At 41.2% G+C, this 143582-nt stretch overlaps 5 protein-coding genes and 2 non-coding genes across 8 annotated transcripts in view; 3 read left to right on the top strand and 4 right to left on the bottom strand.

The window, feature by feature from the left end:
• The first annotated feature begins 17129 nt into the window (after nucleotides 1–17129).
• On the top strand, nucleotides 17130–95150 carry GTF2F2 (general transcription factor IIF subunit 2). Its single transcript, XM_058045806.1, has 9 exons — nucleotides 17130–17261; nucleotides 23704–23777; nucleotides 24289–24307; nucleotides 25080–25224; nucleotides 31796–31834; nucleotides 52752–52833; nucleotides 84735–84834; nucleotides 89614–89757; nucleotides 94306–95150. Exons 1-9 carry the CDS (start codon nucleotides 17196–17198, stop codon nucleotides 94423–94425), a joined length of 789 nt encoding a protein of 262 aa, XP_057901789.1. The 5' UTR covers nucleotides 17130–17195; the 3' UTR covers nucleotides 94426–95150.
• Nucleotides 42635–44040, bottom strand: KCTD4 (potassium channel tetramerization domain containing 4). Its single transcript, XM_058045807.1, has one exon. It carries the CDS (start codon nucleotides 43863–43865, stop codon nucleotides 43092–43094), a length of 774 nt encoding a protein of 257 aa, XP_057901790.1. The 5' UTR covers nucleotides 43866–44040; the 3' UTR covers nucleotides 42635–43091.
• A 7117-nt stretch (nucleotides 95151–102267) lies between the features above and the next one.
• Nucleotides 102268–102403, bottom strand: LOC131080768 (small nucleolar RNA SNORA31). Its single transcript, XR_009114201.1, has one exon. It is a non-coding gene; the product is annotated as a small nucleolar RNA SNORA31 (small nucleolar RNA).
• Nucleotides 102404–103066: 663 nt separating this feature from the next.
• On the bottom strand, nucleotides 103067–108221 carry TPT1 (tumor protein, translationally-controlled 1). The gene is made up of 6 exons (XM_058018678.1): nucleotides 108114–108221; nucleotides 107793–107866; nucleotides 106955–107145; nucleotides 106118–106223; nucleotides 104690–104806; nucleotides 103067–103292 (listed from the first exon to the last, which is right to left on the bottom strand). The coding sequence occupies exons 1-6, from the start codon at nucleotides 108139–108141 to the stop codon at nucleotides 103290–103292; spliced, it is 519 nt and encodes a 172-aa protein (XP_057874661.1). The 5' UTR covers nucleotides 108142–108221; the 3' UTR covers nucleotides 103067–103289.
• Nucleotides 103359–103488, bottom strand: LOC131080767 (small nucleolar RNA SNORA31). The gene has a single exon (XR_009114200.1). It is a non-coding gene; the product is annotated as a small nucleolar RNA SNORA31 (small nucleolar RNA).
• A 291-nt stretch (nucleotides 108222–108512) lies between the features above and the next one.
• Nucleotides 108513–141491, top strand: SLC25A30 (solute carrier family 25 member 30). Of its 2 annotated transcripts, XM_058045673.1 has the most exons (11): nucleotides 129674–129740; nucleotides 130348–130437; nucleotides 132338–132416; nucleotides 133981–134128; nucleotides 134761–134855; nucleotides 135118–135203; nucleotides 136407–136506; nucleotides 137401–137521; nucleotides 138033–138171; nucleotides 138999–139079; nucleotides 139875–141491. In XM_058045673.1, the coding sequence occupies exons 2-11, from the start codon at nucleotides 130417–130419 to the stop codon at nucleotides 139914–139916; spliced, it is 912 nt and encodes a 303-aa protein (XP_057901656.1). In that variant the 5' UTR covers nucleotides 129674–129740; nucleotides 130348–130416; the 3' UTR covers nucleotides 139917–141491. The 2 variants fall into 2 exon arrangements, with proteins under 2 accessions (XP_057901657.1, XP_057901656.1); XM_058045674.1 differs by lacking the exons at nucleotides 129674–129740; nucleotides 130348–130437 and adding an exon at nucleotides 108513–108617.
• A 2072-nt stretch (nucleotides 141492–143563) lies between these two features.
• COG3 (component of oligomeric golgi complex 3) overlaps nucleotides 143564–143582 on the top strand; it is a 28716-nt gene continuing 28697 nt past the window's right edge. Inside the window, exon 1 of the mRNA XM_058018495.1 lies at nucleotides 143564–143582. This exon is cut by the window's right edge and continues 149 nt beyond it. Coding sequence (XP_057874478.1) covers nucleotides 143564–143582 — 19 coding nt within the window.

A 143582-nucleotide genomic window follows, 5' to 3' on the forward strand; every position in this document is an offset into this window, starting at 1 on the left:
CTGGACTCAATGATTTGGAAGTATTTTCCAACCTAAATGATTCTGTGATTCTGTTTTAATTAAATTTAAAATTTAAAAAAATATCTGTGTTAATTAAATTTAAAATTAGACCTGTGCTTTTACCCTTTGTCTCAAATGTTTAGGATCCTTCCTAAGAAGTTACTGGAAGTACCTATACATGAAAACAATTTTTTATATGAGATGCTGGTAATTTGTTTGAAGGTATAAATACTGTGGAGTTTGCTGTAATTTGTAAAAAATTCCTGTAGTTTGGAAAAAGGCTACCCTAAGAGACGGTGTCTGTGTTACTTCATGTTTAATCGAGTCGTGACTTAACAAGCTCCAGAAATGAATGGTTAAAAACTTGGTCTTATGTTATTGCATTTGTGTGTGAGCTGGAAACACAGGCTTCATGCGCTGAGAAGTCTTAGAGAGTTTCTGATGTTGCAAATGACTGCTTATGTGGAATGCATTTAATGTCCATTTTCTAATGGACAATTTATTTTGCCAGCTGAAAAACCTGCTACCTTCAGGAGAAAGATTGATTTTGTATGTTGTTTGCTTTTTATCAGTTTTCAGTTTCTGAGCCTTCTGTTTTGAGCTGAGAGGAGGGTTTAAATAAGGTGTATTTATTTTTTCTTCCCCTAATACAGACTTCTCTTGCCTCATGCTTTTTTAACTCAGCAAGCAAGGCCTCATTAAGATTCTACTTTCTGAGCAAATGTAGATTTCTTTATAGGAAAAGCAGTATTAGAAATGTCTGGGACTTTTTTAGGCAACTAAAGCAATGACAGGGTGAGGATGGTATGACTAGCTAAATCTTCACAGCTGAGAAAAAATTACTTGATGAGCACATCTTGCAGTCCTTGCTCATTCAAAGTCTGCAGCAAGGATGAGGGCTCCTTGTATAAAAATTTTGTTGTTGTTTTTCTGTGCTCTGTTTTGATTTTTGTTCTTTGGCCCCTCCTCCAAACTGAGGACTGGTCATCAGATGTCAGAGATGGCCAGATCCAGTTGGCTCCCTGTTGTTTGCTCTCTGCCCTGCCTGGCCCCATCATGGTCTCCTGCCCTGTCCAAGGCCATGTTTGAGAGGAGGCTCTGCAGTATTGCTCTAGAGGAAAGCTCTCATAACTAGAGTGCAGCAGCCCCTTTGCCATGGTGCACTACTCTTCCATCTGTGGGATGCATGGTTCTAATTAATGAAGCCCTGGTGTCAGCTGGGGACTTGTTTTTGACTCTTCTTTTTTTTCCTCCCACTCTGTGGCAGCTTCTTAAAGACTCGATGATATCAGTGTTATGAACTTGTGGTGGGGGAAAGTGGAGTTGTTGAGAGTTCAAGTTAAGCTTTTCATTACTTTGTGTAAATTGCATGAACCTTTGAACTGAATTCATACACAAACTCATCTCTTACTCACACCAAGCCATCCCCTCAAGTAGTCATTAGAACATGCAGTAACTCAGTAAATTACAAGCTCTGTAAGCTTTCATGGGAAAAGATGAGACATCATCTATAATTTGGACAACTTGTAAAGCTTTTATACTGCAAGGTTAGGGGGTGTTTTTTTCAGAATCTCATTTGAAAAACCAGAATCTATTTCACAGCGAATCTTCACTATAATTACTATGCAGTGTTTCTGGTAACCAACTCCCAACACAGATTTAATGTATGCTGTTGCTATTCTGCAGTGCCAGCCCATGTCACACCATACTGACTCTAGGCATATCAGGAAATCCTGTTTAGTAAAAAAATGTCAGAGAGGTTTTCCTGAATGTGAAAAGTCTACCAGCCTAGATTTTAGTGTGCTTGCCTTTGCTTTGGGCTGGCATAGGCCTCCTTTATTTATACTGATGTTGAACATTCCTGCTCAAGAGTGAGGTTCCTCTTCTGCAATGTTAAATAGGTGTGTAATTCATAGTATAGTCAGTAAAAAGAAGGCTTTTGTGGTAGGCGTATGATAAGTTGGGTGTTTAAAAGGAATTTTAAGGAACATTATATGTTAATAACAAAAAAGAAAGGGAAAAGAAGCAAAAAAAATCACTGAGTTTGCTGTTACCAAGGAACAATTAAAAGCAATAAAGACATTTCTGGAAAATTTACTGATTGCTTTGTATGTGTCTTCAGGACAAATATATTGAGCTACCATGCTGTCTGAGATGGGAAATTTTGTTAGATTATGATACAGTAATACCTGGGTAAAATCTCTGTCTATGCGCTTCCAATGCAAACACCTTTTTGCTTCTGCTGTTGCAGAATGGATATTGGTGGATGCCCTGTGCATGCTGGCTTTCCTGGGATAAAATGCATTTCCCAAATAACCAATGGCAATCAAAATGTGTTTTATTTAGGGCTTTGATGGCATCATATTGATAGCACCAAAATGGCATTGTAGAAATATCTTTCTTTTAGAAAGAAACATTGAGATGAAACGTTGATATATTTCTGTCCAGTAGGAAAGGGGGTTTTATACATAAAAGAAGATTCAAAATGCTCCAGAAACTTCCAAGAGTCCAGGGCTAATTGAGCTTGGGGACTTGTTTTGTTTCTGAAATGTAAATTTGTTCTGATTTCTGTCCAGCCAATTACAAACCACATGTTGATTTAAGAGTCATATAGCATTAAAAATCAGCATCTGAAAACTTTCTGTGCATGCATCCTCAACTCCCGCCACCCACCTTGAGTACAGTGCATATAGTTTCTAATTGTATAATTACCTAATTCCCAAATAAAACACATGCATGTGTTTTCCTTAGGAGTTGCATGCAGTGGTTTATATGCTGGGGGAAAAAACCCAACAAGTTCTGCAATGTCTTTCAGACAACCTCTTCAAATTTTTCTCACGTGCTCACAAAGATGGTTGAGGAGCATAATTGCGGCTCCCTGTTGTTGTGCACCTCTGAAATGCATCTTTCTGATGCTTCCAGCTCTGGCAGATGTACGGGAAGTGATGACCCACAACAGGATCTCACACAAATATGGCATTTCTGTTCTTTCCAAACATGGCATGAAGGCTGAGGCATTACCTGTGCAGAGCTGATTTTTTCATAGCAGCTGCTTGTGGGTCCTCCCAAAATGGCTGTCACTGCAACAGCCACTGGTTCAGTTCATCCATTTTCTTACATTGGTCCTTAAACCAGTAATAAGTCCCATTGCTCTTTGAAATTACACCAATTTCAAATGAGCATGGAAATCAAGCCTTAGTTTTAAAAAAACAGTCTTCCTTTCAGAGTGGGAATTTAAGATGTCTAGGAGGCAGCAGCACAAACTATCAGTTCAGCGGGAGCAGATGCAGCTATGACTTCTTCCAAATAATTATTCCAAACATAAATATTCAAAAACAATTCTCATAAACAGATTTAGAGGAAGGGGGAGAAAAAATGGCAGGCCTAGGCTCTCAGCTGCTTAACATTGCAACCACTTGCTTTGCTTCACAGGGCTGTAGCCACTTGTCCTTGCACATGTGACACCTGTCCAGGAGTTTGACAACTTGGGGCAAATGACATCTTCTCTGTGTCCTTGCCTGTCTGTCTCAGAGGGCCTTGCTGGTACCTGGACATGCAAGCACCCAGCTCACAGCCCTGCTGCAGCTGTACCACCCAGCCCTCCTCTGCTGCTCACCAACCAGACCAGCATCACGTTGGCTGTGCTTACACACACCCACTCAGACCAGAAAGAACACTCTGGTTTAAACCAGATAAAAATAGGTTCTAATGAGAATATACAGAACAGATTGGAGTGATCAAGTGCAGGCAGGGCTCAGGCAAGCACACTGACCTGCCCTTTTTATACTCTTTTTCCCTACACTTGCTCCTTTCCAATCTACCTAAATTCCTTCCTTTCCCCACTTTTAATCCATCTTCAACATCCTGAACTAAGTCTTGTATGTTCCCATGGCCCTTGGAAAACATCCCAAAACAAATTGTAGACAATCCCAAAAGTGTTTTTTCCCACCACATCCCTCAATGAGCCCTATACCCATCATCTTATTGTAAATACCTCTAGGTGTTTCTCCATGACCCACAGAGGGTCGTGTGCCTGCTCTGCAGGGCCTCACACGCCATTGGCACTGAGGCCATAGAAGCCTAATGATCCTTTCCTGCTTGGAGTCCCCTTTTTTTCTGGTCAGCTGTTTTGTACTTCTCCTGTCAGGGCAATGAAGGGTTGGCCTGACCTAGAGGGACATCTGAGCTGTGAAAGCAAGCAAGCCAAACTCCTACTGTTGCTTCCCAGTGCAGCACCACTCCCCATCTGATGCCCCACAGCAGCAGGAGATGGTAAATCAAAGTGATGAGTTCCCATCGAGGGAGAAAAGGCAAAATGGAAAAACAGCAACTTCAGGAAAAGGAGACCAGCTGGCTGCTGGTGTGTACAAAGCCTGCAGCCAGGGGGAAGCTGTCTAGGAGCAATGAAGGTGTTCCTGTTGTTTCCAAGGTAACTTCCATCTTCTGCTGCCCAGGTGAGGCTCAGCCTTTATCATCATGTGAGCAGAATACAAATAATGGGCCTGATGTGGAAAACAAAGCTCACACAAAATGCCATGTGTTACTCCAGCTGCTCTGCTAGTCATTTCTCACCTTCCACCCTTCCACATCAGCCTACTGAGGCAAAGTGACAGGAACAAGGAATTCATCCACAGCAGCTGAACCTTCCTGACTCGCTGCCAGATGGAAGTCAGCTAATTCAAAATTACCATAGTGGCTTTCCAACTGGAGTTACAACTCAGGAGCCCAGGAACCTCATCGATGCACAGCTCTTTGGTGCCCACATCACATGGCTCTGACCTTCCCATGCTCATCTGAGAGGATCCATGAGTTCTCCAGCTCTCATGGGCACCAGCTAGGCTTGGCTGTCACCTCAAAGCCATCCTGGGATTTTCTAGGGAAATAAAGGAGTGAAGAGTTTTCAGACTCTGTCTCTGTGGCAACCAAGAGAGCTGGGCTGCTGCCACTGAACCAAGCGGCACTTCTTGTATGGAGTCACATGGGTCAGGTGCTATTGACCTCTGCATCACCTGTGACAAAAGTCACTGGCTTTTAATTGCCTCTTGAAACCAGCACCAGAGAGGAAAGGAGGAGTGAGAGGATGTGCCCACAGTCGTGTACTGAGTGCAATACCTTAATCCTTTGATGTACACATTATTGTCCACACAGGGAGTTTCCAGGAGCAGAGAAACTTAAGGCCATCACTGAACTCTGTGTAGTTCTTCCTGTCATTATCATGCTGCGCACTGGCAGGGAGCCCACACCAAAAATGTCAGCCTTCCACAGAGCCCTCCCAGGACACACACTCCCAGGTTGTGGCCCTGCTGCTGCCCCTGGTCTAATATCTTCTCTCCAATACTTTTTCAGCACAGAGACCTTGATGGGGAGAAGGACACAAGCACCAGGCTGAGCTGGTTGGGCAGAATTTAGCACAAGATCAGCACCACAGTGCTGAGGGCTATGGGGGGATAGTCTTGAGGAGGTTTCTGGTCAGTATTGATACTCTAGCAGAACAAGTACATGGCCAGGAACCAGTAGGGGATCTGCAATGATACTAAATGCAAATATTATATGGCAGCAGGAGGCCCTCCTTTCCAGGTATTTCCAGCTTTCCTGGAAGCTGGCATTATCTAGTCCAGGTGTCAGCTCTGATTCACCCACAAGACCCTGTGTCACAAAACATAACATCAATATGACTTTTTTAGAGTTTCAAAGCACAAACCCCAGCACTGCCAATATTGAAGAGTTCCCAGCACTGTGTGCTAAAAAGCTCTGGTTTGGAATATTGACCAAAATTTGGGACTCTTGCTAGCATAAGGAGTATTTTTTTCCCAGATATACCCCCACCTACAAGCCTTCAACCCTCTCAGGTCACAAATGCTGAGAAGAAATGTGTTGGTGTCTATGAAGCAGCTCCCCAGGACCTGCTCTGGCAATGCTGTACTCCAGGTAAGGAGGCTGCCTGAGGTCTGCTTCTGCATGCAGGGGCTGCAGCAATGCCAGGATGAGTGGATCTGTGAACAGGGAACCTGTCCACCCCAGAGGATCAGACTTCTCCATCTGTGTGGCTGAGCTGACAGTAGGAGTCTTGTGGCCTGCTCTCTTGAAGAATGTGGAGAGATCCAGTTTGCCTTGTCAGCTTCTGGGGTGAAATGATGTATCACAACCATCAGCTGAGGCAAACAGTAAAATTTCTGTTCCATACCTATTTGTCAAATGCTGCTCATCAGGGTCCTGGAAAATGGAGTGTGGAAGGAGCTGCCTGGTCACCCACCAGTTGGTGGTGATTTTCTCTGGCCCTCAGAGATGGGCATTGCCCAACAAACTGATACCCCCTGGAACATGGACAAGTGAACTTGTAACCTCTCATCTGGGTTTAAGCACACAGAAAAAACAGAAATCTCTACCAACATCCAAATAGCAGCTGCAAGTGAGATGATACAGGCAGCTGAAGCATCATCCTATTTTGACTGCTGAACCCCCTCAATTAGCAACTGAGTAGTCTTGGTTACAGAGTCATATTAAAAACTCTTCACCAGGAGGAATTCTTGGTTTAGCGGCTAATATGAGAGAGTGAAGATCTGCCAAATGCTTGGGAATTTGAAATGCACTAGGCACAACTTTGCAAAGGCAAAAGAAAGCTTCTTTCTCAGCCTGTCAAAAGATACAGCCTTCAACTCTTCAAAAGAGTCAGCTGGGATGAAGTGCTTCCAACAGGCAACATTCCTTATAGTGTAGTTGTTCCATTTCTGATCTTCCAGCCCTGATTCTCAAAGAAAATCCTACAATAGCTTTGTGAGGTAAATCTGGGAACTGTATCTCATTACTTTCCTGAATACTAATGTTTTAGAGCACATTACCATCCTCCTCTCTGCACCTTTCCCAATTATCAATCTCCCAGTGCTCTACATCACGCTACTATTATTCTACAAATTACCTGCATCTCTTTTCCCCCTAGGATATAACTACCAATATAGTCTTTATATTCCATGCTGTCAGATGTCTAGCTCAGACACAGGTTTAATTAAACCCAGAGCAACTGTTCCCAAGATGCAGTTAAGTTTGAAATTCACTTCATCTTTTCTGAGGACTATACATGCACCAAAACTCATCTGCTTTCTTCAGATATACTGGGTGGCTTCAGAAAACCTATTACACCTACATAAAAATCTTTATCTTGAAACCTTTGCTCTTACAATTACTGGCATGCCAAAAGCCTTCATAGACTGTGAATAGGAGGGGCAGCAGGGGAGTGACTGGATCTGGTTTCTAAAAAATAGAGGTGGGACACTATGACACGCTTCACAGAAGATCTTAAATTCTGTTTCACCAGACAGAGTGGGGGTTGAGCACTAATTTAAAATAGATGCTCACTTTTGAGTAGCAACAATGACCCATAGCTACAAATTCCTGCAAACTCAGACTCCCCTTCACTCCTTCAGCCCCTGCCTGGAAGAAACACCTTCAGGAGGCTCTTCTCCATAAGGGAAGCAGCATCTGAGCTGCCCTTTCACTGAGCCTCAGTTTCCCACCTGTAAAACAAGGAAGGAGGACAGGCTTAGGCTTGGGCACTCCAGGCTGCCATCTCCCCCACTGCTTATCCATCACTGCTTGTGTTTGCTCCTGGCCATGGCCAGTCTCTCTCCAGACAGCACCTGCACTGCTCTCCCCCAGGGTTTTGTACATTCACTGTCAACTTACTGCATGAGAGGGACAGTGTGTCCTCCCAACAGCTCCCAGGGCAGCTGTGTAATAACTTTATTGTACATTTCCACAGTGGGAGAACATTTGAATCTCTTCTCCTTGAAGCCAGGCATCCTGACTGAGACCTTCAGAGATGGCTTGGGGAAGGAGCACTCCTCGTGGAAGGCGGCAAGCAGGGCAGAGGATGAGGGAATCCCCACAGTGCGGGCCAAGCCAGTGCTGCAGCAATGCCCCCATGGGAAGTGCTGACAGTGTGGGACTGAGCTGGGCAGAGGAGTGAGTAACCCTGGGACCAGCAGCAACCCAGCCTGCAGGGTGACCTTTGGAAGGAGAATCAACACAAGATGTATTTACCCCATTTAGAGAACATAGGATGTAAACTTTTACTGTGACCAAGGCTTTAATAAAACATGAGACCAGCTGAGGCCTTTCTCATACCTGTAGTATTTTAAGCATTCTTGTCCCTCAGGTTGCTCTGCTAGCTCTTAAGGGCTGGGTTTACACTGCTCTTGTTCTCTCTCACTGCATCTCTAGCAGCATCTCTTTCCTCAACTGGACCTCTAATTTCCACAGATTTGTGTCAGTACAGTACCTTTAGGCTTTGGTTGAAACTGATGGATGGTTTCAAAAGTTAGGGACAGAGCCACTGTCAAGCAGACACCTACAGAGATAATGTGATCCCAAGGGCTTCCTTCCCATAGCAAAACAAGCTAAATGCTATGTAGTCAAGACCTTCAAGGCTCTAGTATAATGCAGAAACATAGCAATACAAAAATAATGGGGTGTGAGCAGCCTAAACTTTGGCCTTCTTTAAGATTTGGCTACTTGGCTTTGCAATTTTAATGACTCTTTCAAGGAATCATTTTTATATTCAATGCAGTACTTTGTGCAATGGCTTAACTTTGATGAACTCTGTTTAAGATGGAGAACATTCCTTGTAATTTTCTGCTGATTGTCACCTTTTTTTGCATTTTTCCCTCACACGCTCTTGCCCATTGAGAGTAGACTCACAAACCTTGTGCACAAATATGCAGAGGATCAGCAATGCAAAAGCCATCCACATCCTTGTCCCCATGCCATGGATGTTGGGAGGCTGATGACTCTGATCCTCGAGCCTTGCACAGACAGGCTTATTGAACTCGACAGCACCACATGTGTGCAGGGAGATGACTCATCCGAGCAGAGGCTGTGGGATCTGCCCCTACTTGTAGAGCCACTTTCTTCATAGCAAATCCTGGCTGCTCAAACAACACTCACGTTTCTATTTTGGGTCACTGTTTACAAGCACAGACTAACAACAGTGGGAGAATGGAAATCTGCTACCAGCCAGCACTCTCTGACCCTCTCAAAAGCAGCTTTCAGAAACTACATTATTGGAGAGGATCAGAATGGACAATTGCTCTAAATACCTTAAAAATATATTATTATCTGCCAGAGACTTCACATTTCCTAAGAGGAAGGTGAATATCTGGCACTTTATGTGGTTAGAGGAGTAATTACTAGTGCGGAGACATTGACTCTTATCTTTGATAAGTTGTCAAGGATTTCTGAGACTAGTGAAGTATCACAATGTTTTCAAAATATCAGCAGATTTTCTAGTGAAGAGCTGTACAGTTATGGGTGCTTGACTGAAGCATCTCTTAATGGCTGCCAGAAGTAATTTGCACTGTTGCTCAGCAGAGGCAACGGATGGTTTAATATCCAGGCCTTTTGCTCTGCACAGGCATGTCAGCTAAGTACATATTGTACCCAAAGGAAATTGCTACCCATTCTTTGTACATTTGCTTCTCTTTGTGTGAAATCCCCTGCTACTCCAACAGCCCAGTTCAAAGTCCCTCATCAAAACCATAATTGTGGTTCAATCAACAGTGTTTTACAAGAGGGAAAATGACTTCACCACAAGCGCTCAAAACAGACATCATGCCAACCTTACAACTTATCGAGATGTGCGGACATTTAGCACGACCTGCCTTGATTTTCAAAAGCTGAGTTTTATTGAGCAGTCATCTCAATGATTTTGTGCTGTTCTCTTTTCTAATATAGCAGTGGGCTCCTTTCTGCAAAGGATTCTGTATGCCTTGAATGCCCACGATGAGCTGGCAGGCACAAGTGACTTCTGATGTCTGGGTTTTCTTCAGCAGAAGCATGGTTGATATGTCACTGAAATCAGAACAAAAGGTCAAGGAAAGCAAAACAAAGAAATCTAATCTTGAGTCTGCTACTCATCTCTCCATATGGTGAGAAAATCCTTATGTATTTCCCTTTATCAGTTTCAGCTCTCTACATGCTGAAAAATATTATACATCTGTTAATATAGGCTTAATACCTAAGACTAATAATGAGGGAAAAGTCTATCTCAGCCAAAACAAGGACTCAAAGTCAGACAAATGAGATTCCAGTGGAAGAGAAATAAGACTTCTGTATTCCTAGCATTGTTAGAAAGATACCTTCTCTTTCACCCCAGAAATTCTCCATGTGAACAAAGAAAGTTCCAGTAATTTAACGAAGGGGTTAGCATTCAGCTTTGTTAGAAAAAGCTTCAGTGAGTCATCCTCAAGAGTATATGAAATGAAGAGCTGACCTGATCGTGTGGGGACTCCAGAAATGACAAGTGTGTGTGAATGTGAAACAGGGGGTGAGCTTCAGGAGGGAGGAGGAAATATCCCACAAGCTGCAAGTGATGATTTGAGGACTGCTGCTGCCAAATGCTCAGTCTCTGGAAGAAAGTGTTCTCAGAGGTAAGTCTGCACTTTTCAACAAGAATCAGGCTATCAAGAAATGGCCTCTGATAATAAACAATCCTAGAATTATTGTATTTCTTACCCCCAGCCCCATGTGTCATCTGCCAGAAGATAAAATGAAACAACATGAGGCCATCATGAGGACTATCTGTGGTCTCTGCCCCCTCATGAACATTTGGCCCCTGTGTTCTCATTGGATTTTCTTAATCTCACTGATTTTATTTTCTGTTTTCCTTGGTTCCTTTTCTGTTTATTTTCCTCCCACTGACTGAAATGTCATTTCTGTTCCTTTTATTTTTCATGTTTAAACCATAACAATTAACTAGAAGACAAAATTTCAGACCTTATTTAACCTCATCCCTCAATGGAAATCCAGTAAAATATGATCCAATCGAAGGTCTGTAACACTTTCTACTCATTCCAGTTTATTTATTTCAATTTGGTGGGAAAGCTGTTCTTTGTGGCAAAGAAAATGTATTTTGCTCTGGTCTGTAATAGCATTGTTAGCTTATACTGAAAGGAGACAAACCACTCTTGCATAATCATATTTATTAGATCATTAGTGCTGTTTTAGAGAAGTGCCAGCGAGCAGCACATAGGAAAAAAAGTGAGTTATCAGCAAGGCCATTAGGTGGAAAAACTTTGGAGGGAACCCACAGGCAGCACACAGCAGTAATGAAGCAGACACCTCTGATGTCTCCACTTAATTATCTCAGTGAGAATTTGTTGTGAGGTGCTGCTGTGGCTGAGCTGCAACTAGGTGCAAGGGTGGGACACGAGGTTAGGTGCACATGCATGTGATTCATTTCCTTTAATCACACCACTGACACATGAGGCATTGAAGAGTCCTAGAGTGATCACTTCTGAAGCAGTGAACACCCACAAACTGGATGCCTTTGTTGCATTTAGATGTACACACAATCTCAAAATTGTATACACCTGTCTATGCTTTCAGGCTGGCAAGCTTTCCAACAGAAGTGCCCTGTTTTTCTTTAGGAGCATTGTAGATTTGTTCTTCTGGTCAATAATGTTGTTTTTGCTCAGTTTAGTCACACAGCCTTCTCCCAGTCTCATTGGGAAGCTCCCTCTGCAAAACAGTAGTTCATTAGGAGATAATTTATGCATCAATAACATATCTTGGAGACTGTGCATTGCCTATACCTACAAAATAAAGGGAATATCAGTAGCATAGAATCAAGTTTGTTAAATTACAACACAAGGGAAATAAATCCATTGAAAACATTTTTTTTGGTAGCTGAAGAGAAAATGCCTTGCTCTTCACCAACTCATTAGTGGAAAGTCCAGGAGATGAGTGACTGTAGATGCTGCTGACCTTTTGTGCTGAGGTAGTGCATTGCCAGGGAAGAAGATCAGAAAAAAATATAAAGGAGTGCAGGAGAACAGGTTAAACTCAGTTCTATGTAACATTTTCTATACACCTACAATGAAAAGGCACTTTAGAAAGCAACAAGTTGAAGAAACTTCACATTACCTTTGTACTATTACTAAGTTGAAAATGTTGTATGCTTAAAGCTTCTTTTTGAGAGCCACCGGTGAAAAAGGCTAGATAATACTTTTTTTATGCCTGCGAGGCACAAAAAGTACTTTGAGTTAAAGAGATAATGCCAAGTTTATGGTCATTAAAAAAATTATTTAAAATTAGGTTTAAACCTAATACCTGAAATTTTATGACAAGTGTTTCCTTCCTTTGAAAAAAAATAATTTGCAGTTGCATCTTTCTATTTTCACTCTTCCCCCACTCCCACTCCTTCCTTGATATGGTGAAAATCCTAACAAGCAAGATACAAGCTGCCTGCAGTCAAATTTACTGCACACTGTCAATATGATGGAAGACATAGTATGGGTTGGAACTGCAGGCAGATGTGCAGTGCTATTAGTGCAAAAACTAAGTGTTCTCCAATACATAGCATAGATAAAAATTGTGGCTGTAAATACATAGAAAAAATTAAAAATTGTAAATAAATGAATGAAGACTGCTCTCTGTTCAGAACTGCCTTTTTTGTGTCGTGTTTTGCAGCAGAAGTGCCATGTTGAAGATTTCATACTGCCTAGGATTGTAATGAAATAGGAGCTCAGCCCTGTGCTTGATGTTTTCCAACTCTCTGCCACAGAACAGCTTGGAGTAAACAAGTCTGTTATTAACATGTTGCTCAAAAGCAGTTTGAAAACACAAAAGCTCCAACATATATTTTTGTCTTAAAAAGACACACTGAGAATTCTTTACTGCCTCAGGAAATAGATATGCAGCTTGATGGGTCATGCCCTGTTTTAGAGTAAGTTACACAGAATTTCTTTTCTCTTATTCAAAAATAAACAATCATGATCTGCCCAGATGTTCTTTTCATCTTTGCAGATTATTTATTTTTTCCAGATGGATGGAAAAATTTCCAGATTTCTTTTTTCCAGCTTACACAGACCAACTGTGCCACAAACAAGAGAATGATGCATTACAGTTGAAGATGGCAAAAGTTTGCCTTCCTCTTACTCAAGCAGTTCAAGCAATAGTGGTAGTTTTGAGATATAAGTTTGAGTATTTCTTGCACCCTCATAAGTCCATGAGGTCTTTGCTGACTGAAAATCCAGGTATTTGGAATACAGGAGAGATCCTTGCTGGCGGGCAGATGCTGTGTTGTACTTGTTACAGAGTAGGACAAGCAATGTTGTAACAATCTCCCTCCAGTAGCTTTCCTCTTCCAGCATGAGTTCCCTGCTCACCTTTATTTGTTGATGAGGAGATTAGCAGGCAGGAATGAGTGAAGTTAGAGCATCAGCTATTGGTGGAATAGTTTCCTGGCTCAATACTCCCAAACTAAAATCAGCTTCTGCAGGAGATTCCCTCTGTGCCTCGCAGCAGGTCTCAGCTCTGGCTCCAGACCCAAATATTTTGACCCCATGGAGGCCCAGCACAGCGCTGGTGTACAGTGCTGAACTCTGGGAGCATCCAGATGTAGGCAGCACACAGCTCCTCCAGCATGTGGAAACCTCTCTGATGGTGTCCATCACTGATGTCTTGTGGCACCACCAGCTCCCAGGAGCACATCTTCCCTAGTTCTTGCTGGGTTTTGAGGAAAGCACATGGGTTCCTAAATGGAAAACTCCCATCAGCTTCAACAGGGCAGCATCAGGCCCTTTGCATCTTCTGCTGTGCTGGTTTTCACCGAGCACCACCAGGCTGCATCAATTAGCCTGTTCCTAAAACAGATGAAGAGAAATTCTGTGTGGCTGCTGATGACACTGCCAACTCTTCATCTCACTTAACTGGACAAGGGGAAAATAAAGAATGAAAGGCTGTGCAAGTCTGAATTTGGAGATCCCTCTTCTCAGACACATCTGTTTCCATGCAAGCAAGAAGAAAATGGGTGACTAACACACAGCTCTGCAGCTCAACAGCTGGCCCCTGGGTCCTCCTCCATGGCACTAAATGTGTCCCTGGCAAACACAAGGTTGAGATTTTAAATGAGGAATTAATGAAAATGCACTCTTTTTCCTGCTTGTTGTCCCTTTAAATTCAGTTTCCATGGAAACAGCTATGGAAAGGCTGCCTGGAGGAAGCCAGGAGAGATCTCTGCCTGGCCGCCTTCCCCTCTGGGCTGCCAGCTGAGCCACCCCAATTGTCAGGCTTTTAGCCATCCCAATTGTCAGAGGTTTTTGCTATTGTCATTTACACTTGGAATATGAGTGATGACTCCTCATGGATTCCCTCTCTAAGGAGTCCTAAGGTGGTCAGCCCTGCTCCTGTCACCTGCTACTGGGCTCTTTGCAAGTGGAGCTTCTTTCCATCCATCTGGTGGAGCACAGGCCCATCTGAACCCCCTCGACAATGCTTTGCTGCAAATGTCACCCCTGTTAGAGACATCCATTGCACTCCTTTTTTCTTTTGAAACGTGGCGGTGCATGTGATTTGAGTGCACAGACTGAGCTGGGAGCAGTGGTGGAGGGACAACTTTGTTGTTAATTCAGTGTTTATCCGGGGGAAACATTTGAGATCCCTCCTGGAGTACTGCATCCAGCCCTGGGGTTCCCAGCACATGGCAGGCACCAACCCATCAGATAAGGTCCAGAGAAAAGAAACTAAAATGGTCAGAGGGCTGGAGCACCTCTCCTATGAAGACAAGCTGAGAGATTTGGGTGTGTTCAGCCTGGAGAAACAGAAGCCCCAGGGAGATATTTCTGTGGTCTTTCAGTACATTAAAGGGGTTCACAAGAATGAAAGAGAGACACTTTTAATTCAGGGCCTGTAGTGAAAGGACAAGGTGCAATGGTTTTAAAGAGGGTAGGTTTAGATTGGACATCAGAAAGAAATGTTTCCAAATGAGGATAGTGAAACATTGGAATAAATCATCCAGAGAAATTGTGGATGCCTTATGCCTAGAAGTGTTCAAGGCCAGGTTGGATGGAATCCTGAGCAAGTTAGTCTAGTGGAAAGTGTCCCTGCCCAGAGCAGGGTTTGGAACTAGATGGTTTTTAAGGTTCCTTTCAACCCAAACTGTTCTATGATCTTATGAGCAGGATCCAAAGCAGACTGTAAAGCAATGGTGTTTGTCTGTGTAGATCCATGCTTTTTCCAGGTGAACAAAACCAAAAGGTCTTAGACCTACAATATTTGGGGTGACACAGTCCCAGAAAATGTGGCTGGTCTTACTACTGGTGAGATGCACCCACTTCCATTTTTATTAGCATTTGAGGAGCCTCTAGTAGGTCTATGTAAGGTTGTCTTAAAGAAAACTGAATTTTCAGTGGAAGTTGACTAACAATATAAGATCTATGACCTGTCCACCCTCCCAGCTGAGTTCTGCAGACAAACACAGTTCCAATGTAAAAACAAAAGCAATTTTAAAATGTGATTAATTTTAAATGTAACTAACCCTAGTCAACATAATAGTTCAGTGTTAGCCATTATTGCTTCAGATACATATAAAAATGTTGTCCTCCTTGGTTACCTAGATGATTGTCTATAATTAGAAAGGCAGACTCTCATATCTGAGATATAATACTGAGATCATTTTTTTGTGAGCTAGATGAGCAATTTCTCCCATATTGTACCAGAAAAACCCTCTGCTTGCTGCTGGTACAGACTCAGATGGAGTATAACCTTCAATGTTGAACAACCAAGCTTCAAAGAGGATGTAAATTTCTCCTGGGGGGAATTCAGAGAGCAATGAACATAAGCCAGAGGTCTAGAAAATAGACCTATGAGACAGAATTGAACAAACTGAAGTTATTTAGTATGAGAGGAGGCAAATCAAAGGGCTATATCTCAGTAAAAGGATGAAGTAAAGAAGAGAGGAAGATAATAAAATGCATTCCATGCCATAGAATCATAGAGTGGTTTGGATTGGAAAGGACCTTGGAGATCATCTAGCTCAAACCCCCTGTAGTGGAGAGTGATACCTGCCATTAGATCAGGTTGCTCAGGGCCCTGGCAAACCTGGCCTTGAACACTGCCAGGGATGGGGCATCCACAGCTTCTCTGGGCAACCTGTGCCCGTGTCTCCAGTGTGCCCAAGTCTTTTTGTGCCCAGAGTGGATAGAAGGTAGATAACAAGGTTAAACTGCAAATGGGGAAAACTTCCCCAGGGATAGAGACAGCTGTAAAATAAGGACTTAGGTCTTTCTAAGCCAAATCCCACATCTCAAAGTAGGATGGGCAGGTGCTTTCTCTCTCCTGACATAGGACATTTTCAGTGTCTGAGATGCACTCCTATCTTCAGACAGCCTGTTCCAACTCTTCTTCGTGAGTTCCCTTTCTGGGAAGCTAAGCTTAAATCTTTACTTTTTATTCCCAGGAACTCATTCACCAGCTGTGTTTTCCTCACTTTTGTGGCCTTTGGGCACACCATGATGCTCTGATCCCTTTCACAGGAGCTGCTCCTCTAGCCACCATTTCCCTCCCAAACAGAAGGGCACTGTCATGGTAGTGCCTCCTCTGTCCAGGCTTCTCCTCCAGTTCCCCTAATCATTTATGCTGGGATAACTCTTTTGGTACCAGGAAGGAATAACTTCCTGCTTGGCTCTGCGCTATGCTGCCTCACCTTGAATCCTGCGCGCAGTTCTGGGTGCTGCAGTGTAAGAAAGACATTGAGCTGTTGGAGAGCGGCCCAAGGAGGCAATGATGGTGAAGGGTCTTGCAGGGAAGCTGTATGAGGAGCGGCTGAGCTTCCTTGGTCTGTTTAGCTCGGAGGAGACCGAGGGGAGCTCTCATCGCAGTTACAGCTTCCTCATGAGGGAAAAAGGAGGGGCAGACACTGATCTCTTTTCTCTCATGACCATTCTGGAGGAACAGCCTGAAATTTCTCAAGGGAGGTTTGGGCTGGATATCAGGAATAGGTAATTCACCCAGAGGGTGATTGAGCACTGGAACAGCTCCCCAGGGGAGGGGCACAGCAGAGCCTGACAGAGCTCAAGAAGCATTTGGACAATGCTCTCAGGCACGTGGTGTGACACTTGAGCACGTCCTGTACAGGACCGGGAGCTTGATGCGATGATCCTTAAGGGGTGCCTTCGAACCCAGGGTATCCTGTGACACTCGGACTTCCTACGGCCACCACGGATTCCCCGCCGCTTCCCACGGTCCCGCCAGGGCGGGGACTCGAACCCGCGGCCCTGCCTCAGCGAGGGCCCGCCCCGCCGTGCAGTGCGAGCGGAGGAGGTTTGTCCCTCGCGGGCCGCCGTGTGCCGGTGCGCTCCGCTGCCGCGCTCGCCGCCTCTCGTCTCGTCCGCCGCCCGGGCCGGCCCGGCCGCTGCCCCGCCATGAGCGACAAGGGCGAGCTGGACCTCACCGGCGCCAAGCAGAACACGGGCATGTGGCTGGTGAAGGTGAGGAGCCGCCGCCGCGGCCCCGGGCCCGGCCCAGCGCGGCCTGTGGCAGCCGGGTGCCTCCGTGCGTCCCCGCCCCGCCGTGCCCACGGTGGGCGCCGTGAGACCGGGGTTGCCCGCGTCGGGCTCGCCCTGTGGCCCGGGACAGCAGCTGTGCCTGTTCCCCTCCTCGGGGACTGCGCGGGGCCGGGCCCGGATGCCCGCTGAGTAAAGGAGACACCGCAGGGAAAGTTGGGCTGCTGGGGAGCTACACAGAATCAGAATGTCGAGGGCTTGGAATGAACCTTAAGGATCATTCAGTCCCAGCTCCCCCTGCGGTGGGCAGGGACATCTCCCACTGGACCGGGTTGCTCAAGGGCTTTTCCAGCCTGGCTTTGAACATTTCCAGGGATGGGGCACCCACAGCTTCTCTGGGCAACTTGTGCCGGTGTCTCACCACTCTGGCATCTCTTCCTTGTCCTTGCTAGTGGTTTGTGATGAGCAACAAACATGGCCGTGTAGCTTTTATTTCCTGAAAACTTTGAGCGCTGGAAAAAGTTTTGAGTGTGCCCAGATTCACGTCCTGATAAAAAGCTGTCCACATCCAACAAGGAAAGTAAACACCAGTGTCTTGTCATTACAGCTCTCTTTAGTGCTGGTGAAATACAGCTCTGGTGGAGGGGCTGTGAAAAGGTACTGAGGGTGTCAAATCAGACCTGTTTGGTGCAGGACCACGCTCCAGTCTGGTGCCACCACTAACAGGCTGGCCCTGCGCTGTTCCCTGTCTTTGGTGTCAAGACATTTTGCTGCCAATACCAGGGATTGTTTCAGAAAGAGGAACTTGAAGCTGATGGGGGAGCGTGTGCCCTGCCTACTTTGAGTCCCGTCTGGGCATCCTCCTCTTTTTCTGGACCTATGTTTATTCTCTTTTGGGAGAAGCAGTTCCTTCCTCCCATTCCTCCTTTAGGGATAGGTTCAGACATCAACTTCAAAGACCCTGTGGAGACAGGGTGGTACCCAGATACTTGTCCTGGGCGGTGAGGTGGGTGTAACACTATGATACTTCAGCTACCAAAACTTCTTGCTGTGGCCCTTAAAAATGGCTGGGGATTTCAGACTTGCTTTGCTGTGCAGAATTTTTGGTGGGCAGGTTGCTGCATCTGGTTCCTCCTCTGTACTGACACCTGAGTGTGTGGTGTCACAAAGCCACAACAAGCACTGTGCAAGTGCTCTAATTGTGGTTGCTTTTCCTGGGCCCTGTCAGTGACTGCTGGCAGCAGAAAGCTGCAGAACTAGACCATGACATGCTGAGTGACGGGATGACAAAATGGCAGATGAAATTAAGGGTTGAAAGATCTAATCTGGTGTGCACACAGAAAAACAATCCTAATTATAGATATGCAGCAGTTGGGTTTCTGCTGGTTGTTGTCATTCAGGAGGAGTGGTTTTCTTTTTTCTGTACAATGAGATAACTCTATAAGAACATGTCAAATGAGCAGAGTCAACATTGGACATGATTACAAAAGACACAGAAAACAAAGGAGAAAATATTATTATACCATGATGTTGCCTCTGTCTGGAATGCTCTGTGTAGCCATGGTGTCATCCCCCCTGCTATGGAAAGTGTACAGTGCACCTGGGAACAGAACAGAGGAGAGCACCAGGTCTGCTCCTGGCAACAAGGAATGATGGCTGTGGAGGGAACTCCTAAATGCTTTGTTACCTTTTAGGCTGGCAAGAGGATTGATTTGGAAGTCTTGTAGAGCTCTGAAGCAATGAGTAATGTTACGGGTGGATAAGGAAGAAGTGAATAGGTAAAGATGAACAAGAAAGAATCAGTTCAAACACTAGAATTAGAGGTGTGTCAGATTAATTCATTGGTGGGGCTCAGCATGAGCCAAGGAGGTACTGTTTTGCACAATGTGTAGTTAAACTTTGGAACTTCTTGCAGTTAGAAATTCTGAATTTCAAAACTTTGCAGAAGTTCAGACACAGTTAGTCAAACTCAGGCAAGAAAATTGAATTGAGAGATTAAAAAGTAATATGCTGCCAAACCTCATGTCTGCTAAAATACCCTAGAAATTAGAAGAGCATGCTGGGGAAATAAATTTTTTTCGTATGTTCCTCCTGAAGGAGCTGCTCTTGGCTGCATTTGGAGACAGGACACTGAACTTGCTTGTCCTTTAGTCTGATACAGTTTGGTGTTTCCTGAAGCAAGGAATTTTCAGGCACATTTGTGCTTACAGTTGGTGCCACTCTGTTTAATGAGAAAACAGGACTGAAAGGAAAGCTGGAGTATTACTCTTCCAAGTAAATGTTGATGTAGTCCTTCATGCATGTGTTCCGAACTTATGTCTGTCTGCTTGTATTGTAATGAGAGTAAAGAATATTGAAAAGATGCTAACAGTGATAGACCATAACATGGGGTAGGCAGGATTTTATACTTTGATTTCCTTTGGACTTGAGCTTGGAAACAACCACATCTGTTAATAGGACTTCCAACTCAGTGGCAAGACAGTGCATGGTACCTGTACTTTTTTTCTTCACTAGCTAGGACAACGAGGATGAATTTATCCTTCCTTTGGGGGAGAGAGCATTCAGCTCTGATGGAATAAAACACCTGGCTTATTTGATTTCCTTTTAGCATCCATTGTGCTAGCACAGGAAGTATTCCAGAGAGACTACTTAACAGGCAATAAAAAAATGTAGTGGTGAGTATTTTAGAAGCATAAGCAGTAAAAGGAGGTACCATAAAGAGAGTGAATTACTTTAGTACAAATCCAGAAAAGCACTAGGTTTTTATTTCTGTGTTTTCAGTGAAAGCTAAGGTAGAGAAATAGTAAGACCATTTGGTTATGTACTTGTGGTGAAGCTCATTTAGTGTTAGCAATTAGAATGTTAATTTTCTTGTTCCCTGAGTATGTTGGTCAGATTTTAAAATTTAATCTGCTGCATTGTTCTATAGCTAGAAAGAGGATATCTTTATTTAATTCTTCTTTGTATTTTCAAAGAAAAATTTAAACATAGACTCTGACATCAGCCTTGGTTTCTGTTGTATGCACTGTGTATGTATTGCTATATAGAGAAAGAGCTAATTTAGTTTTTTGCAGAAAAGTGGAAGTAATTTGTTACAGAGAGGGGCTGCTTGAGTTTTCCCTTCTGAAGGGGGGTAGGAAGCTGTGCCCAGGCTGAAGAGATGAGTGGAGCAGGGGCCCTCGTGTCCCACACTGCCTGTAGAGTGCCTTGTGTGTGCTGCAGCCTGGGCAGTGCTGTGATGTGAGTAGCAAGAGGAGAGCAGCAGTGGGGAGAGGGCTTGGAGTGATGCTCCTTTGTATGTCACATTTGTTCTAGTGATCAAACTGTCATTTTTTTCTTTTTTGGAGAGAAGAGTGTTCTTACCTACAAACCCCAAATAAAGACTACTTGTCCTGAAAGGCTGCGTTCAGTTGCCTTTCATTGGGCAGGCACTCTGTCCACAGGTCACTCTTTCTGTGCATATGCAGTTCTCAAACTCCTCCTGTGGGATCTGTGAAAATTCTGCCTTGTAAAAACAGGTTGCTCTTGATTTCTGTGTATTCTTTCAAGGATTGTTAAGATTTTGAAACCTGACTCTTTACCATAATTATTGTGTTAAAGTTAAAAGAAAGGTGCAAAATAAGATGTCTGTGGCATTTAAGGCTTTAGTCTTTCTTGATTGTTTACGTCATTAGCATGTGGGTGTGTGAGTAGCACCTGGTTTTAGCTGAAGTACCTATGGATAGCTGGAAGTAATCCTTTGATCACAGCCCTGCATAACCCTTTGTCTTTCTCTGCGAGGCCTTTGACTGCAGGTAGGCCAGCAGAAAGATGATTAAATGCACTCTTTGAGACTTTCCTATGCAGTATGATTGATCTGCAACCTCTTAATCTGACTTAATTCCCAGTCTGAATGTATTATATAGCAAGTCAATGATTTTAACACCGTAAGAGCCCTTCACTCCTTGTCCACTCATACTGAATGTGCATCTACCTAATTATCTGGCAGTATAAATAGAGATTAGGTGCAAGCATGTAATAATACTTCTGTTGAGTAGCTGAAGCATGTCACAGCATTTATCTTGAGTTTAGAAAGAAAACAGTATCTGATCTGGCATGGAATCTGTTGTAGAAAGTTACCACCTTGAAAACTGGAAATATATATATCAATAGATTGTGCCAATTCATGGCTTTCTGTTGTGCTTTTGTGGTGTTTTTGACCAAAGTTGACTGAACTTCATGGGAACCTGGACTACCATTTAGTTTGTCTGACCAGTTGGAGGCATCTGGATTTTGTACTTTTTCTACAGGTACTTCATGGGGTGCTGTGAGTCTAAAGCTAAAAGTACTAAGCACCAGTTCCAAGAGGTGGAGTTCTTGAAGAACTGATAAGTGCAAAGGTAGTGTTTACTTAATTTGAGCTTCAGGAAGTTAGGAGGTTGTTCTTTGTCAGTAAGTTATTGGAACAGGCTCTTTTTCTCCTCAGCTTTGTTTAGTTTTACTCCGTGCAAGACAAAAATTAGGCTTCCAAGTGCTTCTTTGCTGCTTGAAACAGAAAATGCCGCAGGCATATCTTAGTGTATTTCTCTTCACTGCTGGCTGTGCCTCACGCTGTTTTTCCACATGGGCACAGATGTTTCCAGTAGCTGTGGACTGTGTGAGCCAGGACAAACTTTGCTGTGCCAGTAAAGAACATGGCTCTAAAGTTTTGAGGAGTGTGCTGCCTGAGGCCTTTAGTGTACATTTTGAGCCCAGGTCACTTGATGCTGCAGATACCACAGCCTTTGCAGCTGAAGGAATTGGTGTATAAGTGAGGTAACAGCACTGCAGCAGCTTTTAATTCTCCATTTATGCAGGTCTTATTTCTGTCCCTGGACTAATCATGACTTTGTGCAGCTGTTCTGGAAAATGGCTTGGGGTGCTGCTCTGGTTGTTCCACCTGCTAAACACAAAATCATCCCAACTAAAACACAGAAGTCACCCACTCCTCCTAGCTAGATCAGTCTGCTCTTTCCACATACTGGCCAGCTGCACAGAGACTTTGCCCAGTGCAGTGAAGAGCTGGGAATGAGTGATGGGAGGCAGATTTGCCTAGTGTGGTGCTGCTGTTGGAGGAGTGGCAGTAGGCTGTGGTCTTGAGGTTTGAGGTTCCCTGACTCTAAGCCTTCCCTTCACTCCAGAAATTGCCTAACTTCTCATCACTGTGATTGGTTGGTTGATTTTTTTTTTCCCAGAGAGATGATCATTTCTAATGAATATTTAAAAGTACAATTTTATCTGATAAAATATTGACACTCCTTAGTTTAAGAATTTGATGCTGATCTTTTTCTGCCTTTTATGATTGGATAGTAGCATTTGAGATTGAAGTTACTAAGATTTTTCTCTCATTTGAGACTCTACATTCGTGGTTTTTTTTGTGCTACATTATTCTCTTTTCTCTCTCTAACTACATATATACACATATGTGTATTTATGTATATGTGTACATGTATATCTGTATAACAGCTCACGAAGTGGGGTTGCATGAGCTTCATAAAGTTCAACAAGGCCAAGCACAAGGTCCTGCACTTGAGTTGGGGTAACCCCCAGTATCAGTGGATAGTATCAGAGGAAAGACTGAGAGCAGCTCTGAGGACAAGGACTTGGGGGTGCTGGTAGGTGGGAGGCTGGATGTGACCTGGCAATGTGCACTTGCAGCCCAGAAAGGCAGTTCTGTCCAGGGCTGCAGCAAAAGCAGTTTGGGCAGAATGTCAAGGGAGGGCATTCTGTCCTTCTGCTCTGCTTTGCTCTGCTCTGTTGAGATCCCCCTGGATTGCTGTGTCCTGCTCTGGGGCCCCCAGCATAAGAAGGATGTGGACATGCTGTAGCAGGTGTGAAGGAGACCACAAAGATGATCAGAGAGCTGGAGCACCTCTTCTGTGAAGACAGATGGAGAGAGCTGGGTCTGCTCAGCCTGGAGAGGAAAAGGCTCCAGGGACACCTTACAGGTGCCTTCCAGTGCCTCAAGGGGGCTGGTGAGAAAGATGGGAACAGACATTTTAGTAGGGCCTGTAGCAGTTGGACAAGGAGGAATGGTTTTAAGTGAAAGGAAATTTAGACTAGATGTAAGGAAGGAATGTTTTATAATGAAAGTGGTGAGGCACTGGCACAGGTTGCCCAGACAAGTTGTGGATGTGGCATCCCTGGAAGCATTCAAGGTCAGGTTGGATAGAATTCTGAGCAAACGGATCTAATTGCAGATGTCCTTGCTCATTGCAGGGGGTTTGGACTAGATGTCTGTTAAGGCCCCTGCCAATCAAAACCCTCTATGGCTCTCTCTTGTCTACTATATTCATCTCATACTTTATTCTGAAGTGGTCAAGGTAAAAGCATTTAAAGTATTTACCCATACACAGTTTATATGGTATTTTAAAATCTGCTCTTCTTGAATTCTGTTGTCTTCTCTTAGGTCCCCAAATACTTGTCTCAACAGTGGAGTAAAGCCTCAGGAAGAGGTGAAGTGGGAAAACTAAGGATTGTCAAGTAAGCCTTTACATTTACTGGTTGCATTTCTTAGAAGTTACCTATGTAAAATAAGAATATGTTGCACCTGTTCTAAGACATAATCCTCTTTCTTGCCAACAGTGTGCATATTTCTCTGATACAGGATCAGTGTTTGCTTGTGTAGTGATTAGGAATATAAATTGTACAAAATTATACTGGGGAGTCACTCTGTCGCGTTACAGGAGGTTTGATTTCCTAGGTTTAAGGAAACCTAATTGCAGAATTTGGTTTTATTTACATGCGTTATTTTGCTGCTTCTGTTTTCACATGCTGACTTTTCCCACTTATTCTTGGGCATCAGCCTAACAAAAAATTGAATAGCCCTGAAGATAAATAAAAAAACTAGAATTTGAATTAGCTATATTTTATCAGGAAAGCTAAACTTGAGGAATTAGGCTATGGAAGCAGTAAATATTTTTAATATTTATAGAATTAGTTATTATAACAAATATTTATGTATTTATTAAATATTAAATATTTTCTTTTTCAGAAATCAAGGAAGAACGGAAGTAAGTAATTGCTAAAGTTTATGTTTTGAATTCTAAAAAGTGTTTAAAATGTGCTGGTTTCTAATGTCACATATTTTTTGTTATACCTCTAGCGAGGCATTGTACCACAGAATCAGGAGGAGAGAATTCTGTTAGTAGCTCTGCCCATAGATGCCTGTGGGACTTGCATCAGGTCTCTCTGTTCCCTCACTTTGTTTACCTTCTCTTCAGACACTTTGAGATGTGTTAGTACAAAAGGCTGAGGAGGATGCACAGGAAAAGCATGTGGTGCTGGTGTGAAGCATCTCTCTTCAAGCTTCCTTAGCTTCTCTATTGAGTGTACAATGTGAACATGGCAAAGGAGCTGTGTTTAAACCTCTTCTGGACTGTATACAATTCAGGAGTCCCAGGCTAGTAACACTTGCTGTGGTACTTCAGCACTTTTTCTGGAACTCAGCTGGCTGTGCAAAACATTTTTCAGCACTCATACTGAGCAATGGCTGAAAACCTGTTATGCCATATATTTTAACAAGTAAAATCAAGCTGTTCTCTGACTTCAGGAGGAGGTAATTTACAACTTTTTGAAAGCTAAGTAAATTTCGTTTAGAACATGAAAGCTTTGAATTCTGTATTTTGACAAGAGATCAGTGTGGAAGGACTCTTATCTTACTCTTTATTTTTGAAATAGGAATATGCTATACTACTTGTGTTTTCTCTCTTTTTGTTTCCCCATAACTTGGGAAACAGTGTAATTGAGTCTGTTTGGTAACACTGTGGCAATTGTGACTGTTAGGTGTCATTTACTTTGAATGAAGAGCTTGCAAGCATCAGTGATATTGGAGGAAAGCCTGCTTCAGTCAGTGCACCAAGGGAACATCCATTTCTTCTGCAAAGTGTGGGAGGACAGACCTTAACAGTGTTCACAGAAACTTCAGTAGGTAAGTTAGAATTAAAGTTGTTATGACTTTTCCAGTATGTCTGCTTTCAATAATTCAGTGCTGTAAAAGATAGAAGACTTGTAAGTCAGATTTTGGTGTTTTCTGCGTAGATAACGCTGTTGTAATTTTTTTGTGTCTGTCTGTTTACTTGTGTGATTGAGCAGCTGATTTAAGTTCCCTGGGGTTATCATGTACATTTCATCTCTGAGTCTGCTGGAGAGAGCAGGGGGAATGTGGAATGCACTGCAGAGTGCAGTACATTGTGTACATTCTCCTTTAGGGTTTTGACTGAAAAAGCATGGTTTTGTGTTCCCACGTATTTTTTGTATGAACTAGTATTTGGGTTTTTTCTCCTTAAATTGGCCTCTGCTGTGAGTACAATTCTGCAAGAATGCTGATTTTTCCTCTGTTCATTTTTAAAAATTTAATCAGTTAAATATTGTGCATTTCCCAGCAACTAGAAAGGGTTATTTGAGGACTGTGGATTTACTGAGTAGAAGTTATTATTTTAACTGGGAGCAAAGGGTGGTTAGTTACATGAGAAATGATTGGGATGAAGCACTGACTAAGCATAGACCCTGTCAAAATTGTTTTTGTTTGAGATTAGCAAGCATAACATACAGTCAATGAGTTTTCCTGAAACTAATTTAAATGCAAAATGGCTAAAATATTTTGCTGTTCTGTTTAAGTTGGTACAGTGACAGTACAGTCAAAAATATACTTTACTGTGCTTTTCTTGCTTGAATTTCTTTGCTTTGAAAAATGAACATGACACAAATATTCCAAATTCCAGTCAGATTCCTTACAGGCATCAGATTTCTGAGGTTACACTCATGTGCTTAAATGTGTAGGCATGTTTTGAGCTCCATGTCCATTTTCAACAAATTTCAAAGTGAACTGTGGCTGGTGGGAAAACAGGTGACTGAAGGGTGGACTGTACAGATGTCCCAACTGAAGGAAAGGCTGCTGCTGTATTGGATGCCAGAAAATCCCCATGGAAAAACCCACTATACTGACCATGAAAACACAGTCAGTAAGAATTTACATATCTTTGCACATCAGTCAATCCAGAGTAAGGCAATAATAACAAATTGAAATTCATTCATTCCTAGGTTCACAGATCAGTATGAGTCTTCATATTATAATTAGCATATTTTTTTCTGAAAAGCATGTTGTCCTTTTTCTTTTTTTAATCTGCACCATGTAACACAAGCGATATATCAGTTTCAGCCATGGGCCAAAGATTAAGCTGGTATGGAACTGCAGATGTCATCTAGAAGGGTGCAATTGAAGAATTAGGCAAATGAAATATGGATAAAAAGTGCTTCATGCACTACTGCTCTCAGTCAATACCCTTATTGAGGACTGACTCAAATCAACCAGTGCAAATGGCGTAAAGCAGTTGGGTTTGTTTTGGACAGGGTGGGGTTTTTGTTTGATTATGGGTTTGTGATTTCTTTCCCCCCCTCCAACATTTTTTTAAACACATTGAATATCCTAAGATCTATTTTCTATGTAGTCCTGTAACACTGAGATCCTTATGTTGGAGTGACTGTCTTTTTGATGGCTTTTCTGAAATATGCTGTGATCTTGGAAGATGCTGTAGGCAGTTTATATATTCTGGATAATTCAGCACTTCACATTGACTCATCAGGTCATTTAGAGCAAGCAAAAAAGGTCAAATTCGACAAGTAATTTAATATTTTCTGCATGATGTAATTTCTAGTCTTCTGAATGGATTTTCTGTAGGTTTTATTTTGCTTTGTCTTAACTGAACTATGCTTCTCCTACTTGTAGTGTTGGGAGAAATCCTTTAGTTCTTTCATTGTAAATGTCTGAATCTCTTGTGGTCCCGTATTTCTTAATGGGCAGTAGACTCATCTAAGGTGCAATTTATTGTGTCCAAAATGTGGATCTGAGCTAAAAGGAAGCTTGATAAAGTGCCTTCCATCCCAGATACTGTTAAAAATCTGGCCTGTGCTGGCTTTCACATGTGCTACGTCTTCTGCTTGGATTAGCTCTGGGATTTCTCCCATTTATTTTCTTTTCCTTTTTCTGTGATTTGAAATAGCCCTGGTGAATAATACTGAGTACTCTGATGGTGGTAGTTGCAAAGTCCCTTTGCAAGGCTGTTGCACATGTGAGCATTGCATTGTCTCCTTGCTGGGCAGATCACTGAGGCCTGTGGTGGCGTTCCTGAGCATGAGTGTAGCAGAGCTGGTGGGAAGCATGGCTTCTGTCATATCTGCAGAGGGATCCAAAGCACACTTGTCTCTTGCTGTCTAGGTCTTGCTGTCTAGGCTGGTTTTGGTGTTATTTCTGCATTAAATATGAACTACATTCTGTTCCATAAACATCACCATATGTACATCAACTGTTGCTATGCTACAATGCTATTTGTGCTTCCAGTCGTTTTATCTCATCTTTGTCATCAGCTGTCATAGCTGTGGTTTTTTGGTGGGTGAGAAGCAGAAGATTTTGCATATATTTTAATGTGTCTTATTGAACAAAATGAATTCTTCATATGTGCATATGGCTAGAAACTATCTAGGGGCAATTCATGGCTCTGATACATAAGGTATATTTGGTTAAAATTGTTTTCTGAGCTTCCTGCTGGCAGACATCCTAACATAAGATAATACTGTAATTTAACAGTTTCTTTCCTCATTGAAGGAATGGGAAGACACTTTTGTTAAACATTTAACTGCAGACTTTTCTGATTATGATTATACATTGCTTTCCTTACTACTTTATTGCCCATTGCTTAATTTTTTTCTGCCCACACGTAGTTTAGGTTTGCTGGATCTTCATGGAAATAAAATTGCAGCTTTGCTAGAGATAATGATAAAAGTTTCTTATTGAACTGGTTTTTGGAAAAATGTGCTACTAATATGAGTTGTGAAAACACAGACCTTGGCAGGCAATTGCATCCCAGACTGTAAAGGACTGATGGGTGGAGGAGAAGATTTTACACTGTAGACACAGATAAAGTGTAAGATATTTCTGTAAAGTTGGATAAGGTGATTCATTTTATTTAAATTTTGAATATATCTTCACAACTCCCCCTCCATAAGTGAATAGCCGTAATGTCTATTTTTGCATCTTTAAATTCTTTCATGCTCTTTCCATCTTACTGAAAGTAAAAAGTGTTCAGAGAATTCCATTGACAGAACACATATCAGAGCTTTGCTTCTGAGCAGCATTCATGCATGGATTGTCTCACTGCTTCATGCTTCACAGAACATTGCTGGCTTTTAATCCTTTGTTTTTCTTCAGTTTCCTGGGCCTTCTCTCCTTCAGAAATTCAATTAGTGACACTCAATTATTTTTTGTGTTCTTGTTCAATAATTCATGTAACGCTGCCTATGTACCCAAGAACAGCTCCTTTATTCCCTCATTCCTTGAAAATTCTCCCATTGTTTTGAATTGTTGGGGTTTTCTCCTTTACAGAGCTTCTCATATATGAAAGGACCTTTTCTGAGTTCGTACATGAATCACACCTACCATATAACATACAATGTGCAATTGTGTTCCAGCAAAAATGAATATTCAGAGGTTTTTATTCTGTATTTTGTATATATATATTTTTAAATATCAGCTATGCTCAGCCATTAAAGAAATGTGAAGGGAACAAACCCTAATAAAAACCTTTCATTAAAGCAGTTTCTTCTTTAATTGCACTTAATTATTCTCAGTAAAATACAGTGTGCTCAGAATCTTGATGCCTTGTAATACTGTTTCCAGTTCTGTTAGGTAAGTGTCTGAATTCTGAAATTCCTCATCAGACTGCTATTTAGGAAATAAACACCCTCACTGTTCTGCCATCTTAGTGCAGCCTGATGAGTTTTGACATTCACCTGTCTACATTATCAGTACTTTCCAATTATTTCTGTTCAGGCTGTCACTTCACCACATAGTCCAGTCTCCAGAAGATTTTGGGATCTAACTTAATGCTTCTTTGTTCTGTTTTGTACTTCAGTCTTTTCTGAGTAATAGAAGCAATAGCAGCCTTTCAAAACTATGGCATTTTGCACATTTCCAAATATTTTTGAGAACCATAAAGATGAAAACCTTGATCAGAAAAGGAGAATTTGAGGCTCAAGCTAGTTTAATTACAGATATCACTTTGATGGCTCAAAATTTTGTGTGTAATATTGAGATATACAGTCCATTTAGAAAACAATTGCAGTTGCTTGCATCATACCCATTTCTCCATCTCAAAAAAATGGAAATTATATTTATTTAATTACTTATGCTTGTTTGAGGGTTAAAAAAGTACTGTAAAGCAGGTTCAGCTGGCTGGCAGGGATAAGCTAATTTTATTTTCATTTCTGTTATTAAAACTATAGACTGTTAATTCCTGTACAAATTTAAACAATTGAGGATATAACACACAAAATACAAGGTCTGTTAGAATGGGCTCCGTGTGATGGGAAGAGTCTTTTTGCAAACTTCATTGATTTAAAATACCTTTTGTTTCCAGTCTCACTGATGTATATGTAAAAATCCGACACCCTACCACCACCCACTGCCACAATGACAGCAAAAAGCCCACTAACAACAAAAAGCCCCAACTAACCAGCCCAAATCTGTTGATGTTGATCAACTCCTGCATGTTGTAGAGGAGGCTGAGCAGCTGTGGTCTGCATTAATTAAGTATATTCAGTAGATGTAGTACAACTGCCTTTACCTTCTTCATTATATTAATGCTGAGAAGATTTTTAAAGCAGAGCTTGTGACCTAATCATAATAAAACTGAGTTGTCTAATGATGAGGAAGAAAAATGACACTTTCTTACTTGAATTTTGCCTGGTTTTTTGTCTCTGCGGTTGAGGGCAGATACAAACACACACACTTTCCCTGTAGATATGAAGTACCTTTATTGCCATTTGAATCAGAGATGCTCCTAGCAATGTTCAAGTGTGATGTATTTGGCAATAGTTTCGGTGAGGTAACTCAGGTCTTCCATTGAAACTGAGTTGGAATTAAACAGCTTTAAGCCAGTTCCATCTTGCTTCTCACTTCAGACAGGTGTTTGTATCTTTGTATGTTTGTGTGTTCTTCATTTCATCCTCTGCTTCTTGTGTGTTTACTGAATGTTTCCTTCATTAAGCTGCAATTGAGTTAGGAATTGGTTGAGCATTTATTTTAAGTCATGCTGTCAATGTGCCAAATATGCACAAAAATTACATCAATGAGAAAATACTTGGTTTTCTGCAAACAGGCTATCCTGGATGTATGTCTGAAAGTTGGCAGGGATCTTTACTCACTTTGTGAATACTCATGGCTGGGAAGGAGCCATATAATGATTGTTTCTCATAGAGAAAGCAGGTGCCTTCAGCTGCTGAGGCTAATGACAGCCACCTGTGTAAAGAAAGAAGGAGCTGGAAGATACTGGTTTTTATGTTTGCATTTAGTCCTCAGGCTCTCAAGCCATCTCAATGAGAAAAGAGGGACAGAAGCCTTCAAAGCCAGCAAGAAAAAGGTTTTCTAAAATATTTCATGTTTTCAGTTCTTTTAATACCCAGCCTGTAAATGGCAAAAATTATCAACCTAACTGAACTCGAAAATTACTCTCTGAGTTAGAGCAGTAATTCACTCTTGCCTGTAAGTAAATAGCTTGTAATGACAGCTGTAACTTGCCTGAGTTGAAAGCAAAGGACAAGTATGTTTTACCATTTCTAACTGTGTTTCAGGGAAGTGAAAATGTTCTTTTTGTTCTCTGCATCAGAGGATGCATAAAAAGGAGGAATATAGGAGGAACAGTCAAATATAATACTGACAAATTAATGGAGGGGTTTAATCTTACAGGGCTTGGTAGGGGTTGTAACTCAGGTTACCACAGTACATCTACTGGCAGCCATTTCTTGAAATGTGGGATTGGAATTTCTTGCAGAAAGCTGCTTCTGAATCTGACCAGAGTGATAATTTTTTAGCAAGTCACTTTGCAACACTGTGTCTGTTTCCTACATATGATTCTCTGCTGCATGGAACAGGAGATATTTCTGATTATATGTATTTGTTGTACTTGACAAAAATACCAATGGACCATAGTATCGTTGTAGGACAAATAATCAGAGAGGAAAAAGCTTGAAGAAATAAATTCTTCCATTGCCTGTAAAAAGAGTAGAGAAGAGGTTGATCAAGATCAAAAAATTACCTAATGCCAATTAACAACATTCTTTTGCAGAACCCTGATTATTTTTGTAATAACCAAAAATGTTTGTCTAGGCTAACCAGTGAGATAAATGAATAATGTACATTGCTTGAGCATAATCCTGCTACTGATTTTATATAAATGTGTAACTTTGTTCTTGCAGAGCTCAGTCAGAGGTGCAATAGAGTTCTCTCATTTAAGCTGTGAGGGAGTTTGGGCACTAAAGGACTTTTTTGTTGCTCCTGGTAGCAAATTATTCCTCAGAAGGTATATTTATAAACATTAATCAAATCCAGTGATTTTGATTTTATCATAATCTATCATTCTTTACTTTGCAACCCAGTTGTTGGATGTAATTTCAAATAATCAACACAGAAACATTGTGATTACTTTTCTGTTTATTTTTTTTCCCAGAAAACCAATCAGAAGAAAAATCAGAAAGTGGCAGCACTGGTGAGTACAGACATTTTCTTTGAAGCACTTAAGAAATTACTTATTACTGCAGATTTTTAGTTTTGCTTCTTAAGAAGTTAGTAAATTTAAAAAAGTGCCTTTTAAAAATATTTTGTAGAATATCATAACATTAAAAAATAACTTCATAACTGTTTATCTGCTGTGCCCAAAAGTTTAAATTATTACTATTTTTTATTTAAAAGAAGGAGAATAAAATGATTGATGAGGGAGAGGTTTAGAATGTAATGTTCTTTGCAATGTTGTTTTAGATTTTTTTTTTGTTTCAATTTGTTGTTTGTCTACCTTTAGTTTGAATTCTTTTCTTTAGGTTGGAAAGTTTGTGACACTTTTCCAGATCTTTTTTACTTGATTTCAATTGCATAAACTAAGCAGTCATAAAAATAGTCCATAAAAAGTAGTATTATCTCTGGTGCACATGGATTAAATAGTATTGGGACTGGAGTGCAGTTGTTACGTGGTAATGGCACAGAGAAGAGATGGCTCATGTGAAAGGTGTGAAAGAGTTTCAAACTCCTACTTTTCCTTAAAAGAATTTCCTAAACAAAACTCTAATGCTAGTGGGTGTTTGAAATGTCTTCTCGAAGGTACTTTTTGGACAATTAAACATGGAGATGTCTGCTTTTTCTAGTACGTGGCATCTTTGAATTGCCTTTCAGCATCAGATACTGTCAAAAGTGTATAGTTTGTGTCTGGCTAGAGGTAGGGTTTGGGTTTTGTTTTCTGCAGCAGGGATTTTTTTGTAAAATGGTGATTCCTTCTATTACACTGGCCTAAGCATGTCAGAAGGCTGGTGTTAGTCTGCAGACTTGTACTGAATCCAAGGTGTGGTTTATAGCTTGCAATTCCTATTTAATTGGTAAAACCTGTTCAGTCTGATTCTGTGTGAATTGTGGTGCAGTTTTAAGGTAAGAAGGAGTACTTCCTAGAGATTGGCATTTTATACCACTGCAAGACTGAGATTCATGGCTATGCAGTGTCTCATGTAAATCAGATATTGAGATTTTAGCTGCTAAAATGAATCAGAATTTTGATACTTCCATTTAGTTGTTTTTTAGTTGTAAGGGTGCACTCTTGGTTTTGTTTTGTTGTCATTTGTGTTTGAATGGTTGAATTGTCTCTCTTCACTTGGTGCCTCCTCCGTGTTCCGTGAATGTTGTGTAAGATGGCCACGTGTTCAGTTGTTTGTATTTTTGCTTCAGCCAGAAGAATTAGTTACTGTATGGTGTGAGCTGTTAAAATATGCTGACAAGATAAGTTCTAAGCCCATTTTATGGAATCAAACTGGATATGGATTCACTCTTTGAGTCATGGTATTTGGTTACCATGGGGCACATAAAGGAGGACTCTCAGCCATCAGTTACACTATTTGCTTATTCACTGTTTTCTCAAAATCATTGTGGAACTCAGATGACCTTTTCCAAACTACCTCTCAGGTAATTCAGGCTATGTAGTATTCATTTTTTCTGTTAATCGACTGTTTCTTTGCCTACATCAAGTGCTTTTGAGGCAAAGATGATGTCTTTTATGTTTTTATTTAGCATGTTAGCATAAGAAGATCCTTTTGAATCTTACTAAATTAAAATATGTAAGGTTTAGTCATAGTTAGTAAGTAAAGAAAGTAAATGAGATATGACATTCCAAAACCATTTGATTTACATCTTTAAAAGATGTTTACATTGGCAAGATGCTGTCAAACTTTGGAATTTATGTTGTAAATCCTTAGTATTATGTATGACATTTTTAATCACATTTATTGTTGGGCTAGTTGTAAACCACCTAGAAATGCCATGATAGTGTTGCTACTCTACATGATGCTGTTTGAGAGAGATTGTGAGTGATCCTAGATCACACCTAAGTTCATCTGGCTGGTGTCCTGTCCTCAGGGGGGGTCAGCAGCAGATATCTTGAGATGAGAGTAAGAGCAGTGTAGAAGCGCAGTGGTACCTCCCCAGAATACTTCTCATAGAATCATAGAACAGTTTGGTTTGAAAGGGATCAATAAAGCTCACCTAGTCCAGCACCCCTGCAATGAGCAGGGCCATCTCCAACTAAAACAGCTTGCTCAGACCCCTGTCCAACCTAACCATGGAGGTTTGCAGAGATGAGCACCTGCCTCCTTTCTGAGGAACCTGTTCCAGCTTCTTCCAGCCTTTAGTGATTCACAGCTCAGAGAGTTCTAGAACCAGAAATTATGGAGTTTTACCTAACAGGACCTCGTGGAGTTTTCATCTATGAAGTGTCCCTGTTGGTTGAGCCTATGTAAAATCTTTAGTATCTATAATATCTTAAATGATGTTTACAGTCAAAATATTCAGGAATCAAGATGTATGTGAGACAAGTTCTCTTAAACTAAATTTGGGTTCCTTTTGCATTTGATCATTTTAGATCAGTTTTTCCATACAGAAATCTATTTGTTTAGAGCTTGTGATAAACAGTGCTTGGTGATTCAACTAGTGTTGTTTAGTGCCTGAAGGCTGGTTTATGCTAAAAGTGAAAGGAGCATAGCAAATAAGACACTAAGCTAAAGGAAAAGAGAAATGAGGATTGGCTTTCCTTGGTCCTATATGAGGATGAGCAAGCAATTTAAATCCAAATATGTGTATGTGGCTCTTGTTTGTTTATGACATTGCTTGCACCTACCTGAAAGTGCTGTCAGTGGTGACAGAAGCTGTGAAAACCAAGCATTTGTGCCAGTATAAAGTGTGACCTGCTCCCCCCCCCCCCAAATAAAAATACTCAGAAGCTGCTGCTCTGAGCCTGTGTAGTCTGCTGAGAATGATACACTAAAGAAATGCATTCTCATGTAAGAGCAAATTCAGTTAGGTGCAGGCCTTGTGGAAGTGCATTATATGGAAGCTCCAGGGGCCGCAACTGAGTATTTAATGTTGCCCAAGCTTTGAGCATGTAGACAGACAATATAGGGTGAATTTAGTATTGAAATGTTACCAATTGTGAGTGTATGAATGTTACTGCAGACACAAGAATACAACACTCAAACTGTTTGTAGATACCACTTCCTTAATTTCTTGATATTGTAGTTAAAAAGAAAAGGATTCACATGTTGATTATACATGTGTTGGAATATCTGAAATTCATTGTAAGTGTGATGATAACCACTGACCTCCGTGTGATAAAATCAGTAATTTTTTTTGTAAAGACAGAGGCTTCTTATGGTATAACATGGGATGGTATAAAGCTGCTAAATGCACGTTTGATTTTATCCTCTTTCAAGCAGTTAACATATATTAATTAAACTCCAAAAGCAAAATCCTAACTGAAAAATGGTTGTCAAGAGGAATAAAACAGTAAATTTTAATTTAAATACTAGCTTGCAACTCAGTATTGAAGATAATTTGGATGCTGCCATGTTCAAGACATACAAACAGTTTTTATTTTAGAAATATAACTGGGTTTGTTGGCAGATAAATACAACACAGCCTAAAGTACAAGCTTTCCAGGAGCTGTAATTGGTGTGAGACTCCATTGGTAGCTGTTGAAACACACAAAGAAGCAATGACTCCTGCTTTAAGGTGAATGTAGTCAAGGCCTATGGTGCTGGTTATAGTAAATATTGTGTAAGAACAGGGAAGGTGCAGTGGTACAATAGCAAAAGGATATGGATTTAATGTAGGCCAGCATTAACTGGAGTTAGTTTTTTGAGAATTTGTGTAAATGTGCTTGGTGCCCTTAGAGTGTGATTATTTATTTAGGATATTGTATGAATAGTCTAACATGTATGTCTGAGCAAGTGAATGTACTTATTGCCAGTTTCTCTCCTGAGAACAGAACCTGATACAAAACAACGGGAGTTAATCCCATGACTGTATTTTGTCCTCTATGATGTCCATGCCCAGCTTGTAGAAGTATTGAGTAAACAGAAGTGTGCTTTTGGCTTGTACCAGAGTTCTTGGTTTTCCTTATGACTCTTGAGAAATCCCAGGAATCTTAGCCATGCTGGGCATTGCAGATCATGACTTCACAAATTGTGTTTGTCTTCTGTGAGATATTTTGCTGATTGTTGCAGTTCACCCACCTACCAGCATTTGATGGATTTGATCACATTTGATGGGTTCAGAGTTTTGGAGTATTGCAAATTCAGAGCCTTGAATGATGGATCAAAGGGGCAGAGGAAAATCAAATGTTTTCTGTCTTGGCCAGTACAAGACTGACATGTAAGGCTTGCAGGAGTCAGTTTCAAAGTGAATAAAAAGAGAAACTCTGTGGGCAAACTCAGAAATCATAATCTTGCTGTGGCAGAAAAGTTATAGAAGTGGACTTTTATCACCATATGGAAGGCATAAGATAGCCTACATGTTAGATTTCTGCCCTGTTGGAAAAGAGCTTTATTTGCTGTTCTTTTTAGAAAATGTGTTGGAAATGTCACGAGACCTGGCAGTGCTGCAGGCCTTAGATAATGTTAGTATTGATAAGACTCCTAACCTCAAGAGTACCTTTTCCTCTCTTTAGCTGATTCTTATCAACCTGACTGGCAGGACCTTTAATTTGTCTCCTCTGAGCCTACCAGTTTCAGTGCCGAGGAAATGTACTGCTTTGTCCCTAATACTTGCCAAAGGCCTTATTTAAGTAGTAGAGAGGCAATAAATGACTGGGTTTGGTGTTACAGTTGCTTGTCTGTTTACATTTTTTCATGCTTAGCCTGTTCATTGCTAGTTTGTTTGCTTATTTTTTCTTCCTGATTGAGAGAGTCCATATCCACCTCTGACCTGATTTTTTTCACTTTATCTGTTCGCTATGGTACAAAATCAGGAATCTCCTAGGAGCTAACAAATAGCTTTCTGTGGAGCTGCAGCAGGAGATTTGTAGCTTGAAGTTTTCTATTAACAATTTTTTTTTAAAGTTAATTCCTCTGACTTCTGCTACAATAAAGAAAATTGCCTCTTTGAAAGCTGGCATATGAAAAGCAAAAAGAGAATTTTGTAAGTTTTTTGTCCATTATTTATTTATTAATTTCAGGATTATTAGACATTACTTGTATAACCTCAGTGTTGCACTGTGTGAACATCTGTCTTCATCACAAAACCAACACCCTCAGCTGACAGTGAGTGACACTGAGTCCCTTTCTCTTCATCTCATAGTGCTCATAGGCTCTCTCACCACACTTCTCTCTCCTCATTCTCACAGCTGGGGGAGCCAACACTACAGACTTCCCTGAGCATCAGACTCCAGACTCTCTAGCAAGCCCCTTGGAACTTCATCTTCCTGGGGCATTTCCCCAGCAGGCAGCCTTTGGTTTTTAAATCTGAATTCTCATCTCCTTGATGTATTTCTGTTGCTGATAAAGTGCTACCCCCTCACACAGGATGCCAAAATCTCTCTTCAGGAGCTGTGAGCAAGGAGACCTTGTGCTTTGGTTAGAGCAGGCTTTCCATACCTGGAACAAAGCTGCCCCTGAGAGTTTGGTGGTGTCAAAGGTAAAAAAAGGTGTATCCTGGAAAAGCATAGAGATCTAGCTTTTCACAAAACTAAAATAATGCTTGGGGTGGGACTATGGGAATACTCCTTTAATGCCCAGAAAGATAATGGCTTTCATGAACTGTGTGTAAACCAAGGTTATATCCCCCAAAGTCACACTGCCAGTGAATGAGGCAGTATTGTAATTTTTAGCATTATCGGGAGAATCTTATAGATATTCAGAATGACTCAATTTATAGGAGTCGTCTTCTAACAACTTTGTTTTGAAATCCTAGCATGTTGAGCTTGCATATCATCATGTTGTAATGGTGTTTTAAATGTGTAGCTGCTGTTTACAGCTATAATTATTGTACCAGCTTTGAACAGCACAGATAGAAACAGCTTCTTGGGAGACTGTTGCATTAGCTGTGTGTGGTACTCCTACCACAAACATTCTTGGGAAAAGAAATCAACTGTCTAGTTCTACAGAATATTACACAATTTCAGAAAGAAAGGCAACTGCAGTTGCTTTTTTGGAGCGCTTGCTCATCCAGGTGTCATCATGCATCTTCCTCCTACCTTCCCCAGTCCTTGCCATACTGCTTGTTTTCTGGCATTTTGTTGGGAATGATGATGATTTACAGAGGCAGTGTTTTGAGACAATGTTCTCTGTGATATACTAATACATAGTAGTTACAGAATGTCTATTTCAAATGTAAACAAACTCCAAAATGATATTTTTTCTGATCCTAAATTTCTTGTGCCTTACTTATTGATTTTGTTTCAAAACAGTAAATTATGCAACCCTCTCCCTTTATATAAGGATTCCTTCATTTTTTTTTAACTAGTAGTCACTTTTCTATCAATCTACCCTGTGTTGCAGGGCAGCAGACAATGTTAGGTTTATGTAATAGTTATTTTGCAAAGATGATCCAGCCTAGGAAAATAGTACTTATTTTGTCACAGACCCAAGTGAACTTGTGCTCTTCATCCCCAATCCTGAGTTATCAGTCAGTAGTAATAGGGCAACATGACCCACAAATAAATGAATGGATTAGACACTGCTCTTATTAAATTGTATTTTTTGTTGCCTGCCCTTATTCTGCTTCTATACTAATGAGGAGTGGGGGAAGAAGACAATTCTCTTAACCTCTTCTGGTCTTACTGAGTGGAAACCTTGTAATGCTTTTAAGAGGTGAAAATAACAATGCCACTGATTTTCTGCAAATGATGTAATTTTTACCTACTGTAGAAAAGAAGTGACCTGTTGTCACTTAAACAGTTGTAATAGGTACAAATGCAAAAAAAAATAAAAATAAGGCATGAGCATTTGAAAATATCAATAGTGCAATTATGAGGCTGTGAAACACTGGTCTGTGGGTGAGTCAGTACTGAAGGTACAGAACTAGAGCTGCAATTTGACCTTGTTGTGCAGCCTCTGTATTTCACAGCATCAAGACTACCTCCAGAAACCACATGAACTCTAGAAGTCATTGGGCAGTAAGACTGGTTAGAGACTGAAGAAATACTTTGAGCAGGCATTGTATATATTTTTCCCAGTATTATTCTTTCCTAGGCATCCCTGACAAGGCCCCACAACTGGCTTGATGAAAAGAAGGGGTACAGTGAAACAAAAATGAAAAATACTTGAATGATGGGAGGAGAGAACAAGACAAGGGAAAGAATGTGAGGGTCAAAGGATCAAAAATTAGGGTTCTCCCAGACATGTGAAGTTTCTGGGTTTAGAAACAGTTCCCAGTCACCGGAGAAAACTGGGCTAAAACAGGCTTTAGTCTGACATAGTGCAGCCACTTGTAGGTTTTGTTCTCAGTAGAAATCCATATGGTTGGTACCTATGCCAGTGTACTGCCAAGTGTGATAGGGTCCTTGGCTTCTCCTCCACCACTGGGAAAAGGCGACCATCCAGGTGTCAGTATTTTGGTTAGTTTGGCAGCTATCTATATTTTTCCATGAGTAGTCATTCAAGAAATTAATAGGGGCCTAAGGACATTTTTTTGTAGTCTATGCAATTTAGTCCTGCCTTCAGTTGCTTCTCCTTTCTGCTTGGTAATGTTTTTTCACCTGACAAAACGGGCAGTGAGGCCAGCAGAGCTGACCAAGCCTGGGAGCAGGTAAAGTGCCTCCTTGGGGAAATAGGAGAAAATTCCTTCTTATTCCTACTGGAGCAGTTGAAGATCATCAGAGAAATTATGGTAATTGTCATTTCTTCCTTCCTGATACTTGTAGGGCAGTTCTGTAAGTTTGTTGTGATCCAAGTCTTAATGAGATAAAGGAGAATAAAAATATTTTGCCTGCACATCATATACTATGTGATGTTAATGTTGTTAGAACAACTGTGGGTATTTCTGACTTAAGCCCTGGGTTTTGCAGCTTTCATATTGTCATAGCAGTTACTGAATATGAAATTTCCAGCTTTAAAGAAAAGACAGAAAAGGTAGCTGATGCATAACTGGTTACTTTTTTTTGCTTATCCTACTGTGATGGAACACAAGTATCCGAGTGAACATATGCAAAATATATTTATGTTATATTTAGTATGTTTATGAAGTACAAAGGAGACATTATTTACAGAATTGAGGTTTTATGTGGTTTTTTTTTGTTCATATACCAAAACATGACAGTCCCACCCTGAAAAATTGCTCAAGTTTATATCTAGTTTGAAGTGTCTAATTGTAGCTGATGTGGCATGATTCAAGACAGTTATGGATTTGTTTAGTCTGAGCAGGGAAGGGAATTAAATTTTTTACCTCCATGTTCCTTTCTGCTGTGTAATTCAAAGAGCTGAGGTGCCTTTGATCAGAGATAGCATGTAAAAATTTCAAACCCTGACACTTGCAGAAATGCATCACTGCTCATGAAAAAGGGAAAAGAAACAAGATTGAAGTTAGTGGTGCAGCAGATGACATGTCTGCCACAGATGTCAGTGTTACTTACACAGAAATATTAAAAAAAATCCAGTTAAAAACACATAAGGTAATGAATCATTGAATTTTAAAAAAACAAACAAACCAATATGCAATAAACCAAGCAAACAACACAGGTATTTATTTTAATGATGATTAGAGAAGTACATTTTTCATTTAAAAAAAACTTTTTTTTCCAAAGTTCTCCTTCTTAGGTTGAGAGGGCAGTAGATGCTCTGAACCAAAAGCCCGGCAAATAAATATTTTATGAATAGCTATACAATATTCTTAGAAGATGTTTCAGATGGTTTCCATGTTACCTGTGATTATCAGCTTATAAATAACTTATATTCTGAAAATATTTTCTACAATAAATGCAGACCCATCAAATTCTCTACTAATTTTTCATAAGCACAAGTCATGCTCCAATAAAAAACTGGTGCTGCCTTCTGATAGGGGAGTGCTAACAATTGATTTCTTGGTCTTTGCCCTCCTAAGAACTTAACTGAAAGGCGAGCAACCACAACGTATTTTAATTAACTCATATTAATTGTTTGAAATAAAATTGGGTTTTCACCTTCCTTCTTTTCAGCTGCAGTTACATTTTAAATTTTAGTCAAAGACCCAGGACAAATGAAGGTTGTAATCAAAAGTGTTTAAGTGCAAATGGATTGACATCCCAGGAGCAACAGCCTCCTCCAGATTTTGTGCCGATGCAGGCTGTGTATTTGACAGCAGTGTGAGCATGCTGCTTTAAAACTTGTGGATTCATTATGGAGCTTTTTTAGATTGTCTTGCCACTTTATCTTGCTCATGTAGAGAATTGTATCTACAAAGGGCTTTTCATGTAATTGTTCTGTGTGATTGTGTTTCTAGTTCTTGTCCTAGAAAATCAACAGGATTTTGTATTTCTCTTAGGGAAGCTTTCACATTTGCTTTTCACAGAAGTCCTACAGATTCTTATGAGTACAAGAGTAGTGGTTAATGAGAATTTTTTAATACTTCAATTTGAAAATAGCTTGGAGGAGGAGGAGGGAGGATGACACATGCTCATGGCACATGTAAACAATAGTATTTTACTGTGTATCTTTTGTGTGTATATAATGAATGCATTTGGACAAATTCATAGAAGTTTTGGGATACATGGACAGTTCTTCAGCTTCTATGCCTGAAATGTAAAGTAATCTGATTTTTAAACAGTAGAGTCTGGAAAAGTTCCACTTAGAACCATATTTTTTTATAGAACCACATTTTTGTGAACTGTAAGTCTGTAACAGGAGGACTAAATAGAAAACATCATAATTTCTAGACAGTGTATTCATTGTGATGGAGTATTCTGGAGAGGTTGAATTAGCCCATTTGATAAAATCATATTGGAATATATTTGTCACTGCTCCCTGGTCTGGAGATGTAGCATCACTGTATTAGTTCATCTCTGGCAAGGGACCTAGTTAACAACACCTGTTGTGTGTTAAAAGTGAAAAAGAGTTTCATGTTGAGGGATAAGTGGACCTTGCATTTGTATTCTCAGTCCATCATACTTAGGATTGATTTGTTCCCCCTAAAATCCAAACCACAGCTGTTCTCAGCCTGTCTTCTGTTAGCTGTTTTCCTTGGTTGTCACTTCTAGTATGGATTGTACTGCCTTTTGTTGACATTGTTTTTTCCTGTATAAAATCAATGTTTGGGAGACTACTTAGTCGTTTGTTTTTCTTTCTTTATAAGCATTTTACTTGAATTTTGGGTTCGTATAAGCTGTGAATGATGATTGGTTTCAATGACAAACAACACTTAGTGCTGCTTCTTCTTGCCTTTTGTGATGATTTTTCAGCTTGCTTTTGTGAAATGACTGGTTTGTAGTACTTGTGTTTAAATTAGTTACAGTTGTACTATAGAAACTATTAAAACTTTGTTTAAAATATCAATTAAAAGATTTTATAAATAGTGGGGATGAGGAGAATGAAGGTATTTATTTCGTTACTTAGAATGAATTGTCTTTAATTGTCTGGTGGTCTGTTCAGAACTGGTAGTATTCATTGCATTTAGTAAGCCACTGTGCAGAGCAAGGGCTCTGTTCATTGCCTGTCCTTATGAGCACAAATGATTGCTAGGAAATACTGACTGTGGCATTGTTGGATGCCAATACTGGAAGTTACACTAAACTTAATGTCAAATACTTTTGTTAGCTATTTGATATGATGTATGATTAGAAAATTTAACATTCTGTGCAGATTGGACCCAATTCCTATAATAAAATTAATCTCCACCAGCATTATTTTGTTGGTTTACATGTTTCTGGCAGCATTAGTGTAGCAATATGGTATAAATTTGGAGTTAAGTGAGTTGAGAAACCATTTAACTTAAAAATTAATTTGTTTTTTTTAAATTCTCTTGCAATCTTGTTTTTTGGAAATTCAGTACAATAGATTACCATAAACACTAATGAAGAGTCAAAATCATTTATTCCAGTTAAAATCCATTCTTAATGTCTTATAAGCAAAACATTCTTTAAGCCTGCTTATTATCTGAAAACACTCTCACTGCTTTTCAACAGAGCAGTTAGGTATATGCACATTCATCACACAGGTACACAAAAATTCAGCTAGACTCTCTGGTTGAAAGACAGCATTGAGAAAACATATTACAAAGAGCATAAAGCATTCCATCCGTTTACAATGTTAGCAGATAATTCTTGTTAAATTCAGGCATAAAATTTTCATTCAGCTTAAGTAAGCCAGAGATAGATGTCAATTTGAGATTTACATACCATTAGCTCACATCAGTTGATTAGCAGCTGAGCTCTGTGGTACAGGGCTAGTTAGATGCATTATTTGTGATGCCAGGAGGCTGCAGCTCAGGGAGCTTTGCTGGCTGCGTGCTTGTTGCCTTTGCCTTTGTGATTACTTGATAAAATGCAGTGCATCACTGTGAACAATCGACCCTCTTGAACAGTCCAGACTGGTCAGCAGCCTAAATCCACATTTTAAAGCCGTCATTATAGCCTCAAATTTAAGAGTTTCCAGGGTGCAGACAAAGGTATTGTCCTCCTTCAGTACCAATCGTGTACCATTTTCAGACTTTATGAAGTACTTGAATTGAATAATATTTGAAGATACTGAAAACTCCTCTGGAAATCCATCCAGCCTGCTTTTGGACACCAGTACAATTCTGGATTTTATTTTTGCAATGAATTCAGGAGCATTACAAAAGATTCTAAGTCCTTGTGAACGGTCGTGGCTGTCAGTTATTTCCAGGAAAGTAGTCTCTCGGGATGCTAGCTGTTCCTTCTCCCACCTTGATTTCACTGCCTCTGAGAGTACCTTAAGCTGGAAATATTCAGCTTCTTGTGCCAAAAGTTGATTTTCTCGAAACCCCTCTGGTAGAAGAAGTTCTCCGTTCCGTAGGAAGTTGAGGATGTGTCTAAAAAGGAGTCCATCTCTGTCTATGAAGTAATGACCGTCTGCATCAAATGGGCACATTATTCTTCCATTTATGATCCCCTCCAGGAAAGAATCTGGATACTTGGTTAGTGTCTGTTTTTGTGTGATGTATAGATAACCACCGACATTCAGAGTGATCAGAGACGTTTTATAGTCCTTGTCTAGCTCGGAGCTTTCCGAGTTGCTGCTTTTTTCTTCACATTCGTTTTCTCTCCTGCTTCCTTTTCTCTCCATTATTGAAGCTAGGACAACAATACAGCTAGCCTGCTTTGCTCTTGTCAGCTTGCAAAGAGGATGTTTCTTATTAAAAAGCACCTTTATTCAGCTCCAGCTCGATGTTGGAATGGAAATGCTGCTCGCATTGCTCTGACTGTCGGCTTGGGTTTGCAGTAGGTGGCGCATCGGCTGTGTGTGCAGGGAGATAGCAGGAATGTGACTGTAAGAGAGAATTTGCATTTAACTGTGTAAGGGAAGAAGCGTATAACAACTGGTTTATTTCTTTCCCTGAAGTCTAAGTAGTTTGCATATCTTAGGGAGTTCTGCACAGAATTACATACTGCTATACTAAATGGCAACTTATTTTTAATACTTGAAGATGTATTTGTAGTGTCAGCTGGCCAAATCATATTTTGTGCTTATGGTGTTAAACAGCTTCATTTGTGTTTCAAGGATTTTTTATTTTCACAAAGCCTGTTTTTTCGTGTTGTTTTTTAGTACTGATTACCTGATGCATTCAGCAGGACAACACAGATATGAAAGTTGTCCCTGTGTGTATAATGGGTGTGTCATCTGTGGGATGTGTGCACGTGCATGTCACTCATTTATCGGGCACTCATTTATTGTGCAGCAGTAAGATGTTTCCACAGAAGATACCCTGCAAGTGGTGCTAAGGACTTGTTGGTCTGACTGGTCTAAGTTTGTGGCAAAAGCTTTCATTTGCAGCCAAAGGGTCTATCCTCACCACCAGGAGAACAGCAGCCTGATTAGGTTTTGCTTTTTGCCTTCCTGTGTGCCATAGACAAAAACAGTTTCACTGAGAGGATTTACCATTTATATTGATGATGGGTTTTCAGTCAGCAGAGCTGTCTAGCATCAGTTGGTTCTTTCTCTATAGGAAAACTCAGCTGCCCCGTGGAACAAAGGGCTTGTGTGCCTACAGATAGCTTTGAACATCACATAACACCATAGCTTAGCAACACTGGGGTACAGGGAGGCAGAAACGTCGGCACAGCACGCTGAAATCAAATGCCTATCTTCTCTCCTGTACTTTGAGCCTCTCAATTGCCTCTTAGAAAAAGATTTCCCCTTTAAACATTTGCAGTTTGGAGCAGGAAAGGAAAAGCTCTCCACACATCTCTATGGGCGTGTCCTTGGGGAGTGGACAGATGGGAGCCACTGCACACATTCCCCAGCACGGGTGGGAGCAAAGGCTTTCCTTGGGTTAGACCGGCAGAGGAGGAGGTTCCATCTTTGTCAATATGTATTTTTCACTTTAGAGATAGATGTGTCCTGCTTTGTCTGACTAGCAGTGGAAAGGCAGATTATTTCTCTGTAAATTCTTCTGCTCTAAGTATCTTATTCCTACTGCTCCCACTATCTCTAAGGTTCTTTATTGATACCACAGAGTAATCACTGTACTATTTTATTATTTGGAAACTGACTCTAGTGAAAATGTTTTTCTCTCACTCTTCTCATTGCCAGGGTATCCTGTCCCTAGTGCTGATGCACTAAATTTTTCTGCTGCTGTATATGATATATTAAGCAGGTATTATTAATTAGGTTTGGTTTATCATGGATTAGTAATGGTTTTATTTTTAACTCTTTGATGCTATGGATATGTTTAACATAACTTCAGTCAGAGATTTCAATCAGTTTCTATTTTTTAAAGATTTGGACTTTTTTTCAAGATTAACTCCTTTCACTAATTACTGAGGTGTTCAAGTTACTGAATTAGTAATTGAGAAAATGAGAAAGCCAATTAGTTTCAAGTAAGATTTTTTTTTCCATTACCGGAGACATTAATTCAAATTTATTTTATTGTCAAGTGATGGAAAATTCACTTAATGTGCTTAGATTGTGCATAACTAAAATATTGAACCATCTTATTGTCTGTTAAACCTTAAGAGAATCATTGGTTGTTCTTTCATCTCACACACTTAACTTGAAATATTTTGAAGCTGAGCTAGGAGCATCCTGGTACAGGTGACTAGGGATTTCCAAGGAGAGAAGGGATTTGTAAAAGACAAGAAATTTTCCATGTCCAGTTAAACTGTCTGCATTTTAACAGACAGAATTTACAGAACAATGTGTGTTCTCTTTTCATCATCTTCTCAAAGTTCTAACACTTGCAGTTGATATTTTCCACTTTTGTGAACAAGTAAGTATTCTTTAAAAGATCATGCAAAATCATTTTAGTGGTTTGTATGATAAAATATTCAAAATGGATTTGGTGTGGAAAATATACTCTGTGGAGTTCATGAATATTTACACTTAAACCTTTGAGACTTGAAAAATTTAGAGCTGCTGTAAAATTTTCATCCCCACAAACCCATGTAGCTTTATTTCACTGCAGCTGACAGTCATCTGTAACACAAAACTAAAGCCTGGCATTTCTCAGTGAAAATTTTCCACTCTCTGTGCCATACTACAAGACTTCCTTTAAAAGTCTTGTAATTCTTCCTTAGTACTTGGTTATACATATGGTATTGTAGCGCATGTAATTTGAATGGGGTGGTTTCATATAACTTACTGTTTTTTGAAGGTATAGCTATGCTGGATTCCTTTTTTCTGTCCTTTTGTCCATGCACTGAAAGACCATCCAAAAGTTCATTTGCATTGATTGCAAATCAATTCTGTATCATTGGCAAAGATACAGAAATACTTCTTGCAATCAAGTTAGAGACTTTGACCATTTTTGTCCTCTGAGAGTCTTTTGTGTTGTGTACCATTTAGTCTGTGATAGCTGTGTCGAGTGCATCCCAGATCTTCTTGCTTCCCACTTGGATTGAAATGGAGTAGCTTGCTGCTGGATGCTTTCCCCTGTTGTCAGTGAACTGTTTGTGCCCTATCCAGCTGAATGTTCTGTTTACAGTGCAGGGTAGCAATCCTGAAGTGTCTGCTGCTTCACAAACTTTTAGTGTCACCTGTATGCTGGGTTTGCTGTCGAAATAGGGAATAGTGCTGGAATCCAGCAATTGAAAGGATATTATTTTGGTTTCAGATTAAGTCAGGAAACACACTGAGCACCCTTGTACACACTTAGAAGAGTGGCTGTAGTAGTAGTACTCCCTTCCCAAGTTATACACACTTTGGGTTGCAGCAGAAGGGCAATCCACAGAGATTTCCAGGTTCTCACTCAGACAAGCTGTCCTGGAGACAGTGAAAATTCAGTGCTGGTGTCAAGCAGCTGCACAGAAAAACAAAACTTAGGAGAAGGGGGCTAGACATCTGCCCCTCCTTCTGCCCTCATGTTTCCTTTTGGAAAATTAGCTCACTCTCACTCAGCTTCCACCCTCTCTCTGAACCTCCTGGTCTGTAAGCTTGAGCATGCCATGGAACTGAGGATTCGGGACCAGAACACACCATGGAAAAGTTGGTGCTTTCCCAGTGGTTCAGCTTACTTGCCTATCCAAAGAGCATCAGCTTTACTGACAGTCAGTAAAAATAACCTGGGCTACAGAAACCAGCTAAATTTTTTATTAGAGTACAAAAGAATATGAGGAAAATTCTCAGCTATAGGAGGGAGAGAAATTTAGAAGTGTATTAGGAAGCCATGCTAATGCAATCTGTTAGAGTTATTGAGGCAGTTTGCTAGTCATTTAATGTCATAACACAGAAAATTGGCCACATTGTTGGACAATTAGACCATTCAGTAGCTCCTGTCTCACAGTGTTGATAGCATAGAAATTCTCATTTCAAAAATATCTCCAGATGTTGATTAACAGCTATTGAAGCAAGCTCTACATAGTAATTAAAATTAAAGATTTTCAAACCAACAAGTCTTAATAATTTGCATTCAAGAGTTTCTAAAGGGCTGTCTAAGAAACTGTCAAAGTTGCTGTTGATATTTTTAATAATTTTTGACTACTGCAATTCTACAAGACTGTAAAAGCAAATGCTGTACCAATACCTGAAAGATGAATTAGATGAGACAGGTATTTAAATATGAAAAGGTACTGTATGAAGAATCATAAAATATCTGACTTGGAAATCAATCAGTTAAACATCAGTTAAAAATTAAGGGAGAGTAATATTTCTCTCCACACATGCTAATCAATGTGTGGAGAGAAAATGGTTGGTGCCAATTTGTTTGCCCATTTTTTTTTAATTAGAATTTGTTCAGCAAAGTAGGTGATCCTTTTTTCTGATAAATCCTTCAGTATGTTTCATTTGTCATTTTGTAGTAGAATATATACCACATGATGGCATTTGTCTTCCCAAGTAACTGTTATATGTGATACAGCCCTGTCTTTATCTCAGCCCTTGAGTTTTCCAGCTTTTACCCTTCTGATTCTCTCCCTGATCCTGCTGGTGGGGCAGTGAGTGGCTGCATGGAGCTTGTTTGCTGGCTGGGGTTAAACCATGACAGCTGGGAAACAACAGCCCATCTTCTAACAGCTGAGGAGCTGGAGGCACACGTGCCCACAGCCTGCCCTTCCTGCACTCTCATCTCCTTTTTCCTGCTGCCTGAGAACCATGCATCCTGAGTGTGGTCTTCTCCTTTTTTCCTTGGCACCACTCACAAGGCAGAGGAGTTGGTAAGCTCCAGAGCCTGACCCATGTGCTGTCAAGTCTGGCTGTGAGAGACAATATCTGAGGAAAGACATACATGAACTGGACTTTCTCAGGCTAATAAGAATGATTAAGAAGCTGAAGAATTGGCATAATGGAAGGTTCAAGAAAACATGATTTATTTTTATTAGGCTTGGTAAAGGTGAAGACTATGTAAGTGCTTGGATGGGCAGAAATGCTTTCCTAGCAGGCTCTTCAGCTCAGCACTCAATGGTCCAATAAGACAGTGGCTGGAAATAGAAGCTGAGTGCAGTCAGACTAGAAGATTGATACATTAAATCTCCAAATCAGTACATCTCTCTCTCTCTAAAAACTGCAACAAGCCAACCCCTATCAGACCATCTACTGCACAATTCCAGTAAATTTCTCCTGCCTGTTTATTAACATTGGCTTAAGTGTTTCTGTCATATTCTGTTCTTTGAAAATGATTGTCAGCAGGATTCCAAGCTGGAATCTGTCTCTCCCAGCATATCTATCATCTCACTGAGACAATAGTTGAAATTACTTTATGAATTGGCACTGGGGCATTCAGGCAGGGAGGTCAGGGTGAGCATGCATTTGGCAGCTAATGATGAACGTACGGGTTCTGTGGAGGAGCCTGTCTGGAGCTGCACTATGAGGGTACTTTGTACCTGCCAACACATGTTGGGCATTTGAGAGTGTGAGGCTCTTGGGAAAATGTCTTATTTTCCCTTCTCATCACTGATCTCAGCTAGTCTTTCAGACCTATTTATTTACTTTGTACTATCTACTTTGAGTAGGTGTTCTTAACAGGAAACTACCAGTTCCATGCCTTATTCATCCATTACCTCCTAAGCTGATGTGACTATGGAAATGTCAAGGCAGATGTGTAGCATTTTGGATATCTTTTCATTGCATCTTTTGTCTGGCAACAGTTGAAGACAGACCCAAGTCTCTGAATTTGAGTTTGGTGAATCAGGTCTAAGCAGGCTACAAAGGGAATAAAAGTTGTGTTCCCTGACTGCAGTCTTGCATCTGGAGGTTTGCCTGTATCTTTGTGTATTCTGCTAGACTCAAAGGTTGTGTTAAAATTCCAAAGAGGGTCCAAGGAAAGTGGGACATAAGCCTTGGTGTTTGGACAGTGGATGCTCTTAGACAGCAGACAACCTTAGCTGCAAGGTGGTGTTTGGGAGACAGCCTTGTACATTAAGTGATTGGAACATTTTGTCTGGATTTGACAGCAGAAGTCAAATCTGGATCAGTGGTACTGAAAAGAAGGTATTGGCCAAGACATCAAAGACGAGATACCAGAGAAGCTGTGGATTCCCTAGCCCTGACAGTGTTAAAGGACAGTTTGGATGGGGCTTTGTGCAACCTGGTCTAGTGGAAGGTGTTCCTGACCATGACAGGGGAGTTGGAACTGAGTGATTTTTAAGGCCCTTTCTAACCCAAACTATTCTGTGATTCTGTGGTCATATTAAGAACAAACATGTTTAATTCGCACGTTCATTTTCTAAATAGTTAGTGGGTAGGAAGTCTCTGCTTTACTGATCCTGATCCTTGAAACTTAAAAATCATTTGAAAATTGTGCAAGGTGCAGGGAGATTAATAGTGACATGTCAGTGTTCAGGCAGCTGGGTTAGATGGTTCAGATGAATATAGGTTAACTAGCCTTGAAACCTGTACCATAGAAGAGAGCAGAAAAATTGTTATGGCGTTCAAGAGGTATCTAAGATTGGAAATGTAATGAATGCTAGCAAACATGGCTTTATGTAAATTTTTCTGGTCCAATAAACCTAATTTTATTTGTTTTGAAGATTATGCGTTTAAAGTAACAGCACATTTGCAGCCTGCTTAGCATTTCCTATTGCACATAGTCTAGATCCTTGTGACGTTCTGATTTATATTAAAAAAGAAACTAAAACAAGCACAGAACAAGATTAAAAACTATCTGACAATTATCAGAAAGGAATTATGAGTAGGAAGCCTCTTGAGTTGTAGTTTGAAGGGCTTACTCCAGGACAACAGTGGTGAGAATCACTGCTTATAAAATGTGTTGTGATTGACACAAATGCAGGTCAGACAGTGAGTAACTATGACAGGACTGTCATAGTGTGAGTGGGATTGCTTAATTCACAGAATCTGTTTTAAAGACAATGTGTTTTCACCAAACCAAAGGCAATTATACACCTAGGCAATGCAGAGCCCATAGATAAAATGCGAGGCTTAGAAAAGACTCAGAATAGTTGTGTTAGTAATATAATAGCCAGTTAGTAATATAATAGCCAAACCCCCAGAACTTGGTTTTTAGAGACAAATGATCTTAACTCATTTAGCCATCTAAGCATAAAGCAGTCATGGGACACAGACACCGTGTGCACCCTCCTCCAAAAACACCTACAAAAAAAACCCACTGGGAAATAATTTAATTCTAAAAGAGATGGGACCATTTTTTCCCCTGACAGTTTCCCTTCCTCCCTCTCTGCTGAATTCATAGATTCTGAATAACATTCAAATGGCTTAAGTGAGGTGAGAGAAATTCCAGCTCCTGTGTCTGTTATTTTACTTCCATGTATGATTTTCATAAAATCAGTTCAGTAGTATTATGTCTGGTTTCTGGTCTCTGTTATCTTAAAACATGATCTTGGGATTGAAAAGGTGCAAATAAGAAATCCCAGACTGATTTAAGCCTGGCAAAAATGTCTTGTAATGAGATAATGCATGAGCTTAAATTGGTTCATTTATTGAAAAGGTGGTTGAGAAGCAGCTTGATAATGATTTGTAAGTACTTTCAAAGGGAGAAAACACTAGGTACTGAAAGACTCTTTACCATAGTATAAAAAGTCATGAGAAGAACCAACTGCTAGAAGCTGAAGCCAAATTCTTATTAGAAATTAAGCAGCAATATTAGTACCATTTAAGCCACAAATAAGTTACTAGGTTCTGTAAAGAAGAAAGACCATACAATTTTTCTGTCTGTGATACATAGGAAGTCAGGCAAATCTTCCAAGTTGTCTCTTTTGACCATTAAGCTGGGAATCTACAAAATGACGTGTTTTAAAACAAATTTTCTTCTATTTCATTCAAACCTATCTGAAAAAATATGGCTTTCTTACTGCTTTCAAAGATTTAGTTTGAATCAATCCAATAAATTTTAGATTAAATAATTTAAAAATTCATGATGTCTAAGTAATAGTTTCTGGCATTATTCATGGAGAGCAGACTTGGATGTGTGGACGTAGTAATATTTCAGTCTATAAGGTGATGTAGGAAATCCAGAGGTGTCTCAGAGTGCCTTGTGTTACTTGGACATCAGTATTTCTAAGCGTTTCTGTCACCTTCTGTGACATTGCCAGCAGAAGGTGGCAATGACAGTGTAGTGCTCTTGGAAGGACATTTTTATACCGACAGCTAGTCAAGCCTTTAAAACTCATCCTTTCTTGTAATGCAAGGCTGTTCCAGAGGTGTTTGTTTAACACAAATTGCGCTGGCTGTGTCCAAAACAGACGGATTAATTGACATGCACTCCTCCCACATCCACACATCATGCACTAGAACATCATAGTAGAAGTGAAGAAATTTGCCCACCATCACTTCTCTCTTCATTTCTACATTAAGTTGCTTTTAATTTTTGGGTTTACCTACCTTTATGGTGTAGGCTGGTACTGCTCTGTTAGTCATCGTTGCTTTAGGCAAAAGGTGGTCACCTAGGGTAACAAAGTGACTTTGTGGTGAATGTACAGAGAGGAGTATTACCTAAATACATGTATGTGGTGTCCTAGATTACTGACTGAAAGCTTTTACTTCTTTTCCCTGACTGTTACCATCCTCTTGTATTATTACTTTTTTTGCATTGTGTTCCTTCAATGTACTTTTTAAAAAAATTGTAACAAGAGGAAAATGTGATACTGTTTTCCTGAGTATAAGAATAAAATTAGCTTTTGCTTTATCTTCCACTAATTTTGGGTACTTTGATTATTGGATTCTCTTTGTAGATTATTTTTTTCACAGTCACTGATTGTATTAATTGCCCATTTACAAAAAAGTTCCTAGATAATACTCTGAGTGCAACATCTAGAGAAAGGAGTTACAATCTCTTATTTAAAATTTGATCTCTGTGATTCATTCTTAATATGTAAAACATCTGAAGGCAAAACAAGGAAGTCTGGGTATAGCAGCTATGCAAACATGTTTTTACTGCTTATTTCTTTGGTGTCTGAATAGCAGAGATTTTAGAGCCTCATTTGAGAACTTAGAATTATGTTATATTTTGTAAATTCTTAATTAGTGAAAAATAATTCAAATGCTGACCATCTTGGTGGATGTTATTTTCATGTCCAGTTTTACTTCATTTTCTTTTCATTCTAGATAAACTTGCCTTGGAAGGAATAGTGGTGCAACGTGCTGAATGCAGACCTGCAGCTAGTGAAAATTATATGAAGCTGAAAAGGTAGGAGTCCTTCATAACAAATGATATGTGCTATCTGACTTTGGTGCTTTTCTTATTGCCTTACTAGTGAGGGGTGATTTCAGTATTATCATGGTCTTACACCAGATCTACACAGGATCAGAACTGATCTTACTTTTGGGGTGCATTTACTGTAGGGAGGGACTGAAAGCTGCTGTGGGCATTGTATCTCCCTCTGGTTTTGTCTGGTGGGATGATGCAGACTTCTGCATCCATTCATATGCAAATCTGTTACTAGAGCACATCTACCTTTTCATATCTGAACATATGACTGTATTCAAATGTGGTTCAAGCTGAACTTCCTGAGACTTAAGAGATTACATCGGTCTGCTTGGGGTGCCCTTCTTGAGTGTGGGTTTCTGTGGATCACTCAAGTTTAATTCCACTTTACACTGTGCCATGCTAGACAAAAAGGATCTCTGAAAAGACTTTTAAAATGTCCAAAATAGGAAAGAGTTTCTGGAGAAGTGCTGGACCTAAACTGGCATGGTTCTTAAAAATGGTAGTGACTGAAAGTGCCAGAAGTAGCATGGAAACCACAACACACACATTTAACAGGATCATTTAGTGACTTCTGAAAATTTAGGCAAATACCTCTAGGATTTACCATGTGATTCATATATCTTATGGGTAACTAACTTGATGATGTTCTCTAGTAATCAGATTTGGGATTGAATTGTGCCTTATGTTAAGTCCATCTTTATATATTTTAAGTATGTATATTAATTTTTTTGGAATAGAGAAATTCAAAGCAGGAAATTTCAGGAAGAGAATTGTCTGTGACTGGTTTTAAAATTGTCAAAAGAAACATAAAATGCAAAGTGATGTTTTTCTCCGATTCCTGATCTGATTTCTATGTATCATATACATTTTCAGTGTCTTGTATTTTATTAACCTTCTCTGTCATCTAAATTGTGCCAGTATTTCCTTACAGAGTTCATTCCGTTTTGACATTTTTTGACATTTTATGTTCTAGCTGTTGGAAATTAGTACCATAAGTTTGTTCCTGTGCAGTGAACTACTTAATTTCAGACTGAGTTCTACGATTGCTGTCATGGTTTTTGTCATCAGCAGGAAATGGAGATGAGGCAAATGTAATGTTATAGAAAAGGACTCATTTCAATCTGGCAATTTTAAATATACATGAATATAGAATGTAAGATGTATTTGCTTCATACTTGTTCTAATCACAGGTTTCCTGATCCAAGTGCTTTTTTGCATTTTGTACATAGTTGATCAGATAAGCTTCTTCTGCTAAGGCCACAGAAGGAGACCAAAACAGAACTGATAGCTTTAATTAAGTACTACCCAAACTTTGAATTTTTCAGCGTTCTACTTTCTGTCACGCATGCATGGATGCAGCTCCTCCTGGTATTCAGTTTTGTCATGTTCTGCTCCTATAGGAGCAACAGAAGGACAAACACAAAAGCACATTTTGTCTCTGAAAACATTGGCAGGTGAAAACAATGGTACTGTTGTTTTTTCCTTCCTCTAGAAAAATTGTCAGGCTCTGTATTCCTACTTTCTAACTTCACATGTTTTTAAAGATTTTTTGCCTTCTACCAATAAGTTAAAAAAAAATAGTCTGATCTGCTGAGAATCAGCATGAGATTTAGCACATCTAGCAGTCGCAGCCTCAGAAGGAATTGGTTTATATCCAAATACTGAATCTGGTATTTGAGTAGTAGGATCTAACTTTTCACTCCCTTGATGCTCTCCCACCTTCAACATGCTACAGTCTGTACATAAAAAAAGGTGACAGCATTAAAGATAAAGCACATACATTATAGAGCTGTGTTATATTAAACCATTTTGTTCATTTTTCTATTTACTGTTGTGCTTTATATGAGACAGACTCTTCAAAGATGGAATTTAAAATATTGATTAAACAGCAAGTCTATTGTGTAGGCTTTGAGTGCTATAATACTAAGTTGAGTTGGGAAGGAAGTAAAATTAAAAGATAAATGCAGTAGCTTCAAATGTTTAAGATCTAGAAAATGGAGCTGCCGACTCTCAAAATCTGTAATCACTTTTTTCTGAGAGCTGGCAGTAACCAAAAAGGATGATATACTTCCTGGTATTAAATGCAGATAGGGATCCCCTCTATTTTGCCATCTGCGTCTGAGTCGAGGAGATCAGCTGCTGAATGCCTGGCGTGGCATTGGTCTCCTTGCTGCTCTGCAGAGTTTCAGTGTAAGGGTGAAGCCTTGTGATGGGCTGGCTGGCAGTTCAGTGGGAGATAGCGTGACGTGTGGGTTTAAGGACAGATGATGAAATTGCAGAAGCTGGTGACGTGTGAGTGAAAACGTTAACAAATGTAGTAGTCGGGAGGGTTTCCTCCCGGCTTTTGATTTGATTACAGAAAGGATGGGGATGGCTGATGTTCACAACACGTTGAATACAAGGTACAAATGTGTGTCTAGGGATACCTACTCCCTAACTAAGGTAAAACAGAGGCTGTGTGACCACTTGGTATTCCATTTTGCAAGTTTTGTTGTCATGAGATTTATTTTAATTTTTTCCATTTTCCTGAGCTTCACATTCTAGAAGAGGGACAAATACCATGAAATTCCCTCTATCCTGCACTAGTAAAGCTTTGTGCTATTGAACATCTTGCAAAATTTTTATTAGCAGTGTATTTCTTCATAGCATCTTAATGATTGGTTTTACATTTGCTGTTATTGAGGCTAGCTGAAAAATAATATATGTGGTTTCCAAGCACCTGTCATGATTTCTGTCTTGTGGGAGTGGATCTCATGATCCCATTTAAAAATATTTGGACTGTGTGGGGGAAAAAGTAGGCAGACCATTCCTAACTGCAGTCAGCTTTGCTGTGCAGTATCACAGAAGATGCTGTGCCTACACTACTGTACGATAGCTCCCTTCTTGCCCCATGGAGCCTGTCAGACAGTGGGGGCACATGTGAACTGTGGCAGCAGTGTGTGTGTCACAGGTGGGGGTCACACACATGGCTCACTGTACAGCACACTCTGTATTTGCACCAGCCTTGTGCCCCCACCATCCATGTCACCCAGGTCCAGGTTGCCTTTCCTTTCTGTCAGGCTGCCTTAGGCAGGCTCCACATCCTCCCTGGCCAGTCCCACACAAACCAGACTATTTTCTTACTGTAGTCAGCTTTCCACCGTGAAGATGCATGATCTGAGCCTTAATTTTGTCTTTCTGAGGCTTAAGATATTTTAATTTCGTGATTCCAATGTTTAAGCACCTTGGATTAATGACCCCTCCAAAGAGAGAGATCTTCCAAGCAGCTTGTCTGCACTGGGAAACATGGGGCACGGGAGGAGAGGAGTTATCCAGACATTCAGGATCACTTCAGGGTTCAGATTACTTGAGAGGAGATGAGAATACAATTGTGATGCTCCAAAGGAGTGTTTGCTATTCACAAAAGAGGAAAAATGGAGGGCTGGGGTTGTGCAGGGGGGAAAAGAGAGGTATAAAACATTCCTTTCTTATTTTTTTTAATACACCTTCTAGCATATTAATTATATTGTTTATGGAAACTGAAACTTTCTTGAATTTTGGGAGAAATCATTAATCTGATTGCTGGATCTCAGTTTCCTTCTTTTTGTAATGCCTGGAGACAGAGGATAAAAATGTAGGCTTTGCAGGCTGACTTATGATTCTTCTTTTGTTTTACCTTAAAATGGCTTCATTACAGCATGGTATGAAATTTGCCTTCTTTCTGTATTTTAAATGTCATCATGCCAGATCAATATTATTGTAGCCAATATCACTGTAGCCATCTCAGATTCTTGCTGCCACATTACCTTTTCTATCCTTGCACTGGTCCTCACCTCCATTCTCTTCATCCCTCTGATCATAGCAAACTCTCTTCTTCCCCAAATCTTTCCTATTTCTGCTTCCCATTTCCTCATAGAAAAAAATATTTTCAAAAGTATTTAGACCGCATCAGCATCTTATACATTTCATTTTAAGGTAAAGTTAAGAAGAAAAAAATCTCTAAGAGCGACTTCTGCAAAGCTCCAATTCAGACTGACGTGGTCAAGTTGAGTAGCTACAGAAAGGTCTCTAGGACTGCTCAGGTCCTCTGCACTGGGGTGGCTGGGCAGCAGACTCACAGTTCTCAGAGGACGTGTTGAAGGCACGTGTGAAGTGCAGCTCAAGCAGTTATGAATTGTGTGACATGTTAGTTAGCACTTCTGCAACAGTGGAAAATGGCAGGCAAAAAAGGATGAATTCAGTGCCCTTGTTTCATTCTCAAATGTGATGCTGAAATGCTGGTCACCTTTCACAATGGCTTTTGGAATACTCTGGTTTGACTATACCTAACCTGAGTTAGTGAAGTCTCACAAACCATACACCAAGTGAAAAAAGAGAAGGAGTCCTAGGATTATGAAAAGCCTAGAAGAGCCAACATTTAACACTGCAACAAGGGTTGTAATCCCTATAGCTCTCTTAAGTAATTTTTAAATATGTCTTGAAGTGTCATTAGTGAAAATAGCGGTTGCCAATATGACAGCTTATAACAAGGCCGCAAGAATTTTGTGTATCTTCTTGCTTTTTCTTGTAAGAGTTTGCTACAGAGAATATGTTGAAAGTCCTTATAAAAGCTGCTGGAAGAAACATGCATAATAGACTTTTAGGAGTAATGGGTTGTAAAACATTCTAGAATAATGAACTTCCACATTTGAAAAGTCATATTTCTTTACAACCATATTATGGAGGCCTCTTGAGGTCCTGAAGCTTTGTGTTCTAGGTCAAGTAAGTAGAATTAAATTAATGCAGATGAGATGCTCACTTTTTCTAAAAAGTACTGAGAGGGTATTGACTGACTGACAGTTCAGTATATTGCTGAAAATGAGCATTATGCCAGGGGTTTGGGGGTTTTTTTTGATTGGGGTTGTTTAGGGTTTTTTCCTTTTTTTCCCCCCCACAAATACTTCCCACTAGCAGAAGAAAATGAGTCATTTGACCACCATGCCACTTCCTTATATTCTTGTAGATATACTTAGTTGGCTATGAATTCCTTTCCAAAGTACATGAGTATGCATACATCTGTGCATTTTCCACAAAGGCTGACACACTGCACAAATGCTGCTCAGTTTGTTTGAGGTGGGAAGCCAATTTTATGCAGGGCTGAGATTGCATCTGCCTGTCAATCAATGCAACCTTGATTTTTCAAGTATCAAAGATCAGTTTCTCTGGCTTGAGGTAAGATTCAGCATAGTAAAAAAAAACACATTCCTAGGGTGTTTTAAGTTACTCATCAAGTACAAAAAATACCATTTTTGTTCATATTTCCAATCACAGTTTTTCCTGAAGAGTTATGTGCACTTTGTAAAAAATTAATGTTAATCATGTTCATGTAGGTTTAAGCTGTACTGCTAAGATATGTATTTAATATGATTCTTGTGTTCCTGGGCACCCACCAGTTTTTAAGAAATCAAGCAAATGACACTCTAATTGTGAACAATTGGACTGCAAAGTAACAGACACACTTCACTATGTGTGTCCATTTTGATCCATTTTTCACATTTTTCACCAGAGTAGTGGAGAGAAGCAAGTAAGAAAAACAAGGTTTAAGTGAGATGAGCTCACTTAAAGAGAAGTGCTTATTCCCCATTTCAGTGGTCAGGAGTGTTGCTTTTGTTTGTTTCCTATATATTTATTTGTGATCTTAGACTCTTTTCACTGTCCCTTGTCTTTTTCATTTTGTCTGTTGTTTTTTGTTGTTTTTACAAGAGGTGTTCTGAGACTGGATTTTAATAGGCCTTTTATATTATCATGCTTTTTTGTTCAGTGATATGAAAAAGGTTGTAATGTTGGTCGTTGCTTCCAGCCATTATAATGATACTAATAAATAAGGCATAGCCTACTGTTGGTAATGCAGCAGGTATTTTATCGTGTTTCTGTTAAATCTGCAGCTGGATGCAGGAGGTTAATATGTTCTTTCTACTCCATTGTACTCTTCAGCTTATTGTAGCCAAGTGTATTCAGGCTAATCTGAGGGGGGTTGGGCAGGGGGGAAGAGACATAAAAGTAGGGGGTTTTTAATACACTTTTTAGCATATAAATACTGTCTTAAATTTTGGAGATACCATTGATCTGGTCACTGGATCTCAGTTGCCTTTTTTTTGTAAAAGTCTGGGGACAGAATAAAAAATGTAGGCTTTGCAGGCTGACTTATGATTCTTCTTTTGTTTTATCTTAAAATGGCTTCATTAGAGCATGACCTGGGATTTGCCTTCTTTCTGTTTTTTAAGTATCATAATTTCCAGGTGAGAGTCACAGAATCACAGAATGGTTGAGGTGGGAAGGGACCTCTGGAAGTCATCTGGTCCAAACACTCCTGCTCAGTCAGGGCTACCTAGAGCAGGTTGCCCAAGGTTGTGTCCAGATTCCTCTGCATTTCTCTGGAACTGAAATAGCTTCTGAATAGAGAGCATAGTGAATGTGTTCTGTGCCTTTTTAGAAAGGTATGTTGTTCATAGAAGCCTAGCATGAAGGTCATTTTCAGAAAGAAGAGAGATGCTTTGGGATGAATATTTAAGAAGAGTTTATGGCAAATACTCCATGAATTTTTCCTTATACCTTGGGGAAGGAAATCAATTGTTGTAATTGGATTGTTCTCGTTGCTCTGAGTTTTTTGACATAAAGTTCATGAAACAGAGGCATTGCATTTAAGAACATATCTAGTTTGCCTTTATGATAATTAGCAAAATAGCATCCATTTCCTTTCTATCTGCTGAAAGCACTGAGGCTAAAAATAGTCACCCTGGAGTATGTTCAGGCTTCAGTCGTAGCCAGCTTCTTCAGGCTGGAGAAAAGCCTCACTCAGTACCAGTGCTCAGCACCAGAAGTTCTGGATATTTATAATTCTAGTAAACCTTAATGTCAAGGGCACTGATTCCTTCACTTGAAACCAGAATCCTTGGTATTGTACAGTGCTGGAACTCCTTTAACCAGGGCAGCAATAATTACAGAGATATCTCTGCTGCTAAGGTGCTTTCCAGATTTCAGTGAGGGACTTGTTTAGTATGTGGGAACATAACTTGTCTTTCCAGGGTAGCACATTCCTTTTCATCCTCTTTTCCATCTGTAATATGATATGATACTATAGTGGGTGAAAATCTGAGAGTTCAGTTTTAACTACCATGACTGATCTGGTGTTACTGATGTAAATAAAAAAGCTCATTTCTTCATTGGTGTCAGCATTTTCTCTGTTGCAGAGCTCACTGAAGCTCATGGATCTCTTACTGGTCGCCATTCCAAATTCTGTAGTCACGTTGAGTACTTCCAGTGTTCTGGGTTTGCAAAACTGCTTTGGCAACTACCAGCTTGACAAGCTCAAATTTTCACAATATGTAGAATGTCAGCACCATACCACATCTTCTATTTTTAAGCTGCTTTGTTCACATACTACTTATGATATTTGGAGTTTGTAACAGATCAGTAGACTGGTATCGTCCAACAGTTCCCTGCTGCAAAAGAGCTCCAAAAATTCTATGGTATCATTGGGTACTAAAAGCTACCTGGTGCAGAACCAAAGATTAAAATCATTAGGTGGCAAGTTCTGTTGCTGACATACTGATTTCCTGGCTTATCAAAGCATTTCTGAAATTTGTGAATCTACAGGAAGGCACTGAGACAGTGGTCTGAAAGGTAGCACATCTCCCTCCAAATAGCACTTGTTACTCGGGATGTCACCAAGTTCAAGGAAATTCATAGATGACAAACTGTCCATCTTCTGGTTTCTGGTTCTTTTTTAAAGGAATGTCTGTCTGTAGGATTCCAGTGCTTATCAAACTGGGTTACCCTGGGATAAGTGGGTGATTTAATTCCTGAAGACATGGCAAAATTCCAGTGGGAGCGTAAGTCCCAAAGTGCCATAGGACCAAGTACCATGGAGGAAAGTTGTGGAGGTACCTCCTGTGCTCCTTAAAGGCTCTGTGGGTGGAAAAGATGCCAACTTTGGAAATTATTCACAACATTGCACAGATATTAATACAAGATACTGAAGCACTGCAACAATCAGTTAGTACTCGGGCACGATCCTGAAATGTTTTCCAGTAGGGAGGAAATTGTGCAGCCACCTGCTAATGCTCGAGTCTGGGATGTTTTTAAAAAGGCTTTGGAGTTGAATTCAAATTAATGCCATAAAATGGAAAAGAGCAGTAAATTACTTCCTTTTGCTTTAAGCGAGAGATATAATGTAAAATTCTTTCAAATCCACTCATCTAGTCTAGTTAAACTCACTTTATTTCTCTTGAATCATCTGGGTAGAAAAAAATGGGATTACCAGTATCAAAGGCCAACAAATTAAACTGCAAATACAGTGAAGGAACTTTAAAATCATAGGAGGCTTATTTACACTTCAGATCAAATGCAAATAATTTTCAGTAATATTTTTCACAAAAGCTCTTCTATAGCTGTTACTTCCCACAGCTTGAAAGAAGTAGAAATTAATACAAAGGACCCCTACCTGAAATATTTCTTATGTACATTAATGTGCATACACAAATTTAACAATTTCATATAAAAACAATGGCTCACAAAGTCCTTGTTCTTTCCATGCCTTCATTTAAATACAGATATGTCCGCTTATGGCCTTAAGAAAAACTTATGCTGCCATTTTCAGTTACCATTGCAAGACTACATAATTGTGAGAGAATGAGGTGGTTTCTCTTTGAAATGGTATTTTATCAACAGAATATGATTTAAATGTCAGTTCTAGTGATATGTAAGTCCTGAAGGTATTGCCTTCTGTCAAGTTTACATTGAGTTTGAAATTTTCAAACTGCTTTGTGCTTTTTAATGAAAAATATTTTTTAACTGAACCTTGTACACAATAATTTCACCATTCCTGAAGTCTGTTACGATGTTTTTGCTAGACTGTTGCCTCATTTGTTTGTAGTCAGTAGATTTGCCTGGGATTTGTTCATTGTCATTTTGGTATCTGTGATACTTCACTGAAAATTTTGCACTGTGCACTAATCTGTTACCACCATTAGGACTCAATACAAATGCCTCTGCCCTAGTAGAAAGAGTATTACAGCTCGAATCTGGCTGTATGTTTGTTGAATGGTACAGTGAAACTGTTACAAGGCTAGTGTGTTTTATCCATACCTGAGATTGAAATGAGAAGTTTTTTCTGAGCTAAGCTTGTACCTTGAATGTTGTGATGACCCCAACAGGGAAGCATGAAGAGTGCTCATGGACTCCACTGCTTAGTTCCTCTCCTGCTGGCCCTGGCAGAAAGCTGGAACTGAGGCAGCTTTGTGACAGCTACCAGTGATCATTAAGGTTTAGGGTCAATGTTACTTTAGTTTATAATTTTGTATAAGTTTCTTCTGTAGAACACATAAATGTATGATAATATGCATATTCTGCACCTGAGGCAGGGCAATCCCCAGTCTCAGTGCCAACCAGGTGATTGAGAGCAGTCTGGTAGAGAAAGACTCTGGAATACTGGTATGAAAAATTGGACATGAGCTGGCAATGTGGGCTCACAGCCCAGAAAGCCTCTCACACAGGAGTTGTAAAGATCTGTTTTTGCCTTGAAGTGCCGTGTTCCAGGTGACTGCTCTGTGCTTTCCCAGTGCCTCACAAGAAGACTGAAATATTCAAACCCAAAGTTAAAATGGATAGTGCATCACCTGAGAGTTGTCAGCTTCTCCTGTTTCAGGTTTGAAAGCAAGGTATAGCATAAAGTAGTGAAACTTAGAAAAATTATATGCTGCTACTTGAAATGAAAGTTTCCAACAGTGTAATTAATATAGCAAAGCCACTAAATGGAAATGACTAAAAAAATGCTCTCATCTTCACCCTAGTTTCTGACATACCTCAAGGCTGATAATGTTCTGCACTAAAAGTGGCTCTGCATGCCTGAATTAATATCCTATTGACATCCAAACATTTCGTGTTAGTAGGTATTGATATATGTTACCTGCTCTATCAAAATTATTTAATTTTCTTTTCTTTGAGATCCATTATCTCTGCTAGGGTGTTGTAACATAAGCTACCTAAAGCCATTTCTAGTTGAGCCATCTCTGAACAGTTCAGAAACCATGGTGTGCACAGACCAGAACTTAGGTTTAGAAGGTGGAGAAGGGCAATAGTGAACCCTGTAGCAGCAGACTGATTGGATTTGGGGTGTTTTGGAGGACAGACTGACTTTTTTTTTCCATTGATCGCTGTATGTGTCTTCTTTTATCCCCTACCTTCCCTTCCCTCCTCCAGGGTACTTTTCTCACTCAAACTTTAGGTGTGCTGGATGCTTCTGGTGTTGTCAAGCACTCAGATACTTGCTGGTAGACGTTTAGGGTGGCCCTTTGTGACTAAGGTGGAGTTGCAAGTTTATCCAGGAGTTATCTTCAGCAGCAGTTTTAAAATATAAAGAAATTTAGATCTGTGGTCAACTCATACAGTGTGTTCTATTGATAATTTATGTTTGATTTTCCAAATGTCAAAGATTGCAAACCTCCTGTCTTATTAGTGTATTAGTCTGTCCTGAATGACAGTTAGTCTCTCCTGAGTGACATTTCTGAGAATTAATTGTACAACTCCAAAAATACCTGCCAAAAATTAACAGGTACAGCACCATCTTGCAGGTCATGGGCACACTGAAGCAGTAACTGAGGAAAGTGTGAACAGACTGGGCCCTAACCAAAGTTAATGGCAATGAGGTCTCTCTGTTAGGTCTTTGAACAGATCCATATTTTCTCAGGGTTATCTGACTAACCCCTTTCTTAATGATAGTGGCAGAATCAGGAGGAACTGTACCCTATGACTTGTAATATAAATTTGAATTACTGCCTTGCTGTTCCCTCAGATTATGTGTGTTCTTGAGTGCTGACTGAGACCTTGCCAAGGAGGAAGATAAAGAAGAAATAGTCATGAATTAGACAAAGAAACAGCTCACCAAAGAGCTTTCCTCTGTTCCTTCTGCTCATGGTTGTATTCAGTTCTGAGGCTTTGTGCTGCATTCCCAACTATAGGCATGGGGAAATTAGGGACTTTACAAGGTTCATTTCTGTTTATAACATAAGGTTCTGACTCCATGATTCCAGTCTGCAGACAGCAGATACACACAGGCTTCTGTCCTTCTTCAGAACTGGTTGAACAGTGTTATCTCAGGTTAGAGTCAGTCAGGAACGTGACAACACCTTTAAGGTGAGGCATCTAAGTATAAAAAAATAGCTTAGCACAAATCCGTATCTTCCCATAACTCAGGCACTTGTTAACCCTTAGACTGTCATGATTGCAACAATGCAGCAACTTCAGATCTAAAACAATAAGGAGATGAAAAAAATATCTTTCAAATGGTTCAGATTTTTTAAAAAGGTGTTTAGTTGGGCCTAGAAGTAATGAGACACGCATTCTGTCTGCTAAGCTTATTTTTAAAAGTTGTTGTGTCATATCTGAAAAGATCCTAGCTCTCCTACAGTATTAACTGTAGCTGTTTTTGAGGTTAAAGAAAGCCCTGTGCTCAAAACCTGTTGCAAAGTTCAATATTGTCTGTATCTTAGTTCGCTCAATTTTTTTCTATTTGAAAAACAGACAGGAGGATCAGAAACACAAAAATAGCCATGGCCAGATTTCTTTTTGTAAAAAAAGAGAAGAAAATCCCTGCATTCTGGGATATATTCTGAATTGTGAAGTCATCTTGAAAGAGAAATTTCACTGTATGTGAGTGTAGGCGGGAGCAGAAAAATATGTGATAAAAATAGCAGACTACGTGGAAATTAACACCAATATGTGGATGCATACCTGGAGATGTTAAATGATAATATCTGAGAGAGAATTACCCTTTAGATCTATATTTATATAATACATTTCAAACTAAAATTTAAAAAACTCAAACCACCCATAGATAATTTTCAAATTACATTTCAAATACTTTCTTCATTTTGAATTCTAATTTCAACTCAGACATTGACTTCTGTTTTGACTTTGGGAACTGTCTAGAAAAGTCATGATCATTTTAACTATTCTGGCTCATGTTGACAAAGAACTTTGTTGTTCAACAAAGTCCATGAAAACTAAGTACTCTTTCTCTGAAGTGAAATTCAGGGAATAAGTACTGCATCCTGAAAGTATGAAGCTATGATCGAAATACTTAGAGCCTTAAGAAATCACTGTATTACAGAAAAGGCTCAAAAAAGACTTAATAAGATGTTAATTGATCAAAACTTGATTTTCAAAACAAGAGAATGTTTTTGTAGGGTCTCATGAAGCACATCCATAGGTACAGCGAACAGAATTTTTTCATATGCCATGTTTATGGTATTGGAAGCAAAGGATATATTTTGTAGATTGATAAAACATAGAACTTCATGAGGTTAAGTTGTACTATATAAAATAAATTCCCTTCTAAGTCAGTATGGTTAAGCAACTGGGAAAACCACTGATACTTATATTGGAGCACTGTTTTTTTATTCTCTTACTGTACCTAATGTTGTCAGAAAAACACACTTCAGATATGCTCTTAAGTATGAGTTGGTTTTGTTATTATCAGCAGGAAGCAGGAGCAGCATATGTCTATGGGAATGCAATTTATGATAAAATACACCTAATTAAATCTCTTGAGGATTTATATTCACACATGCTGTGAAACTGAATCATATGAATATTTCTTAATAAATTAAAGCATCTGTTTTAAATGTCTAACTGTGCACCTAAACTTCAATTCCTGGTCTTTATACCACAAATTTAAAATAACATGAAATGCACTTTATTACTGCAATATCGACCATAAGAGGTGCTCAGGCCAACTTGGAGAGAAACACCTACAGTGTAGTTATGCCACATATTAAAGTAGGAGTAATGGTGTAGGTTTTATAAATTGATGCCTAAATCAGCCAACTGGAGCAGATTATTACAACTGTTTTTATTGCTATTTCTTCTAATTCTTTTTAGCCTATTTTCGTATTAGAAAACAAATACCCCCTGTAGTATCCACTCTAGGGGTAAAAAGTGCTTCCTGCAATTTGTGGGATCTTGGCATGGACGAAGCTAGCAAATAGATCTGCCAGATTTAAGACATTTCTTGCAGTTTTACACTGTATTTTTCCCTTTCCTCTATCCTGTACTCTTAGATTTGCATGGTCTGGTACAGAAAGAATTATCAGTTAATTCATCCTTTTGCTGCTTTAAAAAATAAAAAACTAGCGTTGAATGTCACTTGGATATTAGTTTGAGGTGGTTTATTATATAGCATTTAGATTTTTTTCATTATTTCATGAAGCTGTATGTAAGTGAAATGCTAGGTGAATAAATGATAGATGCTAGCCACAGTGAGTATATAGGTTTTTGTTCCTGACAGGCCTCAGAGCCAATGCTTATGGAAAGTGAGCTATTGTTTTGTGTATTCAGTGAAGTATATTAGCTGATGCACAGTCTGTATTTATGTTAAGAAATTTGGCAGAACATAGATTGGAATGTGGCAGTTATTTGTTTAATTGCCTTATAGCCCCTTAAAAATCTAAGAAGTTGTTTTCTGTTACACTCTACTTTGTGTTTATATGTGTGCATAGTACAGCTGAAAGAAATACTTCACTTGCTTCAATTACCTAAGCATAGCATTTGTGGAAGTCTTGAATCTGACTAAACAGAGGACAATACATAGTATTGTACTTTTGTCTTCTGTGTATATAATGAGACTTCAGCTGTATGAAGGAAAGTAAGACTTGTGAAGGCCGCTTGAAAAGCAGCTGCTTGGTCTAAACAAACACAGTCATTCATCTAAATTGATGAGAAAAGTGCAAACAAATGATAAACTGATCTATTGTTACTATTTTCCAACAAGGATTTCAGTCAGTAATTTCTTTTAATGTAATTTTTAAAAAATACTTCAAAATTATATGTAGGGAATCACAGGTAAAGCATCACCAGCTTTAGTGAATCCAAGCTGTCATATTTTAGCTGTAGATACACAAGTTAGAAAATAAAATGGCAGACATACTTTATTTGTGGTTTTATTTCTCTAAAAGGGTCAGTAAATTCAAATGAGTTTATACACCTCAGGGACTTTCTGGTCTCTGAACATCTGGGTGTGAGCCTGGAACACGGCCCTTGGAAACCATAACATCCCTTATAGAGGAATAGAACCAAATGAAACATATGTAATTAGTAGTGTGCTCCAATCTGTACATGGGCAGCTGTATGATTGGTGCTGTGTAAATGCTGCAGCAGTGAACATGAGTAATGAAAACCAGGAATTGCCTAATAATGCATGAAGTAATTTGAAGATTATGGGCAGATCCATTTCAGAAACTGATGAGTGAAGCACAAGTGTCCTATGTATCGTCCAAAGATGAAGAGTTCTAAGCATATTTGCCCACATGTCAAATGTGCCATTATTTTAATAAAAAAATAAACACATAATTCAAGTCTAGGATTTAGGAAATCTGGTGAGTGCAAAATAGAAGTAATACTTGGTATAGATATCTGAAGCTTGCTGAAAAGCAAGTGCATAAGCTCTTACTAAGTTCAGAAAAACCAGTGTCATTTTTGGAAGCAGTGGAAGCATCGTGTTACATGGTCAGCTTTGTTGTTTGCCAAAGTCTTTTGATGTATTTCTGTGTCTGTATGAGAAGTGACTGATGCACAAGGCATTTATTTAGCAATATTTAAAAGGCCAAATTCAAACAATGTTGTCAATTTGTGTCATGGTGCACTAACCAAGTAGTTACTAGGAGCTTTGAGGGCCTAGTCCCTAAATCCTGTCAAATTGAGGAAGACTTCCATCAAGTGCAGCAGTTATTGAATCACCCCATTAAAGGTGGTGTGGAAGGTGGTGTTACCTATGTTTTGTGATATATAGTATTTGGTTTGCTTTTTCAATTCTTTTGTCCTTTTCTCATGGGTCTGCTTTTACTATGTAAGCAAAGATGATACTGCCATAATAGTGAGGGATTTTTCCCTGAAATAAAATGCAATGTGGAGGCCACCCATTCTGCAGCGCTCCCTTCAGAATGATAAAGTGTTGTTCTGTCCCCCAGGTGCTCTTCAGATAACCTGGCTTCTCACACTGGTTGGACAGTTACATCTCTTCTCTTCATTAATCAGTATGAACACAAGCAATTGCCCTGGACTAAGTTAATGTCAGAATAAAATAAATTGAACCTGGCTTTCAATTCACACATAAAACTGAAGTGAAAGTCTCCCGTGGAAGGAATTGAGGCTAAAAAGAGTTAGCTGCTTTAAGCTCTCAGGGACCAGGCAATCAGTGCACCCTGCCTTTTTGCCTTCTATTAAGATAAATCAGTAACTTAATTCAGAGTATAGGCATCTTCCTTACTTTTTAAAACATAATGTTTTGCTTTGGTTTTGTTCAGAATTTTTCTGAAGTTAAAGATTGTTGAAGTTTTGGCAAAATGCAGAAGTACTTTCAGTTCATTGCAATATTAATAAAGAAGAGGAAGGAAAATTGTTTCTAGAGGATTTAAAAGCTAGATGACAAAATTATTCTTGTTCGCATATAGCTTCTTGCTGCAGGAAATAGGAACCTTTTAGAAACAACTCCATCAAAGTAACTCAAGCCAAGCAGCTAGTAGCCATCTTCAAGGAAGATGAAACTCTAGACATTAAAAAAACTCAACCAAAAACCCATAAAACACCGCTCAAGATTACAAGAAAGAGATACTTGAATCCATCCACAGTTTCTATTCCTCATTGAACTATCCTTCATGATGCCCTATTTTGACTTCTGGATGGAGATTAGAGTGCAATAGTAGTTTCATGATGTCCACCTACAAATGAAAGTGTGTTTATCTAAGAATGCCAAGTAGACAAAATTCTATCTGATGTCCCTCTCCTAAGTGAAGTACAGAAAGTTAATATCTTAGGAAGGCTGTTAATGGACCTCTCCTTTATATTTTTTTGGTTATTTTTTCCTCCCCGTTGTGCCTTTATTCCTTTTTGAAGAAATCCTTTATTCTTTAGGTAATTATGACTTCTTGATTATTCAAAGAACTCTTCTAAAACCCTTCCAATTATCAGTCATGTGTTTCTGTCGACATTTTCATTCTTCATTTTCTCTTGCTTTAGGAGGAGGACCTATCTGAACGTCTGTATGGATGCATAAGTTTCCTTGCTTGAGGCTATCCTCATTAAGTCATGACTATGTTACTTCATTCGAAATAATACACTAACTCACAAACTTTTTTTTAACTCAATTTTTATTCTTGTAGTTCTCTTCTATCATGTGTGTAAATATCCAGCTTTGTCATGTGTGTCCTTCTTGAAAAAGTAATTTAATTTCTCTGCAGTTTCGTTGGCCAGCAGGAATAAATGTTTAACATTTTTCCTCCTTTGACTGGTTTTGGTTTAACTGTTTAGCTTGCATTTTATTCCAAAGTGGTACCTCTGTGTTTATTCACATTGTCATGGCATGGCCCACTGAGGTTTGTTTATGCTCTCTGTAATCCAAGGGTCTTAAAAGGCTTTGCCCTTTGAGTGGTCGATTTTATGCTGTGATTTAGAGTGGGGAAATAGAGATATGAAGAAGCTGACTAGTCCTGCTTTGGCAAGTGAGCTGATGGTGCTCTTCTGCATGTCCTGACAGAAATTCTGTGGCATGGTCACTTCGCAGTTTCCGGCAAGTTTCATCTTATTTTCCTTTTTGCGTATATAGGTCATATGAGATGCTTCTTCCCCTGAAAGACTCTGAAGTCAAAAGCCTTGGTTTTGAAATAATACATACTCAACTCAGAAAGTCTTCCTTTTAGTTTTCTTCTATATCTTAGACTTACTTCCACATTAGGATTGCATCAATATAATGCCTTTGTGTTTTTATATTGGATCCCATCCTTCTCTTACGAGCTACCTTTGAACAGAAGCTAATTAAATCTACGCACATTTAGCATGACATTAAATTTTTTTTTCTTATCTGCAGCAGCTGTTTATGAAACATGATTACCATTCCAGTAATTAATATTTCTCAGGACTGTGAGAAAAAAATCACAGCAGTGTCTGATGTGTTTTTCTTTCTGGAGTCTCAATTGTATTGAGCTGGAGTGAGTGCTTGGCACATCCAAATCTTCAGTCCTGCATGGAGCTGTGCTTAGTGACACAGAGCAGGCTGTGGCTGCTCACTTTGGATACTGGCAGGAGGGCATGGCAGAGGGAGTGCCTCACTCTGCTCGATGTAGAGGGAGTGCTTGTCTTCCCAGTTTTCCTGCTAAATCCAGCACACTGTGCCTGTCCTGTGATACGCCTATCTCAAGGGCTGTTGGGTTGTCCTGGCATTTAGCAGTCATCAATAACATTTCTTTCTGGGAACCCATATGCACTTTTAGCATTCATAATACTCTGCATCAAGAAATGATGCCTTTTATTTACAAGGTGTCTGAAGAACTGATTTCCTCAGTTTGCTGGGGATTTTCCTGTGATTTAATGCCTGCTACTTCTGGTATTCACATCATACAGTTGTTCCCTATTCCTGGACTGCATGAATTCATACACCTCAGTCATACCTTCATGCCTCATTTTTTTATTTTTTGACCCTGAAGAGTTCTATTCTTTTTTTTTTCTTAGAGTGTAACTTGTTACATTCCTCTGTGTATTTATACCAGAGAAAATTAGTGCCTCAATAGTTCTTGTTTCTTCTATGGTCCTTTCAGAGAGAAGACCACAATTTATAATGAAATACTATTTCATAATTGCAGCTGATATCGTACTCTCCAGGAAATAGCCATCCTTGCTACTGAGGATAATAGAATAATAATGGTGAAATCTCATCCTGGCTTCTCAAGCTTTTTCCTCAGGTTCATTTTGGCATTACTGTTACATCAGTGTGCCACAAAATTTCACAGCAATGTGTCAGCCTCACTTTTCAGGTGCCTATAAGAAGGGGTCCTGTGTGTGAGATGTCAGTGACTCTAAAGTCACCTGGCTGGCTGTACGGACCGTGGGTGGTGGGGAGCCAGCTGGCCTGGGAATGCAGGGCTCTGGCATTCTGAGCTGCTCACATGGCTGCACTGCCAGAGAGAAGGTCCTGTAGATACTTTGGCAGTCCCTGAGCTGGAGTCTAAGGTAGATTTTGTCATGTTTGTCCCCATAGCAAGCCATAAAAATGGCAGTTGTAAAATAAAAGGAATTACATTAATTTCAGTCAGCAGCTGCTGAGGATACTGGGAAAGCATATTTTGTTTTGGGAACATCATGTTTGGATTTCCAAAACAAAATTTTGCAGGATTTCTGTTCCATGAAAACTTCAAATGTTGGCTTACCTCCTGATTCAAATCTGTGGTTTTTTTTCTTGAAAGCACAAAAAAACATGTAGTAAAAATTCAGATTTCCAGACAGCCATATTTAGGACTCAGCTGAAAGGCTATTTCTTTTTTTTTCTACATGTTATTAGTAAGAAACTCTATTCCATCTACGCTTTTTGCATTTGTATTTCTCTCATCACGGCAATGAGTGTTAGTGTCCCAGTGTGCTGCTTAAATTTTCTTTTGCCTAATTTTGTTTCATTACTTCATTGCACAGCCTTCAATAACCTAAGTGCTTTTTTGTTTACGCCCTTGACATTTTCAAATGATGATGCTTTCCAGCCATTCTGTAGCTAAGCTATACCTATTTGTCTTGTAGGCTTCTGATTACAGAGTAAATATGCAGCTATGGAAAATACACATTCTCTAATGTATATTAGTAGAAGCAGATGGTGCAGTCTGTTCATTGATGGAATTTAGTTCCTAAAACTGATTTAATCTGGTTTGCAGCAAATACCATTCCAGTACCGTCTGTCATGGAACATGTACAAAGGGAGATGTTCCATTTCATGTTGTTTGTGTTTCATTGCAATAAAGTGTTTGTTTCATGTGTTACGTGGGGTATGGCATAACAGAGTACCTCTTGTAAAGGCAGGTTGTTTCAATGCACAATACTACATTGTTCATTATTTGCTATTTTTATATGTTATTATTTTTCGTGGGCCCTTTTGTATTACAAAGCAGCATGCTGCTGATCCCCTTTGTAAACCTAGTTTTCATGCAGCCATTAATAGAATTTGCACTTGAGAAGAAACAGTGGACAGTTATTTTCTTCACTTATCAAGTGGAGAGGAATTTTAAATTAATTATAGCAGCATTTTGCGTAATTTGGCATTTTCCTGTTATGAAAAAGAAGTTTCCTTGTTTCTTCAGAATAGAGGATTTTCCAAAATTATGAAGGCCACATAAACAGTTTGAGTTCTGCTTCTGCTAAGTCAAATGCAGAAGAGAATCCAGTGCATAGTACCTGTCTTCTTTAGCTCAGAGATCCTGTAGTCTCTAAAGCAGGAAGTCTTGGCCTGAAGTGCTGAATTGTCATAGAGATCTTGAGGCTCTGTATAGCTCAAGGCTATAGGCTTGCAGAGACAGCTTTCTTCTCCCCACTTAGCACAAAATGTTTGCAGCTCTAGCAATAAAGTGGTAGGTAATTTATGTTTCATTTCCTGTTGCAGTGAAGGATGTGTGAATCCTCCAAAGTCTTGTGGATCTATTAAATTAAAGGATGTAGTGGAGCAGGGCAAGTAGTCCAGAAAGTATTGCGGAAATAACATGATATAAAAGCATCTATTTGGAAAAAAATCTGTTGGGCTTCTTACCTATCTGAGTAATTGCTTGACTGTTCTCTACATTTTGAAAATTAAATATTTGCTACAGCTGTGTTTTTGGGAGATTTTTAAGTAAATCTGTTCTCCATTTCTTTTCTCTAGAATGTCTTAACCTCTTCTAGACTTAGAACTAGAATTTAAAAATTGATCTCCCATGGGGTTTTACACAGCTCCAAAGAGCTTTCACAACTTTCAAAAAAGCTGATTTGTTTCTCTTTTCCCCTAGAGATGCTTATAATTTTGTTTTTGTACAAAACCAATAAATAATAACAACAAAAATTATTAAGTGTCTTTCAAGATGATTATGTAAACCAAAATGAACTTAATAAGAGACATGTCAGTAAAAACAAAGAACACATTTGCTTCATCTAATCAAATAATAGCTTGTGTTGGAAGGGATCTTTAGGATCACGTGGTTCCAAGCCTCTGCCATAATCAAGGACACATTCCACTAGAAGATGCAGTAAAATATGAAGTGTATGTGATATCCCATGATTGTTCTTGGAAGTACACCATGTATACCACTGAAGAAGGAGCAGATATCCAGCAGTTCACATCATTCTGACCTGACCTATATTGACTGCTGTGTGTTCTCTGCCAACAGCAGTGTGTGTTGTTGAGTCCAGAGAAATTCTCCCATTGATGTTAAGTGTTTTTAAAACACTGTCGCTCTAAATATCTCTAATACTGAGCTAACTTTTTATAAAGTTACAATTTTTTTTTAGCATTTTTAAGTGTGGTTGACCTTGGCTGGCTGCCAGATGCCCACCCAGCTGCTCTCTCACACTCCCTCCTCAACTGGGCAGTGGAAAAAAATAATATAGAAAATATCACGGGTCAGGTTATGAGCAGTTTAATGGAAGAAAGCAAAGCTTGTGTGTGGAAGCAAAACAAAAATATAGATTTAGTCTCTACTTCCCATCAGCAGGCCACTTTATGGGAAACTGGACCCAAGTGCACATAGGAGCTGCTTCAGAAGAGAGCACCTTCATAAGGAGTGTCATCCTCCTCCTTTCTCTTACCTTTTATTGCTGAGGATGACACCATATGGAATGGGGTATCCCTTTGGTCAGCTGGGGTCAGCTCTCCTGGCTGCATCCCCTCCCAGCCTCTTGCCCATCCCAGGCTCCTGGGCCCTGGGGGTGCTGCTCAGGCACTTCTGGGGCTGCTGTGGGGCAGGCTCAGCCTGTCCCTGTCAGATTCACTGCACTGATAGATGCTGATTTATGCTGCCATTTGAGAAACATACACACACTGAATTTAAAACTAGAGAAGTTTTGGGAAAATGGAGGCTTTTGTCAGTAATAATGGTTTCACAGTTTATTAGTACAGTAATAATGATTTCACATTACATTTCATGTTTGGATTACTGACTAACAAATTCAGTTAATGACAAACCAGTGAAATTTATGTATGTGGAGCATTTCTTCTTGTATGTATGCATTTTTTAAAATTGCAACCTTTAGTTTAGTTATTAACACTGTGCAAATGAAACTTTGAAATATAAGGGTCCTGAAACTTTTTTCATGACTCTTCCCTACCACCCCCCCCTCCCCTCCCATTCCCTGTGGAAGACATACTCAACCAAATTGGACATGAATGGAGTCTGCTTTCACACAGATCTTATGGAAAACCCAATTATCCAGCTTCCTCTTGGGGAAGTTAGACAATGTTTGTGCTTCAGCCACTAGCTGTTTTTGGAATTTGTCATGCCAGACAAATCTGTAATCAAATCTTTGGGTTTTTTTTATTTAATAACAGAATAGGTATGGCTTCACAAAGTCTGGGTGAGTTTCTTTGTGCTCACAAATAAGATGGATTTTTCTGAAAATCTCTAATTAAGAGAATACTAATCTAACAGACCTCCAAGTACATGGAGCTAAGTTTATTTCTTAACAAGTAGGCTCTCTAGGGAGAGTTCCAAAGATCATGTTCTAAACTCCTAAGCTTATGTTGGTTTCTTCTTTGAAACAAAGGCTGAGTTATTTTTTAAATTATATTTTTCAAATGCAAAATGAAATCTTAACACTTTCTGGACTCAATTGCCTTAAAACCTAATCATGTCCTTGTTGTGCCTTGTGGTTATCAGTGTGCTTTTTAAAGAAAGCTGTTTTGAAATAACTTTAAGAATTGTTGGTTTAAAGATATAGCAGAACTTGAAGCTGAGTCTTGAGCCAGTCTCCTGATCCTGAAGGTATTTTCACTTTACTGAGAGCTTTTATTGGGGCTAATGGTGATACAGCTGTGGCTTTGATAAGCACCACTCTGAAGATGATGCACATAAGGCAAGTTAAAGGTTTTTAAGAAAATAACATCCAGGTTTGCCCTCTGCAGCAGCATTTCAGAGGCCAGACCTTGAGGAGGGTGACTCAAGGTCATTGAGTCACCCTCATAAATTGAATGATGCAGGGCTGCTATAAAACCTTCCTTCACAACCTGGCAAGCGGGAGCAGAGTCCTGTGGCAGGTGACTCTTTGGTGGCCCTTTTTCCCCATTGCCATCACCTCCCAGCTGCAGGGCAGCCCTGCAGCTCCCAGCCCTGTTCCTGCTTGCTGGACTCTTTCCACACAACTGGTGTCTGCCTCTGGCTTTACTGCAGCTCCATATCCTCTTACTCTGCTTGTGGGAGCACAGTTCCCACTTGAACAGGTGAGGGACGTCCACCTGCGTCCAAGGTGCAGCAGTGATTTTCCAGTGGAGTTGGGCAGGTATGTAATATGTTGGGAGAGGGAGTTGGGGGAGCACTTGTTTTGCAAAATAGGAGGAGGTAAAATGTAATTAAACTACTTGAGCAAATGCAGCAGAGCAGTAGTTCTGTACAACTGGCAAAGGAAGTACAATTGGCTGAAAGAACGATGATCAAAGTTTTAAAAAAATCTTCAATTTTCTGTTTAACTGATATATCTTTCACTCTGTGCTATGTTACCTCTTTTTTTCCCATGGCTTGCAGGAAAAACTGGTGAATTTTCCACATGGACGATGAGCAAGACTGCTTTTTCACATGGACTGAGGAAAAAGACAGGTTTCTTTCCTGCATTTGCTTTGGTTTTTATAGTGTAGGATTTCTCAGGTTGCTGAACTAAGCATGATTTCAGAGTTCAGTTAAAACTAATTTCATTCTCTTTGTTTGCAGGAAAGAGTGTTGGGTGGGTTAATTCAGCAGTTCTGCCTGAGCTAATTCTGCAGTTTAGTGTAACCATATGTTTAAACCATTGAACAGCAGCTGAACTGTGCAAGATTTCCCCTTTAAGCTATCAAAGGCAGTGTGTAGTCATTAACCCACGGGCATGTGCAGTACATTCTCCCAGCACCTGCCTTTCAGTGCCCTTGTTCTTGAGCAAGGTGCAGCAGTTCTTGATGCATGTTTCTAAGCATATTTTAACTGAAGGGAAGGGTGCGTCCTCAAAAAGGTGTTCTTGCTATCCAGCATTTTAGAGTGTGCAGGCTAAGGAAGGAAGAGACAGAGAAAAACCTTGAGGATTTGAGCCAGCTAGGTTTTCTAGGGAAGCAGTCCAAATGTTTTCCAGATTGTCACAAACTGTTAAATTGTTTACAGTAAATTTTAACTGGAAGATCCCCAATTGAGCCAGATGCCATAGCTGTTTGCAGAACAATCAAGAGAGTGGTGAATTATTTGGGAATTGGAGTTTTAGAGATGGCAGCATGTAGTTGGAGGCAGAGTGCTGGCAGCTGTAACTTGATAAAGACATTTTGCAGGAGAAAGGGAGGAGAGGTTCAGATTGAGGAGATGTAGCTAAGGTGCTGTAGTGATTTTTTTTGTTGTTGTTGAGGACTTGTAGCCAAGAGTCTGCCTCTTTCTTTCCACCTCCTTAGCTGTGAGCAGTTTCATTGTGGAGTGAATTGACTGAGCTTGTAAATCATCCACCCTTTTACCAGTAATTGAAGAGCTAGGCCTTTCAGGGTATAGTAAAGATGTACCTTTCCTGTCTTAAAAAACTAGTTTCTAAAATTCTCTCTTCTTGTTCCCATTAGCAAAATGTACGCAATTTCTCTATCTGCAGACTGACAAAAACTATTTGGCTTGTGTTGCCCAGACCTAAAAATCCCTTTTACTTCTACCAATGATTTCAAAACAGCTCTAAGCACACCAGATGAGTGTTGGCAGGAGAACAAAGATTATGCAATTTTGAGACAAGTCTATTTGTTTTACTTTTAAGAATAATCATTCGGAATTTAGAATTCCTCTTCTAAAATCTGAATTGAAATTGTGTCTAGCATGTAAATCCATTTGTTGTGGAGAAATTTGAGGACTGAGAAAAATAGAAGCGAGAAAGGAAATTAAATCTTTGAAAATGGAAGTGAGAAAGGAGACTTTATTTGGCTTTAATTCAGGAGCTAATATTAATGTAAAATTAAAGAGCTGGGCTTTTTCTCTCTTGCTTAGTTTGCTAATGAGTCACTTTTCCTAGATCACCTTCTCTAGTATTAGTAATGGGCTTGTGAGGCTGCTGGTGCTTCCCCCGGATCCAGGATCTGCTCCGTGGTTACTCATCCCTACAGTATTTCAGATGCTGGCATCTGCCTGTGCCAAATAGACTGCAGTGTCCAGTGTCAAAGGGTTGGCTCCACACGTTCATCACCTGGGTGTCTTTAGCTGAACAAACCCAAAAGCTTTTCAACCTACTTTTCCCCTTTTCTTGCTATTTTTCAGGAGTATGTGCCCCAGACTCCTGCCTATTCAGCCATTCCTATTGTGTTGTCCTCCTCTTGCAGCCTCTGTGCTCCCTCTCTTTTTCCATGTGGGAATGATGTGTGTCATGTACATTTGCATGGTTCTTATAGCTCTCTCCCCAAAATCCCACCTGCATTCCCATTTCTCCTGGCATGTTGCCTAATTTTTTGTTTGGTATACCTTACCACTCTGCCAGTCTCAAACCTTGTCTCATGCCTGTGGTTAAGGTACCTTTACATTCTCCAGACAATACAAATGGACATCCGGATTTTACTTCATCCTCGTTTTAGACCTTTCTGTCACTGGAATAAGCCGCAAGTACAAGCACTGTGGTATAAAAATCTACTGTGTTTTAATCCACTTAGGAATTAAGATGAAGTGCCCCATATGGAGCTACAGCCTGTAACTGAGCATGCATGGATGCACTTTTACCCTTAGTCCTCAGGGAAGACTTTCCCCTTTAGCTCTGCTGTTGCTTGTTCTTGAACTTGATCTTATCACTTGTGTTGGGCAGGAAGCAGGGCAGGACAGAGATGTTCGTGCTGTATGTATTAACAAGAAAATACTGGAAGTGACAGGAACCAATAACGGAGAGTTCTTTTCCATTTGGGCACTAATTGATTGACTATGATGACCGTAGGTTGGAAAGGAGTGCAAATTCCTGACATTTTTAACAACTGCAAAGCTGCAAACCTCTCTGCTCTTCCAGAGTACATGAATTGTAATAAGAAAGTGTTCATTTCTTTGCAATAAATGGTAGGGCAAGAGGAAACAAGCTCAAGCTATACCAGGGGAGGTTTAGATTGCATTGTAGGAAACATTTTTTCACTGAAGTGGATGTCAAGCTTTGGAACAAGCTGCCAAGGGTAGTGATTGAGTCACCATCACTGGAGACATTTAAAAGGCCGGGATACTCTGGGACGTGTTTTAGTGGTGCATTTGGCAGTGCTGGGTTAATGGTTGAAATTAAAGACCTTTTCCAACCTAAATGATTCTGTGGTTGGTTGTGTGATTTTCTATCAATCCACAGCCTAAACAGTGCTGAAAGGGCCTTTTCACCTGTGGGGCAAGGGGTGATGCTGTGACCCCAGTCCTGACCTAAGTCCTCCTGAAAGGACAAGGAGGATGCAGAGGCTGCCTTGCTTCACAAGGTTGAATGGGAATCTCTGCCCTTAAGGATATCTGGTCATGGACCCTTTTCACTGGAAAAGGGGGTGTGTGCTGAGTGAAAGGGGGAGGCAACAAACAAAACAGAGACCCAGACCTGGACAGATAAACCTTAGAGGCAGGGCAAAGAAACAAACTTTGTCAGCCACACTAATGGATAGGCTATTTATAACCTCCTGTAATATAGAATATACCTCTGAGGTATGATTCCTTTTTGAACTTAGTCTCAGATAAAACTCTTCCACCTTGTCCCTAGTGTGGACCAGGCAATGCTAGAGCCTAACTTCGTCAGTGTCAGAATGCTTCCAGTGGAAGTATCTGTAGACACACTTGATTAAAATTATCTGTGATGTCAAGCAGATGTTACAATTTTTTTCATGCTAATTGCATTTAGTGCATCACTTAACATGTTTAAAGTAGTGCATCAAACAAATAGAGAAAATTATTGAATTATATCACTACTAATGCTAAAATAGGTTTTATTTTATCTTTATATTATTTGTTTACACAAGCTTAGCTGAGAAGATTTTAGTCATTTGCAATTCTAAACTCAGAGAGGAAAACTTGGATTGGTTTTAATCAATTATTCACTTTTTGTCAATTCAGAAAATAAAATGCTTAAGAAATTGTTTTACTTATTGTTGAATTGCCATTTATATCATCTGATGTTCTGTACCGGAGGAAGATACAATATGTAGACTTGGAGTCTTCAGTCGTGCCTTGGTGGCTGTCTGAGAATTAGACATGAAATTGTCATATATTCCTATGATTCATTGCTTATCCTTCAGCATATATAGTTGAAGATGTCAACTTCAGAAAAATCTAATATCTGAACACATAATAATTACAGCTCTTTTCTTGAAATGCCAGGGTTTCAGGACTTAAAATTAGTTATAAATCGTATCCTGTATTAATAATCTGAAACAGTTATTTAACGCTGGCAAATGCGCTTCTTAATGCCATTTTCATTCAGCTCATGCTCTTCTCCGCCTGCCTGTCTAGTCTTCAGAAATGGGGACAGCCTCCCTTTGCTTTGACTGCGCTGGAGTAGCGCTGAGTGTCTGAAGAGCAGTGGATTCATCCATGCGATGGAGGCTGTCATCCGCCTCCATGGAACGTGAGACACTGCGGCTCCTTGCAATGAGACACAACGTGCAGGATTTGCATGTTGTTCTTATCTTTCAGAATATATGACAGATTGTTTGGTGTAGCAACAGATTGTCATTCTTGTTATTAGACAGTGCGTGTTTTTACTGGTGTGGCCATTCTAGTAATTTCCTATGTCGTTTGTGCTTGAGCACTGCCATGGGATTGCTTTAGCAGGATGTGCACCACAGGGTGCTGAAGTCCCTTAGTTCTCACAGAGCTAGTGAAACTTTAAAGTTTCAGTATCTTACAAGAATGTTCATCTCTTGTTGATCATCTGCTTGCTTCTTACATTACTGCTATCCTTGCTTGGAGGGAAAGTCAAAAGAGATGCTACCTGAACCTCACCAAGGTACAGAAGTCCAAATGAACAAAAGGAGTGTGAGGCTATATTGTTGCATTTATTTTATTAGTTTGTTTTGGATGAGGTTTTTCAGGATGTATCTATTTCTGTCATGTTTGGGCTGAAACAAGGAAGCAAAGGAAAAGCTTCATGGCCCATACCAGGTATCATGAAACTTCATGTAATGCAGCTGTCAATGCCTGGTTCTGGTACAAATGTACTGAGTAAGGGATGATGAGAGCATTAGCTCCCTGGTATTGGACTGGGAACTTCTGTGAGCAATTAGAGAAAAGCTACAAAACTGTGCAGAGATGGAGAGTTTGTGTTTCTTCCCCTCCAAAGCTTTGGGCAGTGGGCTTGCTCTCTTCCAGTGCATCTCTGCTGGGTGTTACTGCAGAGAGAGAAGAAACACATCTTTTCCTTTTTTTGCATCAGTAAGGCTGACTCCTTACTGGTGCCCTGTGTACAGATAGCCAAGCACAAAAAGGAACATAAACTTCCCTCTCTTATCTGTGAAATAATTTCTTTAGAAAGGCAAAGAATTTGAGCCCTAGCAGTGTTTGTGATTAATACCTGCTTCAAATCTTTGAAACATTTGTTTTGTGACAAAAGATTAATCACAGTAGATTATCAGTTTTAAAGGTCTTTGGTTTATTTTTTGTTGCTGAAAATTACGTGTATTTAAAAAACAATGAATATCTCTTCCTAGGAATGTACATACTGTCTTCATCTGTCTTTTTGTATGAGCCTGCTACATGTTGCCAAGTCTTAAGGAATTATTTCCAGTCTGTTTGAAATTTTTTTCCCCTTATTCAAGTATAAGCACAATGACAAATCAAAGCTGCGGTATGAAATGTGTTTTGTTGGGAAATGACCATGGCGGATTCGATGCCATGCTGGTTACTTGCTGTATTTCAAGGGGGAAGAGCTATATTTGATCTTGGGGGTGGAAGAGAAAACCACAGTGTGCAGGCTGGTGGCTGCTCCGTTGCTAATTCATTGGCAGTTTGGGGGAAAATATATCTCCATTTTCTCTTTATTTTTTAGGCCAGATATTAGCATGAAATATGGCTCTAACCATTTCAACAAGAGTTCAGTGTAAAATTTAATTCTTTGGATATTTTTCTATTTTTCAGAGCAATAACTAAGTCTTTTAACTCCTGCAAATCATAATAAAGAATAAAATAAATAAAGGTAAAAAGCCACTGCTCCTTTAAATCAGTGTCACCAGTGACTCAGAATATCTATTGATTTTTTTCTTTATTCCTACCAGCAGTTTAGTTTGAGATTCAGCAGGTCCACTCTGAGAAAATTCTGCATAAAGCACTGCTGGACATTTTTGGTTAATACTGCTTTTTGAATTCTGTTTAAGAAATTCTAAGTAAGTAAAAGTAATTATATCTGTAACATGTAAAACATCTATCTAAAAGGCTAGTACAATTTCCAGTTTACAGCTCTTGTTACGTATTTTTGAGTCTATAATTTTTTCAGACAACATCTATGCAAATTTAAAAAGTCAATTATATTCCCCCAGACATACTACTTTCTGAATATAACAGAATTGCAGCATGATTTTGAAAAAAACCCCAAACAACTATGCTGTATTTTCCCTGCAGATAGTGTCTGTATCAACAAATCATCTGGACAAAATGATTATGGGCTGTTTGTCTTTACCCTTTGTAATGCACTAAGCAAATTTCAGTGCTTCATCCCCTCGTGAACCTCTTGCTAATTGGTGTTTATACCATGTTTGTCAGTTTATTCCTCCATTTGTGTGAGGCCAATTCCAGATGTGCATCAGCTATTATTCCATGTGGGATTGTGTGACAATATTCCACCTGCAAGCCCAGTGGAAGGAAGGTAAAGGATGGTAACCTGAGGCTCTGTGAAATCGTGAAAGCTGCAGAAAAATAAATGGGAAGGGCAGCCATTAGGGAGAAGAGCAAGATGCATGTGTAGAATAAAAGCTATTAATAAAAAGCTTTGCCTCCTGAGTCACCGTGCTTCCCATATAAATTTCCATCTTGGCATGTGGCCACGGCTGTAATTGTTTGCATTAAAAAGTAGTATCAGGAATGTAGTGTATTTTTAGCTGTCACTACAGCAGTAGAAACCAAAAAAAAGGTTAACATTGTACTGTAAGCCAGTTTTCTAAAGACCATCTGAGATCTGTGAGATCTGTGGTTGTAATTTGGAAACCTTTGGCAAGAAATATCAATGTACAACACAAACATCTCTGAAATTCCAGAGACATACATTTGTAGCTGATGTATTTGTTACTTCCTACGTATAGATCTTTCTGAAATCTTCTGCCATTTCACAAACAAGCTTAGATGGTCCCTCTCCATTTTCACTTGGTTGGCTTTCATTCTGTTTCCTTAGCAGGCAGTAAGTTTTTTCTTTGTTTTCAGGATTATGTGCTAGAGAACTTTACTTGTTAAATGTATCTTCACTTCCATCAGCCTTCGAAGGGAGGCCTCTGAGAAGTCTGTTAGCTCTCTTACACATTTGATTTTCTACTGGTTTGGAAATTTGGAGGTTAACATAAAAGAGCTGAAATGCATATCCTGCATGGGGAGTGAAAAACGTTAAGAAATAAATTGCTAGTGTACTTTTGTGCAAAGAAGAATTAATTTAAGGAAGCCACACTGAATGGAGTTGAAATTTCCTCTATTGTAATTTTAAAATGCCAGATCAGGAAGAGGCCTTGAACATGAGTGGTGTCTAAAGTCCATGGCTGACAATTCGTCATTGAGAGTTCTTTGGCTGTGTACCTGAAGAAAGAGAGATATTGTTAATTTACATTGTAAAGAGTAATGAATATAAAGCCCAGTGCAAGGAGGATTAATCATGAAGATGGGTCACTGTTGAATGCCTGGCGCTCCCTGAAAACGTGCCACCACCTGATGTATTTAAGTATTGTTATGACCCTGTGCTGTAGCTGTTATGAGAAGGACTCTGGAGCTACATTGTAAATCAAATAACTTCATCTGATGCACATGAAGTTGGTGCAGTGGCCTTGGAGGGGAAGAGGGTGGCAAGAATTCCCAGTTTGTCTCAAGGAGCCCCTGTCTCTTGAACAGTAGCAGTATCAGTAAATAGATTGAGCAGGAAATCTCCTTTGTGAAGAAAAAATGGGGGGAGAAGTGAGATGAAAAATAGCTAGAATACAGGAGAGGAAGAACTGGAAAACTCCCCAGATCAAACCAATAGAAACATGATGAACTGGGAAAAAAAATGAAAGAATTAAAGCCAAACTGTGTAAAAATTAAAGCTAAACTATTTAAAAAGTCATTGGGACCAAAAAGAAAAATCTTAAGCAATGGAGAAATAGAGAAAAAGACAGATTTGTAGAAAAGATAGTGATTTAGTTTTGGTCTATGCCTTTTGTGAAACATGAGTTTAGAAGATCTTTGGTAACCAGATGAAGAAAATCTTTAAAATCATTTAATTAGATTGAAGGCCAAAAGGTAAACTCTTGTGATAAGCAAAACATGTTCACTGTTCGTTTACCTTCCAATTGATTTTCCTTCTTCCTTTTGCAGACTTGTCATTTTTTCTGTAGTTTTTACTACTCTTAAGCAACCATTGCCTCATGTTCTACATTTTTATGATATAAAGATTCAAAGGGAAGTAAGTTTATCTGTGTATGAGAAAAAACTCTCCCCACCTACTGTCCAGCAATACCAGCTATGAGGGATGATTTTCTGCCTTTCAAGTCGCTACAACTAGAGAATTTATTTCTTGATTTATTACTTCCTTCAAATGTAATTTATTTAGGTTGTTCAGGTGTTCATTCAGAAACACGCTGAATTTAAATTTTATCTTTTTGGGTGTAAATGATATCTTTACAAAAAGAAATCAGTGATCTCAAACACTTACAGTTGTTTTTAAAGATCTGTCAGTTTTATAATTTATATGTTTTACACTAATAAACATGCAGTTATTATTGGCATTAAGGTCACCGTATTACTTTTTGTTTGGAAAGAAGCAAACATCACTGTGCATTTATTGGGCTGTGTTATACTGTGTTTACTGGAAATTGACTCCTCTGCCTACAAGATGCAGCTTTGGAAACAAAACTGCTTCACTGATAATTAACATGTTAATCAGATGTGCCATAAAGCCATTGTGTCTAAAAGGCCATTGTCCTGTGCTTTTCTAGAGCTTGGTTTCTTGTCTCATCATTTCAAGTAGAAATTCTTGAGTGCTAAATCTGAATTAAATGGAACACTCCCTCTACATCAACATACAGAAGCTTTAAATTACATTGAATTATGTAGGGATGAACTTGACAAGATATCCTCAACCAGTGACCTGCTAAGAGTCTTTCCCAAAGAGAATTGAAGGTCACCTATTGTTATTTGTGTGGTAGAGACTTGATTGCACATTGATTTGAAGCTGGGTAGATTTTTCTGTCTTTATGTCTTTATAATGCTCTTAAAACTGTTATTTGCACTCTCTTACTGTACTGTAATGCCAAAAGAAAGGTCACAGAAATTTATGTTTTTACATTTCAATATATAAGAGAAGGTTATGGGTTAGCAGAGGTGAATGAAAAGCTTTTTTCATCCCTCAGCCAAGTAAGCTGTGAGATTTTGCATTCATTTGGGTTGGGTTTGATCTTTTTTAAAAGCAAGGGCTTTTTTTCGATCTGAGCATTAGGTTTTTGCAGTGAAATTTGTGTTCAAAGTTTGGTTTTAGTATCTTCACTTCAGCTGTTTGATTTTTTGCATTTCAGTATCTTCTGTAGCTTACAGCACCCTAATAGTTCAATGTCCTTAAGCAAAAATAGGGTAAGAAGAACTTAATCCAGAAGAGTGCATCTGTTTTGCCTTATAGATTGTTTGCATCTGACCCTTGAGAATGTCTGGTTCATAACTGCAGATTTTTAGAATTCACTTTCAGTGTGTGCTGGTCTGAACTTTTTATTCTTGTTTTCTTTTTTGCAGATTACAGATAGAAGAATCTTCTAAACCTGTAAGGTTATCCCAGCAGCTGGACAAAGCTGTAACCACGAACTATAAACCAGTGGCTAATCATCAGTATAATGTAAGTAGCTTTTAATATTTTCCCTTCTTTTCTTCAGGAGGAATTTGGCTTAGGACTCCAGGACTGCTCTGCTGCTGTCCAGCAGCTCTTTTGCTCACAGTTGGCCACTGTCTTTGTCAATGCTCTATGTCACCTGATTTCTCCTTGATTTTGTCTTCTGGGGATCTTCTTTCTGTCTCAAGACCAGTTTCACCCTTGGGGCTAAGGTCTGCCAGTCATAACTGTCTTGTGTTATCTGATGGAGGGCAGACCACTTTCACCCAACCCGTTTTAGTGGCTTTATTACATTCTTCCTCTAATCTTTGTTTTAATGTAATTTCGACATTTGTGGATGAAAGACAGTTCTGGCTTTGTGCTATGAGATGTGGAAATGCTCTTTTGAGCTAAATAACTTTTCATCTGCAGGAGGGTAAAGGACTTGAAAAGAATCATTAGTTTCCAGTCCTTTGGAGGAATTGGCAACAAGTAGAAAAGAGTAACAGCTGACAATTTTTCTCAGTTTCCTACCTTCAGCATACATGTTATTGGCATCATTGGCTTTGTCAATATTGCACCCACACTGCTGTTCCAGATCGGTAGATGTACATATAAACTATAATGTCCTTTTCCTTAAAGATACTCTTCGAGTATGTTGAATGTGAGCAACATTAAGTCATACTGAAAATGAATCACTGTGTTAGTCATTTAAACTTTTACACTTTTTATTAAGATTTTATTTACATAAAACAAGTGACAATATACTGGATGATATTTAAGCATTATTATGAAAGTCAGTCTATTTGCCACAGTACCAGAAATAATAATTTTTCTCTCATGGGTCTGTTTTGTAGTAGTTACTGTTCAAAGTCTGCTCTGTACATGGATGATCATACCAATATAACTATTGCAGCTGAGGGAATGCCATTTAACCAAAACAGTCACACTGATGTGTCCTACTGTGCAGATGCAGTTTTACATCAGTATATTGTTTTATGATGCTGCTGGTGTTCTTCTTTAATTCTGGAATAAGCTTTGGTGAGGTACAGCTTCTCTTTTTAGTGGGGTGCTGTTCCATTTCCCTAACACCAGCATCATTATGGTAGTATGACTACAGCCTAGAGATAATCTTTGTATCTTTATTCCAGCTGCAAACTGCAGGTCACCATATCATTATGGAAATTTAAATCTTGTGTGAGATTGAGGGGGTATAACCAGGCCTGTTAAAAGTGATGATGTTCTTATGTCCTAATTATTATATTTTTATTGGTTACACAGCTGTCCATGGTCATGGAAATCCATCAGCAGTGTGTTTAGTTTTCATATCTACCCTAAAGGTGTTCTGATGGGAAAAATCTTATAAGACATACTTGTCTTGAGTCACCTTCACCTTGCCTTGACTCTAAAGGCCAAGGCATGACTACTTTCTACAAAATCTTTCTTTTCATTAAGTCTTCTATTGAGGTTCAGGTTAGATGGCTGAAAGGGTATATAACTGGGAGAAAAAGTCCATGAAGTTCTAAAACCTCTTGGTTGAATTTTTCTGCTGTTTTCAAGCAGCAACTGCTTTTTTAGAACCTGCTGCATTGCATGTAATTGTATGGTGCTGTGCTGGGGACAGGACTTCCACAAGAAAGAAATAAAAATGTACAAACTGTCATATATGTTAATGTAACCATCATCTGGGCAGTTTCTGAGGGAAGAATGAGTATCTACTAAGTAAGACAGAAAGGGCTAGCATTTCTTGATGGAAAGAATAAAAAATGAGGCTTAAGTGTGGCTGCTTCATGTACCTATAAATTAACACACAGCAGGAAGGAGGAGGGAAATGGATTACATGTGGATGGGGAATAGCAATGACTTGTTTGAATTCAAGGACTGGGAAAGTGATTAGGTTATTTTTGCAAGAAATTATATTACACCAATATTTTTATTTGAAGAAATTGCAATTCCATTACAATATATGCTAAGGTTGTAACTTAGCTTTTCTTCTCTGGGGAAAAGACCTCCATTATATCTATAAATATTAAATGTGTTTGCAAAGTTGCAAGGTTAATATTTTTGAAGCTGGAACCTTTCTGTGACTTAATTAATTTTTATAATACAGCAGAAAGGTTCTTCAGTGGTCCTGGCTACCCCTTCAGAGGCTTCATTTAGTGGTTTCTTTGTGGTCCTCTCTTCCCCTTGTAGAGGTTGGTGCCCATGCTCCAGGAGACAAGAAAACCTTTAGGACTACTTTAAAGTATCTTTAGATGAAACTTTGGATTTATTCTAACTTCTTTATGACTTTTATATTTGCTGTCTACCAAAGCAGTTATATCAGCTTCAGTATTAATGATACTTTCAAGAAGGCAATTTTGGCTGCTTTTCAGCAAGCTTAGCAACATCCTGGGAAGGTAAACAAAGAGAAATTGATTTCAGTATAAAGTCTTCTGGGGATAAACTCACAACTTCTGTGCTAAACAGCTTGTTCTAAAATGCGCCTTCCTGGAAATCAAGTAGTATTTGAATGTTTTTTAAATTAAAAAAACCACAGAATTTTAAAGACATCAGATTAGTTTACAATGTAGGTGCATTCTATTACATGACTATTAAAAAGTGCTTTAAGCCTACTACATAGAAGATCCTGTTTGCAAAGAAAACAGGAAGGAGAAAAGTGAAAGGCTGCATTGTAACTTGCTGTGAGCAGTGTATTCACAAGGCCAGAAGAAGAAATCAGCAACAGAAGACACCAGGCTTTTTTTTTTTTTTTAGCACTTCTCAATGTGCTCTTCTATCAGACAACAGTGGAAACCGTTGCTGAGGTTAGAGGAAAATGCTAGAGTATTGCTAATTAGAGAGTGGGCAGCTGGGGCACCAGCAGCTAGTAGCTTTTCAATAAAGGGAGGGTTTTATACACAGTTTTTTATGTGAGTTGATTTTATACATTAATGAATTAAGAATATTAGAATATTTACATGGAATTTTTTTAGTAATTGCCTGTTGGACTTCCAGAAGAAGCAAATGTTTTGACATGTTATTGTTTAAGGGAACGCCAGTGACATAGTTTAACGTTCCTCTTCTCGTCTGTGGTGCAGCAGTTCTGCTGTGGATCCTGGTAACCAAGATGATGTACTGTCAAGCTGCTTTGCTTGGTGTTACACTTTGCTATGTTGCAAAGCTATTACTGTTTTGAAGATTTATTCTTCTTTAAATGCACTGGCTAAAGAGTTAAATAATTACACTAAACTGTACTTACTGGATAAAAATCAATTGCATGATGGGTTTGGGTGGTGCGATTGTAGCTTTTATAACACTGCATGGAGTTAGAAAAGCAGACAAGTATTTAGTTGTGCACACCCACTTTAGTTTAAAGCAGAACTAAGAGACTTCAAGCTACAGGTTGGGAACAATTGCTCTGCATCCAGTTTAATGATGTACATCCATTTCAGAATGTGAAGGAGGTAGTTGGCTGGCTGGAGACCTGGGAGCCACAGCAAAGGTGGCAATATTCTTTAGCCACTTTGGGACAGCTACCAAGAGACAGGCTATTTTCACTCTGAGAGTAGGAGGGAGTTAGCTGGCAAGGATACATAGGGAAAAAATGAATTGAGCCATAAAACCAATCTTTCTGCTTAAAAATAAGATCTTTAGTATGTAGTAGATCTGTCTGTGCATTTTCATTTCTATGCTTTTCATCTGAAGACCTTCCTTTTGAGAGTCAGAGTTGAGCCATCAGAAGCAGAATAACTCCCATACAGAATTACCTCATTTACAGCCAGGCGCGTGTCCCTTATTGATCACATGCATCTTTTCTGCTGTACATTGTGCCGCTATGGATTCACCCACGCAGTTTGCCTGAAAGCACTTGGTGATTACATGACTTACACCACCTTCTGGATCACTTTTGTTGGTTCCAAGGAGCTGGCTGGTTTTCTGTTCCAGGGTGGTGTTGGGGGTGGGTGGGGTGATGTGCTGGCAGGTGTCGTGGTTGGTGCTCTCTGGCAACTGGGGTTTGTTTGGGGTGTGCTGGTCTGTGCTTCTGATGATGAATCAGAGGAAGTATTTTTGGAGGTGATAAAAGTTTCTGTGAAGATATATAGTCATCTGGTGCAGATTATAGTGGTTAAGTAATTTTTAATGTACAGTTTGAAGTAGGATGATGTGTGGCAACAAGGGGCCTCTGCCTGCTTAGAAGGTTTGGTTTTTTGGGAGTAGTGCAACTTCATGTGTGCTACTCTGGTTTCTCCTGAAGAGAAACCATCCAGATCCTCAAAGTGTGTCTTTAAAGACTGGTTGTATATTGAATGGAGTTTATACCTTGAGTGCTGCTTCTGGAGAAAATGAGGCAGTGTCCAAGGGCCATTGGGAGCATTCTCTGGGCAGGTGCTTGTTATGATTGTGGATGTAGCCATGTTAGCCTGTGGATTGTCCCGAGCATGGCAGTTTGGAGGGTGTTTGACATTTGTCATTGTACCTCAGAAGCTGGTACCAACAGAGGTGGAGTGAGAATAGAGTCTCAGTTTGGATTTCTATATTATTATTAGTTTTTTTCCCAGGTTTGGGCACCTGCAGGCTCTATTTCCATTTTTTTTTTCCTGGTTAAAGCAGATACATCTGAGAAGCTTATTGTGCTGAGGACAAAATGCTTAGCTTATGCTCACAAAAGAATATTTGTACGCTCAAAAGAAAACTTTCCAGATGAAAAGCACTCAGTCATTGAACAGTGTTTTGTTAAATAGAAGAGGTTTTTGTAGCTTAATGTTCAGCACTGGGAATTATACAGCATTACATGTAATGTCTTTAAAACATGTGTTGTAACAGATTGAATATGAGAAGAAGAAGAAAGAAGATGGAAAAAGAGCTCGAGCTGATAAACAACAAGTGTTGGACATGCTTTTTTCAGCCTTTGAGAAACATCAGTATTACAACATTAAAGACCTGGTGGACATAACCAAACAGCCAGTGGTATGTACTGCAAGTCTTGTAAATACAACCATTTTCAGTAGTTACTACTGTGTGTATTTTACATATCTAGAAAAGAGTTTAATATGTATTATAGGCCTTAGAAACTCCTCTCTAAATATGTTTACAACAAACTGAAATCACCAAGTTTTAAGTTCAGCATTGTAGGACAGTGTAGGATACCAAACATTGTAGTGAGTGTGCTTTTTCTTGACAGAGATGGTTTAAATAACCTAAATAGTCTCTTTTTTGTTTAGGTTTGCTTTTATACTAGGAACCTAATTCTGTAATGCTCTCATGTCTCCCCTGCTACTCCTGTCCTCACTGAAGCCTAGTTTTCTTGGCAGCAGCAGCTTATGTTAGTCTATGGTTAGCCCTTCCCTCAGCATCTGAACTTTATTTTGGCACAGCAACAGGGGTTGCTCTTTTTCTATATTTCATGAAATTTGTATTAAATGAAAGGATTATGCATATTAGAAGCTCAGGCATCATGAGCTCAGGCTCAATGCGTCCAAAATCACTGGATTTCCTTTACAAATAGGGTAATTTTTAGGTTAAGAGTTTAGGTGCTTGATATTTAGGATTTATTTATTGCTTTTAAACAGTGCTTTGATACACAGACAAGAAAAGCACCAAGACTTCTGCCTTATGTGATAGTTTTGTTGTCTTGCAGTGCCTGTCAGCCTCTTCATGTATGAACCATAACTTTCCAGTTCTTTCCCTTCTTTCTGTGTTCAAGCTTTCCTTGAGCAGACCATACAAGAGTGGCAGGGTGACAGTGACATGCAAAGGACCTTCAGTGTTTTTGATGTTTTTCACTGCCAACTTCAATATCTATCCTCAACCCAGCTGCAGATTTCAGAAGACTTAAGGGGACTTAATTATGTTTGAGTCTAAATGGAGCAACAATGTCACAGGTTATTAGAGCTAAGGCTGAAAAAAGAACAGTAACAGCTGGATTGTGGAAAAAATACTCTGTAAAAAAAATGAAGATGCTTACTAGTTTTGCTCACTTCACATTTAGAATGAAGTGTATCTCTGTCAGAGCCTTTGTATAGGTAAACAGTCTGTTTGGTTAGAAGCTGCACAAAGATGTTACACAAGTAAAATCCGTGTAGGTTCACTGCGTTCTAGTGCCTTGAAAGAAACTTGAAAGTTGAGTAACATATCCATGTCTTCCATTCATTTATCTCATGAGTCAGCTCCATATCTGTGCAGCAGAGAAGGTGTGTGGGTCATGGGAGCTGAGAAGGAGGAAGGAATAGGAGGAAGGTATGGAGGAAGTGCAAGAAAATTCTAAGTGGCTTTTATTTTTGGTAAGAGAAGTGTGGCAGTCACTATCTCAATCACTTTGAATGCAAGCTGGGACAGATTTATCTCATCTACCATGACATCAGCTTGCAGTAGACTCCCACTTAAGCCACTGGAGAACTTGAAGTTACAAATAAATAAAGGTACTTTTCTTATGTAATGGTAAATGTAAATGGTAAATGAAATCCTTGCTATAGAATATGTTGCATGTTACACAAGAAGTTGCTGCCATCTTTATTTGTGTCATGAAATCACAAAACAAGTATTTTCTGAATGTAAATGACTGCTATATTAGGGAAACCTGGATTTATTTGCTTTTCATTCTAATGCAAAATAACAATTTGCAGTAGTAGGCAAATCTTTTGCCACCTACCCAGATGTAAGTACTGAATGCTTCCTGGAAATATTGCACTAATTCCAGACTTGGGCTTCATGGCTGAGAACATAATACTGTCTGTGAGAAATCAAATATTTGTGAAGAATGGAAGCAGGATGTAGCCAGTGGCATAAGAACTGTATTTTTAAAAATTTGAATAGATTGCTTGGATTTTTAATTCTGTTTTAGCTTTAAGTAATGGTTATCCTAAATAAAACAGGGTTTGTTTCCCCCTCAGAGTTTCAGAAGTATTTTTAGAGCATGTAAGTTAACCCTTCAGAAATTTTTATCCCATAATTCCATGCTAACATCTCACTTTATGTGGAAAAAATCATGAGGAAAGGTAGAACAGAGCAGAAGATGCTTTAAATATATGAACAGATCACCTACAGATGATTTTCTATGCTAGAATTATATGTACATAAACACACTGGATCCCTTTCTGAGAAAAAATAGTGGCCCCCTGATTAGCAATCACCAGGCTCTAAAATTCAGTATTTGGCATCACTGGGAGTAGTGTGGGGTTTCTCTCCATGGTACAGTGTCAGAGCACTATACTTCAAGATACATAGACCAGCCTGGTGCACTGCAGACCCAGTTGGGGAATCCTGGTTTCTAGAAGGAGAACTGATCCTGCAGGAAAAATCATAGCATCCCCTGAACTCATCTCTTCAAGCCATTTGCTCTCAGCTACAGCACAGTACAGTGGGATTATCCATGTTTCATAACAGTCTAAAAACTCCAGCAGCTCAGTGTTGTCTGTGCACACACAGTGATGTTCAACCATTGTCTAAAAACTCCAGCAGCTCAGTGTTGTCTGTGCACACACAGTGATGTTCTGGGGTTAATGCTCTCAGCTGCCCTCCCTAACACCTCTCCTGCCTGGTTACCCCCTGCAGCAGAGATGGGAGGTAAGTGGCAAATCCTCAGCCGCTGCAGCTCATGGTTCCAGCTTGAAGTGCTGTTACCCGTGTCACAGACCTTACCTTGCTCTTTGGTTTGGGTTGGTTTTGTTCCATTTTGTTACACTCTTGGAAGTTTTCCCCTGAGAGAAGCAGAACAGCCTGGGTAATTAGGTCTGAAAAGCAGTTGAAATTAAAAATAGCCTTCATGTAGCTGGGTGGGTGGGTTTGGGTGGGTGCTGTGGGAAGTTCAGCCATAGTGGTTTTACTCTGCCTGAGGCCAGCAGCACCATCACACCTTGTGACCCAGCTTCCCAGGCAGACTAGATCTGCCAGTTCAGGAACTGCACATCAGTGTACCTCATGGCACTGAGTGCAGTTCTGGGGGATTTTTTCCAGTTCTCTGTCCATGTGAACTGGAGCAGCAGAATTTAGCCTTGCAGCCAGGTGTTTCTCCCACCCACTCTGCCATGCTCGGAGGTGTCTGTCGGTGACACTGCCTCGTGTGCAGGCAGGGGGTATGCAGGTGTGCACATCTGCACACACCCATGCAGAAATGGCTGTTCCACCTGCTCCCAGCGCCTTCGGCACCGTGCGTGGGGCCTGGCTGCCATGGCGAGCTGTGTCCCGGGTAGCCGAGGGGAACAATGACGGCATCGCTGCAACAGACGAGGTGTGCGAGGGGACACCGCGATCTGCTGCTGCCACCTGCTGGGGTGTGCGTCTGCGCCCCAGCAGGCTGAGGAGCCATCCTGCACCGTGATGCTCTGCTCAAAGGAAACACCCTAGCAGACCCTAAGAAGCTGGTTTATATGCACGTCCCTGGCAGTCACCTTTCTTACGTGTTGGGCTGCTTTGCATGCTTTTAGTGTGTACCTGGAGAGGGAGAGTAAGGATAAGTTTTACTAAAATACACTTATTTTACTGACTGAGACCATGTTTTTTGTTCATGTATTTCCTAGCTTTTCCATTTAGCAAAAAGGGAAAGAGTGTAAGGAACACTTAGACAATCAGCCTTTCTTATTTTCCTGTATCTTCAACATGTATTTGTTGGTTTTAATAGCTTGGAGTACATTGATATTTAGTGGAACTGCAGATGCAGAAAATACAAGCATTCCAACAACTCCAGTTCAATATAAGCACTCCAACAGGATTAAATTGCTCAAACTTGAGCAATTATTAATTTAATGTGGGGATTCTTAAACTGTGGTCTGTAGTTGCCATGACAATCCACTCATCTCAGTCCCAATTAATAATTAAACAAACAAGCAGGCTCTTGTGACTCTTAAGAAAATTACTGGTGTTTATTATAAAGAGCGAAGGAGGGCAATATCAGTGAGTTGTGTTTTGTCAAAGATTATTATACTACTGGCATAATAGCTCTACTTGTTATGGTTTTTTTCTTTCTCTTCCAAGCTTTAATATTTTAAGGTATTAGAAAATTCTCAGACACACACTTAGCTCTCTTCTAAAAATGAGGCCACAATAAAATGCTTAAAGCTTTGCAAAATGGCATGAAAACCAAGAGCTTGAGGCTTTGACAAAGTTTGAATAAGGCAAGGATTTTCAAGATAATCCCAGACCAAGCAGGAAGAAAGGTCAAGAGCTTTTAGCTCAATTGGAGAAAATCCAGCAGGAGGAAGATGTGTGACATAATAGTTCCCAAGAGGTGCAGGTAACTTCATTTCAGCAGCCCCTGGAGTACTTGCCTCTCGGAGGGACTGCCTGGGAGCCATCACCTCTGGGGCTCCTGTGCACCCTGCTGCATCCCTTGAGGCTTGTGCTAATCCCTGCTGGTGCCTGAGGGTAAAAGTCTATCCCAGAGTCCTTCCCACCCCAATTAGTGCCCATCAGCCAGCCAGGCTGTCTGCCTCTTAGGAACTGAGTCCGTGCAATTGAGCAGGTGTGCAGGAAATGTGGCAATTGCCTGCCTGTTTAATTTGAACTTTTGTTTCCTTTCAGATATACTTGAAAGAAATTTTGAGAGAAATAGGCATCTACAACGTGAAGGGGACCCACAAAAACACATGGGAGCTGAAGCCAGAATACAGACATTACCAAGGAGAAGAAAAGAGTGATTAACAAAAATATTTATGATGTAAGAGTGATTGCACTCAGGGATCTGTGGTGTTCACAGAGAGGACTGAGCACAGTGCAATTCTGCAAGGATAAAGATAAATTAAAGCAGCTGATACTTTGTAATTTTCTGTAGCTTTTTCCCCCAAGGAATATTTCTTGTATGTTTCTATATATGCTTTGTCTTTTGACAGGAAAAGTTTATAGAATAAACTTGTATTAGATTTATCTTTATTAGAAATCTGCTGAGTTCTCCTCTTACTTTTTCTTCACAGCTTTGTGGCTTTTCCTAGTCTTGATAACTGATGGAAAATGTGTCTTAGAGGAAACCATAACTTTGTGGGTTTGCATTCCAGTGTAACCAGGTTAATATCCTGGGTTCTGCTGGGATCTGTCAGGGCTTTGTCTGGAAGCCTGCAAATGTGCACAACCCTTTGTGCAGTGTCTGTGTGGAATGGACATGCTACTCCTCGTGGTATCAGGCTTTAGGAAGAACAGCCACAACCATGGTGCTCATCACAATCCTTAGACTCCCTGGGAACAAACCAATGCAGTTAAAAACCCATAAAGTGAGTGGGAAGATGTCAGTCCCCTCCATGTGATTACTGAGAAAAAATGACATGTCTGTTAGGTACAGGAAGGAACAATTTTCTCTTTTGTTTGGTTTTTATGCTGATATCTATGTTCTGCTTAAGTATATCAATAAAAGTATTATTTTAATTTGTACCACACAATATTGACTTGAACACATTATGATTTAGGTGGCATAAGTCTGAAGTGTTTGTTCAAAGCATGTTTTTATTGCTGGCTTTGCCACTGGGTTCCTCTGTGGTTTGGCAAAGATTGCTAAATGTGTCTGTGTCTCTATTCCCCCATTTTTTAAATGCACACTGCAAGGGTTATTCCTTCAACATCCTTTTTAGGAGGGAGCAGGGAAGGAACTATTTAATGATATTCTCAAAGCTTTTATGTTAGAGCAAAGAACACAGAGTGGAGATAACCTCATTATTATACCTGTAAATTAAGCAGGTGAGGTTTGATAGCTCAGCTTTCACATTCTCTCATGTCCTTCAGGTGTACGCATCATTGCTGCTCACCCTGATGCCACAGGAGGTCTGTGTGAGAAGCAAACATTCCATTATTGGTCCACTTGGAAGCAGTGAAAGGCTTAGGGAGTGGTCAAATGCTTTCAGAGGTCTGTAAAACAACTCTTATACATAAGTCACACAATTTTGTTCAATTAATTTTTTTCTAGAGTTTTTTGTTTAGGTATCTCTCTACAGCTACATTTTGAGCTGGTGCTCAGCATCCTGTGGCATTAAGTGCCTAGTTCCCAGGGAGGGACTGCTGAAAGTTTTGAAGAGCAGCTCGCATTCCAGGGGATGGTGTGCTTTCATAAATACTGCCACTGGCTCGTGTCTCCTCGGGCTCTACAGCAGGACCCCGCTGGCAGATGGCTGCAGGAGCCATCTGAGGATGCTGAGAGGAACACAGGAAATCAGCCTTTGTGTCTTGCTGGAACATGAAGTGCTCCCGGGCAGTAGCCAGGGCCTGCTCACACTGCTGTCCTCATCGTACGGCTCGAGTCCTCTGTGGACTTGTGTTCAGGGATGAGTAGGATGAGAGCTCTTGCCTTTCATGAGCTGGGCTCCTCTGTGGGATCTGTGTCCTGTTTCAGGAGGTGAAGCAGAAGCACTCAGCAAGTCTAGGTAAGCTTCTCCATTTTATTGCCCCTCATATGATCCTCTAAAACCATGCAGGGAGATGCCATGCAATCCTGGTTAAGTTGTGGTGTAATTCCTTACCACAGGTAGAAATGACTGTGACATTCCAGAGAGAAATGGTTACCTTGAGTGGAATCTCCAGCAGGAAAGTTTAGGATCTGCTTGTATTTCTGGTTTTATGTGAGCTGGTTCACAGTTTGTCTTCAGTTGAGAGGGACATAATCAGTCAGCATGAAATGCCTGAACATGTAAGTAAAGGAGGTGTTTTATTGATCTGCAGAGTGCCTTTGGACAGGGTAAACAAGCTCTGCTCGGGAGTAATGGAAAATGTGCAGAGCACTACGTTTTTTATGGGGTTTATGGTGTTTGCAAAGGGCTGATTTTTTATGGGTATCATTAAAAACATGTAGAGTGCTAGAAGTAAACAGAAAAAAGAAGCAGTGGGGTTTTCAACCAGTGAGCAACCAGAAAAGTTGAGGGATGCCAAACTGTACTTCTGTGAAGTAGCACCAGTTACAAATAATGAGCAGGACAGTGAGGAAACACCATTTCAAAAATGGAAATGCTGTATCATAGTAAACTAAGAAAAGATAACCAGTGGAGAGTCCAGAAGCCAGGTAGCTTGTGAGCTACTTTTTTACCTGCTTCCTGTATGATTTTAAAGTTTTTCTAGCATGTTAGGGGAATTTTACCCTCAAAAGCTGCCACAAAATCCAAATGGCATGAGAAGGGAACAATGAGCCCACAGAGATGCTGATCTAAAACATGAAAGATGCTCTCCTGTGCTGGCAGCAGGACCTGTGCCATGCATTCAAAGGCTCTGCTGGCTCCTGCCTGGTGGGAGCATGCGGAAAAGATGAAGGTGGAATATTTAGGTGCCCTTGGCATGTCATCATCCAGCCTGCATCTGAGCCATGGGATCTTACAGTACAAACCATTGTAGAGACAGAAGCAGCAAGATAAATATGCCACTATGAGCCCCATATTCTACCTTCTGCAGTAACCCAGGGCACTGCAGGACTAAATTCATGCAAGGCTGGGATGACTGAGCATTTGGGAGAACCTCGTTTGGATCCATCACTTAATAACCTCTGCAGAGCAGGAAAAGCTCTGCAGCTCTGCTGCGCTTGTTCTGCACGACGCCCTTACACAAGTGCTGTTGGCAGGATTTCCATCTGCCAGAAGAGAAGAGGAGGCTCAGAGGCATTCAGGTCTTATTCCCTGGCCCCCACATTTGGATTAATTTAAACTCTGGACTCACAGCAGTGATGAACAATTCCCTGCTGGTCTTACCATGCGCTGCTGTCTCTGCTCGATGCTGAACTCTGCTCATGCAGAGGTTCTTGAATATTAGTGGTCAAAATGCTGCTTGGTGAGAAGGTCCCACAGGCATGAGCAGAAGTTTCCGTGTGCTAAATGCCATTAAATGAAATTAAAAGCATCTCCACTCTCCAGCCTTGCTTGGCCTGAATGACCAGTTTGAGTCATTGGAAATTGCATACACAGGAAGCTCAGGCAGTATCAGCAGGGACCTGAGCAGACATGAGGTGACAGCCACCCCTTTAGAGATCCCCTGCTCACTCAACCTCCCTTCTCTTTCCCACCCCACCAGGGAAATTCTCCTCGAGAGGAGGAGAATCAAAGTAAAACTTGTGTGTTGAGAAAGAACAGTTTAATAACTGAAAATTAATAAAATACAGTAGTAATGGTAAAAAATTATTAAAATGCTAATAAAAAAGGAAAAACAAGTGATGGACAATACAAGTGCTCATCACCCTCTGATGGCAGAACCCCCCCCCCTTATGAGTAGATTCCCCCGTTTATATACTGGGCACGGCATTCTGTGGTGTGGAATATTCTGTGGTGTGGTGAGCCCAGGGCCTTTGTTCTAGTTGTGCTTTCCCCCCCTGCCCTGTTTCTTTTGCATCCCTTCTCACTGGCAGCACATGAGACAACAGAAAAACGTCCTTGACCTAGGGTAAACACGACTTAGCAGAAAAACAACATTGGTGTGTTACAAACACTGCTCAGATTCCAAATCCAAAACACAGCACTGTAACAGCTACCGAGAAGAAATTAACCCAGAAATGAGCACGGCTGAAAATCAGGGCATGGGGGTACCGGGATGGCACACGCTGCTGGGGGTGGCTGGCAGGCTGGGGCAGTTGCAGCTGGTGGGTGAAGGGGCAGAGTTGAAACACCTTTTTGTGGGCAGCATGAGGAAGCACCAGCAGCTGCAGGCAGTTCTGTGGCTGCAGCAGCACAGCTGCAGGGACAGCAAAATCATCCCTCCCTACTGCCATGGGAGAGGCCAGGGGCACCCAGCTCGGGTCAGACACAGCTGTAGGTAGAGCAGCCAAACCTCTGCCCTTGAACCAGACAACTCCAGTAGCAACACTGGGGTTTTATTAGCTGAGGAGAACAGGAGTACCCAGCTTTACATGGTCATTTTTCAACCACTCTGCTACAAGTAATTTGGGAAGTTGATCTTTAAAAAGCTTTCTCAACATTTATGTTCATGGACATTCCCTATTAAAAAAAAAAAAAAAAAAAAATAAACAGCTGGACTGCTTTGTGCCAGCACATCTGCACCTCACTGAGATAGGAAAAAAGAGGTTTGCTCTCCCATGCCAGTGGGATGCCAGCAGTGCTTCCTTCCTACTGCTGCTGGTTACAGATGGGGAGGTGAATCCCAGCTGTTAGCTCCCAGGATAAAGTGTGGGCTGCAGAGAAAACAATGGTTCAGCATTTTATCAATAAGTCCAGCTGCTGCCACATTGGCAATACTGGCATCACACAACCAAAATAGTCTTAAAAATGTCTTCAAGAGTGTTTGGATCCCTTCTGCCTCAGGTGGAAGGTGATGAATGCAGCTCTAGTGGATTAAAATGCCCAGCAGCCATGTGCATCCTCAAAAACATCCCACCCACTCCTGCAGAACACACTGGCAGGGTTGCCAGCATTTGCTGGCACTCAAAAAGCTCCCTGAAGCCACCAGCCCTGGCCACAGGCACTTGGCTGTGATCTTTGCACAACAGCTTCCAGCTGCAGCTTCCACCAAAAGGCAGCCAAGACACAGGGACTGCAAACCAGCAAGATTGTGCCCTTGTGAATGGATTTGGTACTGTTTAGGGCAAAAATGTCCAGGCTTGGCTAGGGCTTTTGCCTCCTACAAAGATGTTTATCCCTGAGCTAATGAACATGGTGTTTAACTGCTGCTCTCCCACTGCCAGCTACAGTGACACAGAGATTTCCTAGTCCAGAGCAAAACATCCCAGCTTACAATGGCAGCGACACCCCAGGGAAGTGGTACAGAGCTAAAGTGCAGATGGAGGTTCAGGAGCAGAGGGAGACATCCTATCTGCTCCAAGTGAGCAGCAGAGTATGAGAAAGAAGTATCTTGATGTGGATACTATTGCTCTTTAATGAAAGCATCCTCCCTGAACAGCTGCCCACCACCAAGACTGAAGTAGGCTGACCTGTGCCAGCTCAACAGCCAGGGACTTGCTTAGGGAAGTAAGCAAAATGCAGCTTTTCCATTTTTTTCCAAATTAAAAAAAAAAAAAAAGTCTTATTTTGTTTGGAAACAACCATGTCCTGTGCTTATTATAACTGCCTTCTGGCTGTGAGCTAAACTGAGTGAAAAATTCACAAAAAAAGCCCCCAACACCAATCAAACCCAATTGTGTTTCCTACATACTTTCATTTAGAATCTTCCTTTGCAGGTTCTCCCTCCTTGTGCCAAAGCTGAGGGCTGCACAAGGCTCAAAGACCATCACTCACTTGGGCTCTGGCATCCACCCCCAGGTCAGTGGGCAAAGCTGGGCACCCCAGAGGGGCAGTGGGGGACACCAGTGCCTCTCCCAGCACACCAGATGTTCCCTGCACTGCATGAACACCCCCAGGTCTGCACCCTTTGTCCTCAAAGCAGATGGCCAAGCAGCAAAATGGACATTAACATCAGTGAATGGGGCATGGAAAGTGTTTGGGGTTTTTTGCTTGCTTCCAAAGGGCAAAAATAGCATGGATTTGTAGGTGAGGTAGCAAAGACTATTATTGTAAGACAATAATAAGACATTGAGGGCAAAAAGTCAAGGAGACAATGGGACATGTGCCCAGCACAGCAGCTGCTTCCTTCAGCCCAAGGGATCACTCCTTTAACCACAGAAGCCTGAAACTAGAAAGGCAGGTTTGTTTCTCTTTTTAAGCAAATCCACCTTCCTTCTCCTGTCAGCATCCAGCTCCTAGTGGGTGCAGGAGTGGCCTCCTGACCCCACAGAGCCTGAGACCCCAGCCAGCATAAGGGAGGTTTCTACCCAGCTGCTTAACCTGCTCCATGAGGCTCAAGAAAAATGCAATTTGGATCCTTCCCAAATCCACTGAAAGTATCTTTCCAGGAATGCGAGATGCAAGCCTGATAAGCACATTCTAAAACAAGACTGGGCCAAGTCTTAAAGCTGTCCTTCAGTTGTATATTTTAAGCAGCACCAAAGTAATTTGTTATCATGGGAAATTTTATCAGTTTAATAACTCCAAAGCTGTTGTCTGAAGCATGAAGACTTTCCTTTGCAAACAACTTCAGCTTTTCAGGCCCAGGAACGAAACAGCTGCTTGAGCTGAAGATGGGCCGGAAGAAGAGGAATTACGCCATGAGGAAATACGCAGACTTCCTCCCCAGCACAGAGCTGTGTCATGGACTGTGGGCAAGTGCATTTACCAGCACGGGCTCTCCTGCCCAGCATGCAGTGACTCCCAGCTCTCCCTCAGCCTGACTGCACGGCAGGCAGCTACCACAGCAGTGCAGCTGCGACAAGCACTTGGCACTGCCGCAGTCCTTCCCTGCCACACCCTCCCTGGTGCATCTGACAGACGTGATGCTGCAGAGCAGCAAGGCTTATCCTGAGAAACTGAAGGCAGCAATGCATGTTTGGGAAGTGCAGTGAGCCCAGCAAGAACATTTCCCTTGCAGCTCACTGAAGAAACAAACAAAACCCCAAAACTCCAGAGCCTCTGAACTGGCACTTCTTACAGCAAGCTGAAAGCCTTCCCACCAGAGGCTTGTCATGCAGAAGAGCACACCTGCTTGGAGCACAGGATTCCCTAGTTAGGAATGTTTGCACACAGCAATTAAATACCCCAATGAGCCTGGAGTGCAGACAGGATGACACACAATTTGCCATTCAACCAAGCAGCAAGGCTGTGTTCATTGTGCTTTGAAGCACCTGCTTTTCAAAGCAGCTCTCCATCTGTACACAGGTGCCACGTGGCAATTTGCTCCAGGCTGCTGCCCAGGGCTCCCAGCCTTGGCAGGACCAGCCGGCGGGGGGAGGAGTCATTTCCACTCCCACATATCAGCTCCAGAATTTTAAACATTGACTCACAGGAAGTGGGAGCCAGGGCTATGAGGGGCAGCACAGGCATACCAGCACTGCCCTGCCCACACTAACTTTACTCAACTGAGCACTGTTGGCTCTCCCTCTCTTTTAATGTTCTCATTTTTAATGAAGATGCATCAGGAAAGGGGACAGAACATCCTCACCTGGCCTCATTAAACACATCCTCTGCAAGAAAAAGCACAAGCTGCCTCAGTGGCTTTATCTAGGCTTTGAACTTGCCTCCCAGCCTCAATGGGTGAAGCAGGCTACACCAAAATTGTACCTCATCCACTACAACTGACTCAAAATCCTTTACTGAAAAAGCTTAAAAAACAAACAAAAAAAAAATTAAAAATCCATATATATAACATTCCCACAGAACTAAAATAGGGTTTATTTAACCAGACAGGAACCTGGGAGATAACTAGGGCAGGCTCCACTCCCTCCTCCAGTCTCTCACTCCTCCCAGCCTTCTGCCACATCTATCTCACCCCTGCAGAACCCCCTTCCACCTCCACCCTGCAGCACCAGGGGCCAAAAATTGACACAAGACAGCAAAGATGTGAAAACCCCAAAGGAGATAAACAGCCATGCCCTCCCCTTTCAGGCACCTTAGCCTTCTATGCCTCTGCCATCACTGCAGCAGGAAAAGTTAATGATTAGCAGTCCAAGGCAACATCCCTGCTCAGGAACAGGGTCAGCAACAACACACATCCCCTTGATCCAGGTGGGGCTCTGGATCTGGAAGGATTTGTGTTCCTTTATTCAATCCAAACTGCCACCGGGTCAGACAGGCAGAAAGCGCAAGGAACCTGTTACTGTTGCATCTCAAAAGAGAACCTGAGAAGCAACAGTGTTTGCTCCAGGTCTGTCAAACAGATGCATTCCCGAACATGGAACACAGCAGGAACATAACTTACTCAGGTAAGTCCCAAATACAGGCATACACCTGGTTTGGAGGATATCTAGGGCAGAGCTAGGCCATCCCAACATCGCTCTCCAAGAGGCCAAGTACAGAAAAACCACAAATCCTGCAACTTGACTGAATTCTAGTTCATATGCTCCCCAACAGCTGTCAAATTCAAAGTACCACAGCCAAGCTGTGTTGGAAAACTGAGCCATTTCACCTTCTCTCCCCAGTATTCCCATTCAGCCTCCTGCCTTGATCTTGGAGACCTCCTATAGCTCAAGAGAAGCTCAAGTGCTCTTGTCTGACAAAGCAGTTCAGCGCCAGCACTCAGCTTGAGTAGCACATATTCCATTCTGGGATGTTTTTGTTACTAATTTCTTATCTCTTCCAGACATAAGACTCTGCAAAATCACAAAATATGGTGGTCCATTCCATTATGGCATTTCTTGGACTTTGCCTTATTGATATCAACCTGCTTTTGCACTCCAGTACCACAGGCAAACTGTGAAATCTGTCTGGAAACAGTCCAGTTGTATTGCTCTAGCACCAGCTGTGCTACTGGCAGCATCAATCCATGGTGCAACCTCTCCTTCAAGTCACCTTGAGAGACACATCAGACCAAAAGACATCACCTAGAATGGGTTTAAATGAGTTTTATTTTAGACAACCTACATGATAGATGTTTTTTTGTTTTTTTTTTTAAACAATGCCTCCACTCCAAATCAGGGTCAAAATAAGTGAATAAAGCTCAAGATGACATCAGTCCAGTTAGACATTGCTGATTCCTGGTGTTGTGCCGATGAAGAAGAAACAGCAGCCAGCTATGAAGACAAGTGATCCAAAACCATACTGTATGATTTGTTACTGAAACAAGAGTAAGCAAGTGTTAGTTAAAGGTCTTGACATTATCAGCAAATTTCTGTAACTTGTTTGTGTATTCCCTAATTCAATCTGGGCTGCCACAGTCAGGCAGGCAGAAAGCGCAAGGAAGTTATTTTTGCATCTTAGTGCAAACCAGGGAGCAACAGGAAAAGTGCTCATGGTCTATCAGAGGATGCTGATCATTTTTACAATTGTACAGAGCAACTGGCACCCACCAGCTGCTAAACAAGCCAGGCTGAGCACTCATTCACTCTTCCTGCTTGACACACCAAGGTTCATGTTTCCCCTGAAGCACATCCTAAACAAGTACCAGAGCTTACAATGTACCCAGCTGTCTCTGAAGAAAGCCGCACCAAGAAGCTGAAGCAGGTTTTACTGCACATGGGAACACCTTGCTACTGTTCTTGTACTCCACCTTGAAGTAGGTGGAGTTATCCAAACAACACATCCAAAAGGTGTGCCCCCATAGAGAAGATGCACAGAAGCTTCTGCTCCCAGGAAGTGCCCTGCAGGTGATCACCTGTTCCAGGACCAGAACAGACATCCCCCCTCATCAGGCTGTGGGAGGTGCTGTGTCTGTCTGGCCAACTGAAGTGTTCCTTTAATTGGGCTACTGCTGCACACCAGAATCTGGCTCATCTCTACATGACTTGCATACCAGAAAGCCTGTCAGAGGCTTTACAGATAAATTTAGCTGTCTATATACAGACTTCACAAGTCCACAATGGGCAAGGCAACTGTTGGTCCCACACTGCAGTGAATTCCACAGGTGTCCAAGCAAACCAAAAACCCGCGAGTGTTGAGATCCAAATACTATCTTGTGGGTAACCACATTCCAGACCATAGGAGCAGACCACAGGAGCTCAGGTAGTTGGGAGATTCCAGATAGAAAAAAGGTTAAGTACCTGGTCAAGTAATACTGTGTTCCCAAATTTAGGGCAATATTTATACTGACAGTTCTTGTATAAGGGCATCAGATTAAGTGAAAGAAGACAGAATATGACCATGCAAGGTACTTCACAGTTAACTCCCAGAAAAGAGATCCAAAGTAGAAGTGCTCCATTTCAGAGGACCTGCTCTTTAATCTAATGGTTTAAACCCATTCCCAATTACACACATCTCACCAGGGCCATCCCTTCTGCATTTCTTGGCCATAAGTCACCATGAATCACAGCAGTGATATACATCCCCTTTTAGTACAACTGAATAGTACTCAAAGTTTCAGGCATTTTGTATAATATTAAAGCACCAATCAGGCTGTACTTGCACAATACTTAAAGTTTTCAAACTGGCAGCTACTGTTCAACAGGGATACAGGAGAACAAAAGATGAAGGAGCTCACCATGTACTTGGGCACATTAACCCAGTTCAGTACTTACACATTTCTCGATTTCTAAGCCGTCCTTAAAGAAAATCATATATGGGGTCACACCATCCTCACGGAAATCCAGGAGAGCCACCATTCCATCTGGATTCATGTTCTCCCCTACAAAGAACTTCAGAGGAATGTGTCTCTAAGACATTTAATTGGCTAATGCCAGGAGAAAATGCCTTTTTATACAATACTTTTGTATAAGCAATGCAACATCACCAAGCTCAGTTTAAAAGTCTCCCTGACCAGCCACAGGGATTTTCCTTCTCTGCAGCTTGTCAATCTTTGTGCTACCATGGCTGATACACCAGAAGAAAGGGATGCTGTCCAGAGGGACCTTGACAGGCTGGAGAGGTGGCTCCATGGGAACCTTGTGATGTTCAACAAACCAAGTGCAATGCCCTATACCTGGGTCAGGGCAAGCCCAAGCCCAAATACATGCAGGGCTTGGGAATGGATTGACAGCAGCTCTCAGGAGAAAGACCTGGGATGTTGGGGGACAAGTCTGTGTAACCCAGCACTGTGAGCTTGCAGCCCAGAAACCCAGACATCCAAAGAGGAGTGACCAGCAGGTCAAGGGACATGATTTTGTTCCTCTGCTCTGCTAAGCCCTCACCCAGAGTGCTGCATCCAGCTCTGGAGCTGGGATCCCAACACAAGAAGGATGTGGATCTGCTGGACCAAGCCTAGGTAGGCCACTGAGATGGTCAGAGGCCTGGAGCACCTCTCCTATAAGGACAGACTGAGGAAGTTGGGGCTGTTCACCCCTAGAGGCTCCAGGGAGACCTTACAGCACCCAGTATGCAAAAGGGACTACAAAAAGTCTGGAAAGGGACTTTGACAGGGGCACATGGCAATAGGACAACAGGAAATGACTTTGAAACTCTAAAGAGGACAGATTTAGATTATATATTAGGAAGAAATTCTTCACTGTGGCACTGGTGAGACACTGGCACAGACTGACCAGAGAAGCTGTGCATGCCCCATCCCTGGCAGTGTTTGAGGCCAGGCTGGATGGGAGGGACTCTGAGCTACTGGGTCTAGTGGAAGGCATCCCTGTCCATGGCAGGGAATTGGAACTCGATGATGGAATTGGAACCCAACACCTTCTGTGATTCAATAATTTTACCTTGCTGCTATGAACAGAGCAAGAGACAGCAGGGGCCAAAGTTAGACTTCCAGGTCTAACTGCACAGTCCCTGAATCACCATAATAACAAATGTAGCTAACTACAAGCATTACCAGCTGAAATGAGACCACCAAACAGCTAACAGTCTCTGGCTGTTTCTCCTCCCTGACTCTCAGGGCCACTATTACTCTCAAAGACTGTCAAGTTAGCATCCCCACAACAGGAGCCATCAACATTCTCAACAAGCTGTTCAGCAGATGAACCAATCACAGCTTATCAATACTGCTGTAAGGAGACATAACTTACCTGGTAGTTTTTGAAGTTGGCAAGGATGTGTTTGATTTGTTCTGCAGCCCCGGTCATGAAAGGCTTTACTCTCTCTGGCTTGTGTTCCTCAAGTCTGGCTTTGATTCTGGAAGGACAAAGAAAAAATGCTCTGAAAACATGTTCTAGCTTAATATCTTCATTGTCTGGCAGGATGCCATAGCAGAAAGGGTTGACCCAGCTACCTGTCAAACTTAGATTTTGCTGCCTTTCCACCCACTTCCTCTCAAATCCCCCAAATTTTAACTTAGTTTTTTAAAGTGAAATCACAGAACAGTACCTGCCACTCCTACCAAGGTTATTTTACAACCAGGCCAGTGATAGGCAAAAATCAGCAAGCCCTTTCCACAGCACCAGGAATATCACCCACATCACAAAGCTTTTTCACTTTCAGTATTAACCCCACTGAACACCAACCAACAGCTGTTACACCATGAACTAGCAAAAAGACCCATTCACACACGGTTTTTAGCTGTTTACACTGTCACTCTAGAAAAGCTTCAGAAGCTTTTCTTTACCACCTCAGTTCCTCCAAATGAAGGTCTGGCATGGAGATATAGAAAACAGCAAAGCTACAAATAAGATCCAAAGCACACGATCAGTTCCTCTACCTCAGCCAAAATAAACACAGATATTCCATCCCCCATTCTTTAGAGCCCCAGTTCTGCCAAGCATTAAGACATTACTGAAGTTCACAGCCAGTTTCACACCTGTATCAGAATGAACACCTGATAGGAATAAATCCAATGCTGTTTTTACAATCTCAAGCACACAAAACCCCTGCAGTCCAACTGAAAGGAAAGGCCTACCAACACTTACGCTTTCATGTAATCCTTGATGTACTTCTTGTAGGATTCTTTTGTGAAGCTGGTCTCCTGAAGGTGGTGGTTAATTACTATGTCAACACCAGTTATGACCGTGGCTTCTGTTCCATCTCCCTCAGGACCTTCAGCAGAGGCATTGCCACCAATTAGAGAGTCATCAATTTGACCCTCTGTCCTGGTGACCATCTAGATTTAGAGACATCAAAAAACTTAACGGCTCTGCAAAAAACCTTAGCACTACCGCTCTTACACTCCTATGACCTGACAGCAGGGCACAACTCGAGACACAGTTCAGTGCAAGGAACCTGGCTGCAGCTTGAGCACTAATCTCCCAGTGACAGGAAAAGAGGGAACGGGTTAAAATTGAAAGACAGTAGGTTTAGATTAGATATTGGATAGAAAGTCTTTACGTGGGAGGCACTAGCAAAGGTTCCCCAGGGAACCCGTGGATGCCCCACCTTTGGAACTGTTCAAGGCCAGGCTGGATGGGGCTTTGAGCAACCTGGTCTAGTGGACGGCGTCCTTGCCTATGGCAAGGAGGCTGGAACTAGATGATCTCCAAGGTGCGTTCCAACCCAAAGCGTTCTATGATTCTATGACTCCCAAGCACGACTCCCGCACGGTGCACAACCGAATCTCCATTACACTCCAGCCTGGCTGACTCGGGCTCTCTCAGGCACCATCTACGGCAGCACGGGGCACTGGGCCAAGGTGAGTCTTCTCTCTTTCCCTGCTCGGGCTCTTCGCAGGGAGGCCGCCCCCCCTCCCCACCGGCCGTGAGTCACCGCGGCAACCCTTCCTCCCTCCCTCCTTCGGGGCGGGCGGGCACTCACCTTCCCCTCCACTTCCAGGCACAGGCCGTCCGCCACCTCCCGGATCTTGTAGATGTCCGAGAACATCTCATCCTCTGCAGGGACAGAGAAACGCACATACACACCCAGCCGCGTCAGCCTCCGCCTCCCGGCACCCACCACTTTCCCCCATCGCTCCCGCCCCCGGGCTCCGCGCCCCCCCGCCCCGGCCCAGCCCCGCACATGCGCGCCGGCACCGCCGGGCCCAGCGCTCGGGCCCGGGCCGCGCTTCCCCCCCCCCCGCTCCGAGTGCCGGCCCGGCCGCCCCTCCCGGCCGCGCCGCCCCCCCCTCCGCGGCCTTACGGCTGATGCAGTCCCGGTAGATGATCATGGCGGCGGCGGGGGGCGGCGGGGGCGCGGGGTCTCAGCGCAGCGACCCGGGCGCGGGGCGGGAGCGGGGCGGAAAGGGCCGAGTCAGCGCCTGCCGGGGCTCATATAGCGGGCACGGCCCCGCGCGTCACCGCGCACGCGCACTGCGCGCCGCCCCGCCCCTCCGCCAGCGGCGCCCCCGCGCGGCCGCGTCCGGAACCGCCGCGCGAGGGGGGCGCGAGCGCGGGGTTCCCGGCGCGCGGGCCGGGGCAGCGCCACAGCGGGCACAGCGGGCACAGCGGGCACAGCGGGCACCAGTACCGGCACCCGCACCCGCACCTGTCAGTGCGCCGAGGCCTCCCCTCCGCCTCTGCAGGATCAACTCACCCAGCGACCTCACACGGCTTCCCCTCAGGGCCCTTCACCATCGTCACTGCTCTCCTTTGGACGCTGTAATAGCTCCATGTCTTCCTTACATTGTGGCGTCCAGCACTCGAGGTGAGCCGCCCCAGCTCAGAGCAGAGCGGGACAATCCCCTCCCTTGCCCGGCTGGCCGTGCTGTGCCTGATGCACCCCAGGACAGGGCTGGCCCTCTGTGTGCCGGGGCTGTGCTCCGATTCACCTGCCAAACGGCGAGCGGGGTTTCATCCCTCCTGAGTCAGAGGGGCAGGGCTGGCAGGGACCTCTGGAGAGCAACCAGACCTGCCCCGGGCCAGAGCAGGGCTGGTGCCTCTCCCTCATTGCCCGTGCTTGCATTTCAGGGGTTTCAACACCAATTTTCCTCTTGCTCCTAATCTTTTAAGCTCTCAGTAACACATTTCTTTTTGTCTAACTTCCTATGAGGTGTCCGAGAGGTGTGATCACTGGCTCTTCTGTCATTACTCAGAGTCACTGAGCTGGGGCAATCACATTTTCACTTTCTTTTGCCAGTTGGTGCAAGATGGTACAGCTTTTGGGCACACCTATGCATCCTTTCTTTTTCCTCTTTTTTTTTTTTTTTTTCAGGGAGGCAATTATGTATATCCACTCTCTTTTCCTCGTCTTGTATTAGGAAGTGTCTTTGCACCCCCATGTTCCAAACTAGCCTCCAGTTTAACACAGGCAGCCTGGTAAATCCACACACTGACTTTCCAAGGAGAAGTGCACCCAGCTTTTCCCAAGCCCCCCGGGGAAGCACTGCTGCCCGTGTGCCATCACAGCCAGGGTGTCCCCTCCATGGGCAGCCTGACAGGGCTGTGTCTCTGTGAGCTGTCCTGGCCACTTCCAGCTGCTGCCTCCTCGCTGCCATCCCCACACGCTGCTGAGGGGCTCTGGACCTTGCAAGGGCTGTGACACAGGGACACAGAAACTCATTCTGGGTACTGGATCTCCTCCAAATAAGTGATGTTTTGAAAACATTTATGGGGAAATAAGTACGAAGCTATGGAATTCTTCCTGTTATCACTCCCTCAGGGAAATTGAGTTGGGGATGTTCAGAGGCGCTGCTTATGCCTCGTGAAAGGGCTGCCTGGGACAGGTATATTTTTATTATTTTTCTTATAAGGATAAGTGAGATTTAGCCCAGTAGTCAGGGTCGAGATAAAAGACAGAAGGGCAGTTATGCCTAGACCTCTTTTTCCCCCTTTGGACTTACTTTTCTGCAGCAGCCTGTCAAGCTGAAACAAATCTAGACCTCACTTGAACTCCGATTCTTAAGAGACATTGATAAAATACCTTCAAAAGACATCATGGGACCTGAAACTCTTAATGCTGCTAATGGTCCTGGACTTGGCAGAGACATCAGGGCACAGGACACAATTCCCTGTCCCTCGCCTTCCTTAGGCAGTGAATTGCTCATTGCTTTCCTTGTGTGTGCCAGTGGAGGTCCCTTTTTATCTCCTCCTTCCCTGCTCTTCCTTCCTATGCTCCAGATATCAGTGCCCTTTTTTTTAAGATGGTCTAGCTTCTTACATAATCTAATTAAATTTACAAGTCGTTCTCTGCTGGTTTTCACCTTCAAGACTACTGCTGCTATTTCAGGCCTGAAGAAGGGGCTTCTTCCCAAAAGCTTTTCCTGCTTTTTTTTTTTCTTTTCCTCAGTGACATCTGGCCTGATAAAAGATAGCCCCTCTTTTTACAAACCACAATAAAAAAAGAGCAACTTACATCTTTAGCAGTATGTTGAGTGACAGGAGAACATTTGCCTCCTTCTACATAGTGTAATATGCAGCTAAAAACATCCAGTTAGTAGGTGTGCTTCAATTTGGTTTTATTTTCAAGAGACCATTCTAGAAAAAAGGATATTTCTGCAGTAGTCCAGAAACATCTTACAAATTCATCAGTTGACTCAATTTGCTGAAGTCAGGGTAGAAAGCCTCTAGCACAGTGTGATGGTAAAGGGACCTTCAGGTTGCTCTGCCTTGCCTGTAGGTCTGTATTAGGAGTTGCAGGTGTAAAATGTGAGATGTCATTTAAAAATGCATCTGCTAAATGGGTCAAGGCTCCTGTGTGAACACCAGGAGTGTTTGATGTGGAGTTAAGTTAAATCAGTATCAAGTTGAAGTTAGCAGTGTTTTAATTGGCATAGGCTTCGCTGAGGTATCAGTGCTGAAATTTTCCTGTGATCCCATATAAACACTGAATTATGTTATGTGCTGATACTTTGTGAATTTGAAATAGATTTGAAAGTGCTTTTCCCCCCCCCCCTTTTTTTTCAGAATCCATTTGAGAAAACCTTAGTGTTCCTCACCTGCTTTCTGTCCAGGCAGCCTCTTCAAGCGCTTCTCACATCCAGCCAGAGTTGGATTCACGTTTCAGAGTGACACGTTAAAAATGTGGTCCCTCCCTCCACCTTTTTAGGTGCCGATTGACAACCAAAATGATGTGAGAAGTTTTCCTGATAGTGCACCTCGCCTTTTGTGTTGTGTAAATCCTGAAGGACTGATGGAATCCTGTGGGTTTATAGAGGAGTCTTCTAACAGTATCTGAGGAGGATTTTCTAGGCAGATGTCTGCAGAGTGTCACAAGAAGCCTTTCCCATGGAAAGCCACACCTCAGACAGTTGTGAATTACTGCAGTATTGCTTCCATCAATATTGTGTGGATATGGCTGTGCTCAACTGATTGTGTCTTGGGTTAGAGTGCCAGATGACAGCTGATCCTGCACCATTCTGTCCCCAAATAAACAGTCCATTTTCGGCCCTTGTGGCAACTCCCATGAGCTGTAAGAAAAGGGAGGGGATCCTGCCTTCAGCCTATGTCTCCTGCAGGGTGCAATCAGTGGAAATAAAGCAGAGGTGAGGCTGGAGGAAGAGAGGTGGTACGGGGCTATGACATAAGGGGTGGCACCAGTGTGTTCTTTGTAAAAGGCTGTGAAAGTCACATAAAAGTGATGATGTTTTACGTCATTTGCCAGGTGTGGGGGAGAGGATCCTAAGTACACATCTATATCTGCTGGTAGAAAGAAATTGGAAAAAATGAGGATTAAAGGACTGAGCAAGCCCTGGTGCTGCAGAGAGGCTGGCAGGACAGTCTGTGCCCAGTGCCCCCTTCCCCAGTGCATCTCCCAGCACAAAGGCTTTGGGAGAGAGGATGCACATGATCAACTCATGTCTTCACAAATCTGTCTGGAATTTAGGACTGAAACAAGGAGCTGTGACTTTGTAGCCCCTTCTCCAACACACACAGATGGAAACTGTAGCTTTTAACTGGTTCGCTTCAAGTTGTTTCTCCAGGGCATTTCCAGGCAATAAAGATTTGATCCCTATTTGTTACCTCTGCTTATTAATTGGGAATTGATCTTACAAAGCCAGACCATCAGTTTGATTCTTTCAGGTGAGTTTATGTTATGAATATAGTCAGTCTTCCAATGCTTGGCAATCCTTCGACTGTTTTGGATCTCGAGCCAAAATTCATAATTTAGATTTACATTGGCAGTGTACTAAGCCAGAATCCCAGATCCCAAGATTAATATTTGAAAGAGCTGAGCTTTGATCATTAGTGTAGCTTATCAGCTCAGATCTATTCACAAATGATAGACCATATTAGGTTGGACTAGATAGATTAAGGTATCCCAGACAAAGGCATCATTTTTAGAATACAAGGAAGGTGTTTGGCTGAGCAACAACCCCTCTAACACTCACAACAAACGCAGGTGTTCGTGTTCTTACCTTGGCATTTTCAGTACTTACCGTTCCTCTCGGTGGCCGCTGCACTTCTGCCAACACACACAGAGGTCGCTGCGCAGCCACAAACCCCTTTTACCTGCGGCACTGCTCGCCCAGACCCTGCTCCGGGCGGAGTGAGGCTGTCAGCCCGCACTGCGGCTGCTGCGTTTTTAGGAAAAACAGGACTGCGATTCCCAAGTTCACAACTATGAAGCAAGGTGCTGCCCACCCGCAATTTCATACTCCCTAACCATAGAAACATCCAGGTGACTGAAAGGGCTGTGGTGGAAATGTCTGCACCTCTGTGCCAGTGTGTCCCACTGATGTGCTCAATGATGGAATAGAGAGTGCATTCGTTAAAGTGGCAGTAACATTACATTGGGAAGGACCACCAGTGTATTGGAGATTAAAACTGGAATTAAAAAGGGATTTTGACACATTGGACAAGTGGCCTGAATTGTTAGAAGGCATCTGGACAAGGCCAGCCCATCAATGAGCAGTCAAACATTTGCTAAAAGGAAAACCTACCAAAGGCTTTTGAACACAAAGGTGCAGCATAACATTTAAACAAGCTCTGAGCCACACATTACTAGAAACTGAAAGAGTGCATAGGGGAAGTGCTGCCTGATCATGGCCCTGGTCCTCTGCTTGTTGTAGGCTTCTGCTGCTGGCAAATGCCAGGGAATGCTGAGATGATGATGTGCTCCACGTGGGTGCTCTGATGTCATGTTCACAAATACAGAGCAGAAATGATCAGCCATGGACACAGGACAGAGAACTGGGCAGCAGTTCTACAGAAAAGATCTGGGATACTGGTGGATCCAAAGCTGAACCAGAATCATAGAAACATCTAATTTCAAAACGGCCTCTGAGATCATTGTGTCCAGTCATTAACCCAGCACTGCCAAGTCCACCACTAATCCATGTCCCTGAGTGCCACATCTGCTTGCCTTTTAAATACTTCCACAGATGGTGACTCAACAACATCCCTGTGCAGCCTGTTCTGATGCTTGACCAGCCTTTCAGTGGGAAAAACCAATAATCCTAATGTCTATTTTCACCTGTTCTGAGAGAAGGCCACACAATATTGGAGTAGCTAAGTGATGATGTTATGTGTAAGAGACTTGTGCTGTTGTAGACGTGAGGGGCTGAGCTCTGTTTGGTGGTGCTGGTATTTCCTGGAGCACTGACTCCAGCTTTAACAGCACACTTTGAAAAAGCTATGGACTGATCAGCAAGGGTTCACAAGAGCAGAGGGAATGAGTAGAAGGAAAATGAGTTAGTTTGTTTTGCTGTGAGGAAGATTTAGATTAGCCATGGGAAATGCTTTCCAGTACAGCCAGAGAAGCAAAGAATAGGCTGTCTACCTAGTTCTCTGTCCTGGCAGGTTTTTGGGAATAAGCTAGAAACCTGCTCATGGGAGATCAGAAAGCATGTTAGATCTGTCATTGTTGACACAAATAATGGCTGATTCTGCCTGCCTCTAGGTTCTTTTTAACCCTATTCATAACCAAGTGATTCTTATATGAACTATGTGCTGTCATTTATACCTGTTTAGGGTGGTTACACAATCAGGGTAAAATTAATATCCACAAATCCCTATTCAGAATAAACAAGAGGGTTTGGAAAAGGGACATTATGAGAAGAATGTTTCCCTGCATGGCAAGATGGGTCTGTATGGAAATCACGTGCACACAGAAGGAGAAGCATTCACGTTCTGCAGTGCCCAGAGTCTTAATCCTAGTGAGTCCCTATTTTAGTCCTGGTTAAATACAGTGTGGTACAATCCTTTGACTTAGGTTAGAGGTATGCTGCAGAAAGGGCTCCTTCCATGCCAAACCTGAGGCAAGGGTAAGCAGGGATCTATAGTAGGAGTCCTAGTAAAATATCTGTATTGTATTTGAATATCTGTATATAGGCCTTGCCCTGATAAGCCCCAGTTGTTCTTGATGGGCTGCAGCTGTGATGTCCTTAATTGGGCTGCAGCTGTAGCTAATGAAGATAACTGGGATAACAAGGGCTGGGCTTGACCAGTCAGGGAGAACCTGGAAGGAGCCCTGATGGAGAAGGCGTAACAAGCAGAAGGAGTCAGAGCTGTGAAGAACTGCCCCCAAGAAGCATTGCTGAGAAGGTATGAGACTTTAGGAATATGATTGTGACAGTATGAGACTTTAGAAATATGAAATATAACAGAAGATAACAACAGGGGTCTAATTTCTTGTGTTGGGACTCTCCTTAGTCTGTGGGCAGTAAACCTGGACGTCTCTCTTACAGCAGAGTAGAGGTTTTATAAAGTCATCCACCAAAAAAAAAAAAAAAAATTCAGTGCATGCCTGGCTGGTTCAATTGTTTTGCAAATAATGGGAATGGAATTTATCCTATTTATCCTCCACAGCAGAGATAGCTCACGAGCAGATCCATTTGTTAAGAGCGCTCAAGCTGACTTCTCACGGAGCAGCCAGGCTGGCTACAGAAGGGAAGGGGAGCTGGAGCTGCAGGCAGGGGAAGTGTCTTCCCCAGCCAGGGCTCAGTCCCAGGGTGTCCCAGCCGGGCCAGTGGTGTGGGACCAATGTCTGAAGCCACTCCAAGGGCTGGGATGAGCCAGACACAGTGTGGCTGCAGCACAGCCCAGGTGGGGAGTGAGGGATGGGCATGAGCACAAACAGCCACTGAGCCCTGGGGAGGAGGGTCCCAGCAGGGCAGCTCACGGCCCCATCCATGGAGCTGGTTTTACTGCAACGTGAGCCAAGGTTACAATTTCCATCTGCAGGCATCACTTCAAAGTTAGCCAGTGCTTCTAAGGCAAACATCTCTGCCCAGTTCTTCACCCTGAAGACATCTTCAGTTAACTTAGTGATCCCTGTTGAGAGGACGATGTCCTCCTGCGAGCTCTCTGTTTTTGTGCCAGCCTTAAGGCTTTCTGAACGCCTGTGCCATGTGGGACACCCCACTAGATGGCGGGACAGGAGCCGGTGGACGGCAAGCGGGACTCGGCTCACCTTGGTAGGAGGCCAGAGCTTTTTCCACTGCTGTTGGTACCGTTCCCGTGTCACCTGACGTGCCCCGGGACCAGCGCAAGTAAAATTCGATCTTGGGCCTGTAACTGATGCAGCCGCTCTGGGCTCCTGGCCAGCTGGATGCTGCACACAGATACCATTCACTCCTGATAATTAGCATCCACTCATAATGAGCTGGGGTCTGTTGAGTTCTTAGCCATTATAGGGGCTAATCCTGCCATGCTGAACTCACTCAGTTGCCATTTTTCAAAATGGCATTTGCTTCAGAAATCTTATGAAGCCTGAAATTGAGTTCTGCCATTTTAATCCATCCCTGTGTGCTTTTTAGGTCATTGTTACACAGTGTGAGCTCTCAGTCTTGTCAATAGGGAAATAATCATCAGAGCACTCAGCATGTTAGTGGTGTTATCCCTAGAATTCTGACACTACCAGCGGGTAACACAGTTACATTTAGAAAGCAAACTTTGCTGCAGATGCACCAGGAAAATGGCAGGATTTAATACCCATTATGAGGAAATGGGTAGATTAACTTCTTGGTCTCTCAAAGCATCACTTTAAAATACTGTAGGGAACAGCAGGCAACAGGACTAAAAGATTCTATTTTGGAAAACAGCTTCTCAAATGGCAATCCAGTAACTTGAGGTCATAACACGTCAGCTGGAAATACAAAGCTGCTGTCATTTTCAAAGATCTCAAGACAGATATTTATTATTTTCTGTTAAGAATTTAGCGTCCACTACATTCCTCCTTTCTGCAAAAACCAAAAAGGTAACTGGGTGACCAAGCATATGTTGGACACTTAGGAGGTACCTCCTAGCTTCTGACTGATTTTGAATTGCTCTGTTGTTTTGGAAAGGTATGGCAGCACTGTAGGAGCTACTCAAAAATGGGGAATTTTAAGAGAAGGATGAGAGAAGAAGGTTTTAAGGTGTTTGCAGATTCTATCCACAAATATGCTCTGAGGAAATAGGGACTGATCTGTTTATCTGTCTGTGAGATGGCTGATAATCTGAGGCACTTCAAGATAAGGTTAGGAAAGGACCTTGAGAGTTCAGTCAGCCAGTCTTCTTTCATCAGGGAGATTAGTTAAACATGCAGTTTTCTGGGGAGATGTTTGCTTACCTTGTTCTTCAGGTTTCCTGGTGCTGGAGATTTCCATCGTCCTCTGCAGAACAAACAGAACTGCTTACTGAACAGGGGACTGGGCCCTACCATTCCCCTGTGAGTGTTGCAAGTATAGGGTGGATCATAACCTGTATTAATGTGGATTTAGAGGCCTGTCTGATGCTCAGATCCTTAAGGAGCTCAGTGTGCCCCATTCTACACAGACACAATAGCTACACAATTTGTGTATTTATTAAAAAAGCCCAACTGTATTATTTGTGAGTACTTTCACACAGGATGAATCAGGGTGTTCCTCACTGTTTGGTTCTTTCACTGGGTCAGTGGGCACATGGAAGTCTCTCTCCACAGCTGTGATGCTGTAGGTAGAGAGGAAAAATGGATGAACCAGCTCATCTCATGTATTTCTTCAGGAGCTTTACATAAAAAAGCAGTTTAGCTAACGTATACAATTCAGGGCAGAGTGGCCTGAAGCAATAATAGATACTTCTGTGAAAACGTAAGAGCATCTCTCAGTGCTGATCACAAGACTAAACTGTTACTGAAATTTTAAGAAGGGAATAGAGAATAAAAGCAGAAACATCCTTGCCATATGTCTGTATACACACACACAGAGTAAATACACACACACACACTTTGTATGTAATTGCTGCATGCCCAAATGTCAAGTGCCATGTGCAGGCCTGGCCTCACAGTGTCAAAAAAGTGTGATAAAAGTGAGACCAGTACCAAGAAAAGAGGCAAGCAGCAAAATATTATCTGCAATAAGGCACACTACCTTTAAAAAGTGATATCTGGAGTGGTGGGTGTGATAGAAATCTTACCATCAGAGTTGAGAAAATTAGAAGAGACCAACTATTCACTCTCTGTCAGCAGACAGGAAATATAGGAACATCAGGAAAATGATGAGGTGACAAGTTCAGAAGAGTCAAAGGATGGCTTCTTTTAACACCCTGTGTATAGTTAGCCTGGGAAACTTATTGCTTGAGGATGCTGTGGATGCCAAAAGTTTAGATTATTGTAAAAGGAAATTTTGAAAAATTGCAGAAAAGGCTACTAAGCACTTCTTGCTCAGGAAGAACCCCTACAGCCAAGGACTGCTGGAGGTCAGGAAATTCAACACCGAGATGTTGCTTCCTTCTGCATAGATTTGTGTTTGGAAGCAGTTTGAAGATAACTCTGTATCCTTAAATGCCCTTTATTAACTTGTCAATCATATGCAGCCTTAGGAGAGAACTTTTCTAGAAACACAGAGGGGGAAACAAAGTCATAGGGAGGCTGGGGAATCGTCTCTGTCTGTTTCTCTGCCCTGAAATAACCCTTTGACAAACCTGCTGAGGTGAGGGAGGACTGCTGCCCATTCTGCCTCACCAGCTCCCAGCTATGCCAATTACATTAGCTGCTGCCCCGAGGATTTCTCCTGTCTGATCCCGCTGTCTTACAGTTCTGACCTGGTTTTGACATTTGAAAGAGCAAGCAAAACCTTCCTCATATGTGACAGGTGGTTTAGGGGCCACCAGCTTCCTTACTGTTTAATGACTGTGCTCAAATGCCCAGCCAAGGCAGTGTTGGATATCCCTGAGTAAGCGAAGGATTACAGAGGTGATGTGAGGTCAGGCTGCCTTGTTTCAGCACTGCCAAGAAATCACATCCACCCTCAGCACTCTTCTGTATGGCCACAGGCCCCTTCTGGGTGTCTCATTTTTAAGTAGTTCTGCAATGTGGTCTGGTGCTGTGTTCCTCCAGCTGTGGCTTATCAGATGCTAAATCACAGCAATCACAGCAAATTTCATGTCTGGGACATCCTGCCACACATATCTCAGCCCACAAATGTGTACATGTGTACAAGCAAAGTGCATTGGGACCTAGAAAACACATTTTTGCACATCAAAGTTAAGCACACATATTTCTCTGCTGTAAATAACGGGCACACAGTGCCTGTTAGGTTTGGGCTTGTTTTCTCTAAAAGGTCATGCTATCCTTCAGTCTCGAGAAGCTCCAGTGTGTGGGTGGGAGCACAGTACACACCTGTGAGGCCACAGAGAAATTCCTGTGTGTCAAAACTGCTGCTTACAGCCCTTCCTCTCTGCAATGGCAGTCTGTGCATAACCCTCCTGTCTCACATTCTCCATGCATGAAATGAGGCCAGTAATGTTTATCCACCTACTGCAAGCTTCATAGAACAAATCATTGCTACTCTGTGGGGACAGGAAACCAGGAAGAAATCCCACTGCAAAAATGAATAGCTATGGGAGCAAGTGAGTGCAGAGAAATCAGGGAGGCGTGGGGGCGTAGCTGTTACAGCACAAAGCAAATGATTCTCCTCTGAGAACAGCATGAATATGGAAACCATGCAACAGATGCACTATGCTGAACATCAAATAGATGCAAATTATTCTGGGCATCTTTTTGGTGCATTTTCTCACTATTCACAAGCGGGTTTGTGCTGAACATCCTGGAGAGAAGCTGCTTTTGGGGAGAGTGGATGTTGCATACACAGGGTGAGAGCATGCAGGGTGTGCTGTGCTTGTGGTGCTCAGAGCTGTGGGGGGCCCCTAAACAGCAGGATAGAAATTGGCTTCAGAATCCTCTGGGGCAAGGCAAAGGGGTGAGCTCCAGCCAGGCACATAAGAGCAGTGCCATGAAAATGGAGATGGTTTTTATTTCTTTCTGTTAATCTGAGTTTACTATCCACTGCTTTGGATTTCTGCTGGTGGCCAGTGCTATTTAAAGACTTGGCTTTCATCCAAAGCCCTCAGTTGCATGCTTCATACAAGAAACACAGACAGAAAAACAGCAATTTTTCCATTAGTTTATTGAACAGGTCTGCTGCTGCTCAACACAAAAGGCACCATTTCAGTTTCTGCATGTAGTCCTGTTTATAAGCAAGCTCCTTTCCTGAGGGCCAGCTTTTTCAGAGGAACAACCTGATCATTTGTGGGTGTCTTTACTACCTGGAGTCTGACCTAGGCAGACAGAAGCTCAGGGCATGATTTTGATTTGCAATTCTTTTTTTTTTTTTAAAGCATTTCACATGAAAATGCAAACATAAAGGCCGAGTCTTCTGATTTTTAGCCCACTGAAAATTAAGGACCAGGAAAATTCTTTTTCATCATTTCTTTGATTTCTGATTATATTCTCCATTCCTGAACATAGCCATGATGGTTGGTAGTTATATTGACCGAGTATGTTTCTTCATTCATAGTTTCTCTTCTGGTGTAATGCAGTCATAACAAATTACTACTTATTTCCATAGGTAGGGAAACAAAACTGTGGAGATCATGGATATTCAGGATGGATAGCAAGAACCTGATATCTTGTCATGATAATGTTTCAGTGGTGCTGCTGCTGAAGTTTGGTCTACAGAGAGGTACAAAATTTGTTTTCACAGTGTGGCATTTGGCCCAAGTTACAAAATGTTAATCTTGAAAGAGAAGCACAAAAAAGGGCTGAGTTTTGGACTGACAGTGGGGAACTCCCATGTCAGCCTGCTGGAGCTGTGCTGATTTCTAGGTTGTTCAGGGCTAAGCCTGTAAGTATGTTTTTAGGAATCAAAGTACTTTTCTGCTTCCCAGCAGAGGCAGGAGTTTCCTGCGATGCTCAGGTCTTGTTCTTAGCACTCAATTTGGATTTCCATTCTTTGGTTTCAGTCCCTTTATTCATAATGTGTACGTGTGGGTAGTTACAGACCACATAGAAATACCCTGAAGAGTCACTGCTAACAGCTGAGAAGTGCAGTTTATGGGATGAGATCCCTTTAAGGCCTCGAGGAATAACACCGAGTTTACAAAGCATGTAGGAATTGCACCCTCTTGTTCAAGCCCAGTGACAGAGATGTGAACAGCACCAGGCACTGTTACAGCCTTGTTTCACAGCCAGTGCAACTTCAGTCATTCAAGAGTTCTGAAGTCCTTTATTTGGTTTTTTATATCATTAATGTGAAGGACCTACTAGTTTAAAAACTGTAACTAAGAATAGTTTTGAATTTACCAGAATGGCACAAAGAGGAGAAAGACAGACTGGTATTATCACTACGACATTTAAACAATATATTATCATCTATATATCTGTCTCAAAGATTAAAAATTACATAAAAATGCACACAATGTTAACTACTGTTAGCTTATATAAAAAATAATTTTTATGTGAAAAACATGAAAGCTACACATTCTATATACTGCACACCTGGACTTGCATATTGAACTTATGCAGAAAGTACTTTAGTCTTTTAATACAAATGTCCAGTAGACATCTGAGAGCTAAAGACTGTTGAATACAGGAGTTCTGGTTTTGCCTAGTGTGTGATACAGTAGTAATACTGAGCTGGCTGTAGTTGTTACATGTTTTAATCATGTAGTTAGCAAGACGAGTGTGGTTTTCAATGCAATGTTTTATTTTCCATGCTCTGGCACGTGACATCATGGCTTTGTTTTGACTTAGTGCAAACACCAATTCCTATGTTAGTAGTGTATAGTAAGAGGAAATGAAACATTCATGTAATTGCAGAAGTGAAAGGCAAAAAAGAAAATAGTTATTTTTTAATACATGGGCACAGCGTGACCCCACAGTAAGGTCACACTGCCTGCTCTGGCTCCAGTCTGTGGTCAGGAAAGGTCTCTGGGAGCTGATTTTGGAACCTGGCACAAACTGGCTCTGTCATGTGCTACTCGAGGGAAAGTTCAGACACACAAATCTGGGCTTGTAAACCGAGGCAGTGAGAACTAAGATGCAGTTCTGACAGAGAAGATTTATTATCATCTTTTTACCTGTCCCCCTGCCCTTTTACCTGCCCTTTTGTCTGTACTTTTTAAGGTTCATGTTTGCAAGCACCTCTTCAAGTATGAAGTAAGGTTGGGAGGGGGGTGGAGAGTATCTCTATTTGTGTATGTGTTCTGTGATGGAAATGGAAAACATTTCAGAGTACGGTCCAGAAGATTTTAAAATTGAGATGTTCTGGAGCCAAGCTGGACCAAGCTTTAAGTATGAGTAAAACCAGCCAATCTCAGTCATCAAAAATGCAGAGTGACTACAACTGTGCCTTGCACCATTGACTCCTCACCCCAATGGCCACAGTCAACTCAAATCAGCAGAGCAGAGCCTCTGTGAGCTCAGAGCACTGTTGGAACACACATCTCTGTGTTTACAGTGTCAGTGTCACAGGTTGTCTCCAGGTGTAATTTACATTAGACAGCATAATCTACTTCATAAATTCAGCCACATCTTTTGCAGTGCTGGTGCACATGGAGTATTTTGAGATTACTGTGTCTAGCCTAATATTGGAAGATCAGATCCTTGGTTCAGGATGAGCAGTTGGTCTCCTTGAAAGAATATTTTGCTCTTGATTTTCATTCAAGGCTTTTCCCCCCATTTTTACTACAATGAAAGTTATGGTCTGAGAACATTACAAAATAATAATCGGCCTCCCACCACCACCCTCTGAGACTAAACTGGCTTTTCAAGAATTTTCACAGTACATTGCTCACAAAGCCGAGGGAGAGCAGCTAAAACTTGGAGGCAAACCCAGGTCCGATTAGTGAGCCTGTAATTCATTAACATTTATATGGCCATTTGTTTCAGTGCATTTGAAGTAAACAAAACAGGGAAAATAAAGGAGAAAGAACTGAATGTCAGTGAGAAACTCCAGGGCTTGATGCCATTGCCTCTTGTTAGCAAATGACAAATACCTCTAAACCTTGCAAATGCATTCTGGGGTTGCTGGAACTGTTGAGAGAGTGGATGGGAGCTGTGACCTGCCTGAACAATTGTTTTCCAGAGAACTCATGTAATTTCCAGTGGATTTAGAAGATTTAATAGGAAAAAACCAAAACACTATTCAGTTGAGCTTTCTGGGTATAATGATTTTGACCAAGAATGTTAATTCATGAAAATGCAAAAATGTTGTTCATTGTTTCTAAGGCAAAACAGCAAAACAAAACATCTGTGGCACTGGCAGGACAACTTTGATTGTGAGAGTCCTGATTCTGATTTTCCTGCTGCAATAAGTGCTGCATTTCAGACAGTATGGCAAGAATTCTTTCCTAATGCTGTCCTCCTGCAACATGTAAAAGAAAAAGTTTTGAAGGTCTCACTGCTGCTGCAGCTCTGTCTCCTATCACAATTGTTGGGGGATTACAGCACAATGCAGAATTTAAGAAAATTCTTAGAACTCTTTCTGGGCTGGTATCCAGAAGCCTGTGTTTGGCTAAGTTTAGAGGGCTTTTGGGACACAACTAATCTGATACTTGAAACCTGTGAAGTCAGGTGTGTTAACTTTGACATGGAAAAGACAGACACATAACTGTGTACTAACATGGTCAGATGAGCTCGGTTTGGGAGTTAATTCCTTCTGCACTAGTGACATGGACAGTGGTTAAACTAAGATCTTTTTTGCTGATTAGAGACTTGCTGAGCTAATTGAATGAACTCTGTTCAGATGAGCTAGATGGAGCTGCAGGAGTCTGCACATCACTGTTATTTTCCCCACCTAGTCTTTAACTACACCATTTAAATGCCCCTACCATGTTCTGGATTGTATGAAGTAAGATTATCTATACTGTACATTTCGTTGCTCACACTTTCCCCTCTCCCATTCCTTTCAAATGCTGTATACTTACTGATCAAAAGCCATTTTCTGGGGTTCCCCTATTTCTGGAACTGATTTTGTTCTTCAAGGTTTTAGAAATGGAGAACAGGCTGTTTATAATCTCCAAAACTGAATGTTACAATGGAGTCTGCAGTGAAAATCAATATCAGAAAAAAGTGCTGTCATTTACATATTGCTGAGATACATTTGGAAAAAGGTTGTGTAGCTTCTATAGTTACCTCATTTTCATACACATTCAAGTACCTCCATTACAGAAGGCTTTCAGGTAGGGACTGTCATTTAAGATATAAAACCAATAAAAACAGTGGATCTTTTGGAATCACATAAAATCCAGGATGTGTAAGAACTACAAGAGCTGGGCTAGTTTCCCATAAAATTTACAGATATTACAAATCCACAAAGTTTAACTCCATCCAGGGGGAAGTATATAATCTATTGCTAAGTCCTGTGCTCCAAGCAGCCGGGAGGATGGCCATGCTGGCTATCCTAGGTGTGACTGCATAGTGCTGTGACCTTCCAGGATCCCTCAACACCTCCCCAGGAAGTGGAGACAGTCACTCAATCCCCAGACACCTTCCTTAGAACATTTCTTCCTTCAGAATCCTGAAAGTGTCAGAAGTAGCTTTCACCTGTGGTGCTTTCCTCTGGAACAAGCTACCTAGATGTCTTAGTCCTCATGGCAACTATCACTGAGGTAGCAAACCATCTGTTTTCAAAGCATCACTTATTTTTTGCACTTACAAAAATCCCTCTTGTCATTTCAGACAGTCTAGCATCAGTAAAACCTTCTGTACAATATACATAGGCCTGTTCTCATATCTCTTGTCTAAACGTTCATTTGCACTATCTTCTCTGGTTCATCTTTGTTACTCTTAATTGCTTTTTTGTCTCTCTTCTCCCTGTCTTCTTGCTGGCTTTGCATTTGAAATGCAAAGCAAGGAAGTTTGTAGGCTGGTTCTTTGATTAGGCAGAGCTGGATTCCCCCTGGTCTTAGAGCTGAAACAAGGCCAACCCATCTTTGGCATGAATTGAAGTCTGCATTTTCAGCTGTGTTGTAGGAGGCCATCCAAAGTTCTTCGATGAAGTTTTACACACGATCCAGCTGGCAGGCTGCAGGCTGCAAGGTGGCTCTGCCTTGCCTCTGTTGTCTGGCCTTGAAGGTCAGAAAAAGTTGTTAGCACACTGTGTGAAGTCTGGGCATTAATGCCACCTCCTGTTCTTACTGCAAGCCAGACAGGAGGCCAGAGGTGTTAGGATGGGGTGTTAAAGGCAGGATGCATACTGCAACCCCTCAGGAGTATTTGCTCTGCCAGATACTTGTGGCTAAGTCCTGTGAGATGTTGAGACAGTCTAATATTTCAATGCTTCCAACAGGATGAACCCACTTCAAGTCATGCAGTGCTGCTTCTTCTGTTACACTGCTGCTGCTGCCAGTGTGAAGCCAGTTCAGCTGCATCAGCTGGCAGAAGCCTGGGGTTTGATGGGGGCATTCTGTAATTAGTGAGTTGAACCCACTCATAAGTGGGTTGAGAGCAATCAGCAGCCTGAGCTAAGGGCCAGAACTGTGCCTGGGAATGGGAGGGGAATATGGGAAGGTAAGGGAGCATCTGCCTTTTTGGCAGTGAGCTGATACATCAGTGCTGCCTTGTTGCAGAACAAAGACCCTTTTTACAGCTGTGAGGCACATTTCTCTGTTCCCTGGTGCTGCCTTCTAAGGCATGAGCATGTCCAAAAGCTGGCATCCACTGAACCAAGTGTAGGGAAGAATAACTCTGGGAAATGGAGGGACATGAGCACGTCAGATGCCATGTTTCATGGAAACCCAGGATGTCTATCACTGTCATCTGTGCTGCTTCAGTCTCTGGAAGGCAATTGTTCTCCCACTCTGCCAGCCTTTGTTACTAGGAGCAGTGGAGATGTGAGTTCCTACCCATGACTGCTGCATTGCTGCATCAGCAAGGAATCCCACTGCACATTAAAGGTCCTGAGTGACTTGTTCAGGATGTGGTTGTTGTGACAGACAACTACCACAAGGACAAAATTCTGCAGCTGTTTTTCCCTGCTGTGCAGAATAACCTGTCTTGCTGAAGGTTAACAGCAATCAGCTCATGTCAACCAAACACTGTGTTAGTTCTGGTGTTGTCATCCTGTGGATCAGCAGGGCTGCAAAGCAGGAGAATACTTCTTCAGAAAGCATCCTGCTTTTTCAGAACTTTTTATTAAAAAAAAAAGTTACTTAAATGCTTCATTTGACAAAACTTTATAAAGTACATTTTTAAAATTTAAAAGGAAGTATATAGTATTAGGATGCTGATAGCAAAAGTTAGGTTACCCAAAGCCAGACTGGAGTAACCAGAAGAAAAGCGGTATTATTTGGGTAATGATTTAATGCAAAGCATTCTGTGAAAACTAGAGGAAAACCATCAAAACTTGAGAATCTGGAAAGAGAATAGTGAGGCTCCTTTAAGAAGTAATAGCACTGAAAGCTTGAAATTTTGCTATGTAGGCAGTTCTGGATTCTGATCAACCTAAATCCTGCATTGCAAAGGACATGGCTTGGGGTCACCTGCCAGTACATCTCCCTGATCATTGTCTTGTTTGAGTCATGTTTCCTTTACTGTAGGACTACTTCAACTGCAGCTCTGCTTTCACAGGATAGCCTAGTGCAAATATGTATCTCCCTCAGCAGACACTTCCACAAATATATGCTTCCCCCTGGATATGGAGTACTGCCAGCAAGGGATGTACTGGAAGTGGCAGAAAACATACCATGTGTGAGATGTTATTTGGTGTCCCGTCAGCCTCTCTGTCATTCATTCAACATTGTGGGAAAGGTTAGGCTGTATCTTACACCATATTCTGTCTGATTTTTACTAGGACATAGAAAAATATTTGCTCTTCTTTGTGTTGCATCTACCAGCATTTAAATTGGCATTGTTTCTTCTAATTGCTACTTGTTTAGCGCAGTGCAATGTTGGACAAAAGCCTCTGTGAAGCAACTGTGACTGATCTTTATTTAGCAAGGACCTGGAGGATCACCCTTTGAGGCTGGAAAGTATTTTGTAGTAGTGAAAAGCCTCCTATGGTGCCTTCCTATCTGAGCAACTTTAGCAGCTTTTCATTTGCTCATTCAAATAACATCAACCTCAACGCTGTCACGTACATAGGAGTTATTATCTCTGTTGGGGTCCCAGAAAAGAAGACAAATCAATTTCCCAGGACCTGCTACAAGATTGCAACACTTTCAGAAAATTTTGTTTGGTTTACATTTACTAGAACTGCTTTGCTGGGACCTTATACTGTGTGACTCTCGTCCACTCAAAGCCTGGAACTGCCCTCTGTTCCTTCACCTTTTACCCATTAAAAACAAATAACATGGCCCTTTTATATCCACAAAACAGTGACACAGTAAAGACCTTTGGCTCCTGCCAATGCTGGAGTCCAAATCAGATTATAAAAAAAAATTTGTTTAAAAAAAGACTATAAAATTACATTTACTGTTACTCTTGATTTCTCTTTCCTTTCTCCCTGGTCTCTGCACAGTAGATTATGTTACTAAGTTAGAAACTTTAGTTGTCTTGTCATTGTACATACCATATGCTAACAGCTGGAGGAGGAAATTTCATTGAATAATTACAGACAAAAAGGGCTGGAGAGGTCTTTGAGAGTCCATCCCAATACTTGGTCCAGGTAATCCAGATTGTAATTATGTCTCAAAACCAGCTGCTTAACAGTTTTTAAAAGTTGGTGATGATGAAGGTACTGCAAACTCCTCAGTCATCCAGTACTGTCCACACCATTAAAAAGTCTGTTGTATGTCTAATGTAAATGGTGGAGAACAGAGAATTAAATTCCTCTTTATGGATAACGTCAGTCTTGAAGATTATGTTATATTAATCTTTTTTTAAGACTGTTTCTTTCAATTTTTCATTGCAGATAGTGTTTTGTATTCCTAGCCTTATTTTCCTAGTTCTTCTGTACAGCTCTCCTGAAATGCACCATACATAACTGGATGTGGTGCTCCAGGCTGAGGTTTTGCCCCTGGCAAACACAATGGAAGTACAATTTATTATGTCTTACAGTTTTACATGTGCCAATAGAACACTGAGTGTCTTTCCCAACAAAGTAATCTGCTGTGTGATTGAGGGTCAGGTGAAATGCCCTTCAGAGAGAAAGTACAAACAATTGAAGGTGAGGAGACTGTGCCAGGGCTGGGAGCTCTTGACTCCCATGTCCTAGGCTTGCTTTCATCACTCAGCCAATGGAACATGAAAAATGCAAATCAGTTATGTAAGTAATAATTGTGAAAGTTTCCAAGGGAAAAAGGTACCTCTCCCGTGGTTACAGCTACCAACAAAATGACAGGGCAGTTTGAACAATACCTGTAGCCAGCTGTGTCTTTCCACTAACCATTCATTTAAGCAGTAGGAGACTTGGCAGACCTGTCTTCACCCCTGCAGAGACCAGAAGTGAAATGATTTTCCATTTTAAGCAGCAGTGGAAGTAGCAAAACAGGAATGAATGCACAAAGCAGAGGTCCCCAGAAAAAATGATTTGAGGGTTGTCTTCTTTTGCTTAAAAAAAAAGAAACAAAAATGCGTGAGGAAACTTAGGAACAGTAAGTTTTAGGGGTCCGGGAATTAATTAATTAAACTGTAGCCCTGCACAGCCCCTTGGGAAAGAACTGGCACTTGGATAAAGCTGTTGTAAGACTGTGTAATCAGTAGCACATGTGCAAAGATGCTGAGCACCTAAGTCAGTGCTGGTATGACGCAGATGCCATGTTCAAGGCAGCTTGCCAAAAGTAGTCTGCTCTCTGTTGACAAAAGCATTACGTACCTCATACGTAGTATGAATCGGGTTGAGAATACAACAGAAGACTTTATTCAGAGGAGCCATGCAAAAGTCACCAGTAGTAACAAAAGTTTACTGGAATTTTTCTTTATTCAGAAGTACGCAGTTGGGAACTAGCAACTAGGTTGTTAAGAAACTAAGAAATGTGTTTTGGGTGCAAGATATAACATGTGAACAGGAGCTGATTTTCATCAGAGGTAATAAAACCCATCTGCCTGCAAAAGGAGCTGCCCGACTCAAGATCAGAGTGGAACTAAAGTCCTTCTTAAAAGGAGGCAGAAATTTGAGAAGTCAGAAAACAAAAGCAGCTGCACCAAAGTGCAAAATCACTCAATGCTAGAATCAGTCCAGATGATCTCTGTGCAAAAAGAAAGAAAAGAGCCATTCAAAGTTTATCTGAAGTAAGATCGTACTTGCTGCAGATATAGAACCTGTAAAGAGCTAGCCAGGTATTGGAATTTCAGGAGTGGGTTAGAATGTAAATACCAGTTCTGAGGTGGGACTTTGTAGCTAAGTTCTATGAGGCCCACCTGCAAAGACAACTTTGCAACATTGTGATTAGAGCAGGAGCTTTGTGGGCTACCCATCCCTTAACAACTGAAATGGAACATTTGTGGGAGGTCTGTAATAGATTTGGATTGCTTTAGAGAACTATTTTCATTGTATGAAGCACTTGTGGCATACCGGAACCCAAATTTTGGATTCTTTATACTTAACCGAGAATTGCATGCAAAGCCACATCCAGCTTCTTAATGAGGCTGAGTGGGTGTCACCCTCTTTCTCCACCAGCCAGTAAGTTTAAATAAAGGTTCTCAGCCTCCAGCCTTGCCCTGAGATGGGCGCGGGGAGCAATCCCGCAGGATGTGTTGCCCTTTGCGGGGTAAGGCATGCCATCAGCCTGCAAGGCAGCGGACTGACAGCGGCAGCAGGGCTGCACCGTGCGGGTAGGTCCCTACAAGCACTCCTGGCAGCTCTTCAGTCAGAAACAGAAAGCGCCGAGTGACCACAACACTCTGCCTTTAGGGGCAGCAAAAGAACTGATTCCAAACTATTTCACAGGAAGCCCTGGACTCTGGACCAGACTACTTCTGGTTCTCATCCAGTCTGCATGCACGGGTCACTGCCACCCGTACAGCGGCTGAGACCTGCCCTTTTAGGTAGCCCCTTTCCTTCGGGACAGGCACTGGATGTGTGTGAACAAAGCCATGTAAAGCGTACATAGTGAATCCGTAATTTCTGCCCTGGTGATGCAAAGAAACATAGTTAGAATGGCACAGAACTGTGTAATACTACTACGACTGCTGAATCACCTGTGTAAACGTTCTGCCAAAAATATTGAAGAGGGTATTTTAAAGAGCAAAGTGGGTATTTAAGCCCATCCTGCCCCTTTCTATTTCTATACACACAGCAGGTAGATAAAGGTTCCTGTGCTGCCTCAGGAAAGCTCAGCCCCGGTACTGCTGCAGTGTGGCTGGTGCCCATAGGATCATAAATCGAGGGGCAAAATCAGTGTCCTTATAGATAATGGTGAGGATGTTCGTTAACCGGGGAGCGCTGAAACACCCGACACAGCCGCTCCATTCTCCTGGGGCAGGAATGCTAATGGAAAATGCCGGCTGTCCCACCACCCCAGCAGCCCTCCAAGGCTAGCGGCGAAGGGAGACCTCCGACTGCAAGGTCGGCATGGTTAATCTTTTCCCCGAATAACTACAGCCGGCAAGGCGCCCCCTTCAAACCAGCTGCGGCTTCGCACCCGCCCCTTCCACGCCCCGCTCCTGGCTCGGCTCTCGGGCCAGCCCGCCCCGGGGCGGAGCCCCGCGTTCCCCAAAAGCCGCCGCGGCCGCGGGGAGCAGCGCCGGGATTTGGGAGCGGCGGGGCCGGTACGGCAGGACGTGGGGGTCGGGCGGGGCTCGGTGGTGAGTGGGGAGCTGGCGGCTGCTGCTCTCAGCTCTCGGAGGGTGGGAGACTATTTTTCTTGTGTAGTAGTAGCTGTTGCCACCCTAGACCCGAATCTGCTTTAAATAGTTAAAATTACTATAAGCTCGAGTGTACTGCGTGCTTGATACGCTAGCGATGTTTTCGGCCACCATGTAATAGTATGTGGGACTTTTCAATTCTGCTCCCCGTCGGGGAAATATCGAGTTATTTAAGTTATTTGTTCTTTCATGGAACTCGGGCTTTTGGGTTTAGTCCAGTCATGCTGTGGTTAAAAGAAAGAGGATTCCCTTCTGACCACTGCAGAAAGTGCGTGGATGAATCTCTGTATTAATTCAGCCCAATCCTCTTTAGGGTCGAGTATCCCCTCTGTCATTGTTGATGTTCAGGGTATGGCAACGTGTATTTTGTAAAGGCAATATCTTTGTAGTAAAAGTGGAGACCTTAATTTTTTCTATGATGATGGCTGGATTCTCTTTTTAAGTAGTTTGCCACTCACTCAGCTGATACAGAATTGTTCTGAGGAGACACTTACTATTTTTATTGATATAGGGAAGAAGTTCTGACTAAGAAGCAAACCAAGAATTTGGAATATAAGCGGGAAATGAGACATCTGAGATCATGGGGCGAAATTACTGGATGGTGTGTCTTTTTGATTTTTTTTCCTGAGAAAAAATCTATGTCTTTGCTTTATCTTTTTTCTTCTTCTTCATACTTCTTCCTAAAGTATGGAAATCTTAAAGAAGGGGGCTGGAGGTTAGAAATTCAAAGATTCATATGATTAGTTTAGCATATTGGCAGGAGATGAGACTTGAAAGCCTTTCAGATTTACAAACCTTGACCTTCACCTTGGGATCTGTCAAAGGAAGAGTGTGCTATAAAATTTTTCATTAGAGTACCCTATTTATATATTAAAGCTTCAACTAATATTTGTAAATCTCTGTGCAAATTGAAAACTTTATTTGACCGTGCTCAGAATTACATATAAAAAATGAGTAGCCTGCATTGCCTAGGCAGAGTGAAATATGAAATGAACAGGAAAAGGATCTATATTTTTATTTTACATGTGTTGTGGTATTGGTGATAGATGAAATCTTGTTTTAGTATGTTTGAGGGGCTTAACTGTGAGTTTTGCGGAGTTTCTCAGGAGTAAAGATGAGGCGTGTAGCAGACAGTGGGCAAACTGAGCTTGGCTTTGTCTCTGTTAATTAAATGATCTGCCATTAATCACGGCAAAAAAGGATTATGAGGAATTGGAGCTGGAACTGGCCTCCCTCTGATACAGTGTCATATCCATGCAGCTCTGCCTCCTTTGTATTGGAAAGCTGGCATGGTCTAAGCCTGTGTGTCCAGACCTCTGTACTGCGCTCTTTGGCAGTATAGTGGGGTGACCTTAGTTGCCTTCTCCTGTTTTTTTTTTGTTTTTTTTTTTTTTTTTTTTTTTTTTAATTATGTTCTTTACAGCAGTCTAAAGAATAAGGATTTCTGTGCATGTAGGTGTTGAGTATGTGAAATTTTGTGATTTTAGCTCTTTTCCTCGTGTGTCAGAAGACCCAGGTAACTCATCATGAAGTAAATATGGTAAAGGGAAAACTAGAGCTGCAGAAAGCGTTCAGGCCTGCTGAGTGTCTGCAACTCTGAAAATTCATTTAGGTGCTGGGTTGTTGGCATCTGTAGAGGAAGCGACTAAAGAAGGTTCAGCAGTACAAAAGGCAGGGCTAAGTAATGGGTGTATTTGTGATATTTTCCAGTTAGGCACTACAGGTGATAAAGCAGGGAAGAATAACAGGGAGTGTAAGTGCCAAGGGAAGTATTTTCAGGTACAATTTTCCCATAAGATTAATTGCCAAAAATAACTGTAGAATGCAATGTTTAGGGGGATATAATAGAAAATGGGGAATGAAAACTGTTTATATTGTGAGGAAGGGGAAAAATAAGATGTTGAGAGAAATGCTTGTTTGCATATGCTATAGTTAATTACAAATTGTGGTTGCTTTGTCAAATTCAATAATTGACACAATTTTCATGTAAATTCACAAGAATTAATATTGTGAACACTGGTAGCAGAAATAGGTCTGAATGGAAGCAAAATGGTGTATGCACCCTTATTTTCTGTCCAAGTGTACCAGCTTAGCTCATGCTAAATAATGTTGGTAACTGGGAAGAAGGAAGTTCTGTAGTGACTGCAGGATGTAGTCAGACTAGTTCAGCTTAGTAAAAATCCTTGGAGGCTATTCACTGCAGTGCTCCTAAACATAATGCCTGGGAGATGACCTGCTTTAACCTTTCATGGTGAGGAGAGTGGTGGACCAAACACACAGCAGGCACTGATTTGACCCAGATGCTTTTCTGTGGTATTCCTGTCTTTCTTCTGATTGTCAAGTGTATTAAATGTGGTTTTTTTACTCTTACTTTTTTTTTAGCCTTTACTCATGTTTGGAAGGCCCATTTTAAATGGACTAGGCACAAAGTTTTAATTAAGTGCTAGCATGAATATTTGTGGTATGTACTTACAGTAGTGTTAAATCTTCCTCTTTCACAGAAAGAGGAACCAATAATGCCAGCACTGAACTGGAAGCCCTTTATCTACGGAGGTTTAGCATCAATCACTGCAGAATGTGGTAAGAGTTTGCTTTAATTGTTGACATGATTTTCTTTACTTGGATAGTCTCTATCTGAAACAAGTAGGGTTCCATGCTGCCAGTGACACAGTGGTATATGGTGGTCTGCAGCATAGAGTTTTTTACTTAATGCTGACTGAAGAGTTTCTCTTATCTCTATTGCAATGTCAGAACACTTGTGTCTGTAAACTCTCATCCCTGGTGAGTCTTGTTTCCTATACATATTTTGCCTCTGTTTTATTATTTGGTGTTTGTTTGATCTATTCCTAGACAGTGGTCATAAGTAGATACAGCTCTGCTTTGCTGCAGTAGATCAGTTATGCTCTTAACTTGCAGATTTTTCTCTTAGCTTTACTGAGTATCTAAGTTGCAGTTTAAATAATCTTTTCTTGAATGCAAGTGGTTGCTTAGATTTGAACACTTAAATTCAATAGTGAGCAACACAGAATAATTGCTGTAGTGCATCTGATGTTTTAGGCTTCTAAAGGCAAACCTTTAATATTAACGTTTTTGTAGAGTTGTATTTGAAAACATGTATATGAAAGCATGTATATGAAAATAAAGGAAATCTGGGTTTTCATTGTAGCAGGACATGGTTGGGTATGTGGTGGGCTTGCATGTAAGGTCTGTCTGGTAAAGTAGAGGCAGTATAAAATTACACTTAAAACTACTATTTTTTTTGTTTTCATAGAGTAGTTTGGGTTGGAAGGTCATCTGGTCCAACCTCCCTGCTTTGAGCAGGTACATCTTCAATAAGATCACGTTGCTTAAAGCGTTGTCCAATCCAACTTTGAATGATTGCAGGGATAGGAAGGGTTTCTTTCTACTTAGGAAATTTGTATAAACTTGAGTTTGAGACATGTCATTATTTGACTTGACTGAATATGGCCAATAATGCCAAACACTTAAGGGAGACATACAATTCATGAAAGCTTTGCTTGTCTGGTAAGCCTCATTTAAACAGATGTGGTTAATCCTGACTCCTCCTTCCACTCTTAGGTGAGAATGGAATGTTGAGGTGGATGGATACAGTCCTTTCCTGGATGGATACAGTTTCTGAACCCTTTCATAAGGGAAGCTTGGAGAAAATTAATTGAACATAACATAGCAGTAGGTAACAGGAAAGCTGTAACAGGAATAATACTGCTGCTATTGCTGTTTCAGATACTAGGCCAGAATCTGTGTCCTACAGAATTTATTTGCCTTCAGTGATGTCCTCTTCAAAGGGGTTGGTAGAATGTGTGCAAACTCAGTGCTTGATTGGGATTGCAAAGTCCTGTTCAGTGTGGCTGCTTACAACAAGGCAATGCTGTGTTGCCTGAAAATATAGTGAATGTGAACACAGGAGGTAGGCAGGGCTTCTGTCAGGCCTTTAGCAGAAACAAGGTGATAGAATGTGAATCACTTCTTTAAAAGAAAGTCTTGGTAAGAAAAGCTTCTTTCCCATGGCAGTACTTTTATATATTATGATATATAATAAATGTTGCTGTTTCTTGTATGATATTCTCTGTTGTCTTTGGTTAGGTAGGTACTTTGTTAATTTTCTCACTGATTTTCCTTTAAGGTACTTTCCCCATTGATCTGACCAAAACACGTCTCCAGGTTCAAGGTCAAGTTAATGATGCCAAATACAAAGAGATCCGCTACCGTGGGATGATGCATGCACTGGTCAGAATATGCAGAGAAGAAGGGCTGAAAGCCTTATACTCTGGGTAAGAGTAACTGAGCTGCAGCAATGGCTTATCAACAGTCTATTGATAAAAGTATAAGCTCATTGTATGTGAATTTTTGGACTTCAGGATTGCAAGGCATTTGGCTAGCCTTAATCTGGAAGTTGGAAGACCCAGCTTTGATACCTTCAGTGCTGCACACTGCCAAAGCACCTCATGTTTTTAAAAAACCCCTCAAACAGCAAAACCTACATGAAACAAAATACCTAAGGACAAGGTTATTTTCTACAGTGCTTCTATAGTTGTTCCATCTCTCAGAATTAAAATTGGATTTACCTTTGCCTATAAACAAGCATGCTTTTCTTCAAAACATGCAGGATGGTGGGGGAACTACATTTCAGACATGACTGCCAGCTGTTTTATAGATTACAAGTTGAAGCATGGTCTAATAGTAATAATCCCTTCACAGTTCATTCATATTCTTGCAGGCTCTATTTAAAAAAAAATAAAAACCAAAACCTAAAAAGCTCCAAAGCTTGTTTTGTTATAATGAGTTTAAATTGTTGATTTAAATGAACAAACCTTTCTTTGCTAGATATCTCTGCACTAGGAAGAATTTTCTGGTGAGTTTTTGAGATCTTGAGCATAAACATTTTTGCTGCTTGTTTTTACAGGATTGCACCTGCAATGCTACGGCAAGCTTCATATGGAACTATAAAAATAGGCACTTACCAGAGCTTAAAAAGAATGTTTGTTGAGCATCCAGAAGGTGAGGGGTCATTTTCTATTTAATTCAGGACTGATTTGCTTGAAGCCAATTCCAGTTGCATCTTACTGTAGCATTTGAACAAGTCTGCCAAAAAGACATTCCTTACACCAGCTACAACAAAGTCAGCAAGGGTAACTCATCAGAGCAGGTTTCATGGCTTCTGTAAGTGGCACTCTCTGGTTAAATGAGGGGAGGCATCATCCTGTCCTAATGCATCCTAAGTTTTGTAAATCTGCAGCTAAAATCTTTGTTTGTGAAACAGATGAAACCCTCATGATGAATGTTCTGTGTGGCGTTCTTTCGGGAGTAATCTCATCATCTATTGCCAACCCCACAGATGTCTTAAAGGTAATTATGTAGAGCTTGTCTTCTTAGTTTTTGTTCTCTCCTGAAGCAAAAACAGTCTCCTGATGAATATAGGATTTGTTTTGTAACCCTACTTATTCTCATCTCTTAACTTCTAAAGAATCAGTAGCATCCTAAATTCTTGAAACCTCCTTTTGATCCATACTAATAATTTGGAAGTATGTGTGAGGAAGGTGAAGGCTGGGGAGGTAGTTAGACTCACATATTTTTGAGTGTGGGGGGAGAATAACTTTGATGCTGTGGTGTTTGTGTGGAAGCCACACTCTGTATTTCATCTGTACTTCTTGATAACACTGTTGTACTTGGATGTTGCTAGAGCTCAAAATAGGTGAAGATTAGTTCAGAGGCAAGAGGTCCAGGGAATGTTGCTTGTACTGTATGATTCCTTAACACTAGAGAGGTTTTGCAAACCTGCGTTCCAGGGAAATGGCATTCCAGCATCAATCATTTAAAGTGAATTAGTGAAACAACCACCTCTTTAAGAATCTGTTAGCTTAATCATAGTCAGTAACTTGAAAGGGTTGATGGGTGTATCATATAAAACTGGAGCTTGTGACTTACAAAGCTGCTCCTAATGAAAAGGAAGTCAAGGAAACTCTCTATGTTTTCCTGAAGCTACTAAAAAGCTTTGTCCTTCATAGTGCTAGTGTGGTATGTAGTGGCATTTCAAACAAGCTTGTATTTCAAGTGTGGCTTCAATTAGTTACTTCCTAGAATTATATCTACCTACCAAGTCACTTGTTGACAACCTGTATATGTAAGTTACCTTTACAGGTCCCTAAGGATGATCTTATAAATCTACAGGGTTGAAGATCATGGTTCTCAGTGACTGAAATATTAATCTGTTTAACCTTTCATTTCAACATGTTCTGTGAGAACACTGCAAAGGACATCCTGCACAACCCATCTGCCAGTCTTATCTAAATGGAGCAGTGTACCCATACAGAAATAGAAGTGACTTAATGCAGCTAAGAATTCTACCACATACTTCTTCAAAATTAGCAGCTGCATTGGGATAGTTAAGGCAAAAGATTGCACTTATATAGCTGTGATAATGCCAGCTCTTGCTTTTATACTTAGAGAAATTGACTTTACTACTTGCAGTTGTATCTTGATAGTTGAATGTAGTTTTATTATTTTTTTGGTTGCATTTATTTTTTAATTGTATGTTCTAATGAATCTCAGATCAGAATGCAAGCTCAAGGTAGAACAATTCAAGGAGGAATGATGGGCAACTTCATACAGATCTACCAAAATGAAGGCACTAAAGGATTATGGAAGGCAAGTTTTTTTGAACTGTATCTTACACTTTACCTACACTTCCTTGTTCAACTGAACGTCATGTATTCCTACAGTGTTCTCAGCTGAAATGTGGAGGATGTAATGTCTGTCATTTGTCATGGCTGCTTCACTGCTGGTGTCTCAGTGCTTTTTGATGAAGGGTTACAGCCAGCCTTGTATGTGAGGATTAGCTGCCACTTAGGAGAGGGAGGACAAATGCAGGGGTCAATTAGGGTGACTGGCTCGAGGAACAGTTCAACAACCCTTTGCCTTACACCTCTCAATCTGTATGCTCTGTCTGTTTTAAAACATATGCTAAGGAACATTTGGAAGTGAAGGAGCTGCTGAGCATCCCTTGTAGCTCAGGAACTCTCATATTCAGTTTTACAGGTTGTCTCGGGCTAATTATAGTGAATGACTGTATAATAACTGAAGAGCCAAAATAGACAATTGTTTTGAGCTGCAAGAGAATAGGAATGTTTTTCCATTAGTGTGCTTTTCTCACAGAGTTTCTTGATCTCCAGTTTTCTGTTCATCCTCCTTACTTTATCAGTTTTTCAGCTAGCAGCAAAGGAACACTGGTTTGGAGGTTTTACCTGACTGTTGACGCAAGAATAGTGATGTTAAGCAGAGGTAGAATTGAGATGTTAAGCAGAGATAGTAAATAACTTAAAGGATCTGAAGTTTCCATTCTGTGTGGAAAAGTGATTTATGTTATTTCAAATTTGTGGTTTTGGAGCACATACATCTAAGACTTATACTAATTAGCCTTATTTGAATTTGCAATGTTCTTAACATATTTGTGGTGTTTTGCTTTGTATTGTAAGAGCTTGGCTTTTCTAACAGTGCACAAAGGTTGACTTTAAATTTCAACTATATCCTTTCTTTTGCCAGGGAGTATCATTGACAGCACAGAGAGCTGCTATTGTTGTTGGAGTAGAGCTGCCAGTATATGACCTTACCAAGAAGCACATAATTCTGTCTGGACATATGGGAGATACAGTATATACTCACTTCCTGTAAGTCTGTGTACCTGGTTGTATAGCTCAGTATCAGATAGTTCTTGCTGCAGGGGAGAGGAGTATTTTTATTTTTTATCATCTGTCTAGATGTATACATATATTTCTGATGTGTTTATAATTTTTAGTGTAATAGCATCTCAGATGGTAGCATGGAAGCTAATTTTATACAGCAATTGAATTTAGCTTTCTTTTGAAACATGGAAATTTGTTTTGTGGGTGGTCTGAATCATTCAACTGTGCAAATTGAGGCTGGAAGAAATTTACAGTCAAATATTAATCCCTGGGGTGTGAACATCTTTCCAAGCATAATGTACATAAGGGCTATATAGCAAATTTTCAAAATTATGTTTTTATAGTAAGTGAAAAGTAACTTTTCACATCCATTAGCTGAGTTAATTTTTTTAGTAAAAGCATTAAACAGACATTATTACTTTGTGTTTCCTGGGAAGGGGAAGTTCTTGTACATCTGTGTGGTAGATCAGGTTCCATTAAACCCTTCTTTTACTAGTTCCAGTTTTCTTTGTGGGTTAGCTGGAGCCCTTGCATCCAACCCAGTTGATGTTGTAAGAACACGTATGATGAATCAAAAAAGCCAAAACCATGGGGGACACTCAGCCTACAAGGGCACTTTGGATTGCTTGTTACAGGTAAGCAGTTCATGTATCATCATAAATAGAAACTGCTGCCACCAAGCAATGGTTTTGCTGTGGAGCTGTTCTGTTTTCCCTAGTAACTTAGACATGTTTTTGCCATAATATTTAAAAGGACTATGCTGTCAGTTATGCACTCGAGTGTGAAAAGTATCTGCTGTCTTGAGAGAGAGGCAGGAAGAAGTTAGTGTCTGCTGCAGACCCTTACTTTCTTTGGGTGCTTGGATGAGGAGAGGAAGGCTCTCAGCAGCACTGTCTATGTCAGTCTGACAGGAAATTACCATTTCATAGGTCAGTCCTTGAAGCACAAGATGTTCTGAAACAGACAAACAGTTTTCTATGTTGCTTACTGCATAATGGAAAGCTTAGTACAGCCAAAGACAAGGTCAGCCTCTGGTTTTGATTACTCTGATTTGGTTTCTGAAGTCTCTAACTTGGGATGAGGTGGGACCATGATGGCCTTGTACATGGAGAAGAATGGATAGTAAGCTGTTGCTGTCCAGCTGTTGACTGAACAGTCCAAGTCACATTGTCCAGGGAAATCCGAGGTCCAGAAAGCAAACTGAAATATTTCAAGGGACTGCCAAATGTTAGCTACAGGTTTACATGCAGCAAATTTCAAGAGGCTGTCAAATGTCAACCGCAAGTTTACATCTAATGAAATGTATTTCTTTATCCTGTCAGACAATAAATATAAATTAAGGTTACAGGACTAAGCCACCTCCTTGTCTGGTACAGTCTTGTTAGCTGACATGCTGTCTGGGTTTTTCACTAAAAAAGAATTACATAAGTGTGTTCTTATGTTTTTGGTTTTTTTTCCCTAGACATGGAAGAATGAAGGCTTTTTTGCTCTGTATAAAGGTTTTTGGCCAAACTGGTTAAGACTTGGTCCTTGGAATATCATTGTATCCTTTCCAGAGGTGTGCAAAATTACTAAGTTAGCCATACAACAGCAAGTATTGTTTTTTACAGAATTACTCAGCGTGGGAAGTGTCATATCAGCACAGATAGTCCCTTTTTTTATGAATGGAAAATTGTGCAGTTGACAGGTTTTTTTTAAGTCTGCTTCCAGTTAGATTGACACAGAGTCAAGACTAAAATATGATCTTGCAAAATAATATTCTGTTCTTCCAATTTCATGCCTGCCCATTTTCTTTGTTATGAGCCTACTTTTAATCAAAGTTACCCAGGTGAATGAGGAGTGGGGGCTATTTCCAGAACTGGGGAAACTGTGGCAGTTCCTGATGCAGTCTTTTTGTTTATCTTAGTCTCACAGTTTTAGCTTTGTTTCAGGAGCCAACTGATCAGAGCCCTGGGAAGTGGGTTGGTAGAAATTGTTTTGCAATAAACAAACCTTCTTAGCCCATCAAAGCTAAGTGATTTAAGAGTCTTAAGGGCTTTTGCAGTATTTTTATGGCAGCTTTTGCAGGACTGCCTCCTTAGTCCTGGGTTTAAGATCCTGAGGAAGATGGATGGGAAAGTATTTTGTATCACCAGCCTTTAAGCAAGTTTCATTGTTCTCCCTAGTATTGTGTAAAAATGTGGCCAACCTGCAGCATGGCAAAGGAAGGAACAAGGAGTGCTCCTGTAGTGGAAGGAGTGGAACACAGTTGCACACAGAAGCAGCTAACCTTGAGTAGTGAAGGGACCAGTTTTCACTGCATGAACAAGAAAGAGTTTTCCTTAATCAGCTGTGCCAGTTCTTTCTGACATATGAACAGCTGAAGAAATTGGATGCCTGACCTGCTGAGCTGAGTACAGAATTCTGTTAATGTACTGTCTGAGTTTAGAGCAATATGCAAGTTGTCTTGAGTGTTTGCTCTTTATTGTCTGAGCTGCTGGCCAAAGGAAGAGGTCACTGCAAGACTGAATGAGAAGAACCTGGAAGTGATTTCAAGGCAAACTGGCTCCTGTGACCATGGTTTGTGCACGTGAGTCAGAGGATGATGTGCACTGTTTTTCAGACTGAACCAAACATGGTGGAATACCTTCTGTCAACTGTTTCAATGCTCTTGAATGTAAAGATCTGCAATGCAACTTTGTGCATCTGAGTCTCAAAGCACAGTGTTTTATAAAAGTTAAAGAAAAGTTTTTTTTCTTTATTTCCATAGATTTCCATAAAGGAAGGAAAAGAAAAATATTTCTGTAAAGGAAAAGTATTTCTGTAAGGGAAGATAAGCAGAACTGAGGAGTTGGGCTTTTCCTGCTTTCAGAAATGTATACAATTTGATTTATTGTAATAGCTCAAAGCTTCCAGTTAACTGGAATTGTGAAAAGACATCTTTGCTGGCTTTCAGGTTGGCAAAATAACTACTGCAGTATAAAATCTGTTTTTGGTTTTGAAGCTTTCCTGTGTTCTAAGTCCTGAGATGTCTGCATAATTTTCTGGGAATAATCCAGCTTCATTAGCAAGTGTGGTTGCTACAGTTGACAGTTTTGCATAGCTTGAAGAAAGATTTTTTTTTTCTTCCATGTATAATTCTTGATTTCAGCATAAGTGCTTCTTAAACATATTCATATGGAAATTGCTAGTAGGAATGAAGTTCAAACAAGTTCATGCCCATCTGCTGATCTTGCAGAGAAACTTTCCATGCCTCTTCCATCCTTGAGAAGAATTATTGGTTACTGGCTGTTTCACACTGTGCAGTCAGGCTCTCTCATGTGGGTGCCTATGTGACAAGAGCCAACCTCTCCAAAAGTAAATCTCCTATAAAGACTGCTTTCCTCCTTTAAAAAGACCCCAAGTCCAGAACTAGTGAACACTTTCACATACCAAAGATGCTCAAGTTGCTGCTACATGCAAGGAAACAGTTGATGTAGAAATCAACCACAGCTCAAATAAACATTACCTTTAGGCTTAAAGGTATATCAAAACTTCAGGGCTGTTAACTCAACAGTTATATCACACTTCTTAAGTGCTGTGTTGAATTCCAGGAAAAAGGAGTATGTGAGATGCAAATTGCAGGATGGATCTTCTGTGTTTACAGAGGGCAGCAAAGCAGGATCCATAGCTTTGGATTTTTGTGGCCTTGTGTTAATCTTTTATACGTTTTTCATAAAATCATGCATTCCACTTAAAGAAGTTTCATTGAGATATTAAAATTGCTGTAATTACTTAAAATTACTAATTTTGAATTCACAAATAGAATTTTTAAATGCACAAGGCACTTTCTTTCCTAAGGTAAAACATTTTCTATATATAGGGGTATGCTGATGTGCAGTGTTTCCCCTTACAACTGTTTCTGTGCTTTGATAAAAAGTGTGAATATTTTTTATGCTGTGTAAGAAAAGTATATGTTTTTCAAGCCTATTAAAAGCATTAAAATATAAAGTGTGATGACTTAGAACTGCTTTCAGTTTTGAAGTTTCAAATACTTTGAGAAGCTTGCCAATTTGGAGTGACAGTAACTGCAGTGTACCAGTTAAGCTGCGGGGAAGCTGCAGAGGTATAACTGGACAAGATGGACTGGAATTGACTGCTAAGTCCCAAAGGAACCAAAACAGTGAAATGGGAGCTCAGGATCTCAGCTGAACGGGAGCCAGAGTGTGCCCAGGTGCCCGAGAAGGCCAATGGCATCCTGGCCTGTATCAGCAGCAGTGTGGCCAGCAGGACCAGGGCAGGGACTGCCTGCCTGTACCTGGCACTGGTGAAGCTGCATTTTGTTATAAATGAGAGCTTGATTACGCCAATATTCAAGCAGCAATCAATTTATTAATTAATATGGTAAAGTATGAGCAATACAGCACTGGGTACAGTGGGGGATGTTTTCCCTCCAACTGCACACCAATAGTTGAGGCTTTACAGGTATTTATAGGGGTACTCATAAGCTTACTTATAAGCAGTTTCTATTCCAATTTTTACTCATCAGCAGTTTCTATTCCCAATTTTTAAGTCACAATTCTATACACTATTGTGATTTAGTTTTTCTCAGGATCTATCCCAGAAAAAGAGTATCCCCAGATGGTGGGGGTCCAGCTTCTGACAAGAAGAAAGACAAATCCCATCTGGTAAAGTCCAGCTCCCCAGATGTGGATCCACCTTTTAATTGCAAAGACTATAAATCTCATAACAGTGATGTCTAGCTTCCCTTGGTTGAAACTATTAATCCTGGAGTTGATGTTCATCTTCCTTTCTCAAGCTGTTTTTCTCTGCTTTACTAAGGTGTGAGATAAGCATATTTCCTTTATATATATTGCAATGCTATAGTTTCAAGGATACAAGCAGTATTCTAAAATTATACTTCAAAAGGTTCTTATTGCAGAACTCTTTAAGGATTAACTACAAGCAAAAAGCAATATCCTTAACACTTTAATTCCAATGTTCCTAAATCAACTAAGGTTAATTGCAAACAAGACAGGTTCAAAGGCCTTCTTCCATGCTTTACTTTCCTGAGTTATTATTAGAATTTGCAACTGTCCCACTATCAGTCTCCACACATATCACAATCACAAGTACACACATTGCTTGTATGTACCTGACACGAAACACAGCTTTGTATTTCACACTCCTAAATCAACTTAAGACATATAGAAGTAAATTGTGAACAAAGGATAGGTTCAAAGGCCTTCTTCCATGCTTTACTTTCCTCAGTTAATTATTAGAATTCATCTTTATAACTATCCCATGGTCGGTTTCCACACATATCACAATCACAAACACACACGTTGCTGTGTGTACCTGATACGAAGCACAGCTTTGTATTTCACAGTTTCAAGTGCCCTGTCCAGTTCTGGGCCCTCAGTTTGGGAAGGACGTTGAGGTGCTGGCGTGCATCCAGGAAAGGGCAGTGGAGCTGGGGAAGGGTCTCGAGCACAACTCCTGTGAGGAGGGGCCAGGAGGGCTTGAGGTGTTCAAGTAGGGGCAGAGGAGGCTCAGGAGGAACTTTACCACTTCTAAAACTGCCTGAAAGGAGGGTACAGCTCGTTGGGATTGGTCTCTTCTCCCTGGAAACCAGCGACAGGACAAGAGGCCAAAGCCTTAAGCTGCACCAGGGGAGGTTTAGGTTGGACATCAGGAGCAGTTTCTTCTCAGGAAGGGTGGAGTCACCGTCCCTGGCGGCATGTAAGGAATGACTGGAGGTGGCACTCGGTGCCCTGGTCTAGGTGACATGCTGGGGTTTGGTCACAGGCTGGCCCGGACGGTCCGAGATCTTTTCCCGGCCAGCCTGCGATCCCGTGGATCCTCCCCTCCGCCAGGGGGCGCCACCCGCCCGGCGGCCCCTCGTGACGCCCGTCTCTGCCCCGTGCCCGTGACGCCACTGCCACGCGACGCGGCGCGGTGCGCTCCGAGCCTCCCCCGGAAGCGCCGCCCCGCTCCCGGCGTTCCGCCGCGCTCCGGGCGCCGCTCCCGGCCCGTCCCGGCCCGGCCGCCCGTCCCGCCGCCGGCAGCATGCTGGAGCCGCCGCCCG

The sequence above is a fragment of the Melospiza georgiana genome, chromosome 2, assembly GCF_028018845.1.
Source record: "Melospiza georgiana isolate bMelGeo1 chromosome 2, bMelGeo1.pri, whole genome shotgun sequence".
Lineage (NCBI taxonomy): Eukaryota > Metazoa > Chordata > Aves > Passeriformes > Passerellidae > Melospiza > Melospiza georgiana.

Bases quoted from the DNA above. Each gene is read 5' to 3' on its own strand.
- TPT1 (XM_058018678.1), bottom strand. From the start codon at position 108,141: ATGATCATCTACCGGGACTGCATCAGCC. The intron at 107,146-107,792 runs GTGAGTGCCCGC...CTCTAAATCTAG, and splicing joins GCCTGGAAGTGGAGGGGAAG to ATGGTCACCAGGACAGAGGG. The intron at 106,224-106,954 runs GTAAGTGTTGGT...TTGTCCTTCCAG, and splicing joins ATCAAGGATTACATGAAAGC to AATCAAAGCCAGACTTGAGG.
- GTF2F2 (XM_058045806.1), top strand. From the start codon at position 17,196: ATGAGCGACAAGGGCGAGCTGGACCTCACCGGCGCCAAGCAGAACACG. The intron at 25,225-31,795 runs GTAAGTTAGAAT...TTTTTTTCCCAG, and splicing joins GTTCACAGAAACTTCAGTAG to AAAACCAATCAGAAGAAAAA. The intron at 52,834-84,734 runs GTAGGAGTCCTT...TCTTTTTTGCAG, and splicing joins AATTATATGAAGCTGAAAAG to ATTACAGATAGAAGAATCTT.
- KCTD4 (XM_058045807.1), bottom strand. From the start codon at position 43,865: ATGGAGAGAAAAGGAAGCAGGAGAGAAAACGAATGTGAAGAAAAAAGC.
- SLC25A30 (XM_058045673.1), top strand. From the start codon at position 130,417: ATGGGGCGAAATTACTGGATG. The intron at 135,204-136,406 runs GTAATTATGTAG...AATGAATCTCAG, and splicing joins ACCCCACAGATGTCTTAAAG to ATCAGAATGCAAGCTCAAGG. The intron at 139,080-139,874 runs GTATCCTTTCCA...CAGCTGTGCCAG, and splicing joins TTGGTCCTTGGAATATCATT to TTCTTTCTGACATATGAACA.